The sequence below is a fragment of the Phocoena phocoena genome, chromosome 21, assembly GCF_963924675.1.
Source record: "Phocoena phocoena chromosome 21, mPhoPho1.1, whole genome shotgun sequence".
Taxonomy (NCBI): Eukaryota; Metazoa; Chordata; class Mammalia; order Artiodactyla; family Phocoenidae; genus Phocoena; species Phocoena phocoena.
Window position 1 is genome coordinate 3,343,406 of NC_089239.1, and position 144,179 is coordinate 3,487,584.

The 144,179-nt window shown below is 44.4% G+C and overlaps 4 protein-coding genes across 13 annotated transcripts; 2 read left to right on the forward strand and 2 right to left on the reverse strand.

Annotated features, from left to right (window-relative positions):
- The first annotated feature begins 29,153 nt into the window (after positions 1–29,153).
- Positions 29,154–76,375, forward strand: SLC20A2 (solute carrier family 20 member 2). The gene is made up of 10 exons (XM_065900020.1): positions 29,154–29,442; positions 34,260–34,400; positions 35,646–35,731; positions 38,675–38,771; positions 48,168–48,284; positions 53,231–53,434; positions 54,723–55,290; positions 63,361–63,546; positions 64,806–64,890; positions 76,211–76,375. The coding sequence occupies exons 1-10, from the start codon at positions 29,154–29,156 to the stop codon at positions 76,373–76,375; spliced, it is 1,938 nt and encodes a 645-aa protein (XP_065756092.1).
- Positions 76,376–88,707: 12,332 nt separating this feature from the next.
- Positions 88,708–101,156, reverse strand: VDAC3 (voltage dependent anion channel 3). 10 transcript variants are annotated; one of them, XM_065900006.1, is made up of 10 exons: positions 101,070–101,156; positions 98,838–98,906; positions 97,972–98,021; positions 96,606–96,608; positions 94,852–95,004; positions 93,971–94,023; positions 92,666–92,893; positions 91,284–91,434; positions 90,403–90,460; positions 88,708–89,245 (listed from the first exon to the last, which is right to left on the reverse strand). In XM_065900006.1, the coding sequence occupies exons 2-10, from the start codon at positions 98,902–98,904 to the stop codon at positions 89,154–89,156; spliced, it is 855 nt and encodes a 284-aa protein (XP_065756078.1). In that variant the 5' UTR covers positions 98,905–98,906; positions 101,070–101,156; the 3' UTR covers positions 88,708–89,153. The 10 variants fall into 10 exon arrangements, with proteins under 10 accessions (XP_065756078.1, XP_065756080.1, XP_065756085.1 ...); XM_065900008.1 differs by lacking the exon at positions 96,606–96,608 and having other exon boundaries at positions 101,070–101,116; XM_065900013.1 differs by lacking the exons at positions 96,606–96,608; positions 101,070–101,156 and having other exon boundaries at positions 89,154–89,245; positions 91,395–91,434; positions 98,838–98,904.
- An 11,309-nt stretch (positions 101,157–112,465) lies between these two features.
- DKK4 (dickkopf WNT signaling pathway inhibitor 4) lies at positions 112,466–115,529 on the forward strand. Its single transcript, XM_065900070.1, is given in 5 exon segments — positions 112,466–112,508; positions 112,511–112,572; positions 113,593–113,743; positions 114,176–114,328; positions 115,186–115,529. Coding segments are annotated over 5 exon segments (753 nt in total).
- Positions 115,530–116,520: 991 nt separating this feature from the next.
- Positions 116,521–136,518, reverse strand: POLB (DNA polymerase beta). The gene is made up of 14 exons (XM_065899792.1): positions 136,320–136,518; positions 135,937–135,994; positions 133,557–133,623; positions 132,240–132,314; positions 131,565–131,623; positions 130,093–130,142; positions 127,946–127,997; positions 126,101–126,155; positions 125,931–126,003; positions 124,502–124,572; positions 123,821–123,907; positions 118,367–118,431; positions 117,741–117,880; positions 116,521–116,753 (listed from the first exon to the last, which is right to left on the reverse strand). Exons 1-14 carry the CDS (start codon positions 136,378–136,380, stop codon positions 116,659–116,661), a joined length of 1,008 nt encoding a protein of 335 aa, XP_065755864.1. The 5' UTR covers positions 136,381–136,518; the 3' UTR covers positions 116,521–116,658.
- Between the last annotated feature and the right edge of the window lie 7,661 nt (positions 136,519–144,179).

Consider the following 144,179-nt stretch of genomic DNA (forward strand, 5'->3'; position numbering starts at 1 on the left):
AGACTCACGGCCCGCTGAGCTGCCTGGGGTCATACAGCTGGTGGCTGGGGCTGCCTTTTGAACCAGGTCTTACTGACTCCCCAGCTATGGTCCAAAGAAGACTTTCTCCCCAGTGGGCTGGGGATGTTTTTTTCAGCACGAAGTTTTTGAGTACTTTATGCCATCCTCTGAAAACCTGGGGACCGTGGTGAGATGTGAATTTTTTCCCCTTCCTACCTTTTTCCTGCCCTGTACCTTCACTAGTTAGGCCAAATAACCAGGTGTAATGAAGATGATAAATAACTCAGAGGGGAAAGTTTACTGCTGGTTCCAGATGTCATTTTTAAATACTTTGGAATAATCTATCTATGACTGTTCTAGATTCCAAAATAAAATTCAGAATCCTGAAATATTCTAGGACATATATTTAAAATTTCAGTGGGGGGGGGATAAATTAGGAATTTGGGAGTAACATGCACACACTACAATATATAAAGTAGATAAACAACAAGGACCTACTGTAGAGCACAGGGAACTCTACTCAATATTTTGTAAAAACCTGTATGGGAAAAGAATCTGAAAAAGAAATATCTATATGTATATAACTGAGTCACTTTGCGGTACACTTGAAACTAACACAAAATTGAAAGTCAACTATACTTCAATAAAAAAATTTCATTAGAAATAACCTTCATTTAAAAATGAAGCTGCCCCCCTCCCTTGTGCTCCCACGGCCCACAGCACATAACTGCATTGCCCTATTTACCAGAACCGTGTATTTGCCAGGTTGGGGCTGGGGGGATCTGTCCCTCTCACTCAGCCCTGAGCTCCTTGACATAGAGACCTTGTCTTTCCTTTCTGTATCCTCAGCAGCACGTCCCGGAATGGCAACATTCCATTATTCCAGGAACAGTATTTGTTACATGATTCTATAACTCGATTCCATACCCAGGGAGAAACGCTTTTCTTCTTTTCATCTCTCCTCCTTTTGGTCTGTTTGTCCTCCTTTTAGTCCTTTCTCTTTTCTGAGTCATATTCTTCCTGTTTGTCTGAGTTCCTCGGCTTTCCATGTCTCCCACCCTCTCACTGGCGATATTTATATTCATTACATGTTGAAATGACGGCATCTTGGATGTATTAAGTAAAAATGTTATTAAAATTAATTTCACATGTTTATTTTTACTTTTTTAATGTGACTAGAAAATTTTAAATTATAGAGGTAGCTGCTCCGGAGGGTCGTGATCCAGGCCAGTCCAGTAACGTGAGTTTGTCAGAACAGTTGTCTTTGTCTGGATTTCATGGGTCTGTCGGACTGAAGAGCCCCTAGGCGCCGGCCCCCATGCGCATAGCTCTGCCTCTGCCTCGTGCCCACCACCCACAGTTCATGACAGCGAACGGGAGGCTTTACCTTGCTTTGAAATGAGGCACAGAGATTTTTCTCTACTGTCACAGGTATGCCTGGAACAAGAGTCCAGATGACTCTCACATTCTTTTCACTCATGAAAAGGAAACAGCAGGGTGACTCGTACATTGGAGGATACACTATTTTCTTTGGAATGTTTTAGTTCTTGCATTTTGGAACAGGTGTGGCCTCTGTTGAAAGCAACAGTGGAGTCATACTCAGCATATTTGACACGTGAATAACTGGAAAACTGCTCGGCGTCTCCTGCCTTCAGTGTAAGGGATGTGGGTCCATCATCCTGACCCTCTCCGATGCCAGATCCTATGCATAAGTATTTACCGTGTATTGGCTTTTTTCTTTTTTTCAGTTTAGGCTAGAAATAATGTTTTGGCTTAGAAACTCTTTGACTGAACTATGACATAATAGGATAAGGATAATTGTGTCAAAAATAGCGTCTTGATGTCCTCCTTTGGCATTAAGAATTCCAGAGTAAGTTCGCTGTGGACCACTGAGAAGTGATCATGTTAATCAGAGGTCAGCCGTCTTCGATAAGTTCTTTCCTTTTGGCGCAGAGTTGGGGGGCCCACTCCAGTGACGGGTTGGGATGGTGAGTGCAGGGCAGCTACCATCTCACGGGGGTGAGCACGTGCTGGCTGTAGCCGCCTAAGGCTGGGCCTGGGGGTGGAAGCCCAGACTGGCAGCCAGCAGTTCTTGTAAACAACCGGGAGGGGGATTGTGCTGGTGGCTGCCAGCTCATGCCAGTGAAAACCAACCCGTTTGCCACTTTGGGTGGCGTGCCACAGGTGGCCAAGTGCTTCATAAGGACACAGCCAGGTCTTATGGGTCCATGTCACCTGCCTGTACCAGGGAGTTGGGGTGTGAGCCTCAGAGCTCAGACCTGGGATCTGGGAGCTGAGCAGAATAAATCTCTTGAAATCTAAACCGACATGTGACATCTTAAAATTGGGAAAACAGACAGCCCTGAAAAGATTTGTAGGATTATAGCTGAATAGTTAACATGGAAGACATGTCATAGAGCGGTTAGGAGCAGAGGTGGAATAATCCCGTGTTGATTCAGTGAGAAGCGTTGGACAAGGCATTGAATTTCCCTGTTTACCCATCTGTTTAAAAAACAAAATGGGAAAATGACCTCTCCCAGAGATGTTTGGAGATTTGATTGATGTTGGTGGTGTGCCTGGATAGTTCTCATAAAGTGTCCAGTGAGAGCAAAATATGTCATAAGAACTTAAATATCTACACAGACTAGTCTGAACCATCTTGAGTAGATAAGCAGTTCTGTGTCTTTGATCCAAGTTGTACTTATTAAGGCAACTTGTATTTTTCAAAGAAAGTTCCGTGTTACTTCCAGTTTTCTTTTGAATATCAGCTATGTACTTGGGGTCTTTAACTGTCAACTTGAGCTTCAACATGATTTATAGGTGGTCTGTCACCTATAAAGGACAATTTACCAGTTTCAGACAGCCAGGCAGTTAAATACACTTCAACATGCTTCTTGCTAAGGACGATGCCTTTTGCAAATATTTGAGATATTTGTTCTCAGTTGTAATTTATTAGTGAACCCGTATCCTCACAGCGGCTCCTTGGGAGATGCAGAAGACAAAGCCAGAAGGCAAATGAAATTCGTTCATTATATATCAGAAAATGAGCTCTCACTTACCGCTCTTTGTTGGTAGACCTACTGGTATGTGTCTTTGATGCCTGTTTAATTTCACGTAGTACCACGTCTAATCATGCTGTGTAACTAATCTGACAGAATATCCCTTTACTTGGTTTTTCCTTGTGAAGAGCATACAGCACTGCCACCTTGTTGCCAAAGTTTTGTCTGATTTGAAAGTGCTTAAAAATCAAGTGAACGCCTGCTGTGAAAAAGAGCTTACTCTCTCTCCCTCTGTCAGTACTTGCGAAAACAGGAAAACAGCGTAAAAGGAGATAGCACCGTGGGACTGAATTCAGTAATTAGCATAGTCACGATGCTCCGTATTGTTCCCCAGGGCACGCCCCTTGGCCAGATCGCCCATTAAGAGGACACCGATGTTGTCCCAGTGAATAAATCCCCGCACACATGATGCAGATCAGCGAGTTCCTGCCCGCTGCGCCGGTGCAGTTAATTTTAGCCAGGGTTTGTTCTATGAGTTGTAAAACTGTTTACCCAAGTAGAAGTTAGCAAGCTGAAATGTGACTTCTCCGCCCCATGTGAGAGGCGTCTATTTTAGACTCAGGTTGTGTCGGTGATCCCCAGAGAGCAGTCTTTGAAGAATTGCAGCCCCGATTTTCTTTGAAAGTACTTGTGAGTACTGGGTGAATCTTTCAGATTTCTCTTTGTTCTTTTCTCCTTAAATCTTCCTAATGTTGCTATCATAGTAATTTTTTATCTCTTGGGAAAACTGGGAACTCTGGGGTGGGCGCTTTAGAGGCTTCTAAGAATGGTGGCGAAAGGGCTTTCCTTAAATGTATCCTAATGCAAGAAACCTGCCTTACTCGATTTTCCCAAGAGAAAGTATGTGATTCTTACTATTTTTATCTTTGCGAAAGCAATCTGTGGATTGTTACATACTTTATCTGCTCAAATACTTGATTAATGGAATGGTGTGTCATTGAGCTTTATTTTCAATGGTTACCTAACTCTTAGAGGGAAAAAAAATGTTGAAAGTGGATTCCTGTTACACTTACTGTGAGCTACAAGTTTATGTGCAGAAATAATGGGAGTGTCAAATGTAATTTTGTAAAACGTGTAGATGGACAGTTTTTGTTAAAGGACGATTTGGTGCTTAAATCCATATACTCCTAAAGAGAAGCCCTTAAAAAATAAAATGAATTTAGGAGGAAGCTTTTGGAAAGTAATTGAAATTATCTTCTGGAAGAATTCCCTAATCTTAACTGCTTTTAATGTAACAAGTCGCCAGCTGAAATTTGGACTGAAGAAAACTAAAGATTTTAATGTAGAATATTTTCAATTAAGTCTGAATCACCTTGCTTAGTTCAAAGTGTGTTTTAATTCAGAAGACTCTGACTTCATGCCAAACAACTTGCTTATGACACAGAACCTGGCAGGAATTTCTTTATCAATTAATACGTAAATTATCTCCCCCCTGGGAATGTTGATTTTAATGAAACGGTTCTAACGGGGTAGTAGCTGCTCCCTGGCGTTAGGGCTCCATCATCTGTGGGCCCGGAGGAAGGCTTGCCCTCAGATGCCATTTTCCATTTGGAAAGCTGCATTTAAAGACTTCTTTGTTAGTATGTATTGTCTGATTTTAAATCCGAACAACCCAAGGTGCCAACAATGAAAGGAAATGTTTCAGTGGTACATTTAGTAGGAAAAGAATGTAAGACGGGAAAATAGAACTGAGTTCTTGGGCTATTTTTAGAAATAAACTTTTTTTTTTTTTTTTTAAAACTTAAGTCTTTTTATTGAGTAGAAGAGAAATTTGCCATCCGGATTCATTGTAAATATAACAGAGAAGTCTGTAATGTCATCGTCAGCAGTTAAAGCGACTTTGTTCCAGGAGATTCTTCAGAATATATACTTTTATCCAAAGAGAGTAACTGTTCTTACTTTTGACTGTTAATAAGGCACCATCAGAGTCTCAGTGGAGTGTTTCTAGAGCTATACTGTGGTTGGGTATTAGATCCTTTTCAAGCTATTATTCATCCGCTCAATGTAGTTTAGTCCTGCAAAAAAGAAAAGCTGTTTAAGATTTATCCATGTTTTTAATTTAACAGAAAGAAGTTTCCCAAGGTGTTTTTACTACAAGGAAGCGTATGTTCTTTTAGGAGGAGTTACTAAAATGCTCGTAGACACTCTCTGAGTGTTTGCTTTTGTGATTTATGCGCTTTGAGAGAGTGATCTAGGCCAGGAGGTGATGTCAGTGTCAGGGTGGGAATTTCTCCTGTTTGCTGGAGCCTCGATTCTCCTCCTGCGGCTCACCCTGGGGGGGCTGGTAAAGGGACAGTGGTCTCGGTGCCCTCCTGAGAAGAGGCTCTGTTGACTACTTGTGACCTTGGCCGTGACCAATCACAGTGAGCTCAACCTAGAGTCACCAACAGGGGGTCCAGATGCTGAGAAACATGGGCAGCTTTGTGGCCTGTGGAAGGAGCCCGGGACCCGTGGTTTCAGCCGTGTGCCGGGCACACCTGAGCCTCCTGCACTTAACTTTGTGCAGGTGTGACCTCCAGCCCTGTTTAAGCTGCTCTCCCTGGCAGCCCGCCCTTCCGTCCTAGTCCTTTCCCCCTTAAAATAGTTACAGCCCCAGAGGCTCTGACAGAGTAACTCCTGATCGCAGTAGATTTCTTTTACCGTGACCTCATTCCTAGAGAAGAGTCTTCTGCTCTGAAGCTTTGAGGTGTTTTCAGGGAAGTGGAGAGGAACGTTTTCTCTGGCTCCCCTTCATCCACATGCGGTTTTTAATAGGTAACTGTGTGGCTAGACTTACATTATCTAACAGGTTGCCTTTTGGTTGGGAGCCTAATGCATGTGCTCAGTGATCACACTTCTAGAATGTTCTTTCAGAAAGAACTCTTGCAGGAATAGGATTTGATACATTGAGTTCCGGATGAAAGGAGCAGTGAGCAGAGGGTGTCTTCAGCGCTGCCTGTCTTGGGCACAAGTGTATGGTAATAGGATCTGGCCCTCGGCAGGAATGCTGATTGCTTCTGGAAATGCTGGGACGGCTGTTACTATTTAGCATGTATTAAGCACCCCCAGAGCCATACAATGCACAAAGAAAGCATAGTTCCTACTCCCAAAGAGCCCACATGCTCAAATTAGGCGGGACAGAGCCTGGGCCGCGACTTGCACACTGAGTAAACCTGCAGAGCAAGGAATAGAAGGAGGGAAAGGAAGACAAATGGGGAGGGTCGGGGGTCACCCGTGGGCTGCTTTCAGTCCATCTGGGCTTCCGCCTTGTAGGATTCGGGCAGCCGGCAGTGCCACGGGGCCCTGCTTCCCTGTCTCTTCCAGCAGCTGGGGAAGTGATGGAGGTAAGAGGGGGATGGCCCCCAGGGCCTGATCCACAACCGCAGGTCTCTGGGACGATTCCCCACGCAGGGAAGGAGATCAGGAGTTTCACCTGCACCTGGAAAGGGACTGTTTATTAGTCTCTAAAGGAGGAAACTTGATACCGCATAAAAGCAATAAAAGTAAGGGGCATCTTTCTCCACAGAGTGACGTCTGGATGGAAACCTGAATTTGGGTTCCCAATTTTCTCTCCCTCTTAAACTGATACACGATTGAACAAGTTACTTCATCCCCAATCTGGTTGGGGATGTCAAGTCAACAGTTGTGTTAAGTTAGAGAAGTGCTTTGAGCTTCTCTGAAGAAAGGCGTTTCGAAGGTCAACTCAGCATTACTGCAGCCTGTAACGGTGTCAGAAGGGCAGGAATCAGAGGGAGCCAACAAGGCAAGCTCGGGCATTGGAGATTAATGAAAGGAGGATGTGGTATGAATCTGTGAGTCATTTTCCCTTTATACTCAACCTCACCCCATCTCTGACTAAGGTTCCGGGTCTAGTTCACGGCTCCACAACTAAAAGGGACTTGGAGAGATCCCAACAGAAAACCTCAAAAATGATTAAAGGGTTGGAAAATGAGGCCTATAATAAGATGTTAGGGAACTTCTGTTATTTAGGCTGAAGGGAAAAAAATGACCAGGGGACTCTTGGATTGTTATTCCAGTATCTGTGTGCCTCTGGACCAGGGGACGATGGCCAACTAGTATCCAGTTCTGTTGAGGAGGTAAGGGTTCGGTCCAGTAAGGGTTAAGTTAGAACCGTGGTCCTCAATGTGTGGTCCTAGTACCCTCAGCATCAGTACCACCTGGGAGCTTGTGAGAAATGCACATTCTCAGGCCCCACCCAAGACCTGTTGATGCAGAAACTGTGCAGGTGGGACCCAGCAATCTGGTTTTAGCTAGCCCCCCCAAGTGATTGGGATGAAGTCGGAGGACCACTAGATGAGGTACAAAGACGAGTATTACAAAATGGGGAACTTGGGTACTGGAAAATGTAAACAATTTTCCTGAAGTCATCTAAAAATGGGTTTATATTTGTCTGCAGTGTTTTCAATATTCTGTCTGAAGTCAGGAGTTAAATGACCTGTCAGAGCCCCCTCTAGCCCTAACTTTGCTCTGGATTTCCTCTGTCACTGAGAGAAGACTAATAATTACCCAGGAGAATTTTGCAATTACTTTTCTGAACTCAGTAGTTAAGACAGTGCCCATTTCAGATGAGGAACAGATGAGATATTGTGATAGAAGTCATATTGTGTTTTATCTCCTGCTTTTGCTCTATCACAGTGTCATTAAATAGACTGTCTGCTCCCCGTGTGACTTCTCAGCAGCCATCTGGGGGCAGGTTCGGGCAGCTGTGAAAATGGGGAGCCCCTTGATGTTGGCCCGTGACCCCTCTGTGCCACAGACTGCTGTGACAGTCCCCATTTCAGGGGGGGCTCTTCCCCATTTCAGAAGAAGCGTGGGGACGGGGCAGTGTGATGCCACCCCATCTTCCCAACTCTGTCCCTTCTGCCTGCAGGATGCCATCCCTCGTTCCTGCACGGGGAGTTCCACCTGCCACCTGGAAGCTGGGGACAGGGGGACCTAAATATATTGTGGTAGTGGGTCTCCCTTAGAGCCGGAGGATAGGGACCTGTTTATCCTGTTGTTTTGTATCCGCAGCGGACAACCAACGGGACACCTAGTAGGCACTTAACACAAATACCTAGTGAATTATTCTGTTGCACCGTCCGAGGCCACAGGTGCTCCGCCCTTGCCCATGTAATTCATGATCTCGCATCGGGCAGCTGGCAGTTCTGACCCTCCCCAGTCCAGGTACTTATTCCTAAGAGTCCCTCTCCTCCCCCCGCAGCCCCCCATTTTGCACATAATAAAAATGCATCTTGGGCTTCCCTGGTGGCGCAGTGGTTGGGAGTCCGCCTGCCGATGCAGGGGACGCGGGTTTGTGCCCCGGTCGGGGAAGATCCCACATGCCGCAGAGCGGCTGGGCCCGTGAGCCATGGCCGCTGAGCCTGCGCGTCCGGAGCCTGTGCTCCGCAACGGGAGAGGCCACAGCAGTGAGAGGCCCGCGTACTGCAAAAAAAAAAAAAAAAAAAAATTCATCTTAATTTAGTTGTCTTTGCCCTTTTGTGTATTTTTCCTTTGTACTTTTGCTTGAAGGAGTTGTCTGGGGTTGAAAACAAACTACGGAGAGTGTGTCTGTTACACTTCGTATAGCGTTTAGGACAATCAGAGCTTCCTGTGATCAGAGTGAAGAAAGGGTTCTCTGAGGACGTTTTGCCAGTGTTGCCTAGAAAGTGTCACACCTGGATCACACTGTTGTCCCCAGAGAGGCCACGTCCTGCCTTAGCCAGGCTCTGAGGCCCTCAGAGCTCAGCACTGAGAACTGGGATAGTGGCATCCTTAGCTTTCATAGCTGTTCTTTATCACACATTTGCAGAGTATTCGACATTCCTTCAAGTGAGGGCAGTCTGGTGCAGACTTGTTTGCCTTGTCATGGGAGACAGAGGGTGAAGGTGGCAGGTGAGTATTCCAAGCCTGTCACTGAGTCTTCAGACCTCGTTATGTTGGAAAAACCTGACTTCTCAGACATGAGGCCGCGTGTACTGTCACGTTCTACATCTGTGTCCACGCACGGAGTATGTGAGACCTGGTCCCTGTGGTGGTTGCACACAGAGAGGACAGGTTTGTCTTAGTGATTCAGAGAGCAGAGACGACTGACTTCTAACGCCCTGGATCAGTCTCTGAATAGAAAATACTGTCTTTAAAACCCCTGAACTCTCCATAACTATATATCCAGTAGAGGAAATCCAAATGGCTGCTTGATTTGGTTCTTCATGGTAGCAGGCAAAAGGCTATTTTCATTTCTGTGCAAAGAGAAATGACAAAATAGTCGTCTTGGGTACTTCGCCCTGGCAAAAGTAATTCTGTTTCCAAAATCAGTCATATCTAGTCCACAGATGTGTCATTAAAAATGAGAGTGGTGGGACTTCCCTGGTGGCGCAGTGGTTTAAGAGTCTGCCTGCCAGTGCAGGGGACACGGGTTCGAGCCCTGGTCCGGGAAGATCCCACATGCCGCGGAGCAACGAAGCCCGTGCGCCACAACTACTGAGCCTGCGTTCTAGAGCCCACGAGCCACAACTACTGAGCCCACGTGCCACAACTACTGAAGCCTGCGCGCCTAGAACCCGTGCTCCGCAACAAGTGAAGCCACCGCAGTGAGAAGCCTGTGCACTGCAACGAAGAATATTCCCCGCTCACCACAACTAGAGAAAGCCCGTGTGCAGCAACAAAGACCCAACGCAGCCAAAAGTAAATTAATTAATTTAAAAAAATTTTTTAAAAATGAGAGTGGTTAAGTGGTTTGTGATTAACTTTGTCTCATGGTAGTTGTTGAGTCAAAAAATTTAACGTCTTCGAAAGGAGAGGAAAAAAGAACTCCTTAGCTGGTTATTAGACTACACAAGAATTACCTAATCAATAAAAGATCCCCAGAGACAACCAAAAAAGGTACAGGTTAAATAATTTATGATGTTGCTATATAATGCAACACACTGTAGCCATTTGAAATGAAGATGTTGGATGTACATGGAGTAAAACTAGCAGGTTACAGAAAACGTGTATCACCTCATTTTTGGAATGGAAGGCATATTTAAACGGGCTAATGGCTTTAATTCCTGTTTTAAAAGGAAGGCATTTATATGTACATAAAAAAAGAATGCAGTGCACCAAATAAACAATAGTTATCTGTAGGAGATGAGCTCATGCATGATGTTTCTCCCCCTGGCTTTTTGGTTACCTGTATTTTAGACATTTTTTCTTCAACAAGCATATATTACTTATGTAATAATGAAAAACTTTCTTTTCAAAAAGGAACTGTTGTAATTAATTTCTTTTTAATAAATTTATTTATTTATTTATTTTTGGCTGCATTGGGTCTTCGTTGCTGTGCACGGGCTTTCTCCAGTTGCAGCGAGCGTGGGCTGCTCTTCGTTGCGGTGCGTGGGCTTCTCATTGAGGTGGCTTCTCATTGCGGAGCACGGGCTCTAGGCACACGGGCTTCAGTAGTTGTGGCACATGGGCTCAGTACTTGTGGCTCACGGGCTCTAGAGCGCAGGCTCAGTAGTTGTGGTGCATGGGCTTAGTTGCTCCGCGGCATGTGGGATCTTCCCGGACCAGGGATCGAACCCGTGTCCCCTGCATTGGCAGGAGGATTCTTAACCACTGTGCCACCAGGGGAGCCCTGTAACTCATTTTTATTTTGACTTCTATATTTTATTTAATTCACCAGTGGCCTCCCTGTGGCTTACATAATTAATGCCTACCCCTGTGGATAAAACCAGTACACCAAAATGTACACAGAAACAATGGTCATTTTGCAGTGGTGGGCTAGGAGCATTGTTCCCTGCCTTACTTTCTCCTTTTCCGTATTTACCAAAATTTTTATATGCATGCATATTATTTTTACAATGGAAAACTGTAAGGCAGAGACTTGAGATCTTGTTTCTTGGGAAGAGGCCCACATAGGCTGATATGTAGCAGTTACCAGTGAAGGTTGATCCTGTTAATTCTGCAGTGTGAAGGGCGTTTGGCAGGGGTCTGCTGTCACTACTGGGTGCTCTGGAGGTTCTGTGAACTCTCACATGAATGTCAAATGGGCCAGGGTCTCAGGTTCAGTGTTATGTGGAGAGCAAAGGCAGGGAGCTGGGGAATCCAGCATATTTTATAAAGTCATTAAAATGGTGTGCCTAGTGTTACGATTACCCACTTAAGTTTTGTCAGGGGCCATCCTTCTGGATCATAGATCCATAGTAGTGGGTGGCAGAACCATGTGCTGGGGGCCTCGGGTAGTGTTTCCACAGTACTTAACCGTGTGGTATCTGCGTGTATCTCAGCAGTGTTTACTGAGGTGAGTGATGGCCCTGTAGTCTTAGTTACTTCTGCCACAGGCTGCCAGGATGTCCCTGTGGCCTTAATCAGAAGGCTAATTTGGGGAGGTGTTTTGGTACGGGTGGCCGTTGATTTAAGAAAGTCTTGAGCAGAAGCAGGAGACCTCCCTTTCTACCAGCTTTGTATGGTGAGTCGAGAGGGTAAGTCCTTTTGATGGTTATGTAAAGGGCCTCTCGTTTCAGTCTATTCCTTAGCCTCGGCCCAAATGAGTGGATCCATCCCTACATTCACTTGAAGACGGAGGTCTGGACTGAGATTCAGTTGAATCCACTTTCAATAGGACTGATACCTTAAGCTTAATTTAAAGCCAAAGAGCCTTGAGAAACCAGAAGGAATCTAGGATCCTGTACAGCCATGTTTTGACCGAGTCTTTGGTTCAGAACCTCTGTTACTCATCAGGAGTGTTTCCTGGAATCCTGAGAACGGAGAAAGCTGGTTTTTCAACTTTCCTTCCTACTGCTTTTATCTTTACAAGAAGCATTCTTCTCCTCATCCTCGCTTTCCTTTCTTCATCATCTTCGTCTCTTTCTCCTGCACTTACACAGTAGGAATAATCTCGTAATCCTTCTCCACACTCTTGCCTCCCCGAGGAAGTAAAGGCACATCTCCCATGGGTTTATCTTCATTTTCGCTGGGCAGGGGAGGGGAAGAGAGCAGTGGGTGAACCGTTTAACCCAGATAGTCAGATACTCAGTGGATGGAGCCCTGTTCCCAGTGAGGACCGTGGAGGCCACTTACGCACATCCTTGCCACCAAGTGGTTCCAACTTCAGTGAGACACAGAGCTATCCGCACACAGCGAGAGCACAGATGTGTATCAAGACGAATAAGCAGGTGGTCACAGTTTGATTAATAGAAGGCTTTGCCAGTTGAGTGGTACGAAGGAAGAAAGAGAGCATCTTTTTAAAAGGGGTAAAGCAGGGACTTCCCTGGAGGCGCAATGGTTAAAAATCCATCTGCCGATGCAGGGGACACAGGTTCGAGCCCTAGTCTGGGAAGATCCCACATGCCGCAGAACAAGTAAGCCCGTGCGCCACAACTGCTGAAGCCCGTGTGCCTAGAGCCCGTGCTCTGCAACAAGAGAAGCCACCGCAATGAGAAGCCCGCGCACCGCAACGAAGAGTAGCCCCCGCTCGCCGCAACTAGAGAAAGCCTGCGTGCAGCAACGAAGACCCAACACAGCCAAAAATAAATAAATGAATTTATAAAAAAATAAAATAAAATAAAATAAAAGGGATAAAGCAGATAAAAGTATTTCGTGAAACTACAGGCTACACTAGAAAAGGCAGGAAACTGGTGGCTGTCGAGGGAAAGGGTGGCTTGTAAGAGCAAGAGAATGAATCTTGGCTTAAAAATTTGGACTGAGTTTCTTCCTTTTTGTTTTTTTGTTTGTTCATTCCCTTTTTGTTTTGTTTGTTTTTGCCTTCACTCTGAAGATTAAAAGCAAAAATGAGAGTAGCGAGGTGGTTGGGAGTTATAAATGAGCTCATCTACTGTTGTAAAGGTTTAAAAAAAAAAAAGAGGGATTGCTTTCAACTTGACATGAAATTAAAGTGGCGGCTGGTGTGGGAAGAGAGGCTCGCTGAGTTGTTCTGTCACTGTGTGCCTCAGCCTGCTGTGCAGACTTGAGGATCCCTGGGGACCCAGCAGGCAGTGCGTCCAGCCTCACACCCCGTCTGTCAGGCCTGATTTTTGCCATCCCTACTTTTGTATACATTCGCTTGATTTTTCCTGGATCTTTAAGTCTTAGTGTCTTCAGGCTCTGTGGGCCTTGTCAGTAACAATTCAGGAAATCCAGAATTTTTACTTGAAGGAAAATGACGATGCCTAATCCAGAAGAGACTTCTTTGGTCAGGTATAAAAGCTTGACCATATCATACTAACTATTAAGCATTAGAAGGATATGGTTTTTTAAGTTTAGTTTGTATTGTGTTCTGAGAAGAAATGACCCCCAGTAGGCAATAGTATAATAAGAAAGATTTTGTTTTCTGTCTCCCTATTAAATATTAAGTACTGAACTTTTAAGAACCCAAGTGATCACATTGGATTCAGCTGTGTAAGAGCAGTACAGGTGTCGAGGTATCTTTTCTTAAAAGGCAAATCCAGTCACTTAAAAATTTATATACAGTAAAGTTCACTTTTTCTGGTGTACAGTGGTATGCGGTTTTACACATGCTCAGGTTTTTATGGCCACCAGCACAGCCAGGATACATCATAATTCCAGCTCCTGTGTGGCATCTTTATATTCAGACCTTCCCACCGTCCCTTGCTCTCTGAACTGTGAAAGTAGTCTCTAAGCCCCAAACGTCATGGTAGAGGATGAAAATCTAACTAGCTAAGGGGACTTAAGCACAACCTTTGACCAGTAAGTGTCTTATGCTGTCCCATGGGTGATCCCTAGCAAGCCAGACTAAAGTATATAAAAGGGAGAAATATCTGAGCAGAGACATCAACAGCTGTACCCTGTAGGGAAAGTAGACTTACACAGAATTAGTCCAGCCAACTAAACAAACAAACAGATAACCTCTGGTGGGGAGGGAGTAACCAGTAACCAGAGTTGCTACAGAATATTACCTAAAATGTCCATTTTTCAACAGAAAATTATGGGACATGTTAGAGAAACTGGGCAGTAGAGACTGCTTTTGGAGGGGCCCAGTTACTGAACTTAGCAGACAAAGACTTCAAAGAAGCTATGATTTTATTTTCTTAGTTCAAAAACTAAAAGAAACCATTCTTAAAGAATTAAAGGAAGGTGTGGGAGCAGTGACTCATCGCATAGATAGAGACTATCCTTAAAGAGATAGAAATGATAAAAAAAAAAAAAAAAGAACCCAATGTAGATACTACACCAAAAGCAAAAGCAGCAAAAGTAAGGACAGATAAACTGGACGACCTCAAAATTAAAAGCTTCTGCACATCGAGAGACACGATCAGTAGATTGAAAAGCCAGCCAACAGAATGGGAGAAAGCATTTGTAAATCATGCATCTGATAAAGGGTTATTATCCAAAATACAAATGTGTAAAAAACTCGTACAACAACAGCAAAAAACAACCTGGTTCAAAAATGGGCAAAGGACTTAAATAGACATTTCTCCAAAGAAGATTTACAGATGGCCAGCAAGCACATGAAAAGATGCCCAACATCACTAATCATTAGGGAAATGAAAAGCAAAATCACAGTGAGACGTATCACCTCACACCCCTATTGAAAAACAAAATAAAATAGAAAATAATGTGTTGGTGAGCGTGTGGAGAAATTGGAACCTTTGTGCACTGCTGGGGGAATGTACAGTGGCGCAGCTGGGGTACAAAATAGTACGGCAGTTCCTCAAAAAATTAAAACCAGAATCGCCCTACGACCCAGCAATCCCACTTCTGGGTGTATACCCGAAAGGATTGAAAGCAGGGACCTGAAGAGGTATTTGTACACCCGTTTTAATAGCCTTATTCACAATAGCCAAGAGGTAGAAGCAACCTAGAGGTCTATCAGCAGATGAATGGATAAACAAAATGTACTCTATACATACAATGGACTATTACTCAGCCTAAAACATCGAAGGAAATTCTGACACATACTACAACATGGGTGCACTTTGAAGACACTACGCTAAGTGAAATGAAGACAGTCACAAAAAGACAGTACTGTATGATGTCACTCATATGATAGAGTAGTCAAGTTCATAAAGACAGAAGGTAAAATGGTGGTTGCCAGGGAGAATGGAAGATTATTGTTTAATGGGCATAGAGTTTCCGTTTGAGATTAAAAGTTCTGTAGATGGATGATTGGGATGTTTGCACAATAATGTGAATGTACTTAATGTCACTGAACTATACACTTAAAAATGGTTAAATGGTAAATTTTATGTTTATTTTAACCACAATTAAAACACTTTTTTAAAGTGGAAAAGTACAGTAACCAAAATGAAAAACTCATTGGGGGCTGCACCGTGGATCTGAGTTGTCAGAAGAAGGAATCAGCAAACTTGAAGATAGAATGACAGAGATTATCTGGTCTGAGGAACTGAAAGAGAGAAGAATGAAGAAAAATGAACAGAACCTCAGAAAAAGATAGCCCACTGTTAAGTGTCACAATGGGAATACCAGAAGTAGAAGAGAGAGAAAGGGGCAGAAAAAACACTCGAAGAAGTCATGGCTGACAACTTCCCCAAGCTGATGAAAAACACTAACCTACACACCCGAAACGCTTAACAAACGCCAACGAGGATAAACACAAAGAGATCCACACCCAGACATATTATAGTCAAAATTTTGAAAGTGAGAAAATCGGAAAGCAGCAAGGGAGAAGTGACTTGGGGAGTATGAGGGAAGCCCACCAAGACTACAGCTGACGTCTCATCAGGAACAGTGGAGGCCCGCAGGCAGTGAGAAGACGTGTGAAAGTGCCGAGAGAGTCCTGCATCCTGCAGAGCTGTCTTTCAAAATAAAAGCATTCCCAAGTAAATGAAAACTGAGAGAATCCCCTCCTAGCAGATCTGCCTTACAAGAAACGCTAAAAGAAGTTCATTAGGCTGAAAGGAAGTGACACAAGACAGCAATCTGAATCCACACACGAACTCCAGTAAAGGTAATTAAGTAGGTAATGATAAAAGACAGTATAATTACATATTTTTCTTCTCTTAACTGATTTAAAACATCACTAAAGAGTAGCTGATATCTGGTTGCTTTCTGGTTGTTTTAAGAAAGCTCTTTATGTTGATATCAAAGCATCCTCCCCAGCTCTAAGTTTTCTGAAGGAAAAATTGAGGCAAAGGGAGCTAGTGACTTGCCCAAGAAAGTTTATCTTAATCATGCATAAGGAATGAAGTGCCGGGAGCATTCTCAGAATTGGGAGATAATTTTCAAAGAAATCTTATAAACTGTCTTATCTCTCTTATATATTTTAACTTCTGTCTCCGTGGTTCTTTGAAGGTGATATCAAGTAAATGCTTAATGGTTTCTTAATTTAGTAACAAGACTTTAATTTCATAGCTTCAGAGATATGAAGAACTGCTAAATTTTCACCTGACTTACCAACCAGATGAACGATTTATGGACTTACTGCCTTGTTTAGGCCGCTTACACTGTATTTTGCGCTTCCTGGTGGAATTGATGCCTTCTGGTGAGGCACTTCAGAGCCTTGAACAGACTTTGCTACATCACAAAAAGTCCGACTAAATCATTTTAATAGTTATCTGTCCTCTCTTGCTTCTGCTGCCCAAGAACTATTGCTTAAGAACCTCTGGAATGAGAACAAGAAATGTGGGGCTATAAGTTGAGCATGGAGAATACTTAAGCTAATGATCTTCATCTATCAACTCTTCTATTTATACTAATGTTCCATTAATAGAAATAATACGTAGTGGTATCAGGAATCAATGTTTTTGTGTCATTCACATTTTTATTGAGCTTCCATTATACTTGGAACAATTAGCAAATAAATATGTAGGAACCAAGATATCTATTTATATACATAGTTCCATTTTAAACTGTGGCTGAAGGGAAAGTATTTCCCTAATATAGTTCCTGGAATTTAGCCAAGCAGCCTAACACTTCAGGGCACAGAACTGGAACAAGTGATCCTAGAAGGGATGCCAGTTGATAGAAGGGATGTTAAGTGATTTGCTCGTGAAAACGCATCTATTTTTGGTTATGAGTGAAGAAAATATTTACCTAGAATATTTGGAGGGAATCTGTCTATAGTGCCTAGAGAAAGGGAAAAACGTTCGGGAGCCACTTCTGTCTTGGAGTGGGGGAAAATGTGTAAAGCTCAGCTATTCTAGTCCCTGGCTTTCAAGCAGTATTGCACCTAAAACACTCTGCAAGATGGTAATAATCTATTTTTCAAATCTTCACTGCAAGTAATTCCACATTTCCAGTGGGAGCTTATTGCAGTGTGTGGCAACCCATTCAGTTGTAAAGTTTTTTCCTCCTGAGCGTAGTTTTTCTTACTACAATGAAAGACTTTTTTTTTTTAATTGGGGTATGATTGCTTTACAGTGTTGTGTTAGTTTCTGCTGTATAACAACGTGAATCAGCTCTATGTATACCTATATCCTCTCCTTCTTGGACCTCCCTCCCATCCCCTAGCCCCCATCCCACCACTCTCGGTCGTCACAGAGCACTGAGCTGAGCTCCCTGTGCTATACAGCAGATCCCCACTAGCTATCTATTTTACTTACACGTGGTAGTGTATTTATGTCAAACCTAATCTCCTAATTCGACTCACCCTCCCCTTCCCCCTCTGTGTTCACATGTCCATTCTCTGCGTCTACGTCTCTATTCCTGCCCTGCAAATGGGTTCGTCTGTACCATTTTTCTAGGTTCCACGCATATGCATTAATATACGATACTTGCTTTTCTCTTTCTGGTTTACTTCACTCTGCATGACAGACTCTAGGTCCATCCACGTGTCTACAAATGACCCAATTTCGTTCCTTTTTATGACTGAGTAATATTCCATTGTATGTATGTGCCACATCTTGTTTATCTATTCGCCTGTCGTTGGAAAGAGTGTTTGCTGTATCTCCAACTGGGTAAAGAGTGGCTGATAATGTATTTCCTTTTGGTAACCTTTTCATGGAATCACTGAATTATCCGTTTAAAATGGAAATAATAGGTAGGGGCTCTGTTGCTCTAACCCCCCACTCAGTCATTCGGATCCCATTTGAACACCTCCAGGAAACTAACACTTACGCCTCCTGAGGCCGTCTTTCCGTTTCTAAGAAATATTTTTCATGTAAGTCATGTAGGACCTCCTAAATCTTCCCTTCTTCTGGCCAAATCATCCTAACTCCTTTAACTTTTAATTCATTTGAATTAATTTTGCTTTTATTTCTTCATCCTTTAAAAACTATTTTTACTGACTAGGTTTAGACAGTGCCTTCCCAGGGAGCAAAAGGCTGTGTGGAAAACATCTGAATAACACACACGCTTTATGAGCCAACAAGAAATTTAAATGTCAGAATGACAAAAATGCAGGAGGGAGAGTGAATATATCCGGAATGGGGCCTGGTACAGAAGAGCTGAGCCCACAGGCTCTGCAGTGGAAACTGTAGCTAGAGGACCAAAATAAGTTTGTTCATGTTCCATAAATTCATGAAGGCCGTTGACTGCACTGCTCAGGAGAGGGTCAGAAATTTCCACTCCCTCTCCCCACAGGGCAATCCTGTGGTTCATAGTTCCAGGCTAAACTGCCTCTTCCCGGCCCTGTGGTCTCTGGACGATGTAAAATAATGGAGCTGGACAGCACTTGAGACATCAGCTGACCCTGAAAACGTTCCAGGGTGCAGGCTCTGCAGCCTTCTTGGTAGCCCGCTCTTTATCACCCTCTGCTCTTTCCCCATGGTCTCTGCCTCCCACCCCCGGCTGAGGCCAGGACCTCAAGGTATCCCACCCCCCGAGGTCAGGAGTAGTGTCATTGAGAAAGCCCGATGCATGTCAGCCAGGGGCATCACTTCTGCTGCCTTCACACAGGTTTCGTTTGAGCGCCGCCTACACAGTAAGTGGGTAATCACAACCTGTACTCTCAGGACAGTCACATCTTCAGAAGGACCAAAATTGGAACAGATAACTTCTAAAAGTCCCTTCAGTTCGAATGTTTTATGCTTCTCTAATTCTGTGAACCAAGATAGGCTAAAAGAGTTAATCATAGGTTGTTTCTTGTAAACATTAACCTCAACTACTGTGAAGTACTTGGACCATCAGGAAATTGTTGTATTCTTTGGGTTAAGTTCAGTCCTGATGGCCTCCTCCTCCAGAGGAGCATGGGAAGGATGAAGACAGAATCCAGAGAAAGAGCAAGTGTGACCGAGGAGGAACCTTTAGACTCCTGCACACCGAGGCCCCAGACCATGCAGAGACCTGTTCACCGAGGGCTCAGACACCAGAACGAAGGGACCGCCCTGAAAGTGAAAAACAAAGATAAGATAAATGAAGAGAACAGAAGACGTATTCTGCATCTTAAGTTGTGGGTCGTAAGGAAGAAAGAATTGTCTGAGAGGCCTAGGCTGAAAAGAGACAGATTCATATGAAATTCATTTTCTTTACTAGGAAAAACTAAGCATATTTAGGTTGTACATGCCTAACTTTAAAAAAAAAGTACTTTGTAGTGTTTGAAGGTTTTTTTTTTAATTGATGAAAGTAGTAATTGCTCATTGTAAACAGTTTTCATAATATCAAAAAATGTAAAGAACACCTAGAGAGAGTCGCTCTTATTGGGCCTGTTTCTTTAGTCCCTTAGGCCCCGGTGCATTCTTTTTTTTTTTTTTTTTTGCGGTACGCGGGGCTCTCACTGTTGTGGCCTCTCCCGTTGCGGAGCACAGGCTCCGGACGCGCAGGCTCAGCGGCCATGGCTCACGGGCGCAGCCGCTCCGCGGCATGTGGGATCCTCCTGGACCGGGGCACGAACCCGTGTCCCCTGCATCGGCAGGCAGACTCTCAACCACTGCGCCACCAGGGAAGTCCCCAGTGCATTCTTAAACATGGTTGAAATATGGCCCAGGCCATTTTGTTTACGGATTTTTCACTTAGGATTATTACTATGTTCCGATGTCATGTAAAACTCTCAAGTTACACCATTTTAGTGACTACATAATATTTCATCTTTAGAAGTCACCCGTGTTTCTGCAGCCATTCTCCTGTCCGGGGACAGTTAGGTGGTTTCCTCTTTTTCATGATCATTATAAATGACCCTGTTAATAAACATCTTTGTACATGAGTATTTATTCACATTTTAAATTATTTACTTGTTTTCTTGAACTTTTGAGACTGATGTCATAAAGAACACCCCTTCCCTACCTGAGTCCTCCTCCTTCAAGGTAGAGGACCGGGATGGCCCTGCCTCTGGCCCAGCCTGGCAAGCATACAAGCACCATTCCTCATATGAAAATAAACACCGTTGCTCGGAACTGTGTAAATCATTTCTGACTGTACTTTTGGGAGATGACATTACTGGACTGATTTTCGAGTTTGGTATTGGAGTTGCAAACAAGGTGACACTTTTATTATCTCATGCTCTCATCTACTGTAACTGACCTCCTGGAAGCTTTGGTACACGAGATGTCCACAAGTTCAGATTTAAAGTACCTGCAGTCTGTGGCCCTCCACAGAAGTGATTTTCAGCTGAAATGCTTATATTTGCCCTAACCTTGAATGCTCTCGAAGGGTACCTCTTTTTGGGTCCTACGGAACTGATGGAGACTTACCTCCACGGGAAGGCTGGCTGTTCTCTTCTCTGTGGAAGCACTAAGTGCCCATCTTGAAGGGCGGTCAGTAGGCTCTCCCAACAGCAGGCCTTCCTCTCTCTTCTCTGGCCTCGGAAAAGCTGTGTGTGAGTCCCTTTCTGTGGGCCTTTCCCTGTTCAGTGCAGCGTCCTCCTCTGATCTGGTGTGCTCTTTGCTTCTCGACACCATTGTTCGGAGCAAGGGTGACAGCCTGCCCCTGACCCCTGGCTCCATTGGTTGCACTGGCTGGTTTTACTGTGTCTGAGTGGAATGTTCCTTCTTTCCTCAGGTAAGGGAGTGGTTCTTTCTTTCTGTTTTTAACTATTTAATAACTTTTATACCTTATCCTAGGGGACTTGGGGGTTGGGGGGACAGTGTGGCAGTACAGTAAGGGAAAATATCAAAGATGACCCTGTCGTTTTCCTTCTTTTTTTCCTCAGCTCTGTTGAGATATAGTTGACAAATAAAATGGTAAGATACTACCATTTAAATGTTACAATTTAAAGTGTCGGGCTTCCCTGGTGGCGCAGTGGTTGAGAGTCCGCCTGCCGATGCAGGGGACACGGGTTCGTGCCCCGGTCCGGGAGGATCCCACATGCCGCGGAGCGGCTGGGCCTGTGAGCCGTGGCCGCTGAGCCTGCGCGTCCGGAGCCTGTGCTCCGCAACGGGAGAGGCCGCAACAGTGAGAGGCCCGCGTACCGCAAAAATAATAATAATAATAAAAAAATAAAGTGTACGCTGTGATGATTTGATATGTATTTGTACATCTGCATTGCAAAAGGATTCTTGTCATCTCGTCAATTAGTGCATCCATCACCTCACCTATTTATATATTCCAGTGTTATTTTCTAAGCAGCTTGATTGAGGCATAATTTACATACAGTCAAGCCCACCCGTTGTAAGTGTACAGTTCCATGAGTTTTGACACACATGCATAGTAGTATAACCACCACCATACTCGAGAGAGAACAGAAAGTTTCCTGTGTAGACGTGTGTTTCCATTTCTCTTGGGTAAATACACCTCAGAATGGGACTGCTGGCTTGTATGCTGTATTGTATAAGAAACCACCAAATTGTTTTCCAAAGTGGCTTTACCATTTTGTGTGGATTTTTTCTCTTAGTACCTTTTAGGGTTCTTTTTTCTCTACCTCTTCGCCTCCCTCCACCCCTCAAAGAAGTTCTTGCACCTTACAGTGTATGTCAGTCTTCAAGCAAAGACAAGGCCAGAGTCGGTACATCGAGGAAGAAGAGCCGCACTGGAGGGAGACGGGGGCATACGAGTGAGAAAGATCCTTCTAGAAGGATTTGGGAACCTCACTCTGTTACAATTCCTGTGACTACAGTGATACCATAACTTCAAGTTGCTTGAGGCTGCCCGCAACTTACAAAACACTTTGCATGCATTAGATTTGCTATTCCTGTCCCCCTTTGCAGATGGTGAGACAGGACTTACCCATGGTCACGTTGCTAGTTAGTAGCAGTGCCAGGCTTGGGCTTCAGGTTTCCTGACCATTGCCCAGGGCTTTATCTGCCAGTAACAGCAGGTCGCCACGTGTGGATCCCTGGTGCTGAGCTGGGGGCCTTCACCCACCACCATGCTGTGTGCCGTTCTTCCCACTTTTCAGATGAGGCGTTGATATGACTTGCCCAGGGCTGTGGAGCCAGGAGGAGGCTGGAGTGGCATGGACCCGGGGCCCAGACTGGTCCTGTGCTCTTTCCCCTTCTCCGGGCAGGAGAAACAAATGCTCTTTTCTAACAGCAGAGAGAAAACGAGGAGGCGAAGGACACACAGGGCTGGGCAGGGGCCGCATCTGTTGGCCGACGTCCAGGCCACTTCTGTTCCAGCTTGCATTGTTCCCTTTTTTTTTTTTTTTAAATTTATTTGGTTGCACTGGGTCTTAGCTGCAGCAGGCGGGCTCCTTAGTTGCGGCATGCCTGCAGGATCCAGTTCCCCGACCAGGGATGGAACCCGGGCCCCCTGCATTAGGAGCGCGGAGGCTTGGCCACTGCGCCACCGGGGAAGTCCCGCGTCGTTCACTTTGCACGTCGTACGTCATTGTTTCCAGGCTCTGTGTCCGTGCTCAGTCCCCAGCGAGGACACCTGCTTCTCCTGCCTCTGTTATCTGCATCCTCTGCCTCCAAACCCCTGTTCCAGGTGGTGCCTGACCTCTGGCTGCGTTGTCACCTTGCCTTCTGATGTCATTTTCTCCCTCTTCTCCCCGCCTCGTCCCCTCTGCCCGTCCCCCTGCCTCTGCCGTCATCAGAATAGCATCCACCTGCCTTTCTCCAGGCACCTCTGCTCCCAGGGCCGCTCCGCTTATCTGTGAATATGTTGTTTAAAGGGGGCAGAGGCCAGTTTCAGACCCATTCTAGTAATGTCTCCATTTTTTATCATTGGTGTGAAAATATGAAACTCAGTGTTTTCTACCCTAAATATACTATTACTTTTTAAACTGTCTTTAACATTTAAGCATTTGCAGTCGATGTTTCCGTGAGCTATTCAAGAATGATGTAGGCAGAAGCTAACACACCATTGTGGAGCAGCTGTACCCCAATGAAGATGTTAAAAAAAAAATGATGTTGTTAGTAGAAACTCCTCATGACAAGATCTGCATCCTGAATGGTGAAAGAAAAACGTTTCTGCTGTACTGTTCTCCACAAGTCACAAGATTCCAAAAGTGAATCTTCCGTTTCATTTAAATATTACCAGGAAAAGCTAGTAGTTTCTTTGTCTTACTAGTCAGGCTCACCCACATGTAGCAGAGGGTTACTGGATTTTACATCGTGCCCCTGAAGAGATATTTCGACTTAAGTGTCAGAATTCAAGATCCAGCCCCGGTTTCCAGGACAGCAGGTGGTACATTTTCAGAGGGTGTGTGTGAAGCACTTGGGCCTCAGGGGAGGTGTTGGAAAATAACTTCAGAGCCCCAGGTTCTCTGCATGGGGGACCTGGCTCCTTCCCGTCATCTGTCAAAGGGAGGGCCCGGCCTGGGTGTGGCCCACGAGTGTCAGGGAAAAGAGCCGCGCGGCCCAGAAGCAGCACAGTGGATGCTCTCCTCATATCTGCTTTAGAGTGTATCAAGCTGGAGGATGTAAGCAGCTATTAATTATGACTCAGCTCATGTCAGTAAATGAGATTAAGCCTCATCAAGTAGGACCTTGCCCTACTTACACTGTTTCCTAGCAGACCCAGGAAATAAGACATTTTATAGATGTATTGAATTCCTTCTGCATCATAGGGACAGGAGAAGGACTGCGAAGTTATTGGGTGAAATGTAAGGGCAGCTCGGTAAGCATCCTTCAGGATGAGAGGTGTTCTTTAAAAAGCTGAGTTTGAAATTGGCACATGAATTGATGAAAATAGGTGTGTGCTTGGGGAAGAAGCCAGAAGTCATCTTTGGGATTCTTTTCTGCATGGGTCTGAGCTCCTGAACAGGCCACAGTCTGCCACCGACCTGGTTGTCTGGGGCTGGTAGCCGGACTGGGGAGATGGTTAGACCCCAGGCTGGGGGGAGGGGTGTGCAGGGTGGAGGGGGGCTGGAGCAGCACCTTTGCTGGAAGGGTCAGGGGTCTCCTTGGGTGTCGCCTTTGGCAGCGTTTCAGAGCGGGACCCTCCCACCCAAGCTCCTCTGTGCACAAATGTCTATTAAGTGCTACAACTCGGCAACATTGCTGTTTTTAAACAGCGTACAAACGTGACTAGAAATATCCTGAGAACGTTTGTTTTCACCCTTCCTTTAACATTCCTGTTTCTAGGGTGGAGAAGAGGGTGTTAGGGAGAGTTGAGACGGATGCTCGTGGAAGAAGAGAATCTATAAGCCTCAGCTCAGGAGCCCTGAGGAGGGCTCATTCAGAGCTGAAGGCCTAGACACGAGGGCAGGAGAGCCGAGCCGAGCAGCTTGTTGAGAAGCCTCTGAGGAAAGACAGGATCTTGTGAGCAGGACGCGTTTCGGACACGGCTTATGAGACCCCAGTACCTCCTGCGACAAGTCAAAGAGCTGAAGGGCTCTGTTCTTCCAGTGCAGGAGGTTGATGGCATCTGAAAATTGACGGCTATCTCGTAACGTTCAGTCCTGTGAATCCCGACCATGTAGGGGCTTTCACACTCGGGGAAGGAGAGGGAAAGAGGAAGCTTGTTCCAACCTCCCCCCACCTCGTCCTGACCTTTTTCAGAAAAGCCCTCCTAGGAGAGTTAGAAGGAACAAGGCGTTTGCTGGAGGTTCCAAACAGCACTGCCCCTTGTTGAGAACCATTGCTGAGGACGAGAAGAGGCATTTCCAGGTGATGCTTCCACACCTCAGACTCCTCCGTCTCCAGCTGCAGGATTCCCGTGAACTCACATGTGTTGATTCTTTCCATCTTTAACTTGGTGGGAGGTAGGGATCTCACTTTTTTCTTCCTTCCAGATAGTCAGCAGCTAGCACGTTGTCCCAGCATCATTTATTGAATAAGTCAGATTTCCCCACTGATGTGATCACCTCCCTTCAAAATCCTACTTTCAGACCCCAGCACTCCCCGACGGCCTCCTGGTCGGGCCTCAGCCGCTCTGAATTTGGGCCGTGTTCTTGGCAAACTTCCGCTGTGGCCTCCTGCACAGTGGTCCTCTGGCCCACCGAGGGCTCGTTTTCAGCGGCGTTGCTATCTTTTTCCATAGAGCAGATTGTGTGGTTATTTAAGCTCTGTATTTTGCTCACATTTGATAAAAATCAATGGAGAAAGTCAGGGTGTTGGTACTTGCAATAAGAAACTGGCCGGGTAAATATCATGCAAGATAGCAATCATCTGGGCTCAGAAAAGGGGCAAAACCATTTCTCCTCAACCAGCTGCTTTTGCACTTGAGCTGGTTGGCTGAGGGTTTGAGTGTGAAGGAGAAAACATAGACACAGTTGTGGAGATAAGTTATCTAAGGTCACCTAAGTAGGAGAGGGAATCCCTGCTCTGAAATGGTGCCAGGGGGACCATACAGACAATGAGAAGCCTCACTCCAAGCAAAGCTGGGCTGAGGGCGTCGCTGCTGAGCTGCCTTCACCCCTGTGTGTGCCGTGTCCAGCCACGAGCTGTGCTCAGACACCATCCTGCCGCTGACAAAACCAAGTACAGTGCAGAAGGGAAAACACACCCTGCTCAGTGACTTCTCAGCCCAGCTCCACAGGTAGGCGCCAGCTCTCCTCTCTCCACCGCTGTTGACAAGCCAACGCCATGGTTGGCTCCTTTGCATCACTTCTCTTCCCCTGTCACCGCCCCTGCCCTGGGCCCAGGACACCCCATCTGCGCCAAGCAGGGGCCTCGTAGGCAGTCTCCCCACATCCACCCCGGCCTCCATCCTGTTCTCTCTTCCCACTGTGGCCAGGGGGCCTCCCAGAAGGAGGGTCTGAGCATGACAGCACCCTTTCAGCGCCCCCTGTTGTTAGTCGGTGACCACGGTCTTTAATATGGTCCAGCTCAGCTTCCACCGTGGGCCCCTCCCCTCGTCCCGCTCCTTCCCAGCTGGGAACCGCCTGGAACGCCTCCCCCAGTCGCAGGTTGACCCGCCGTCCTTAGACGGCAGGGGACCCTCTCCTGCCCGCGCAGACCAGGCCTCGCCCCCATCGTGCACTCGTGATGCTGCACGGCAGCGAGAGCCTCCTGCTTCCGTGGCATCGGCTGCAGCTGACGGTCTGACGTGTGTTTGTCGATGAGCATCTGTTTCCCTCCCTGGACGGGAGCTCCGCACGTGCAGGACCCCGTCCATCATCACTCAGCATCTTCCTCGTGACGGGCAGGCGGGGGCCTGCAGTAAATATCTGTTGGGCATTGTCCTTGTTGGCCCTCTGGGCCACCTAACCTGACAGATGAACTTTCATCTAGAATTCTCTTATATTTTAAGATAGATGATATTGGTCCAGAATGGTTTAATTTTGTATTTTCATTTATAGAACGTTGTCTCTTGCCTTTAGAGTGGTCTTTTCCCGTGTCTCCGTCGGGCCCAGAATCTCCAGAATTGCGTGGACCACGAAGCTTAGAAAATGAGAAGGTGGTCAGGGCACATTTTTTATTTCATCGTGTGCCTTGTAGCATTGCCTACACTGCCCTCCCAGCACGTGTACTCACCACATTTTAGTGAATTATATTTTTTAAAAAGATGGTTCTCAATATACATTTATTGATTTGTTTTTTATGTATTATTTTAATTTGAAAAGCACATCACCATGGTATACAGTTTTTGGAGGAAAGGAAAAAATGATGTCTGACACTGCTTCTTAAACTCAACCACTGTTACAATTTTAGTGATTACCTTTTGGTCTTCTATATGCCTTTTAACGTTGCCACAATCACAGGTACATAAATTTTATGTCCTGCTTTTTTCCCTCTAAATAACCTTAATGCTGATTGATCATTATGTTGTGTATGACTTGGTGTATGAGGTGTTTCGTTCAGTTCAGTTAGCATTTATGGGCACCATTCCCGATGCCTAGAACCGCTCAAAGGAACTACACAGATGTGGTACTTTGACTATATAATAATAGAACACCACCGTTCTGAGGCTTTTAGTGACCTTTTTACTTCACATATGTATTAATTCTGTGATGTCACATCATCCCAGGAGGAAGCCTATGCAAGAGTTATTTCATTTGTTTAATAGCTTCTTTCTTCACTTATTCAACAACTTGATTAGGGCTTACCCCGTGCGAGGCGCTAGTCTGTGTGCTGGAGACACAGCAAAGTCCTTGCGTCCCGTGAGGGGCCGGACAGGAGTGAGTGAGTGAATGAGTGAATGAATGAATGAGGTGGTCAGTAGAAAAGACAAAAGGTCAGGTGAGAGGGAGGGATAATGGCATGGGGGGTGCTCTTCGACAGGGTCAGGGAGGGCTGCTCTGGTGACATCTGGGCAGAGAAGGACTTGGAGCAGGTGATGAGCTGTGCAGCCATCAGACAGGCTGTTTCTGGCAGAGGGACCAGAAGGTACAAAGGGCCTGAGGTGAGCGAGCCAGTGAGGGGAGGGAGTGGGCAGGGGCTGAGGTCAGTGAGCCCGGGCGGGGTTGGGGGGGCGGCCCGAGGAGGTCAGGCGGGGAGCCCGAGGAGATCTGGTGGGGGAGCCCGAGGAGATCTGGTGGGGAGGCCTGAGGAGATCTTGGGGGAGCCCCGAGAAGACCTGGTGGCGAGCCCCGAGATCTGGTGGGGGAGGAGCCCGAGGAGATCTGGTGGAGGAGCCCGAGGAGATCTGGGGGGAGCCCGAGGAGATCTGGTGGGGGAGCCCGAGGAGATCTGGTTGGGGGGGCCCGAGGAGATCTGGTTGGGGAGCCCTGAGATCTGGGGGAGCCCCGAGGAGATCTGGTGGGGGAGCCCGAGGAGATCTGGTTGGGGAGCCCTGAGATCTGGGGGAGCCCCGAGGAGATCTGGTGGGGGAGCCCGAGGAGATCTGGTGGGGGAGCCCCGAGGAGATCTGGTGGGGGACCCCCGAGGAGATCTGGTGGAGGAACCCGAGGAGATCTGGTGGGGGGCCCGAGGAGATCTGATGGGGAGCCCCAAGATCTGGGGGGAGCCCGAGGAGATCTGGTGGGGGACCCCCGAGGAGATCTGGTGGGGGGCCCCGAGGAGATCTGGGGGGGAGCCCTGAGATCTGGGGGGGAGCCCCAAGGACATCTGCTGGGGGAGCCCCACGGAGATCTGGGAGGGCCTCCCAGGCCATGGTCAGGCCTCTGACTCTTCCCCGAGCGAGGTGGGAAACAGGGCGTAGTGACCTGATCTGCTTCTTGCTCTGACAGGGTCGCTTCGCTCCAGCTTCCCTGTCCCCCGGGAGCCCCTTCAGTTCCCACCCTGTCACCTTTTGAAGGAGTCACTTTGTGTCTGACCCGGGCCTGCCGAGCTCAGGGTGTGCAAATGGTCAGGTAGACAGTTGCCACACCCCACGGTGTCACCGCCACATCGCGTCATCCTGCTCCAAGAAATTAGGTGCGGTCCACGTATTTGAAAAACTCGGTAACTCTGAATTTCTCGTTTCCTTATCTTTTGCTCATCCAAGGCAATTTTTTCTTTCTAAAATAAAGACCACATATATTTTTCAAATTGCATAAAAATGTATCCCATTAAGACTTCCTATCTGTGATCATAAAGCAGCTTCACCCTGTGACGTTCTAGAATCAGCTTTTCTGGGGGTGGGCTGGGCAGTTAGCCTGATTATAATCTTCGTTGCGTTGCTTTATGGTCAGATCTGCCACATGCCAGCGTGAGATCCTATCAGCAGTTTCCAAACATTTCTTTCTGAAAGAACAAACTGTTGTCACCGGTTCCTCAGGGTAATTGATCTCTTTTGTCTTCTTCCTGTTACAGGGGGAGATCTCACAGCTTCCCCAGACTGGGAAGGAAAATATGGAATGTGTTTTACCGCTGACTGAACACAACCCAATGAACTGTCCTGACAGTAGTTTGAAAACCAGCAGCTAGCAGTTTGTGCAGCTCCAGCATCATCCGGCACTTTCCAGAGCAGACTCATTGTTTACGAGAACTCTCGGCCTGACGACGTTTGAACCTCAAGCTCGGCAGCTTTCAAATACTTCTGCAAAAGAAAAGTACCCGGAACCCCCTTTCCAAAATGGCCGCAGATGAGTATCTGTGGATGGTCATCTTGGGTTTTTTCATAGCTTTTATTTTGGCGTTTTCCGTGGGTGCCAATGATGTTGCCAATTCGTTTGGTACCGCCGTGGGCTCGGGCGTGGTGACCCTGAGGCAGGCCTGCATCCTGGCTTCAATCTTTGAAACCACCGGTTCGGTGTTACTGGGGGCCAAAGTCGGAGAGACCATCCGGAAAGGCATCATTGACGTGAACCTGTACAACCACACTGCGGAGACGCTCATGGCCGGGGAGGTCAGTGCCATGGTCGGTAAGTAGCCTCGTCTTTCCACCTGTGGGAATGTGTCCACTGACCCATTTCTCATTTGTCATATCCATAAATGAGATTTTTGTTTTAACTTTTCAAAAACTGGTTTGATGGTTCTTTTTTTTTTTATTGAAGTCCAGTTGATTTACGATGTTGTGTTAGTTTCAGGTGTACAGCAAAGTGATTCAGCCATACATATACGTATGTATACTTTTTCAGATTTCTCATTTACTATACCTTATTTGTGCTCTCTGTGTTTTAATTCAGTTATGATTTTGGTTAGTGTTCAAATATCAAGCAACCATTTCCTTCCTTGAATGTATGGCAGACTTGCTTGTCCAAATAGATTTTGGTTAAGTCAGTGCTTTTCATAAAGTCCAGAAAAAGATATTTGTAGCATAGCTCTTTGTCATTTTAAAGCTGTTTGAAAGTTATTAAAGAAAGAACACGTCTAAGTGAATGTGTTTGAGAGGTTTACTTAGGTTTATTTATAAACCTTGAAGATTCATTTCTATTTTTTCATAGATTTTCCATCAGTTAGGAAGTAATGTTTTGAAAACGTGGTTGCCCCAAAACAGTATTTATTCGCTTAACTTCTGTATTCTCCGTTGAAGTTTTAAAGCAGTTACCAATTGACTCTTAAGTGACTGTGTTTTCAAGAAACTCTGGTCTTCTCTGTCATTTGTCTTCCTTTTGTTAGTGTTTGTTTGGACTTTCTGATTCCACCCCTGGGAGCTCCATCTAGTATGCTTGTTTTTTTTGTTTGTTTTTTGTTTGTTTGTTTGTTTTTGTGGTACGCGGGCCTCTCACTGTTGCGGAGCACAGGCTCCGGACGCGCATGTTCAGCGGCCACGGCTCACCGGCCCAGCCGCTCCGCGACATGTGGGATCTTCCCAGACCGGGGCACGAACCCGCGTCCCCTGCATCGGCAGGCGGGCTCTCAACCACTGCACCACCAGGGAAGCCCCCACTGTGCCACCAGGGAAGCCCTAGTACGATTGTTTTGTTTTCCACTTGAAGATCACTTGTATGTCACCTGTTTGCAGTCGGACCTTTTATTGGTGGTGTCGGGCGTGTGGTTCCTCCCCTGCCCGAGGCGAGTCCACACTGGCAGCACCGTGGGCGCTGCCCTCGCTGAGCTGGAAGGTTCGGGCAGCAGGGCCTTAGATGCAGCCGACAAGCTCCTCCTCCGCTTGCCTCTAGGTCGAGGTGATGCACAGCAGATGGCGTGTCTCCACAGGTAGTGGGGGAGGGGGGGAGAGGGGAGTCCTGCCACCTTCTGCTTTCAACAGGGCACATGCTTTTGTGGGGAGAGCCCTGCACCGGGAGGCCGGATGCTGGTGGACCAAGAACACGGCTACATCCCACGGATCCCCAGGGGTTTACCACCGCCAGCACTTCTTAAGCCCCCAGAATGTGCAGGTCGTTTGCCAGGTTTAAGGTGGCCCATCATCTTTTCTTTACAGCGGGTTAGTTTGAGAAGTAGAGTAGTTGAGGCCTTTGGTTGGAAGATGGATGTCCTCAGTAAGGAATTAAACACTACTAAAGCACAGGAAGCCGGTCATACGTGCTGAGGAGTTCCTCTTCATCAGCTGCACGTGTTGTGTGAAGGATGTAAGGCTGATGATGACTTTAACTCAGCATTATTTTTAAGAATTAAAAATCCTTTACTACCACAGCTACTGTAATGATTGAATTTTCACCTTCACTGAACATGTGCTTCTCATCACAGTCCGGTATAATTGACGTTTCCCTGACAGTTTGACAGTTGTTTGTCAAATTCACCCTCAGTAGTCATGGTCAATATCTAAGACATAATCCTATCAGGAGGAAATTAAGATTTTGCCAGTCGGTATGATGCGGACAAGATATATTGAAAGTCGAGGAGAAATAAAGAAAAACACTGATGAAGTTCAATCTTTTTTTTTTAATTTTATAATTGGAGTGTAGTTGATTTACAGCGTCGTGTTAGCTTCAGGTGCACAGTGAGTCAGTTATACATATATCGGCTCCTTTTATAGATTCTTTTCCCATACAGGTCATTACAGAGGATTGAGTAGAGTTCCCTGTGCTATACAGTGATGAAGTTCAGTCTTAACAGAGGTTCCTCCTTGAGTTGGATGAGCCCTCTGGGGAGTGGTGGTGCCTACCGAGGAGGTTTGTTTGTGAGGCTGCCCCAGGGCCCTGGGTGGACGGAAGGCCTGCGGGCTGAGCTCCACGTCACCACTAACTTGCCGTGTAGACAGCCATAAGTTGTCCAGTTTTTGGGTTTTCCCACCCCTGGCCTTGGTCTCTACACTCAAAGAATGAAGGATACTTACCTCCACTAGAATTTAGGTCAACCAAAGGATTTGGGGATTTTTGCTTGAATAACTTGATTTGGTTTGCTTTGGTGTCTTTTATTTTTTTTGGTGTGTGGTTAGAAGAATCTCAAAGCCTATTTTGTTGGGAATTGGTGAGAGTTACCTAGACTTTTAAAATTGGGTTCCTTGTACATGGGAACTGGGGAAGTTTAGGATGGTGGTATGATCACGATTGGCCCAAACCGAGATGATTCTGTTCAGATGCCTGAGTTCTCCCAATCTTCCTCTTTTAAAGTCAACATCCCTTTCTTTGTCCCTTTTCTCCTCATCTCTTTATTTTTTTTCTCTTTTTTCTTTATAATCTTCACCCCAAGCCCATGGGTCTCTGTGCTTGCTGGTAAAGTTGCGGTACTGTTAAGTTGATTGGGTAGAAGAAATTGTTCATGCCAGCCACACTTCCTGAACAAGGCACCTCCGGGGACTTTAGCTCAGCCCTAAAGCAACAGTCGATCCACTTAGTATGAAACCGCCAGTGGTTCCCAAAATCCACTGAGAATTCAGAACGCGCCATCTTTTCGTGGAAATACCCACGACAGCACGACCGAGCCATCTCCTGGAACCAGCCTAGGAAGTGCTGAGTCTTCTTTGCCTCCGCGTAACCTGTACCTTCTTTGCCGTTCTTTCATCCTCCAGGAGCCTGCGGCCTCAGACACCCATCTTAACCTCCACTTTCCCCAGGTTTTGTCTGGCAGCCTCATCCGGTGCTTAATCCCCTCCTTCATTGCAGGACATCATTATCTTAGGTTAAACTCTCTCTTTTTCCCACTGTTTTCCTTCACGCTAATGTAATCCCATTCACCTCCAGGAATTCCCAAGGTCAAGGAGGGCCTCTGGCCCACTCTCGCCTTGCAAGGCCCCGTCTTCCCCTCTGTCCCCTGCTCCCCAGTGCCCACCCCCCATTCCTCCCTCTCTCAGGCAGCCCCGTCCCCCTACCTTTCCTTACAAAACCCTCCTGTTATAAAGTCAGCCAGAGAGAGGAGAGTGGCTTTCAGGATTGAAAACCTCATGGTCTGAATTCACGTGGGTGAGTTTATCCCATTCTCTTAACATCACTAGGGTATTTTACTTTTTGTAAGAATATTTGCTTTTTAAGTTCTGGTTCTGTGGTGTGAAACACGCTCCAAAGTCTGGCTTTATTTTTAAAACAACTAGTCCCTGAGGAGCCCAGGGCTTAGATGTCCGGGCTTGCAGGACTGCCCGCGGGGGAGCCTGGTTGCTGCCATCAAGCCTGTCACCGGTTTGGCAGCCCAAGGCTGGCCCTCCTCCTCCCAGCACACGTTTCGGGGGGTAGGTTCGGGGTCACGGCCCGCTGCGGCGCAAAGGTCAGCCTGCCTGGCGCTCCCAGAGCAGCTGTCAGCCTTGCTCCGCAAATGGGGACCTGCACGACCTCTCACGAGCCTCTGTGACGCAGATGTTTTTGGAGAAAATGCCAGGGGTCTGTTTAAAAGTGCTGCTACCAAGCAGCCAGATTTCCAGAGTTAACACTTGGGATTAAGGCCGTGCCCTGCTTATCAGCCAGGCCCTTCGTCCCCTGCAGCCCTTTGTGAGCTTTTCAACAGCTGTTTCCGAAAGTGACCTCTCCCCAGCCAATGCTTTTAATACTCCCTGCAAAACTTGATCTGCTTATGAAAATATCTGAAGTGAACTGTAGCCTGGAAGAACACGAAGCCTAGAAAAGGGTGGCGAAATTGAGGTAAAAGGACACAAAGCCCAAACCCAGGGATCCTCTTAATTCCTGAGAATTAGAAGGCCTGGAGGGAGCAGGCCAAAAGAGGCCCAGCCGCCTGGGCAGGGGCTGAGGGTAGATGCCCAGCGTGGGGTTAAATATCATAGTTACTTCTCACAGGAGAGGCAAAACGGCGAAAAGTAATGCGGGATTACACACACTCTCTCTTTGTTTTTACTGAGGTATATTCGACGTGACATTATATTGGCTTCAGGTATACAGCATTGTGATTTGATGTTTGTATTTTATACTCTCTCTTGTACCGACTAATATACGTAGGCGGTATCTAGCCTCCTCATGTTGTGACTGAACGGCGTAACTACAGCAGAATCTTTTCCAATACGCAGCCTTTCCTGTTTCTCCATGTTCATTCTCCTGCTTGGTCCTGGCCACACTTCACATCAGAACTCACCTCATCACCAGCACCCTTGCTTAACCATGACAAAGGCAACTAGGAACTGACATCAAGGGGCTTTTCTTTAAATACTTTCAAGTACTTTCCTTTGAATAAGTCAGCATTATCCCTTCAGTGTTGAAGACTGTTCCTTTGGCTAAAGTTATTTGAGTGGTTTCTCTCAGGGCTTTGTAAAGAAACAATCCAGAGACAATTAACCCCAGGGAGGCATTGGAAAGGAGAACGTAATTTGGCTTTCTTCCATCTATGGCTGTTTGAGACATCCCGCTGGATATCTGACTTTTTTCTGTCTTTGTTTTTTATCTTCAACCCGCAGGCTCTGCCGTCTGGCAGCTCATTGCATCCTTCCTGAGGCTCCCGATCTCGGGGACTCACTGCATTGTTGGGGCCACCATTGGATTCTCCCTCGTCGCAATTGGTACAAAAGGTGTGCAGTGGATGGAGCTGGTCAAGATTGGTAATTGCCATTTTCTTTCACTTATAAGCAGGAAAGTTTACATTTTCTAGAGTAAGTGTTATTGAAAGTCACCGTTATACTTTTTTCTTTAAGTGTTAACGTTTAGAAGACCTATATGGATAGGTCTATGAACGTTTTCCCTTAAAATTTCTGTTAGCAGAGATTGTGGACTGTTATGCAGTTTTTAACTCCAGATGCTCTTTTCAAATGCTACCTTGTCATCCAGCTTTGAAAATCAGTATCTGTCGTTCACAGGGCGTTTAGAAATTTATCTGGTTGAAATCAGTGTGTAGGCAGAGAAAAACTGGGCCCTGGTCCAGGAGTCAGAGTTCCTGGTGATGCGGAAGCGTGGAAGTGAGCCGAGTGCTACTTGCCCCACTGCATCCAGGAGACCCCCAGTCTGCCTGGTGCTGCTTCTGGGTTGTGGGCTGCCCAGTGGGGACTGTTAAGAGGGGTTTGACAACCTGCTTCCTGGGTCTGACTTTTTCAGTAAGGGGGAAGTCCTTTCAGCCCCCTAAGTACCAACACGCCCATTGTGAAAAACACTCTCTCTCGCCCATCTCCATCCTTTTACGAATCATAGTGGCCTTAGGAGCCCCTAGGATAAGCGGATCCCTGAACTGCAAGCGGGACACAGATTGCCAGGGAACTCTGCTGACCCCAGGAAACTCACCTGACATCCCAGGAAACTCACCCGAGGTCCCAGGCTTCTAGAACAGTGGTGCTTGATTCTGGCTGCACTTTCGAATTACCTGGGAGAGCAATTTAAAGATATCAGTGCCCAGACCCCATTCCAGACCTTTTAAATGAGAATTCTGTGGGTGGACCCAGAACGTAACTAGTTTTTGAAAACTCTGCAGATGTTTCCAGTGTGCAGCCAGAGGCTACGGGGTGACAGTACCAGGCTGGCCTTGGAAATTGAAAGGGAAGGTGGTCCAGGGGTGGGGCTGCACGAAGGGCAGGCAGAAGGGGCTCAGTGGGAATCAAAGGAACCGTCGTCGTCGGAGGCCGGAGCTGGGAGGTGGTGCGTGTGCCGTGGCCTGAGGTCTGTTTGTGAGGACGGTGACCCCTGTGTGGAGGTCAGTCTGCCAAGGCAGTGGGTTTGCTGGGTTCTGAGTCAAGGTGAACAATTCCAGGAATGTTTGCTAATGTATGTGCTATATGTTGGTTATCACTGTATTATGTAAATAGGACCTGAATTACGTAGAATTTTAACATTCACTAGATTTTCTTTTGATTATTCAGTTGCTTCTTGGTTTATATCTCCGCTGTTGTCTGGTTTCATGTCTGGCGTGCTGTTTGTACTGATCAGAAAGTTCATCTTAAAAAAGGTAAGTGAGGCTATTATTTTTTTAATTAAGTTTTAGACCTAATTTTGGTTCTACTCAATAGAAATTAATAGTGAGAGGGGTCAGAGGAATAATTGTTAAGGCACAGCCCCCTGAAGTTGGAATTAGACGTTATTCAAAAGTAGGCAGGAAGAGGTGGGTAGAGTACCCAGGGGCTCCCCCAGAACCAGCACTGGACATGAGGTGTCTTGCCATATGACTTAGTTCATTGGTCAGCATTCTTGGGCACTGTGCTCACCCTCAAAAAAGGAAAGATAATTATTTTGTGAACAGTAAACAGAATAGAGGAAGATAGTGTCACGATTTTGAAATTAACTAGCACTAAAAACAGCTGGAGAATTTCTTTACGCAAATGTAAGGTGTTTTCTGTTTTTTAATGGAGAAAGGAAGCTTCAGACACTGGTTTTCTTCATATCCTTGAGGATAGGATAAAAAGAAGGAAATAACACCTATGGGGGCGGGGGGTGTGTGGGTACATTTTTATCAAAAATGAAATGAGATGAAAATGGAAGCTTACTGAGATCAGTATTCTCGGCAAGAAACAAAAAAAACCTTGGTTACGTTTCGATTTGCCCGTCAAGGGGCTGTTGCGTTTCATAAGCCCTGCTGCTTGCCTTTGGCTGCTCCGCACACGCGAGCACATCGGGACACGCCTGCCTTCAGCCGTCTCCTTGCTTGAAGACACAGCTCTTCTTCTAGGCGGGCTCACTCTTTTGGATGGTCACAAACTCACCAGCCCTTCTCCGGGGTCAGGCTGTCCTAGGACCCAGTAACATCTTGGAAGGTGCCATCCACTCTTGCCCCCCCTGCACCCCCATCATCTGCCCCCCGCCAGGAGTCACTTCCCAGGTTCTCCTGCCCCAGCCTCCACTTGGGTACGTCCCTCTGTGTCCCCACACACTCACTGCCTTCTTATCATTGCACTCGGCGTCGTTGTGCAGCGATTTATCTCCTGCTTGGCCCCCTGTTCGCTATTTGACCGTAAGATCTGTGAGAGTAGAAACCGTGACTGTCTCTTCGCATGCGTAGATGGCGCCCAGCACTGCTTAGCCCTTCAGAGACGCCGGTTGAACATCTATCTGTTAAGAGAGAGGGATGGCTGCTTGGATGGGGGGCAGGTGATGGGTGCAGGGAAGGAAGGAAAGGAAGGAGGGAGGGAGGGAGGGATCGAGACAGGAGGAGGAACAGAGACGGGTCCCAATGAGACAGCTGCCATTTGCGTTTTAAGAATAGGTTATTTGGGGCTTCCCTGGTGGCGCAGTGGTTGAGAGTCCGCCTGCCGATGCAGGGGACGCGGGTTCGTGCCCCGGTCCGGGAAGATCCCACATGCCGTGGAGCGGCTGAGCCCGTGAGCCATGGCCGCTGAGCCTGCGCATCCGGAGCCTGTGCTCCGCAACGGGAGAGGCCACAACAGTGAGAGGCCCGCGTACTGCAAAAAAAAAAAAAAAAAAAAAAAAAAGAATAGGTTATTTGAGAAAACATAAGGTGATTCAGTTACAACACGCAAACTGAAGACTTTACGCCTTCAGGAGTTACCGGTTGGGAGTCTTTCCGTAGCAGCCGTCGTCCCCCAGAAAACAGCATTTTGGAAGCGGAGGCAGTAGGCATGTGAGCATCGCAGCGCTTCGTTTTCGGTTCAGCCTGGGTTCCTGTCCCAGGTCCACGGCAGATCGGGGGGTGATGTGCCTCGTCCCAGGCTCCTGCCCATCCCTTTGTACCTGTTCCTCACCTGCCCTCCTGTGACTGGGGCTGGGGCTCCCATGCGGCTGAATCACCTTCCACCCCAGCTCTCCCTTTCCTGACATCTCACTTCCATTCACCTCAGGCCTCCCAACAAGTGCTGGTGGCCGCTTGAGACATCGCAGGCGGGTTCTTGATGAGTTCACAGTCCTGCAAACCTACTTGATTTGCACACGTTTGCATTTGACAGTAGGAGCTGTCAACTAGGAACTGTGAGATAGTCTGTACTTACCCTGACTTCTGTAGCTCGCATCAAGACTTAGACCTAATTTTCCTTTTATCATGGGTGGGTCATAGGCTCATACCAATGTACAAGAGTGTCTTACATGGTTGTCAGAAATTAGCCCGTGTTTGAATTATTTAAGCCACACCTACATGCCAGTTCTGCGTCGAGGAGTTCCCGGTTCATACTTTTGCTTCAAAATCCTCTGTAGATCTAAACCCTCAAACTCTATATTTTTCCTCTGTAAACTCTAAATTTCGAATATTCTCCCAGGTGTGACTTTGCCTAAAACACGTGCAGTACTGTTCTCGCTGAAATATTAGGTTTCGGAGGTGTTGTACCAGAAGCCTAAGGTTGTAAAAAAATGTTTTCTTAGACAAAGAACCCACAGTTCTTTTCGCTTTTTAATAGTTGAAGGGGGATTGCTCCACCTTGTGAAAGGATTCTGAAAGTCATAGCACGTGGTCCTGTATTTCCTTGCTTTATATATTTCAACACAGCAAACCCGGATCGTGTCACGGAGTACCATAAAATCTAGTAGTAATGCCGTGGTGTTGAAGTCATTTGACTTTCTCAGAGCATCCTCAGAGGGTCAAGCCTCAAAATATTTGCTGAAAGTGGATTTTTGGGCCAATGTGAATGTAGCTAGAATAGTGAGTGCTCCGGGTCAGGGCTTTAGTCCCAGAAGCTGGCCTCACCAACAGCCCTTCTCTGTCCCCACATCTGTCACCACCTCATGTGATCCCAGCGCATTAATGCGTCTGCTGGTCACCATCATGGGCCCTTTGCCACAGCACTCGTGTAGGAGGAGGGTCAGCCCAGGCCAGCCCCGGGTCTGGAGGTGCACACAGCCCGCGGCAGGGACAGGGCTTTCCCGGAACAATGACTTGTGTCATTTTGCCTGTGCTGCCTGCGGATGCCCCTGGAGTCCTGACCTGCCCCCTTATCTCCTTACCCCACAGGAGGACCCTGTTCCCAACGGCCTCCGGGCGCTTCCCGTGTTCTATGCCGCTACCATCGCGATCAATGTGTTTTCCATCATGTACACAGGAGCCCCAGGTAAGAGCCCTCGGAAGGTCACGGCCAGCAGGTGGTGTCAGAGTCCAGCGGCGGTGGTGGATTTGTTGGCCAACAGTCAGAAGCACTACTCACAATCATTACTCATTACGGAGCAGTGAAAAGAGTAGGAGATGCCTTTACTTGTTTTAAGTACGCAAGAGAGATGTGAAGTACACAGGCAACAGACTTCAGGTTAAAAAAAGAAAATTGAAATCCCCCTTGTGCCTCAGATTCCTGGTGCTGAGTCGCAGAACATGATCGGACAGCCTGAGCCTCCCTGAGCTGGGGGGGCCACTGGAGGCAGGGGGGAGCTCGCTTAAGCAGTAGGTCACCACCTTGGGACAGTCCGGGGCGGGACTGTCACGTGGTCCACAGCACAAACATCTAACCCCCCCGGAACTCGTCAGACCTGTGAGTCCAGGGACTAGAGCCCTGCCGTTCTGGTTCTGCGTTCCAGATACTGGAACCAGTGATGACTTTCTTTTCAGAATTGCTCCTTTTCTTCCCACTCCGATGTCGTTTGTTCTTTCTTTTCAAGGATTTGGGGTGGAGCAGGGCTAAAAGTTCCTTTCTTTTACGTTTTCAGTGGGTAAAGAAGAACTTACGTACAGTACTGTCATTTGCATAACATTCCCGTGTGGAGGAGGTGGTTAACTGTTTCTCACTCACCATTTCCATGCGTATCTTGGTAGAGAGGGTCCCCCACTCCCCTCTGTGAGATGTGCCTCTTACAGCTAGATCCTGAACACGTCCATTGCTGTGGGATGGCCAGAGTGAGCAGAGACGTTTGTGTGTGTCGTTTTCCTCCTTGTTAATGTCCTTTAAGGATTAAGATTCAGTTACGGGCCATATCTGATTAAAGCCTCCCTCTCTCTGTTCAAAAGATAAAGTTTCTGCTAAATGGTGTGTCATATTACAGTTGAAAGCGCCCTCTTCCCAAACGGGGGAAATCCTCATTAATTTCTCCAGCCGGGTTTTCTCAAGGCAGTTTTTCTCGGATTGTATAGCCATACCTAATTCTATGTTTGTGTGCTGGGCTTTCAGACTTTGGGTGAAGGGAGAGGGCGTGAAGCACCACAGCGGCTCTAAGTAATCTGAAAAGCACGAGGCTGAACGTCATGGTGAGCTGGAGGGAGATGAAACCCTAGCCTCAGATGACAGTGGCCTGACGGCCCTTTGGGCTTGATCATTCACGGAATATGAAGTCTGTTTGTCACAGACTGTTTTCATGATCCATAACAAAAAAACAGAGGCAGAGTAAAAGCAGTTGCATACCATGAAGTTGAAGTTCACCCCACCCCAAGTCTGTGAATCTCACGAAGCTTCCATGTGGTGCTGGGCGGGTCCCGGAGGGCCAGGTGGGAAGTCAGCCGTAGCAGAGAGATGTCTTGTCCACCTGAGCCCTTGTTCTTAGTTCTGTGCAGGCTCTCAGAGCCCAGGGTAACGGAACAAAGAGCCTACCAGCCGTCAATAGCCAGACACCTCCCGGGCTAGTGATTTAAGAGATTAAACAAATGAAGGCCGGGGTGCGAGTCCTGGAAGTGGGAATTGGTGTAAATGACAACCATTTAGTTCTGTTTCTGCATTTTTTTTTTCCTAGCCTCTATTCTTCTTGCTCCCTGGTTCTCGGTCTGAATGTCAGAAGACCACAACTGTATGATTTTTATTAAAATTTGACTTTTCCCATACTTACCTATTTTTTCCATCACTTCTTTTTCTCATCTTTTGCTGCAGTTTTATTGCAAATTTGCTAGAAGAATCAGATTACTAAGGGACTAAATTCTAGAGAAGGGCTTCCCTGGTGGCGCAGTGGTTGAGAGTCCGCCTGCCGATGCAGGGGACATGGGTTCGTGCCCCGGTCCGGAAAGATCCCACATGCCGCGGAGCGGCTGGGCCCGTGAGCCGTGGCCGCTGAACCTGCGCGTCCGGATCCTGTGCTCCGTATCGGGAGAGGCCACAACACTGAGAGCCCCGCGAACCGCAAAAAAAAAAAAAAAAAAAAAAATTCTAGAGAAAATGAAACTAGATAATGGATGAGGCAACTAAGGATAATATAAATACTTCATAGAGAAGTTGTGAAAAATAAATAATAAACGCTTTTACTGAGCTGAGTTTTACACGAATTAATCCTTTGTGTCCTCTGAACTCCACTGGGAAATTGGTAATATTGCTAACGCCCCCTGACAGGTGGGCAGCAGGCACAGCGATGCCGACTGAGTGCCCAAGGTCATATAGCTAGTCAGGTGCAGAAGCAGACGTTAAGTGGGCAGCCTGGTCCCAAGCCCCAGTTATATGACATTCTTCTGACACACGATGGGGCGGGGGTGCGACACACAGTATCTGGTGCCTGGCACCTAATGTCACTGTTAATGAGGACCAGAATCACTCCGTCAGAAAAGGACTTTGCTAATGTCTTGGCTCCTGGGGAGCGTTTATGGGATATTCAACAGGTGAGTCTAAATCCTATTTTTATTTAAACGTCTAAGGTTAAAACTAGACATTAATTCCATCCTATGGTCATCTGTAGCTGGGGCGTCATAGTTGGGGATAGGGTTGGGCTGGGAAGAATCACTTCCCCAGTGACTCGGTCCTCTGCCCCTTTTAGAACTTGCCTGCCTTTCTGCCTGTTGGAATTGATTCTCGCTAGTCCTTTTCTTTCTTAGAACGCTTCCGTTCAACACATAGGCCCCAGAGATAAAAGGAAAGAATGAAAAGTTTGCTAACAAAAAAGAGTGGCAGCATTCACCTTACCCCGTTTCAACTTTCAGAGATTCTGATAAGTAGCCTTTTTCTAGATGGATGTGAATTCAGTGGGGACCCGTGGGCTGTTGAGTTACAGGGTTCTGGTTTGACTTCCTCTGTGCCTCCTCTCTAAGTTATTTTGAAGTTGTTTATATCTTGAGCCTAGCTTGATTTGTTTTACTTTGCGTTTGACATTGCGATGACTTTTCTCAAAAGTCATCCTTCAGAAACTGAGTTGCACTTTAAAAAATTGTCTTTGCATTTTTTCCTTTAAAAAATAATTTGCAAGCAGCAAAAATAACTTGAGGAAAATAAAGTGCTCACTTGGGTTGGCTTAGATAGAAGCCTGAAGTTTATTTTTAAGGAAAGTCTTCAGCTGTACAGGACCTGTTTTTTGTTTAGCATTTAAAGAACAAACGCTGAGGTTCATGGCACACGGCTTTGAGGCGTCAGAGCAGATCAGCTAACGAAGCTTTCTAAGTCAAAGTGTGGTCCCTAGACCGGCGGCATCAGCGTCACATGGACACTTGTCAAAAATGCAGATTCTCAGGCTCAGCCCTAGACCCAATGAACCAGAAATGCAGACCAGCAGTCTGTGTTTACCAGGGAGACCCTGGGTGATCGGATGCATGTGTATTTAGAGGACCCCTGCCCTAACCACCCCTTTATCATCACCTTTTACCGTAAACGCTGCTGCCTTATCACGGTTCTCATGTAAGGGGTGCTCTTCAAAAGCTCTAGCTAGCAACCTTTGCTCACTCCTTACTAGCAGATGAATTCTCAGACCTAACCAGGCCTGGTTTCTGGCTTCCCCAGAGTGATCTGCACCTGAGATGGGGCTGCCTCCCCCTCCTCCTCCATCTCCTCTTCCTCCTCCTCCCCCCTCTCCCCCCTCCTCCCCCCTCTCCCCTCCCCTTCTCCTCCATCTCTTCCATCTCCCCCTCCTCCTCCCTCCCCTCCCCCTTCTCCTCCATCTCCTCCTCTCTTCCCTCTCCCTCTCCCTCTCCTCCTCCTCCCTCCCTCCATCTCCTCCCCTCCCTCTTCTCCTCCCCCTCCCCCTCCTCCCCTCCCCCTCCTCCTCCCTCCCCTCCCCCTTCTCCTCCATCTCTTCCATCTCCCCCTCCTCCTCCCTCCCCTCCCCCTTCTCCTCCATCTCCTCCTCTCTTCCCTCTCCCTCTCCCTCTCCTCCTCCTCCCTCCCTCCATCTCCTCCCCTCCCTCTTCTCCTCCCCCTCCCCCTCCTCCCCTCCCTCTCCTCCTCCCTCTCCCTCCTCCTACATCTCCTCTTCCTCCTCCTCCTCCCTCCCTCTTCTCCTCCCCCTCCCTCCCCCCCCCCTTCTCGTCCATCTCCTCCTCCTCCAGTGGCAGCTCTTCTGGTCCAGCCCCCTTGAGGGAACCAGAGCATCAGCCACCCCTCAGGTCCCCACTGACTCGGGAGAAGGAGCTTTGTTCCCAGAGGACCTCTGTGTTCCGTGTTAGCTGTAGAGAATGTTCTGGGCTGTAGAGGAGCTGGGCATTGGAGCTTCAGTGATTCCCAGCCCAGGGCCCTGGGTGGGGAAGGCCTGGGCTGAGAAGATTCTCCAGTATCACTGAGAGCTTGGTTCAGAACAGAGTGATTTAAACTCACTTCCTTCTCAGAATTATTATAAATGAACCCTGGTTTGAGAAAGCTGGTACCATATGAATAAAAAAAAAATCCCAACTATAGGACAAATTAGGAAATAGCATTTTTGAATTTCAAAACAATGCTTCATTTTCTTTCTTTCTTTTTTTTTTTTTTTTTTTTTGCGGTTCGCGGGCCTCTCACTGTTGTGGCCTCTCCCGTTGCGGAGCACAGGCTCCGGACGCGCAGGCTCAGTGGCCGTGGCTCACGGGCCCAAGCGCTCCGCGGCATGTGGGATCTTCCCGGACCGGGGCACGAACCCGTGTCCCTGGCATCGGCAGGCGGACTCTCAACCACTGCGCCACCAGGGAAGCCCCCTATGCGCCACCAGGGAAGCCCAATGCTTCATTTTCTTAAAGTTACCCCAGGATTCCTTTCACATAGGGAGCTCCTCTAATGCTTGAGCGTGTTGATCTAAAACAAAACAAAAACTAGAAACTTCATTTATCAGGGAAGGGAGGATTAGTAAAAAGTAATTCTACAAATGAGGCAGACGTGTGTCTGTGTGTGCGTGTTACTGTGGAAAGATGTCCATAATATATTGTTATGTGAGAAATGAAGGCACAGAAGAATATATACAGTGTGATTTACATCTATTAAATTTAAAGAAAAGAAAAAAAAATTCTCACAAACCCTCTGCACCATATGTTTATGTCTAGAAAATGCCTGAAAAGATACACACCAAATAGTTAACAGTGTTACTCTGGGAAGTGGGTTCCAGAAGGATGGACGACGAGGAATTTCCACAGTTGTACGTGATACGGTTTTATACAGCTGATATTTTTGCTGATATTTTTAATTTTTTTTAATTTTTATTTTATATTGAAGTCTAGTTGCTTTACAATGCTATGCTAGTTTCAGGTGTACAGCAAAGTGATTCAGTTATACACATATATATCTATTCTTTTTCAGATTCTTTTGCCATATATGTTATTACAGAGTATTGAGTAGAGTTCCCTGTGCTATAGAGTAGGTCCTTGATGATTATCTATGGATGATATTTTTATAACCATATTATTATTTTTAAAATTAAACCCGAGAGAGAGAGAAGAGAGGGTGCAGGAGAGGCTGATGAGTAGTGTAAGGGAACTAATATGGGCTAAAAAGCCTTACTGGTTTTATAGAAGCTTAATTTATTTTATTAGATTCTAACAATGATTGTTATATATGAAAAACAAGAGATGTAGCAAAGTAATAATGACTCCAGAAGACTGTGTTTCTAAAAAGTTCTCCGCTTTTTCTCATGTCACTTGAATATCCTGATCTTCGGGGGATTTGGGAGAGAGTTGCAAGGATGCTTGTGGTTAGAGCTAAATCACTATTCATCATATCTTTGCTGTTCAGAAAATGAAAGAGCTTGAGATGAAAGGCCATTTAGGGGCTGGAGTGAGGCCTGGGCTTGCGAGCACCCAGTGTGGGCTCCTGGCAGCTGCTCTTGGCCGCGGGGACCGGAGCAATTCAAGCCGTGTCCTACTTTGCCTTCCGCGGGGTGACGGCGCCGGGCCTCAGTGCCCTCTGGAGTGCTGTTACCGGAAAACAATTTGAGATCCTCGCAGGAAGGCTGATCAGTGCGAAGTATTTTTGTCAAAAATTTTGTTGTGAAAAGGTCAACCTTGAATTTTCAGAAGAAAAAAAGTTTTCCCCTGGAGGTACGTTGATTCAAAGGCTTTTCCGTGCTGGATTTTTACATTTAATTGTTTTTTTATCCATGAAAGTTGATTTTATATATTTAGTACAGTTTAGAGCTGCATCCCTTAACTGTCAGTCTGCATTTCTTATATGCAGGCTTTAAAAGTAAATCCTGGTGCGCTTTTCTTTTTTTTCACGTGTACAGTTTCAGGTGTCAGGTTTTTTTATATATATATATATATATATACACACACACACACACACACACACACATTCTTTTTCAGGTTCTTTTACTGTAAGGTTTAACCTTACAGATTATTTCAAAATACTGAATATAGTTCCCTGTGCTCTACAGTAGATCCTTATTTATATATTGTAGTGTGTATTTGTTAATCCCCAAACTCCTAATTTATCCCCCCACTTTCCCCTTTGTAACCATGTTTGTTTTCTGTGCCTGTGAGTCTGTTTCTGTTTTGTATGTACGTCAGTCCTGTGCACTTCTGATGCTCTGTTAATTTACTAAATTGGCATAATAATTTGGTAAGACCCAAGTCCTGTTCCCGTTCTGTTCCTCTCTCCTCTCTTACTCACCATGGATGACTGCCCCCGCTTTCCTGGTTCCTCACCCCTGGTGCTTCACACCCTTGGTTTTTCCCTCTGTCTCCCACCTCTTCCACCCTCAGTGATGTGTGGAGCCCCTGACCTCCCGTCCAGTTCTTGTGACTCAGAGGGTGGCTTCGGACCTTATTGGCCACTTCCCAGGCCAAACCGATGGAGAAGGTAGTTGTGATGGTAAAGGTTCAAGGGTCAGGTGACATTGTGGCTTATTGTCTAAGAGAAGCATCAGAAGTCGTGTAGCCGGCCTCAGTTCCTCCCTTTCGGATGTGGGTCCTGACACCCTCCAGAACTCACGTGACCTCCGCGGAGAGCGTGGAGACGGGCCTGGAAGGCGCACGTAGAGCAGCCCTGCCCTGCCTTGTCGTGAGCTCTGCTCGGCAGGGAAGGAAGCAAACGGGGCCTGGGGGCAAAAGTATTCACTCGTTTAAATATTCCTATATCCAGCTCCCAAACTGCATCCCCTCCCCAGAGTACCCAGAGCTCGCCTGTCTTAGATCAAGTTAACGCAGTGAAGCCAAAAGTAGCCCAAGTAACAATTTTATCATCAACGGAACCAGGAACCACCAAGGAAACCGTGAAACCTCTTCAAAAGCCAACTATTTTTAAGCTGTAGTTGGTGTTGATGTTCGTTCATCAGTTTGATGTTGGTAATTAACAGTTACCACTCAGTTAGCAAGAAACAGCTTTGGAGTGGTCTTTTACCACATGTATCAGACACTGGCACGAAGACATAAAGCAGAAGCAGGAAGCCGTGGCCGTGAGCGTGGCCAGTGAGGTCAGCCTGAGTGGTTCTACAAGCAGTTCCAAGCCTCGGATCCGAGGCCACAGCCGGGGCTGGAGCGGGGCTGCCAGGTGCCTCAGTACAGCCCTGCATGGGACCATATGCTTTCCGGTGTAATCGGGCGTTTGAGGGTGGAGTGGCCTGACCGCTGAGTGTCTGCTGGCACCAGCGACCCCTCCACGGTACTAAGGCTGGGTGATCTTGGTTTTTTGTTTTTCATATTTATATATGTTCATTCTGACTCCCCAGTTAGAGTATTAACTACCTGTTCTCCCTCTTACCGTTATCAAAATGTGTAATAATACCTTACCTGAGTAAGGTTTGTATGTATAGAGTGGCTAACAGTGTAACTAACAAAACCTGTATCATTAGAGATTTGTTTAAGAGCAAAGTTTTAAATAGTTCACTCCTTTCAAACTTTGAAAAAAAGTTTAACAATTTACAAAAGTGTGTGCCCATTATAAATTTTCAAAGTTAACAGTACAAAAGTATATGTAGTGAGAAGGGAGAGCCCCCTCCAATTTCTCATCTCTCCACAGGAGTAACCACTGATTCTTTCCATAACTTTTTCTGTCTATTCACACATATGGTAGGAGTGTATGTGTGGGGTTGTTTTCTCTTCTAAACATAAATTGGGTCATGGTACACACACCATGATCCAGATGGCCTTTCTTACTTAACTAGATCGCCGGCCTCTTTCCTTATGAGTACGTTTAGACCGACCTCATTTTTACGCTCTGCACCACACTGACAACGTTTCCATGGAATGATGCGTGTATCGGTCGTCTTGCAAATTCTTCCCATTACAAATAATGCTGTAGTGAGTGTTCCTGTGCCTGTATCTTTGTGCCTGTGCAAGGGTGCACCTGTGAGCGTGTGTGAGTCCCGCCTGTGCGGCCGGGAGAGCTGGGCTCGGGGGCCCACGGGGCTAGGAAGCCTGATACTTCTCTACCCTCCGTACTTTCACTGGCTGATGGAATGGCCACTTCGTGTGCTGGACTGGACAGTAATGAAAAGTTTTTCTATGTTGTAATTCCATGAGTTGACGCTTCAAAGAAGAGTTGAGTTTCAAAGTCAGTGTCCTTTTAAAAAACTTTGCTATCTAAGTTTTTATTTTATTTTATTTTTAACAGTAGAAAGGGTTGATTTATGCATATGGAGGCCTTCACAGAAAAGACATGAACACGCAAAGAAGCAGTTAGACTTTGGGACTTATATACCATTTTGACAAAGGGTGATCAATTATGGAAAGTGACTAGGAAATACAGGAGGAAACAGAATAGAACGGTTATTTTAGCAAGGTCTGTTTGTACAGACTTATCTTGGCATTGGTGCCTTGTTTCCAGTGGTGAGGGTCACTTTGCTCTTCCTGGAAAAAGGCAGGCACGTTTCTCACAAGAAATTTATGCCCTGCTTTCAGGCACTTACGAAGGGGGCAGCAGACTCTTCCTGTGTCTGCTGTTTCTCAATTTCATCTGACGTTAAAAAAGGTTTGTGTGTGTGATCTGAGTGTCATGTCCATTTAAAGCCGGGCTGCTGACTATTGAGAAACCAAAGAGGCAGCTGCCCGCCTTGCTGTGCCTGCTGCAGCCCTGGGCTTCGCGCTGCCCGGGGGCGGGGGCGGGGGCACTAGGAGGGAAGACGGACCCTCTGTTACCCCTGTTTGTCCACTCAGGAATTTAGATATTGAGGTAATACTGTAAATGGGTTTATTCCCAACTTAATATGCCGTTGGTGCCAAGTTGGTCGATTTTTAATAATTAGGTTACTTACTGATTTAACCACATATTTGCAAAGATGTGTGTCTTAAACACACAGCTTTGTACGCCCTGAAAGCCTAGCACATCTTTTTTGGTTGAGAGTTTTATTGAACATGGAATCCAGGTGGTTCGTTTCAGGTTTGGGGAACGGCAGGTATGTGGACGTGATGCCCAACGTTTGAGAAGTATCCCCTTTATCCCCAGTGCTGGGCCTGGTCCTTCCCATGTGGGCGATTGTGCTCATCTCCTTCGGGGTCGCGCTGCTGTTCGCCCTCTTCGTGTGGCTCTGTGTGTGTCCGTGGATGCGGAGAAAGATAGCAGGTAAGGGCTTTGCCGTTCTTCTGATCTGCAAGAGTGCTCTGACTGCTGAGCCCTCGCTGTCGTCCACGGTGATCCTGACTGACAGAGGGACGCACACCGAGATCGGGCCAGTCCTTGGCTCGTGGCTCCTGACGGCTTTCTGGCTCAAACTTTTCCTTGGTAACTTGGGACCCAGGTGACAGTGAGGTCCTAGTTGCCGTGGCTAATGGAAGGTAACTGTCTGCTGAGAAACATGAGATTACACAGATCAACACCACAGTCAGGTAGCACTTCCCTCCCTCAAGAATGGCTAAAGGTAGAAAGACTAGATTACAAGTGTGATAACTGGAATTCTCATATATTTATGGTGAAATAAAAACTGGTACAGCCATGGGGGAAGTTAGTTGAGCAGTTTCCTGTAAGGTTAGGCAAACATTTACCACGTGGCCCATTAGTTCCACTCTTAGGTATTTATCCAAGAGAAATAAAAAGACTTGTACACAAATTGGTCAGTCATACTAGGCAAAAAAACGGAAACAACCTGCATGCTCGTTAACAAGCGAATGGATAACCAAATTATGGTCTATTCATACAATAGAAGACGAATTAGCAGTGAAGAGGAGAAGTACCGGGAGAAGCCAGACACAAAGGAGTACATACTGCGTGACTCCAGGGAACGGTAATCCACAGCGGGAGAAACCACTGGTTGCTGGAGACCGACTGCAAAGGGGCACAAGGGACAAGAGGGAACTTTAGGGACAGGAGGGGACTTTGCAGGGACAGGAGGGAGCTTTGCAGGGACAGGAGGGAGCTTTGTAGGGACAGGAGGGAACTTTCCAGGGACAGGAGGGAACTTTCCAGGGACAGGAGGGAACTCTAGGGACAGGAGGGGACTTTGCAGGGACAGGAGGGAGCTTTGTAGGGACAGGAGGGAGCTTTGTAGGAACAGGAGGGAACTTTCCAGGGACAGGAGGGAACTCTAGGGACAGAAGGGGACTTTGCAGGGACAGGAGGGAGCTTTGCAGGGACAGGAGGGAGCTTTGTAGGAACAGGAGGGAACCTTCCAGGGACAGGAGGGAACTCTAGGGACAGAAGGGGACTTTGCAGGGACAGGAGGGAGCTTTGCAGGGACAGGAGGGAGCTTTGTAGGAACAGGAGGGAACTTTCCAGGGACAGGAGGGAACTCTAGGGACAGGAGGGAACTTTGTACGGACTGGAGGGAACTTTCCAGGGACAGGAGGGAGCTTTGTAGGGACAGGAGGGAACTTTAGGGACAGGAGGGGACTTTGCAGGGATAGGAGGGAACTTTGTAGGGACTGGAGGGAACTTTAGGGACAGGAGGCACTTTGCAGGACTCTGTTAATTGGGGAGTAGTTACAGGCTGTAGTCATTTGTCACGGGTCATCTACCTGTACACTTAAAATGTATAAATTTCACTGTATGGAAATTATACCTCAATGAAAGCAATTAAAAAAAAAAAAGAAGACTGTGGCTTAGAAAATTGCAGGAGGTATTTTCCTGTCAGTGGCAACATGGTTGAATTCCAAGTCTGGAGGCCACACAGAGCCTTTTACAGGGCTCTCAAAAGAAAAGAAGTATTTAATTTTGGCCTCAGAGTGTACCTTACAATCGCACGTTCATACGGATATATCTGAATTTGAGAAACCCGTATTTCAAAGAACAAAACAAATGAGGAGACATACCATGCTCATGAACGCAAAGACTCAATACCGGAAAATGTCAGTTTGTCTCAAATCAGTCTACACATTTAACACAATTTAAATAAAAATCCCAGTAGGATGTTTTGTAGATTTAGACAAGTCACTTTAAAAATTTATATGGAAAGGGAAAGGAACTGGAATAGCCAAAGCAATTTTGGAAAAGAGTAAATTTGAAAGACCTGTACTGCTTGGCTTTAAGAGCTACTATAAAGCTACAGGAAAGTGTGGAATTGGTGAAGAGACATCTAGATTAACAGAACAGAGTCCAGAAACAGAGCCACAAATATATATGGCCAAATGATTTTTGACAAAATACAAAGTCAGTTCGATGGAGGAAGAATAGTCCTTACAATAAATGGTATTGGAACAGTTGGATATTGAATGCCAAAAAGAGAACCTTGACCTAAGCCTTACACCTTGTAAAAATTAACTCAAGATGCATCATAGATAAAAATGTAAAACAGAAAACTATAAAACTTTTAGGACAAAAAAGGGAAAACTTTTGAGACCATTGGTAAAGCAAAGAGTTTTTAGATACGATACCAAAAACAGTTCATAAAAGAAGTTGGTAAATCACACTTCATCAAAGTCAGAAACTGTTGCTCTGTGAGAAACACTATTAAGAGAATTTAAAAAGACAAGTTACAGACTGAGCAGCAGCTGGAATGCTCATGTACTCCTGGTGGGAATGCAAAATGGTGCAGCCTCTCAGGAAAGCAGTTTGGTGGTTTCTTATAAGGTTAAATATACACTTACCCACTCCTAGGTATTTACCCTAGAGAAATGCAAATTTAAATTCACACAAAAGCCTGGATATGAATGTTTATGGCAACTTTATTTGCCATCACCAAAAACTAGAAATAGCACAGATTATCCACAGAACGAATAAACAAGCACGTATTTATGTAAATAAATACATTCATGTATTAGAACACTAGGCAGTGAAGAAGAGTGAGCTACTGAAACCTGCAGCAACTTGGATGAACCTCAGATGCACTAATCATGCCAGGTCAGAGAAGCCAGCCTCAAAAGCTCATGTCTTATGGTTCCATTTATATGACATGTGGAAAAGACAAAACTGTAGGGACAGAGAGCAGATCAGTGGTTGTCACAGGCTAGGGATGGGCACAGGGGCTGACTGCCAGGGAGGCTTTAGGGGCTGATGGAAACCTTCCCTATCCTGATTGTGGATTGTCTGTAGGAATCTAGACATTTGTTAGACTCAAGATTCTACACACACAGACAGAGCCAATTTACTGCATGTAGATTTAAAAACTAATAATAAAAAAAAACGGCATTAATACATACAACTTGAAACTAAGTAGTGAAGCCAGATTGATAACCAGCTGCCGCTTTGTCTCCTGTGTAGCCGTTCCCACTCTAGGCTGAGAAGGAGCCCACCTTAAACATCCTGCTTGGCTGACTTAACCCCATGGGAAGTGATAAACTATACTGAAATGCTCTGATGTCTAAAGGCTTTTTCTAATAGCTGAACCTTAATGTGAAATGGGCCATAAAATCTTTTCTTCCACATTTAGGCTATAATGTTACAGCAGGAAACTGACATCACTACCCATACTGGCTTCCCAGGAGACTTTTTGGTCAATGCCATGTATTCTGATATTTCAGTATATATGTAACTTTTTCTATTAATTTAAGTACAGACTGTGGTTAAGGGCGTGGACAGAGAGTAAACCGACTGCATTTTGCTACCTATGTGACCTTTGGCAAATGACTTAACCTCTCTGGGCCTCAGTTTGCTGTTTATAAAGGAGAGAAAATAATAATACCTGTTTCATGTGTTAACAGGTGTTTTTGGGAAATCCCTGGCGGTCCAGTGGTTAGGACTCCATGCTTCCACTGCAGGGGGGCACGGGTTCAGTCCCTGGTTGGGGAACTGAGATACCACAAGCCGCACAGTGAGGCCAAAAAAAAAAAAAAAAGTGTTTTTTAAAAATTGTTATTATAATCTTTACAAATATTATCTTTTCTCATCTAGATTGTAAGCAACTTGAGGTCAGAGATCTGTATGCACCCTTTTTTTTTCCTTGCAGTACATAACAAATGTAGTTTAAAAAAATCTATCTTGTATCTGACTATCTAGGTAAGTAGAGAAATAGAGGTGATGCTGAGTGTGGTCAGCCGAGGAACCGAGAATGTCTCCATTTCGGTTGGGTGGGTGAGAGCTTAGACATCCACTCCGGTGAGGAAACAAGGTCATAAATCACCAGCACCACACACCAGATTTGATGAAAAAGAATGCTCTCGGGCTTCCCTGGTGGCGCAGTGGTTGAGAGTCCGCCAGCCGATGCAGGGGACACGGGTTTGTGCCCTGGTCTGGGAGGATCCCACATGCCGCGGAGCGGCTGGGCCCGTGAGCCGTGACCGCTGAGCCTGCGCGTCCGGAGCCTGTGCTCCACAGCGGGAGAGGCCACAACAGTGAGAGGCCCGCGTACTGCAAAAAAAAAGGAACAGAGAGATTCTACTTACTTTTAGAAATCCTTTACTTTCAAAAGAAACCAGGGATTTTTAAAAAGCAGTTTAAAGCTGGAGAGCATTCTTTTTTTTCTTTTTTTTTTTTTGCGGTACACGGGCCTCTCACTGCTGTGGCCTCTCCCGCTACGGAGCACAGGCTCCGGACGCGCAGGCTCAGCGGCCACGGCTCACGGGCCCAGCCGCTCCGCGGCATGTGGGATCCTCCCAGACCGGGGCACGAACCCGTGTCCCCTGCATTGGCAGGCGGACTCTCAACCACTGCGCCACCAGGGAAGCCCTCTCTGTTCCTTTTGAGGAAAATGATTTACTTGTTTCCGAAGATTTGGTGGCCTGAAGAAATCTGAGAGCAGTCATTTATTGAACAGAAGAAAACCAAGCAGACTATAACAGTATCTTTGAAGACAAAAAGGATAAACATTTCAGGGATTCTGAGGTTAGTTTAAGAAAATAGAAGGCCAGTCTAGATGGCTGTAGTATTTACAGAATGTTTACCTTGGGAATCAGTCTAATCCTGTCTTCTTTGTTGGTCTTGGATGAGATAACTCAGGCCTAAGCCTCCATCTTTCCCTCCATAGCTGAGTTTTCTAGCCTGTGTTTCCCAGATGATTGAACTCTCCACTTTATTTTGTCTAACTTTTTTCTTCATTCCCAAAGTAAGTATGTAACAAGATAAATATTTATTTTTATATTCATTTGTCAGTAACAAGAATTCTCTGACAAAATTTTCAGTTATGACTCTATTTTCTTTAGGCAAATTACAAAAAGAAAGTGCTTTATCGCGAGTCTCTGATGAAAGCCTCAACAAAATTCAGGAAGCGGAGTCTCCAGTATTTAAAGAGCTACCGGGTGCCAGGGCTCATGACGACAGCACCGTCCCCCTCACCGGGTCGGTCGCAGAGCCATCCGGGACCTCAGAAAGCACGACAGGGGGACACCACCCCCGCGTACCATACGGTAAGACCCCCGGGGGCTGAGGTGGCGCTGGGCCTGCTGGCCTGCGTGTGGCACTGAGCCTCCAGTGCACACAAGTGTCCCCCGGTTTCTGCTTTGAGAAAACCTAGGCGCTAAAGAGGCCTCAGGGACCAGGCAGTCGCAGAGCAGGCTTACTCGTGTCCTGTGATTTTCCTCCAAGAGCCATTTACCTACAGTCTCCCAGCGGCACCCAGACCCCCCGTACCACCCCTCTGAGTGCCTCACCTGCATCTTCCACGTGCAGTCACCTAACTGCTGGAGATCGGAAGGTCGGTTTATCCAGCTTAATACGAACACCTTCCTCCTGGAAGACGCAGAGCGAAAGCTGACATTGGAACGGGAGGGGGTCCCACTAGAGAATCACAGAAACCATCAGGACCATCTTGGGGCGGGGGGGGGCCTTTGTCCCACAGCATCTCTGGACAGTGATGGGCAGGTGCTAGCATCTGCCTGGCCCACGTCCCTGCAGGGGCACTGGCACCGATTTCCAGGCTGCGTTTGGGACTTGGCCAAAGAAGGCAAACAAACTGCCCAGTGATCTGACAGATCTGCCTTTGACTGCCCGGACTGGGCTTTTTTTTAAAAAATTGAAGTATAGTTGATTTACAGTGTTGTGTTAATTTCTGCTCTACAGCAAAGTGACTCAGTTATACATATATATACATTCTTTTTTTTAAATATTCTTTTCCATTATGGTTTATCACAGGATATTGAATATAGTTCCCTGTGCTATACAGTAGGACCTCGTTGTTTATCCATTCTCTATGTAATAGCTTACATCTGCTAATCCCAACCTCCCCCTCCAACCCTCCCCCAGCCCCTCCCCCTTGGCAACCACCAGTCTGTTCTCTATGTCTGTGATTCTGTTTCTGTTTCATAGATGAGTCCATTTGTGTCATATTTTTAAGGAGCACCTACAGCGTGTATCTCACAGGGTTCTGGGTTGGGTCCCTCTTATATGAAGTTTTTTGTAAAATGAGCTCCTTACAGGGAATCCTCCTTTTACTGGTTCCTAGAAAAGGAGAGAATGCTACCGCAATTTCTGGAAGACACATTTTAAGAGACCGTAACATCATTTTTTAACTACCATATTAGTTTTACTTACCCTTTGTTGTGTGTTTCCAAGTTTCCCTTTTTATATTTGAACCATACTGCAGGGCCTTCATAGTCAAGTTAGAAAATGGAGCACGTGGGAAAAAGCAAAAGCACCTGCCACCCTGCCTTCCCCAGATGACCTCGGCTCTCAGTCTGTCCCCTTGTCCCCCTGCAGGCCGGGCGCTGTCCATGACACACGGCGCCAAGTCGCCCGTGTCTAACGGGACCTTCGGCTTCGACGGCCCGGCACGCAGCGACGGCCACGTGTATCACACGGTGCACAAGGACTCGGGTCTCTACAAGGACCTGCTGCACCGCATCCGCGACGAGCGGACGGCGCCAGACGGGGCCCCGCGGCTGCTGCGGCGCAACAACAGCTACACGTGCTACACGGCGGCCATCTGCGGGCTGCCCGGCCTGGCCACGCGCCGCGGCGACGCGCCCGCGCCCGAGGACAGCGAGAAGCTGGTGGCCGACGCTGTGGCTTACTCCCGCCGGCGGCTGCGCTACGACAGCTACTCCAGCTACTGCAACGCCGTGGCCGAGGCCGAGATCGAGGCCGAGGAGGGCGGCGTGGAGGTGCGCCTGGCCACCCCGCTGGCCGAGCCCGAGCCGCCACGCGATGACGTGGCGGACGACGAGAAGGAGGAGAAGGACTCGGCCGAGGTCCACCTGCTCTTCCACTTCCTGCAGGTCCTCACCGCCTGCTTCGGCTCCTTCGCGCACGGCGGCAACGACGTGAGGTCAGTGCCCAGGGCGCGCGGGCCGGGCGGGGGGGAGGCGCACGGCAGACACACGGCCACCCTGGAACCTCGCGGGTCTGTACTGCCCGGGTCCACCGACATGGGCTTTTCCCCCACGAGTGTAGCACCCGCATCTTCACTGCACGGATCTTTAAATGAACTAGGTGTGGGGGAAGGTTTGCGTTGGATCGGAGATCACAACACGCGGAATCAGAAGACGTGGGGTTTGAGCCCTGACTCTGCCCACGCCGTTCCAGCTTCCTGCCCTGCCTGAGTCATTCAGCAGTTCCTTTTGGTTTTGAGTCAGAGAGAGCGGTACCCGGATTTCCGCCGAGTTGTTCAAGGGTCACCTGTGAATAAGTAGCTCCTGTAGTGTGCCAGACGGTGACACGCGTTAAAGGGAAGAGAGGAGTAGAAAGGGGTGTGGGACCCCTGGAGGGCTGCCGTGTTGGATGGCTGCTCGGGTCAGGAGGGCTCGCCGAGTGACACCTGCAGGGGCTGAGGGCGCAGCCGTGTGCTCGTCTTTAGGAGAACATTCCGGAAGAGGGGACAGCAGGTGCGAGGGCCCAAGGCAGGACGTGCCTTGGGGGGTGGGGGGGGCGGTTCCGGGAAGAGCCACAAGCAAGAGCGTGGAGACGCTCAGGTCGGCGGGTCGTGGAAGCCCCGAATGTGTAGTCTCTACCCCCCTCTCACTGGCTGGGCAGCTCCAGACCAGTCACTGAATTTCCCAATGCCTCAGTGTCCCAATCTGTGAAGTGGGAGTAAAGCTAGTACCAACCACATGGGATTTCTGTGAAGATTAAGTGAGATGCTTTCTATAACAAGCTCAAGACAGTGCTCTCCCATAATCAATATCCCTACATTTTCACTCATACTATTATTATAATGTTTCTGTCCAAATCAGGAAAACATGCCTTTGTTGCTTTTGTGTTTTTGCTCAGTTATATGACTCTGTTTTACACTGTCTACCCACGTGCACCAGCGTTTCTGTTCTTTTTAAAAGAAGTCTTTGTGCCAGAGAAGAGGCCTGGACATCTTATGTTCTGCTCAGTGTCGTCTAGGGGTCGCCATGTTATTTAATAGGGGGCACCATGTTCTGTCTCCTCTTAATAATTTTTTTTCTGCCCTCTCCCACCAGCCCACTTCCTCCTCTTTATCCACAAATTCTTTATTGAAAGCCTGGTACTGTCAAAGTGTTATGAATTGGGTCCCTGTCCTTTAGGAGTTTAAATTCCAGTTAAGGAGACAAGAAAGACATACACGTAGAAAAGTAACAGAACACCTCAAAACAGCATTTAAAGGCCAGAGGAAGAGTCTAGGTGGTAGCTGCTATAGGTGACCAGAGTTTAGAGCAACTGTTTGCAGTTTGGGGGCTGCTTTTGAGGCTTTTGAGCAGGGATATGGTCTGATGAAAGCAAGGTTTTAGAAATAATAGTGTGATGTGAAGAGGGGGCTTCTGTCCATTCAAGAAGAAGTCATCAAGTCTGTACCAGGGCTCAGAGCTGAACCACTTGTAACTTACCCTAACCCTCCTCAGAGCAGTCCTTTGCAGTCCTAAGTGGCATCCTTCAAAGACAGGGACTCTGAAGCTCAGAAATGTGACTTTCTTGCCCAGAGTCACACAGCTGGAGAGAAGCGGGCTTGGGAGCTGGCTCTTTGTGACTCAGTCTGCAGAGTGGAGGTGGGCTGAGAGCTACAGAGGCTGTTGAAAGCCCATAGGGAGCCTGGAAGTTGTCACTCTACCCTAACAACAGGGTAGAGAAAACCGAATGGACTGAAAAATCAACAACTCTTCTTGGATCCAGAAAGGAGAGGAGGACACAGGACAAACCACTGCCCCCAAGACTGGAGGGACAGACAGTCCTGGAAGAGTGACTCAGGAGTGGAAGCTGCCATGGAACCAGGGAAACCTGGACTGGAATGATGGACCCTGGAGGCTCAGCGGGGACAAGTAGAGAGTTAGAGGCTCCAGGGGACCCATGGTAGGGGGACCCCATGATATTGTGAGTTTTACGTCCAAGAGCTGTACCAGGTCCTCACAGTGAATATCAGGGAAGAGAAATCCCCTCCTGCTCCTGTCGGGGGAGGGAAAGCATTTGACAGAAGAGAGCAACTGTGTGCTTAACCAGGCCTGCTCCCAGGGGAAACCAGGTCACCAGAGCCCAGCCTGCAGGGGGATTACCACAGCCTAACTGACCTGGGGAGGGGAAATACACTCCAGACTTCCCTCACCTTCCACTTGGGCGAAGGGAAGCACCCACCTCGAGCCATCCTGTACCACTTAAGGGGGAAGCAGAAACCGAGAAACACTTGTGAAGTTCACAGTCCAGAGGGACAGGCTCACTGAGAGACCGAGACCTCATCAAAGGACTACAGAAGGCTTCTCCATCCCCAGACCTCCCACCACATCACTAAAGGCCTATTTACAGCAGTTCCTTCTACCCAGGAGATCATGTCTGGTTATCAAGAAAAATTTACAAGGCATACCAAAAGGCAAGAAACACAATTTGAAGAGACAGAGCAAAATTCAGAACCAGACATGGCTGGGATGTTGGAATTATCAGATGAGGAATTGAAAACAGCTACGATTCATATGCTGAGGTCTCTGATGGATAGAGTAGGCATCCATTAGATGAACAAGGTAAGCAGAGAAGGAAATCCTAAGAAGGAACCAAAAAGAATACTGGAGATCAAAACACTGTAACAGGGCTTCCCTGGTGGTGCAGTGGTTGAGAGTCCGCCTGCCGACGCAGGGGACATGGGTTCATGCCCTGGTCCGGGAAGATCCCACATGCCGCAGAGCGGCTGGGCCCGTGATCCACGGCCGCTGAGCCTGCGCGTCCGGGGCCTGTGCTCCGCAACGGGAGAGGCCCGCGTACCACAAAAACAAAAACAAAAAACAACACACTTCTAAATAACACTTGGATCAAAGAAGGAATATCAAGAGGAATTTTCAAATATTTGAACTAAATGAAAATGAAAGCACATCAAAATTTGTGGGAAGCAGCAAAAACAGTGCTTAGAAGAAAATTGAATGGAATTGCTGCACACGGACTTTCTCGAGTTGTGGCGAGCGGGGGCTACTCCCGTTGCGGTAAACGGGCTTCTCATTATGGTGGCTTCTCTTGTTGCAGAGCATGGGCTCTAGGCATGTGGGCTTCAGTAGTTGCAGCACACAGGCTTCAGTAGTTGTGGCTCGTGGGCTCTATAGTGCAGGCTCAGGAGTTGTGGTGTGTGGGCTTAGTTGCTCCGTCACATGTGGGATCTTCCTGGACCAGGGATCGAACCTGTGTCCCCTGTGTTGGCAGGTGGATCAACAAACTATTAGTAAATTGAATCCAACAGTGTGTAATGAGAATTATCCAGCATGACCAAGTGAGCTTTCTCTGAGGTATGCAAGACTGGTTCAAATTGCATTGAATTCATATATTAGGAAAGAAGGAAGATATAAAATCAGTAAATAATAAATAATAATATAAATAATAATAAAATCAATCTAAGTTTCCAGCCTAGAAAAATAGGAAAAGAAGAGCAAATTAAGTCCAAGGTAAGCAGAAGTAAAGAAATAATAAGAATTAGAGCAGAAATAAATGAAATTGAAGTCAGGAAACTAATAGAGAAAATCAATGAAACAAAAAGCTGGTTCTTTGAAAATATTAATGAAGTTGATAAGCTTCTAGCCAGGCTAACTCAGAGAAAAAGAGAGAACACAAATTACTAATATCAGAAAGGGAAGAGGAACATCACTGTAGATCCTATGGACATTAAAAGGATAATACTACAAAATACTATAAAAGGAATACTATGAATAACCAGTTTGATAACCTAGGTGAAATGGACCAATTCCTTGAAAGACAGAACTGCCCAAACTCACACAAGAAGAAATAGACTATCTGATAGGCCTATATCTGTTAAGGAAATTGAATCAATAATTAATAACCTTTCAAAACAGAAAGCACCAGGCCCCGATAGGTTCACTGATGAATTCTGCCAAAGATCTAAGGAAGAAATTATACTTGTCTACAGATTTCTTTCAGAGGATAGAAGCAAAAGGAATACTTCCTAACTCATTCTGTAAGGCCAGCATTACCCTAGTACCAAAACCAATGAAAGACATTATAAGAAAACTATAGACCTGTATTTCTTATGAACTTCGCTGAAGAAAAAACTCAACAAACTATTAGCAAATTGAATCCAACAATGTATAAAGAGAATTATCCAGCATGACCAATGAGCTTTCTCTGAGGTATGCAAGACTGGTTCAACATTCGAAAATTAGTTAATGTAATCCATCATGTCAATAGGCTAAAAAGGAAAAGTCACATGATCATATCAATAGATGCAGAAGAAAGCATTTAACAAAATCCAATACTATTCGTGATAAAAACTCTCAGTAAACTAGGAATAGAGGGGAACTCCTCAACTTGATAAAAAATACAAAAAAACTACAGCTAATATCATACTTAATGGTGAGAAACTCAAAGCTTTTCCACTAAGATCAGGAACAAGGCATAGATGTCCCCTTTCAGCACTGCTTTTCAAAACTGTACTGAAAGTTCTAGCTAATGCACTAGGACAAGAAAGGGAGATAAACGTATACAGATTAGGAAAGAAGAAATAAAACTGTCTTTGTTTGAAGATGACATGACCATCTATGTAGAAAATCTGAAAGAACTGACCAAAAAAAAAAAAAAACTCCTGGAACTAATAAGCAATTATAACAAGGACGCAGGATACAGGTTAATGTACAAAAATCAATCACTTCCTACATATTAACAGAGAACAGGTGGAGTTTGAAATTCAAAAACACAATAGTACCATGTACACTGGCACCTTGAAATACTTAGGGATAAATCTAACAAAATGTGTACAGGATCTATATGCGGAAAACTGTAAAACTGATGGATGAAATCAAAGAATGGAATAAATGGAGAGATTTTCCATGTTCAAGGATAAGAAGACTCAATATTGCCAAGACGTCCGTTCTTCACATCTTGATCTATAGAGTCAATGCAATCCCAATCAAAACCTCAGAAAGTTATTTTATGGATACTGATAAACTGATTCTAAAGTTTATATGGAGAGGCAAAAAACCCAGAATAGCCAACGCAAAATTGAAGGAGAACAAACTTGAAGGACTGATACTACCCGAATTCAAGCTTGCTAGTAAAGCTGCAGTAACAAGACAGTATGGTATTGGTGAAAGAACAGACAGATAAATCAATGAAACAGAATAGAGAGCCCAGAAATAGACCCACATAAATATGACAGTCAACTGATCTGACAACACCAAGTGCTGGCAAGGATGTGAAGCAACAGGAACTCTCATTCATTTCTGGTGAGAATACAAAATGGTACAGCTGCTTTGGAAGACAGTGGGACAGTTTCTTACAAAACTAATCATACTCTTATTGTACCATCCAGTAGTCGTGCTCCTTGGTATTTATCCTAATGAGCTTATATCCACACAAAAACCTGTCCATGGATGTTTATAGCAGCTTTACACAAAATTGCCAAAACGTAGAAGCAACCAAGATGTCCTTCAATAGGTGGATTGATAAAAACTGGTACATTTACACAATGCTCTTCAGCACTAAAAAGAAATGAGTTATCAAGCCATGAAATTACATGCAGGAACCTTAAATGCATATTACTGAATGGAAGAAGCCAATATGAAAAGCTGCATACTGTATGATTCCAACTATATGACTTTCTGGAAAAGGAAAAACTATGGAGACAGAAGATCAGGGGTTGGGGTGGGAAGGAGGGATGAATAGGTAGAGCACAGAGGATTTTTAGGGCAGTGAAGATTCTCTGTATGATACCCTAATGATGGATACATGTCATTTATTATACATTTGTCTAAACCCATAGAATGTACAACACCAAGAGTGAACGCTACTGTAAACTGTGGGCTTCAGATGATTCTGATGTGTCAGTATGGGTTCATCGGTTGTAACAAATGTTCCACTCTGGTGGGGATGTTGATGATGGGGAGGCTATGCATGTGTGGACCAGAGGGTATATGGGAAACCTCTGTACCTTCCCCTCAGTTTTGCTATGAATCTTCAACTGCTCTAAAGAAATAAAGTCTTCATTTAAAAAAGAAAAAAAGCTGTGGCATCCCCCCGAAAAAGTCAGTGCATGCCTGCCAAGGGCCTGAGTGATGATAGGGGGTCTGGGGGGAGGGGTAAGCACCTGAGTGAGTCCTAAGCTCACATCCCAGTTCTGCTTCCTGCTAGGGACATGACTTTGGCATCAGTTTTCTCATCAGTAAAATGGGAGTGACAATAGCCAGTTTAAGGGGTGGTCCTGAGAACTAATGATTAGCAGTAATGTTTGTGATCCCATAGTGGGGAGGCTGGCACAGCTGCCCCAAATTGGTAGCTAATGTTAGTAGCTGTGCTGGCAGTGAAAATGGAAAGAAATAGAGAAAGAAAGGAAGAAAAAAAAGAACTTGTATCCACTTCTTGTGATTTTTCAGTACTTTAAAAAAAATTAGGGACTTCCCTGGTGGTGCAGTGGTTAAGAATCTGCCTGCCAATGCAGGGGACATGGGTTCGATCCCTGGTCCGGGAAGATCCCACATGCCGCAGAGCAACTAAGCCCTTGCACCACAACTACTGAGCCTGTGTTCTAGAGCCTGTGAGCCACAACTACTGAGCCTATGTGCCACGACTACTGAAGCCTGTGCGCCCTAGAGCCCACATGCCACAACTACTGAAGCCTGCGCGCTCTAGGGCCCGCGTGCCGCAACTACTGAGCCTGTGTGCTGCAACTACTGAAGCCCATGCGCCTAGAGCCCATGCTCCGCAACAAGGAAAGCCACCGCAATGAGAAGCCCGCACACTGCAGCAAAGAGTAGCCCCCGCTCACCGCAACTAGGGAAAGCCTGTGCACAGCAACAAAGACCCAACACAGCCAGAAAAAAAAAAATTAACAAATCACACAACCATTAAGATGGCGACTCTAAAAACAAAATAAGTGTTGGCAAGGATGTGAGAAATTGGAACTCTTGTGCACTGTTGGTGGGAATATAAAATGGTGTAACCACTGTGGAAAACAGTCTGAAGATTTCTCAAAAATTTTAAAATAGAATTACCATATGACCCAGCAATCCCACCACTGGGCATATACCCAAAAGAATGGAAAGCAGGGTCTCAAAGAGACATTTTCACACCCGTGTTCACAGCAGCACTATTCACAATAGCCAAGACGTGGAGGCAACCCCAGTGTCCATCAACAGATGAATGGCTAAACAAGATATGGTGTGTGTGTGTGTGTGTGCGTATGTATACACACACACACACACACACACACACACACACACACACAGTGGAATATTCCACCTTAAAAAGGACGGAGGGGCTTCCCTGGTGGCGCAGTGGTTGAGAGTCCGCCTGCCGATGCAGGGGACACGGGTTCGTGCCCCGGTCTGGGAAGATACCACATGCCGCGGAGCGGCTGGGCCCGTGAGCCATGGCCGCTGAGCCTGCGCGTCCGGACGGGAGAGGCCACAACAGTGAGAGGCCTGCGTACCGCAAAAAAAAAAAAAAAAAAAAAAAAAAAAAAGGACGGAAATTCTGTTACATGCTACAACATGGATGAATCTTGAAGGCATTATGCTAAGTGAAATAAACTAGCCACAAAAAGACAAACACCATACACTTGCACTTAAGGAGAAACCTCGCAGAGCTACTCCAACTCAGAGATGAAGTTAAACGGTCGTTAGTGGGGGTGGGGCAGGGGCAAAGGGAATTCTTATTTAATGGGTGCAGAGTTTCGGATTTCCACGACGAAAAGTTCTGGAGGCCTGTGTCACAACAGTGTGAATATCCTTCACACTCCTGAACTGTACACTTGAAAATAGTCAAGATGGTAAACTTCCTGTTTTTCTAAACCACAACCAAGCAAGTTACTAAATCATTTTTATCACCTGTAGATTACATAGGCAAGCCCCAAATGCGACAGATGGGCTGTTCTCAAGAAGAGAAGTCCCTGCACGTCATGTACAGCGTCATCTGTATGCATGTACGATGTTTGTACAATTAACCTCTTTTTTCCTCCCAGTAATGCCATTGGTCCCCTGGTAGCTCTGTGGCTGATTTATGAACAAGGTGCCGTCCTACAAGAAGCAGTGACTCCCGTCTGGCTGCTGTTTTACGGAGGGGTTGGAATTTGTACAGGCCTCTGGGTTTGGGGGAGAAGAGTGATCCAGACCATGGGGAAGGACCTCACCCCCATCACGCCGTCCAGGTAAGCCGCCGGGGCGGCGCGGAGTGGTTGTGTCTGGAAGTCCCAGCGCGGCTCTCTGCATAGCCGGGTCTGCAGCGGGGTCCCCGTGTGCCATCCTCACCCGTCATCCTCATGCGCTGCTCAGCGGTGGCACGGGGTGAGGGTGGGAGTGGGAGGGATGGGAATGGAGGGAGAAGGGAAGAGAAAAAGCGAATCCACCTGCAGCCACACCCGCACCCCGTTCCCCTCCCACACTCCCACTGCCCTTACCCCGCCTGAGGTCCAGAGAGCAGGCGGGGAGGGAGAGAAGGGCTCTTGGGCCTGCCTTTCCCGAAAATCCTCTGCTCACCAGCTCCACCTGCTGGCTGCAGGCAGCTGTCCCCTGCTGCCCTTCAAGGTTTACTCCACATCCTTCCTTTGCTTCCTGGGCTAAGCCGACAGGAGGGGTGCCCATGCCCCAGGGTGGGGTTTGGAGACTCCCACGTGGTTTCCTATGGTCCTTCTAGTGTGTATCCTCTAGAGCAGGGGTTCCCAACCCCTGGTCCGCGGACTGACAGCGGTACGTGGCCTGTTAGGGACCAGGCCACACAGCAAGAGGTGCGTGGCAGGCGAGGGCGAGCCAGCCAGTGAAGCTTCACCTGCCGCTCCCCATGGCTCCCCCTGGCTCGCATTACCGCCTGAACCGTACCCACCTCGCTCGCATTACCGCCTGAACCATCCCCCTGTGGAAAAATTGTCTTCCACCAAACCGGACCCTGGTGCCAAAAAGGTTGGGGACCACTGTTGGTTAAATAACAAATTCACAGGAGAACTTTCCAAATACAGCTAAAACTTGAAACTGCCTATTGTAAGAGATCTTTTCCCCCTTGAAAGTCATTTTAATGAATGATTCTCTTATAAGATTGATTTGAAGAAAAATTAGTGATCTGAGAAAACATTCATTCCTTTATGACACGTACACGTTTTAAAAATGAGAGCACAGTTTTCCCTGCGCCACTTTAGACATGACAATTCACCGGTGGCCTTCGGCTCAGCAGGAATTTCTGACCCAGCTCCTACAGGGTGTGGTTTTTGAAAACATACCGGGAAAACGAGGCTCCTTAGGGCTGCAAGCAGCCTCATGCCAAGCGTCGGTGCCATGTGGCCACCATGCCGCAGTCCCTGGTTCTGCTGATTCCGTGGGACGCAGTCCACCCAAGAAGCGTCCTGGTGAGGCCTGGGCACCCAGGGCCGGCGAGCCACCGGCAGCGCCTGTGACGTGTCCCCTGTCTCCTCTGCAGCGGCTTCACCATCGAGCTGGCCTCAGCGTTCACTGTGGTCACCGCCTCCAACGTCGGGCTGCCCGTCAGCACCACGCACTGCAAGGTAGGCCGGCGCCCGCGCGTCCTGCCCGGTCACCCGGGGCCGAGGGGAGCTCGGGTCACGGCGGGGTCTCCCGGGGGCGTTTGCCTCCTCAGACGGCCCCTCCCGGCCCTTCCCGCTGGCAGCGGTTCGGGTCGCCTCCCGTCCCGCAGACCTGGCCGCTCCACGCGTTCCCGGCGGGAGCTCGCTCTCCTTCCACATGTCCTGGTTCTCTCGTTGTTTCCACAGTGGGTTTTGCATTGAGGTTGTGCGTCCACGAACCGTGTTTGTAGGCCCAGGGGCCCAGGAGTTGACAGGGGGACAGAAGTAGGCAGAAATCGTTTCCATGGAATCGTAAGACACGGTTGTTTCAGTTCTTTTTTCTAATATAAGGTGGTCGAAGTGACTCAATTGCCTTCGAGTGAATTCCGGATGATATTAACCACTGTCATGTGCTCTAGAACTCAGTGGGAGAGGGAATTCCTTGTCTAGTACCTGGACTGTTGGAGCCACAAGGAACCTTAAAGATGAAGGAAGAGGAAACAGGCCCAGCGAGTTTCAGGGAGTTACCCAAGGACCCCCGGGGTGGGCCGGGGCTGGAACCCAGGCCTTGTAACCCAGGGCTGCCCAGTACCTGGAGGAATTCTAGAATATCTCCAATGGGCCCCCTGTATACAAATATACCCACCAACAACTTCAACAAAGCAAAAGCAGCTTGCAGATTTTCCTAGGTTCATAGATTCCTGTCATTCCTGAAAAGCTTGTTTATTACCACTCTGGGCACCAAGGGTACCGCAGTGACCAAGACAGCGATGGGCTCTCCATTTACACACAGCCTGAAAACTCCAACCAGTGTGTCTGTAAACAAGCACCGCTAAATGTGAAACGCTTATAAAAAAAGAATGAAATCATGCCATTTGCAGCAACATGGATGGACCTAGAAATGATCATACTCAGTGAAGTAAGTCAGACAGAGAAAGACAAATGCCGTATGATATCACTTATATGTGGAATCTAAAAAATGATACAAATGATCTCATTTACAAATCAGGAACAGACTCACAGACATAAAAAACAAACTTATGGTTACCAAAGGGGTAACGGAGGAAGAGGGATAAATTAGGGGTATGGATGGGATTAACAGATACACACTGCTATATGTAAAATAGATAAACAATGAGGACTTACTGTACAGCACAGGGAACTATACTCAACATCTTGTAATAACCTATAATGGAAAAGAATCTGAAAAAATATATATATGGCTGAATAATTTTACTGTACACCCGAAACTAATACAACATTGTAAATCAATTATACTTCAATTTAAAAAATAAGTACAAATAGGACCACTAGCCTCGGTTTCAGTTTCTAATCTGGAAGATGAAAGGGCTACCTTAGATGACGCGTAATATCGATGCTGTCTGGTTCCCCTACTTCTCAGTAATTCTGTTGCTGTTAGTGCCTGGTGATGGACTTAATCTGGAAACACACTCAACTTATTAAGAGGCAAGTCGGAACGCAGCAAAGAATACCACCTTATATCAACAAAAGACCTCATCAGTAGTGAAGACATGGGACTCTGGGCCCCTTGTGATCCAAATAACATAACAACTAAAAACATAAGGCAAAAGCTGTTAGAACTCAGAAATTAATGTGTCTAAGTCTGTGACAAATGAAGAAGACAGAAGTACTTAGGAATATAATGGATTTGATTTATAGCAGTATAATTAATAAATATATATCAAATTTTTATGCCTTCTTGTCAAGTATCATGAAACATTTATAAAAATTAGTCATAAATTCAGAAGACCATGATAAAAATCACAACTAAATTTATAAAATAAGAACAGATATTCTACACAATCTCTAATCCCAAATAAATTAAACTAAAAATATATGTTGAAAAAAGGAACATTTAAAATGTCCCCTTGAACATTTTAAAATGCTCTTTTTAAGTAACAGTTGAATCAAGGAGTTTAAAAATTATAATCATAGATTTCTTGGAAAATAGAAAAAAACAAATTGTGTGTCCATGTGTGTATACATAACAAACTTATGCTCAGATAAAAATTCATATATTTACATGCTTTAATTGAGCAAAGGGAAAATAAAAGAACCAAGCATTCAGATTAGTATTTTATAAAAAGTTCAGAACAATAAAAATTCTCAGGAAACAGCAAGAAGGATATAAAAGCAAAATAAATTTTAAAACAAAACTAGTGAAGGAGAAGGGGAGAGGAAAGTGTTTACTAACAAAATAGCGTCAAATTCTTAGAAGAGGAAGGGAGGGGAATTAAGTTAGAAAGAAGAAAGTCATCAGAACAGATTTGGGAGAGAATTTTAAAATATAGCTGTATGCTAAGGATTTGAAAACCTCTGTAAAATGAATTATTTTTTGCAAAAATATACATGACAAATAAATGTGACACAAAAAGTAGAAAAAAAGTGGAAACCCTGACCAGAGCAATAGGAAGAAATTAAGGAAGTTCTCCAAAAACAGTTCTTCTCACCTGAAAAGGCAAAAAGGAGGAGGCCACTGCTGACTCCAGTTGTAGATGGATTCACTGGCTAATCTTTTCCATCTTAAAAGAATAGATAATTCTCACATTATATGAACTTTCCATAATGTAGGAGAAAAAAACAAAATAAAACAGGAAACTCTCCAGTTTGGTCTATAAAACATATACTGAATAACCCTAATACCGAAACCTGATTAAAAACATCACAAACAATGAAAGCTGTGTTTACATATGAATGTTGATTTTAAAACTTTAAGATGCTGGTAAATGACATCAACAATATCATGAAAGAACATTTCAGCAGGACCACATTGATCTGGATTATCAGAATGCAGGCTCCGAACAGGGCAGGGCTGGTGCCTGTGCAGGGCTGGCCCCTCACAGGGCTCAACAAATGGGTTTACAGACGTCTTCAATAAGACACGGCTCAGCGATCCATTAGAAAACAACGTACGGTCATCTGTTGAAATACATGCCAAAAAGACATTTGAAAACCCTAGTAAAGTGAATGATGCACATGAAAAAGGCACAAAGCTTTGCTCAGAGGTAAAAGAAAACTTGAATGTGAGACACACTGTGTCATTGGGTGGGAAAGTCCTCAAACACTAGCCCAACCAAATTTTTCTCACAACTTTCCAAAATAAGGCTAAAGTTAATTTGGTGGGTTAAATTAGCAAGAATATAAAATGATCTACAGAGAAAAGCGATGAAGAGGGAGTAGCCTCAGCAGATAGGAAGTCTGCTATAAGGAAACAGGAGGCAGGAGGGTGCGGAGAAGGAGGGCTGATGGGCAGAGAGTTTCAGTTTGGGATGACAAAAAAGTTCTGCAGATAAGTGGTGGTGATGGCTGCCAAACAATGAGGATCTATATGCCACTAAATTGTATACTTAAAAATTGTTAAAATGATAAATTTTGCATTATGTATTTTACCACAATAATAAAAAATTAGATACTTGTATAAAAAAGTAGATAGACCAGAGATAGAACCTAGTATATATGAGCATATAGTTTGGGGCAGGAAAATTTTAACCAATAATTGAAGTTGAGTAACTGGCTATCACCCTAGAAAAATAAAAGTAGACCCACAGTTCTCAAAATACATGAACATATATCTGATGGCTTGATGTTTTTAAACTATTTTAAAATTTAGAATAAAATAGAATTTTATTTTAGAAAATTTAAAATAAATGAGAATTTATCAAATATTCAAGCTAAGGATAAATCACAGAAGAAAAGCGTAGCATATTATATTGCATGAAATTAGAAACTTAAAAGTGAAAGCAAAATACTGGATTGAGAAAGTATTTGCATTAAATATCAGAGTTAATATTTATTTAGGGCTTCCCTGGTGGCGCAGTGGTTGAGAGTCCGCCTGCCGATTCAGGGGACACGGGTTCGTGGCCCGGTCCGGGAAGATCCCACATGCCGCGGAGCGGCTGGTCCCGTGAGCCATGGCCGCTGAGCCTGCGCATCCCACAACGGGAGAGGCCACAACAGTGAGAGGCCCGTGTACTGCAAAAAAAAAAAAAAAAAATTTATTTAAACACCACATAAACAAATAAGAGACACATTTAGATTCCAATATGTAAATGGGCAAAATACATGAAGAGACTTTTTTATGTTATCATGATGTTATTTTAGCTGGTGTTTATTAAATTGAATTATAGTTGACTTACAATATAGTAGTTCCAGGTGTACAACATAGTAATTTGATATTTTTATAGATGATACTCCATACAAAGTTATTATAAAATATTGATTATATTCCCTGTGCTGTATATTATACCCTTATAACTTATTTATTTTATACCTAGTGGTTTGTACCTTTTCATCCCCTTCATCTCTTACCCTTCTCCCCACCCCTGTCCCTTCTGGTAACCACTAGTTTGTTCTCTAATTCTGTGAGTCTCTTTCTGTTTTGTTATATTTATTTGTTTTATTTTTTAGATTCCACATATAAGTAAAAACATACAGTATTTGTGTCTCTATGACTTATGTCACATAGCATAATACCCTCCAGATTCATCCATGTTGTTGCACATGGCAGCGTTTCATTCCTTTTTATGGCTAAGTAATATTCCCTTGTGCCACAGTACTTCTCCTTTATCCATTCATCTGTTGATGGACACTTACGATGCTTCCATATCATGGCTCTTGTATGTAAATAACGTTGCTGTGAATATTGGGTGCACATATCTTTTCAAGTTAGTGTTTTCATTTTCTTTGGAGAAATACCCATGAATGGAATTGCTGGATCATATAGTAGTTCTATTTCCAATTTTTTAAGGAACCGCCATACTGGTTTCCATAGTGGCTGCACCAGTTTACATTTCCACCAACAGTGTACCAGGGTTCCCTTTTCTCCACATCCTTGCCAACATTTGTTATTTGTGGTCTTTTTGTTGATAGCCATTCTGACAGGTGTGAGGTGATGTCTCATTGTGGTTTTGATTTGCATTTCCCCAATGATTAGTGACGTCAAGCAGCTTTTCATGTGCCTGCTGGCCATCTATACGTCTTTTTGAAAAAATGCCTATTTAGGTCCTCTGCCCATTTTTTAATCGGGTTGTTTCTTTTTTTATATTGAGTTGTATGAATTGTTTATATATTTGGATATTCCCCCCTTATTGGACATATCATTTGCAAATATCTTCTCCCATTAAGTAGGTTGCCTTTTCATTTTGTTGATGGTTTCATTCACTGTGCAAAAGCTTTTTAGTTTGATTAGGTCCTGTTTGTTTAATTTTGCTTTTGTTTCCCTTGCCTGAGGAGACATATCCAAAAAAATATTGCTAAGACCAATGTCAAAGACCATACTGCCTTTGTTTTCTTCTAGGAGTTTTATGGCATCATGTCTTGCATTTAGGTCTTTAACCCATTTTGAGTTTTTGTATATGGTGTGAGAAGATGTTCTAATTTCATTATTTTACATGTAGCTGTCCAGTTTTCCCAGCACCACTTATTGAAGAGATTGTTTTTTCCCCATTGTATATTCTTGCCTCCTTTGTCATAGATTAATTGACCATAAGTGCGTGAGTTTATTTCTGGGCTCTCTCTTCTGTTCCATTGAACTGTTTGTCTGTTCTTGTGCAGTAACATACTGTTTTGATTACTGTAGCTTTATAGTGTAGTCTGAAGTCAAGGAGCATGATACCTCCAGCTTTATTCTCTTTTCTCAAGATTGCTTTGGCTATCCAGGGTCTTTTGTGGTTCCACACAAATTTTAGGGCTATTTGTTCTAGTTCTGTGAAAAATGTCATGGGTATTTTGATAGGCTTTGCATTAAATCTGTAGATTGCTTTGGGTAGTGTTGACATTTTAACAATATTATTCTTCCAGTCCATGAACACAAGATATCTTTCCATTTATTTGTATTGTCTCCAGTTTCCTTCATCAGTGTCTTCTAGTGTTCAGAGTACAGATCTTTCACCTGCTTGGTTAAATTTACTCACAGGTATTTTATCCTTTTTGGTTTGACTATAAATGGGATTGTCTTCTTAGTTTCTCTTTCTGATAGTTCATTATTAGTGTATGGAAATCCAACAGATTTATTTATATTACTCTTATTTCTTGCAACTTTACTGAACTCATTTATTAGTTCTAACAGTTTTTTGGTGAAGTCCTTAGGGTTTTCTAAATATAGGATCATTGTCATCTGCAAACAGTGACAGTTTTACTTCTTCCTTTCCAATTGGATGCCTTTTATTTCTCTCTCTCTCTCTTTTTATTTGATTGCTGTGGCTGGGATTTCCAATACGATGTTAAATAGAAGTGATGAGAGTGAACATCCTTGTCTTGTTCCTGATCTTAGAGGAAAAGCTTTCAGTTTTTCACCATTGAGTATGATGTTAGCTGTGGGTTTATCATAAATGCCTTTATTATGTTGAGATATGTTCCCTCCATACCAACTTTGTTGAGATTTTTTTATCATAGAAGGATGTGGAATTTTGTTAAACGCTTTTTCTGCATCTATGGAGGTGATCATGTGATTTTTATCCTTCATTTTGTTAATGAGGTGTATCATGTTGATTAATTTGTGGACATTAAACTATCCTTGCATCCCAGGAATAAATCCCACTTGATCATGGTGTATTATCTTTTTTATGTATTGTTGAATTCAGTTTGCTAATGTTTTGTTGAGTTTTGCATCTGTGTTTATCAAGGATATTGTCCTGTAATTTTCCTTTTTTGTAGCATCGTTGTCTGGTTTTGATATCCAGGTAATACTGGCCTCGTAAAACGGGTTTGGAAGTGTTCTCTCCTCTTCAATATTTTGGAATATTTGAGAAGGACAGGTATTAATTATTTAAATGTTTGGTAGAATCCCTCTGTCAAGCCATCTGGTCCTGGACTTCTGTTTATTGGGAGTCTTTTGATTACGGATTCAGTTTCAAAACTAGTTATTGGTCTGTTCAGATCTTTTATTCCTGACTCAGTCTTAGAAGATTGTATGTGCCTGGGAATTTATCCATTTCTTCTAAGTTGTCCAGTTTGTTGGCATATAACTGTTTGTAGTTGTCTCTTATGCTTGTTTGATATTGGTTGCAACTTCTCTTTCATTTCTAATTTTGTTTATTTGTGCCCTCTCTCTTTTTATCATGAGTCTGGATAAAGGTTTGTCAGGTTTTTTTTTTTTGTCTCTATTCCCTCTCTGATCTTTATTATTCCTTATTTCTGCTACTTTGGGCTTTGTTCTTCCTTTTCTAATTCCTTTAGATGGAAAGTTAGGTTGTTTATTTGAGATTTTTCTTGTTTCTTGAGGTAAGCCTGTATCACTATAAACTTCCCTCTTAGAACTACTTTTGCTTCATTCCACAGATTTTGGACAGTTGTGTTTTCACTTTCATTTATCTGTCAAGGTATCTTTTTATTTCCTTTTTGATTTCTTCATTGACCCATTGGTTTTTCAGTAGCAGGTTGTTTAGTCTTTTGTTGTTTTGTGTTTGTTCCATTTTTTTCCTGTAATTGATTTCTGGTTTCATACTGTTGTGGTTGAAAAAGATGCTTGATATAATTTTAATCTTCTTAAATTTATTGAAACTAGTTTTGTGTGATCCATCCTGGAGAAAGTTCCACGTACACTTGAAAAGAATGTATATACTGCAGGTTTTGGATGGAATGTTCTGTAGATGATCATCTGATCTAATGATCATTTAAGACCAGTGTTTCCCTTCTGATTTTTTGTCTGGATGATCAATCTATCCATTGAGGTAAGTGGGGAATTAAAGTCCCCCACTGTTATTGTATTATTGTCAGTTTCTCCCTTTATGTCTGTTAATATTTGCTTTATATATTTAAGTGTTCCTATGTTAGGTGCATATATGTCTCTAAATGTTATCTCTTATCATTATATAATGCCCTTTGTTATCTTTTGTTATAGAGTGTGTTTTTTTGTTTGTTTGTTTGTTTGTTTTGTGGTACATGGGCCTCTCACTGTTGTGGCCTCTCCCGTTGTGGAGCACAGGCTCCGCAGCCATGGCCATGGCTCACGGGCCCAGCCGCTCCGCGGCATGTGGGATCTTCCCGGACCGGGGCACGAACCCATGTCCCCTGCATCGGCAGGCGGACTCTCAACCACTGCACCACCAGGGAAGCCCTAGACTGTGTTTTAAAGTCTATTTTGTCTGATATGAGTATTGTTACCCCAGCTTTCATTTCCATTTGCATGGAATACCTTTTTTCATCCCTTCAGTTTCAGTCTATGGGTGTCTTTAGCTCTGAAGTGAGTCTCTTGTAGGCAGCATATAGATGGGTCTTGTTTTTTAATCTATTCAGCCACCCTGTGTCTTTTGATTGAAGCATTTAGTCCATTTATGTTTAAAGTGATCATTGATAGGTATGTACTTATTGCCACTTTATTTGTTTTCTGGTTGTTTTTGTAGTTCATTTGTTCTTTTCTTCCTCTTTTAGCCTCTTCCCTTATAGTTTGATGCTTTTCCTTAGTGTTATGCTTGAGTTCCCTTCTCTTTGCTTTTTGTGCATCTGTTATAAGTTTGATTTGTGGTTATCATGTAGTTCATATACATCAACCTATATCTACTTGTTTTAAACTGATAGTCATTGAAGTTCCAACACATTCTAAGAGCTCTACGTTTTTTTACTCCTCCCCCACCTCCCATGTTTTATATTTTGGTGTCATGTTTTGCATCTTTATGGAAAGGACAATTTTTATATCTAAAGACTAGAGGGAGTAAAATTGGATATATAACTAAAGTTCAGCCTTAGCAGTAATTAAAGATATGCAAATAAAAGCAACAGTAACACGTTTTGTTGATTGATTAGCAAAAAGAGAACAATTTACAGGATTGTTATAGTGTGCTGAAATTCACAGATTATGGATGCCCTTGTACATTTACAACTGATGTGGCAGTAGGTATCAAGATCCTAAAATGCATTAGGAGAGGAAAGAGTTCTTTCTCAAAGTAACATTCCATCTGATAACATGGGAAGGGAGTTGGTAAATCACCACTTTGCAACCCCTGTAATAAAGCTTGGATTGCTAAATCTTTAGCAGAAGTTGGGGGGGGGTGGGCGCGGGCAGTTGGTGAGGAACAGGATATTTCAGTGGTATTAAAATGTTTCTTCATGATTGTGGCAAAATATTAAAAATTGGTGAATTTGCGTAAGGGGTGTATGAGAGTTCTTGCAGATTTTCTCTAAGTTTCCACATTATTTCAAGATATTTTTAAGACGCCCCCTGTAACTAATAATCCATTTCAGGGAATATTATTTTTTAAAGCCTAAATATAAACTATATGAATGAGTATATTAATCATGAAATTATTTCTAATAGGGAAAAATTAGAGGCAAACTGGAAATGTTTAAATAAAGGTACATCCACCTATAGGGTGTACCATTTTACATGACACTCAGGAAGTCTGTGAGCACTATGGGAAGATGCTTATTTTCTTAAAGAAAGGAAATAGTAATGTACCCTATTGTTTACAAATAAAGGTATATTTATAAAAAAATAGTAGAAAGGAATATATAAACATGACAATAGTGGTGTTTTGGGGCAACCCACTAGTAGTGGGTAATTGTCCACTCCTCTTACATAAACTTGCTATAATACGATTATATTACTTTTATGCTTTTTTAAGAAAAGTGTTTTAACAAAGGAAGAGGGCGTAGATAACCTTGAAACTTGAGCACGTTCTCTGTGTGTGAGCCGAGCTGAAGTGCGCTGAAGAGGGACAGGCCCTGGAAGGATGGTAACAAGGAGAGTCTAATCTCCGGAAACTAGTGTTAGTGGATTTGACCATATTCGAGGACCAGAAGAACCCAGCTAGTCCTTTTGCAGTAGAAAAGTCTCAGTTGGCTGGCGTGTGCTAGGAACTGCTAATCAGGATAGTCAGCTTCGTGCAGTACACTGGTTACAGACAAAGGGTTTACGTAGAATCATCATTTTGATGCCCCTTCGATGGGTTGTTCGTTGCTACCTGGACATGTATGGAATCACTGGTTAATCACGGCTTGGGCTGTCAAAATGTCAGATTAACTGCCTTTAAATATGCTGCTGGTTTTGGTGTTCCAGTTTGCTTCCATAAACAAGTGTTGGATTTTATTTTTTCTGTTGACCCCAGAATAGACCCCAGTGGCTCTTTGAACCTCATTGGCCCCTTCTGACTCTGAAGTATTTGTGGGTCAGTAGAGACGAAGCCTGTTTCCTGGACGTCTTCAGGGGCCACCTCCCAGTGGCCAAGGGCACCGTCAAGGGCATGTCTCTGAGCTTCACCAGAGCCTGAGCGAGGCGTGAGATGCTACAGGATTTGTACTTTCTTATGATTTCCATTTTTAGATACTTAAAATTGTGGGGTTTTCCCTTGTACATTTTCAACAAATCACAAAATGAACTGCGAGTGTACAGAAGAATATCTTAATCCAGGTTAACATTCTGATTTTCAAGTATCTCTATCATTTTGTGAGGCATGATTGACAGACCCAATTATATTTATGCTCCATTTAGTTAATAAATTAAATTTTGTGTGTGTGTGTGGTACGCGGGCCTCTCACTGTTGTGGCCTCTCCCGTTGCGGAGCACAGGCTCCGGATGCGCAGGCTCAGCGGCCTTGGCTCACGGGCCCAGCCGCTCCGCGGCATGTGGGATCTTCCCGGACCGGGGCACGAACCCGTGTCCCCTGCATCGGCAGGTGGACTCTCAACCACTGCGTCACCAGGGAAGCCCATTTAGTTAATTTTTTAATCAGCTGAAGTACAAGGACTGCAAGGCAGTTGGAGATAGTGGAGAAAACCAGTTTAAGATCACGAGGCCTCAGCTCTAGTTCTCAACCTGCCGTGATTTACAAATCTCCTCATGCCCCAAACCCTCTGGAAATGTTTTATTCTCTGCAGACCGAGCCACGGGGATTAGATGGATTAGATATTTGCAGAGGTCTCCAGCTCCAACATTTTATGATGCTGTTATTCCAGGAGAAGGATACTTTATCGCCATTTCCTTGTGTACTTAGAGCAGGTTCACATACTGTAATAAGCAGTATCATGCCTGGGGAATCTTTAAAACGAGGGCGGTCATCGCTAGTTGATAAGGTGCAGGGGGAATAGAAAACATTTGGTTGCCTAAGCCTCCACTCAAATAGAGCAGAATACAGGTGGGAAAGTGCATCGGAACCGTATTCTGAATGGAATAATCCTAAAATAATTGTACCTAAAAAGTATTTTTAAAAGCTTTTACCCAATTTAGGGGGAAGAACTGGGAATCCTGTGATGTAGTTTATTTCTGAGATTAGCCGCTTAACATCGGTCGAGTGTGTAGACTGTGTCTCGCCTCTGGTTTGACTCTGAAACACCTGTGCCCCTCCAGGTCGGTTCGGTGGTGGCCGTGGGCTGGATTCGCTCGCGGAAGGCCGTGGACTGGCGCCTCTTCCGGAATATCTTTGTGGCCTGGTTCGTGACCGTGCCTGTAGCAGGGCTGTTCAGTGCTGCTGTCATGGCTGTGCTCGTGTACGGGATCCTTCCGTTCGTGTGACCGGTCCTCTTCCAGCCGGTAAACAAGGGATGGGCCGGGCTGCGTGTGGGCGCTGCGTGCTGTCTCCCGCCAGCGCCTCCACGACCCTCTGTGATGTTCCAAACCACACCGTCCACCTAGGTGTAGAGTCGTCCTCCAGAGCTAACTTGACTGCTGTACATAATCATGTGCACTAAACTGGTATCGTGGTGACATAACATGGTGCGGTTACTTATATATTAAATATATATGGTATACATAGAATAATAGGTAGTGCTATTTCAGACATACTCGAAATGGGAGTGGAGACACTTGCCTAGAATTCGATATTCAACAAATCTTTGTACATACTGATTTCAGTGGCAAAATTTTAAGAACCTTTGAAAAGGAAAGTGTAGATTGGAAAATGGTATTTTTTTCCCATTTAATATACTGTAACGTAAGTGAGATACAGGATGGATGATACCCATTTGGGAAGGTGTATGTGTGTCAGTGTGCTACTGAATACTGGAACAGGAGTTCACAAGTGCTTTCACTGAAGAATTTGTTCATATACTGTGTATTGATTATGTAATATATCGTAATTGCTTCTGTAAATACTTAAAACTGTAATTTTTTAATGGTGTGCTTCCCTTATCCTTTTTTGATCAGAGAAGTTTGGAAAGTACCAAAGAAGCAGGGGAATAGTTTGCCAGTATTATATTTTCATACTGTTTGTCTCCCCTTCTCACTAATCCTACCATTAGCCTGGGATGCGGCAGGACCACCATGCTCTGAGCTGCCCTGGAGCAGGGTGTATGGTGAGGCACCAGCCCCCCGCCTGTGTGCACGCCCCACTTCCGGTCCCCCTCCCCGCCACCACGCTGCCACTGCTGCCCCGTGCCAGATCTTGGCCCTTCGTTGTTGTCAGTGTAGAGAAGGTACAGCGGCGAGAACGCGTGATCGAGCACTACATATCAAGTCCAGTTTAAATTTCCGCCCCCTCCTCCCCTGCAGCCTGAAGGGTGGACCCCTAACCTCAGACACGGAGGCAAGTGCTCTGACATTCTGGAAGCTCAGGAGTGGGGAGGGCTGAGCTGTTAGACAGTACACTGGACTTGACTTCCTTGAGGCCTTCACTAAGTGGAGCAGCCCAACGTTCTGCTGGAGCCCCACTGGCGTCTTCTTTTTCGATAGCGGGAGGAAGTGTGACTAATGCTAGAGCCTGAAACTATGGAAATGCTGCTAAAACTTTTATATTGACAAACGTTTTCTCGGTACTTCATTGTGATTTTTCATTAATCAAACATATTACATTTATAATAAAAACATGCCCCTCAGAAGTTTTGCCTCTGAAGTCTTTTTCTAAATACCTATATAATGTTTCTTATTGAGTTTCCACAAAAATAAAAGCTATAATTTGTTTACTTCTATTTTTCAAATACCTTTTTTTCTCTTATTTTGCTACTAGTACATGTTTGTGCAGAAAATACACATGAAGGAGAAAAGGAAAGAATGGCCCACACAGCCCGGCATCCCGAAATTGCCGTGCGTTCACACACACTGAGCCTTTGGTGATGAGCCGTCTGCCGGGAGGGCTGGTCCCCCATGGGACCTCTGTTAAAGGGACCGTCACACTCTGCTCGGTCTCCCCGCTTCGCTCTTAAGTCAGTCAGACTCAGGGGAGTTGGGGCCACAGCTCACACGTCCAGAGCCGAGGACCCAGCAGGATGTACGTCCTATCTCCCTTCTTGCTCAAGCAGCTCAAAAACCCAGCTCCGTGAAGCATCAGGAGCTTCAGAAGGAAACTCGTCCAGTCTCTGCAGCAGGAGTCCATCTCCTTCTGGAGCCGGAAAGGTAAGAGGTGAGGAGAGCTGCCCAGGTGTAAACAGTTCTCCACAAAGAAACCTGCCCACCCTGATTTTTAAATGGCATTTTAAGCCTTTCATGTCCCTGCTTTTGTTAAAACCATGCATTCAAGAAGTTCTCTTTCCTCCTAAACTTTGTAAGAAAAATAACAGCACGACACAGTGTCAGTTTGCAAGCTGTGTCCTGGGAGAAAGGCTGCTGTCTCAGCCCCGCAGCCAGGGTGGCAGAGACCCTGGATGTGAAGTGGGACAAAGGTCACACCCACACTGGGCCCTCAGTGACTGCCTACAAGAGAATCATTTAAGATCTAGACACACACACTCAAAGTGAAAGGATGGAGAAAGATATTCCATACAAATGGAAACAAAGACTGTAACAGAAGACAAGGACATTACATAATGATCAAGGGATTAATCCAAGGTCAATCCAAGAAGATATAACCATTGTAAGTATGTATGCACCCAACATAGGCGCACCTAAATCCATAGTGCAAATATTAACAAACATAAAGGGAGGAACTGACACAATATTTGCAGGGGACTCGAACACCTAACTGACGTCAATGGAGAGATCATCCAGACGGAAAATCAGTCCAGAAACACTGGCCTTCAGGCCCGTCCATTGCTCTTTATAAAACATTCTATCCCAAAGCAGCAGAATACACACCATTTTCAAGCGCACGTGTAACAGTCTCCAGGATAGATCACATGCTAGGCCACAGATCAATTCACAGTAAATTTAAGAAAACTGAAATCGTATCAAGCATCTTTTCAGAACACAACACTGAGACCAGGCAATGACTAAGCTGTGTGCAGAGACAAGCCTTCCCCGCTGCCCCTCCCTGCCTGTTACGTGACTGGGATGAGGGCAGAGGAGGGATTCCTCCCGAGGGGAGGGGACGCCTGATAGTCTTTCCACGGAGTTAATCAGCCTCTTCCTCTAAAACTGCAAACAAACACTCCTCGGACAAGGGACCCTCCGGCATCCGTGGCACCTTACTGTGACTCTGTCCCCAGATACTGCGCTGTGCGGAGACGGCGGCGTGCAGCTCCGGAGCGCCCGGGGACACGGCCTCCCCTTGGGGCAGAGCCTGCACGCAGCACAGGCTGCAGAAGGAGCTCGAGCTCCGGGACAAGGTTCTTGTACTTCAGTCTCTGCTTTTCCAGATGAACTGACCTCCTGAGCAAATATGTAAACACATTTGTTCATTTTCTAGAAGATAATTTAAAGAATCAATCTCCCTGTCTCCTCAGCATAAGATGCACAGTAGAGATTTAAAACCATCTCATCCCTCAGAAAATGGGAGCGTGTAAAGATCTGTGGCATCAGCGAGCTTATTCAAGTACAGAGGGAGGCAGGAAAAGGGCGCCTCAGGGAGATTACACAGGCTCTTCGGGGCCTCACAGGAGGCTGTGTGCAGGCCGCCCCGTCCACTGCCTCCAGGTTCCTCGGGGGGCACCGGGGCGCACGTTCCTCACAGGGCAATGGGACCACACGGGCCGTGAGGGTCCCTGGGACAGTGGCAGGAGAGGGGCCGCTCCGGGCCTGGCCCACAGTAGGGCTCCGTAAACAGGGGCCTGTTCTTCCACTTTTCAAGGATGATTTCCCACAGGAGTGCTCAAAGGGCAGCACTGAATTAGGTGATGAAGAAAAGGAGCAGATCGGGCTACCCCGGTGGCGCAGTGGTTGAGAGTCTGCCTGCCGACGCAGGGGACACGGGTTCGTGCCCCGGTCCGGGAGGATCCCAGATGCCCTGGCGCGGCTGGGCCTGTGAGCCATGGCCACTGAGCCTGCGCGTCCGGAGCCTGTGCTCCGCAACCGGAGAGGCCACAACAGTGAGAGGCCCGCGTACCGCAAAAAAAAAAAAGAAAAGAAAAGAAAAGAGGGCTTCCCTGGTGGCGCAGTGGTTGAGAGTCCGCCTGCCGATGCAGGGGACACGGGTTCATGCCCCGGTCTGGGAGGATCCCACATGCCGCGGAGCGGCTGGGCCCGTGAGCCGTGGCCGCTGGGCCTGCGCGTCCGGAGCCTGTCCTCCGCAACGGGAGAGGCCACAACAGTGAGAGGCCCGCGTAACGCATAAAAAAAAAAAAAAAAAAAGAAAAGAAAAGAAAAGGAGTAGATTAACCGCGGTTAGCTGAGCAAGGCAAAACTAGAGGCTAAAGAACGCGGAGAATGGCTTCTCTGCAGGCTTAGGGACGCCGGTGGAACGTGGTTAAACCCTCACGAGGGGATGTAACTCTGTTCTTGGACTGTCACCTTCCTAAATACCTTTACAGCGCATCATCCTTTATTATTGAAAAGACAATGAAACGCCCCCGAAACGTATTAAGAAAAAAATCACCTACACTCCATCACCCCACCACCATTCCTTTTGAAACACTGGCCTTTGAAACTTGGAGCTGGCCAGCCACTGGGGAAACTGAGGCACGGGATGAGAAAATGTTCAGGCAGCCCAATGGTAACAGGACAGAGCAGCCCCAGGCCTGACTGGATCATCTCCTCCGGTTCAGCGGCTGTCAGACCGTGTCCACAAATGCGGTCTCTAGATAAAGGACGGTGCCATGGCCAAGAGAGGAAGGGTCAGAGAAGGAACACGATTAAGACCTTGGAAAGGAAGCCCAGGAAAAAGGGTGAGAGGGTTATTCTGACTGTTTTTATAGAGAAACACGAGGAATTAAATCTGATTTTAAGTAGGGAATTTCAGACTCAGTACGGGTGAGCAACTGCTCTCAATCTCCACTGCCTGGAACAAAATGAGACCATCAACAAAGCCAGAGCAGGATGGATTTGCTGCCTGTTCCCCAAGGCCTGAAATTCAGAGGTTAAACCAAACCCGAAGTGTAGATTCCAAACTATGAGTTGGGACGTGTTGGGGAAGGGAGGGAGGAGGTCAAAAGAAAGGAGACAGACTGACCTCCAGGACAGAAGGCAGGGACCCCACCTCCGGGCCAAACATCTTCCATGAACAGCGACAGCAGCGGCACCTAGTGGGGTCAGATGTAATTGCGGTCATGGCCCTCTTTCCAGAGCTTTTTAAATCGCAGCAGTGAAGTCACCTCATGGAATGTTCATTAGGTCATAATTCAAAGAGTTCCTAGAAATGTCAGGATTACCTGTGCTGCTTTGATGGCCACAGGTAACTATGAGTACCTGCCAAAGGAGGACCTCAATCCGGATGCAGAAACTCCAAACCAGGCCCACCTGCCTGACGGCTCACTTTCTTCATTCAGTAAACGACCACTGTATGCCCATCATGTGCCATGTGCTGACCTGGCCACAGGAGGCTAGGCGACAGGGGTAAGAGGACAGAAGGGTAAGGGGACAGAGGGTGAGGGGACAGAAGGCCAACAGGACAGAGGATAAGAGAACAGAGGGTAAGAGGACAGAGGGTAAGGGGACAGAGGGTAAGGGGACAGAGGGTAAGAGGACAGAGGGTAAGAGGACAGAGGGTAAGGGGACAGAAGGGTAAGAGGACAGAGGGTAAGAGGACAGAGGGTAAGGGGACAGAGGGTAAGGGGACAGAAGGGTAAGAGGACAGAGGGTAAGAGGACAGAGGGTAAGGGGACAGAAGGATAAGAGGACAGAGGGTAAGAGGGCAGAAGGCTAGGAGGACAGAAGGATCGGTCTCTGGGAGATCATCTTCAGGGGCAGTTGGGAAAGGAAATCTGCCGTAGGGTGTGACTGCAGCCGCCGGAGGGGTGGGGAGGGGGGGCTGTTTCTAGAGGCTAGGAGCCTGGGGAAGGGAAGCTTTCACGGAAGAGGCAGAAATTTGGCGCAGACTCCCAGCGCAGAGTGGCAGCGAGAGCACTGGTTCTATTGGGAAATGGCACCTTTTAGATGCCGGCAGAATAGCGGAGAAGAGGCGTCTGGCAGGCCGCTTGCAGGAAAGGTCTGGAGAGGCTCAGCAGTCCAGGCAGGAAGATGGGCGCGGTGGGCGGTGAGGGGAGAGAAGCAGCTCGAGGCCGCGGAAAGGGCACACACCCCACTCTCCGCCAGCTGGGAGCTTGCCTGGCCATCTCTCCGGGGGAGGGCGGGTTAAAAGCGCACACTGCAGGCGTGAATATGGCGGACATCTCCGTGTGATGGACCACTGTCAGCATCACGCCGGACTCTCTGTGCCCTTATATTTTATACTCCCGAGGGAGTGAGTGTGCCTGACTGCTGCACTGCGGAGGAGAAAGACCGGTCGGAGCACAAGCGCCCCTCTCCTCCGTGCCACCCAGGCTGCTGTCACTGTCGCCCCGAGCTAGTGTCAGGTAGCACTCACAGTGGTGAGGACGAAGCCACCTTGTCCTGACCCGCAATCTGTTCACAGCCCCAGGGAGGGAGGACGGAGCTGTTGCCCTTACACTGAGGACAGGGCAGGGCATTCGAAAAAGCTCCTCACTCCAACATACCCCCAGGGCGTCGAGGTAGAGAATTACCAAGGCTGAGGGCAGAACCTGAACGTCAAGTTTAAGTGGAGGGCAAAAGAACAGGGGTCTTCTGCCCATTTTTGGATTGGGTTGTTTTTTTGATATTGAGCTGCATGAGCTGCTTGTAAATTTTGGAGATTAATCCTTTGTCAGTTGCTTCATTTGCAAATATTTTCTCTCATTCTGAGGGTTGTCTTTTGGTCTTGTTTATGGTTTCCTTTGCTGTGCAAAAGCTCTGAAGTTTCATTAGGTCCCATTTGTTTATTTTTGTTTTTATTTCCATTTCTCCTGGAGGTGGGTCAAAAAGGATCTTGCTGTGATTTATGTCATAGAGTGTTCTGCCTATGTTTTCCTCTAAGAGTTTGATAGTGTCTGGCCTTACGTTTAGGTCTTTAATCCATCTGGAGTTTATTTTTGTGTATGGTGTGAGGGAGTGTTCTAATTTCATACTTTTCCATGTACCTGTCAAGTTTTCCCAGCATCACTTATTGAAGAGGCTGTCTTTTCTCCATTGTATATTCTTGCCTCCTTTATCAAAGATAAGGTGACCATATGTGCGTGGGTTTATCTCTGGGCTTTCTATCCCGTTCCACAGACCTATATTTCTGTTTTTGTGCCAGTACCACTGTCTTGATTACTGTAGCTTTATAGTATGGTCTGAAGTCAGGGAGCCTGATTCCTCCAGCTCCGTTTTTCATTCTCAAGATTGCTTTGGCTATTCAGGGTCTTTTGTGTTTCCATACAAATTAAATAGACATTTCTCCAAAGAAGATATACAGATTGCCAACAAATACACGAAAGAATGCTCAAAATCGTTAATCATTAGAGAAATGCAAATCAAAACTACAATGAGGGCTTCCCTGGTGGCACAGTGGTTGAGAGTCCGCCTGCCGATGCAGGGGACACGGGTTCGTGCCCCAGTCCGGGAGGATCCCACATGCCACGGAGCGGCTGGGCCCGTGAGCCATGGCCGCTGAGCCTGCGCGTCCGGAGCCTGTGCTCCGCAACGGGAGAGGCCACAACAGTGAGAGGCCCGCGTACCACAAAAAAAAAAAAACTACAATGAGATATCATCTCACACGGGTCAGAATAGCCATCATCAAAATATCTACAAACAATAAATGCTGGAGAGGGTGTGGAGAAAAGGGGACCCTCTTGCACTGTTGGTGGGAATGTAAATTGATACAGCCACTATGGAGAACAGTATGGAGGTTCCTTAAAAACTATCATATGACCCAGCAATCCCATTACTGGGCATACACCCTGAGAAAACCATAATTCAAAGAGTCATGTACCACAACGTTCGTTGCGGCTCTATTTACAATAGCCCAGACATGGAAGCAACCTAAGTGTCCATCAACAGATGAATGGATAAAGAAGATGTGGCACATATATATAATGGAATATTACTCAGCCATAAAGAGAAACGAAATTGAGTTATTTGTACTGAGGTGGATGGACCTAGAGTCTGTAATACAGAGTGAAGTCAGAAAGAGAAAAACAAATACCGTATACTAACACATATATATGGAATCTAAGGAAAAAAAGAAAAAGGTCATGAAGAACCTAGGAGCAAGACGGGAATAAAGGCACAGACCTACCAGAGGATATGGGGAGGGGGAAGGGTAAGCTGTGACAAAGCGAGAGAGAGGCATGGACATATATACACTACCAAATGTAAGGTAGATAGCTAGTGGGAAGCAGCCACACAGCACAGGAAGATCAGCTCAGTGCTCTGTGACCACCTAGAGGGGTGTGATAGGGAGGGTGGGAGGGAGGGAGACGCAAGAGGGAGGAGAGAGGCTTCCCTGGTGGCGCAGTGGTTGAGAGTCCGCCTGCCGATGCAGGGGACGTGGGTTCATGCCCCGGTCTGGGAAGATCCCACATGCCGCGGAGCGGCTGGGCCCGTGAGCCATGGCCGCTGAGCCTGCGCGTCCGGAGCCTGTGCTCCGCAATGGGAGAGGCCACGACAGTGAGAGGCCCGCGTAACGCAAAAAAAAAAAAAAAAAAAAAAAGAGGGAGGAGATATGGGGATATATGTATATGTATAACTGATTCACTTTGTTATAAAGCAGAAACTAACACACCATTGTAAAGCAATTATACTCCAATAAAGATGTTAGAAAAAAAAGAACAGGGGTGCTGTTTCTAAAGGGGAAGAGGCCGAGGGAACTGACCCAAGAGCACACAGAGCTGCAGGCTTAAAGGGAAAGGGGGCTCCACGTGTATGTGCGTGCAGAGTACACGGAGGGGGCGCCCACAAACAGCCCCGGCTCTCTCTCAGGGCTTCTTCTGTCCCAGGTTCTAGAACCTGAGCCTGGCCAAGTTGGCAGTGAGCTTCCAAGCACAGACACTTAGTAATAACTAAATGAAGCTTCAGGACATTGACTGCCCTCTGCCCTTTGAGCAGTTATGCTCAGACTATGATGATGGACTAGCGACGCACAGTCTCTTGCAGAGGGAATTAATATTTAAAATATGGTGTCTGAACTTTCATCTCTTCTTACAAAATCTAATAAAAACCTCATGCCTATGAGTTTCTCATCACGAGCAACACCAACACTTTGCTCAATGTCTCTGTCTGGGTAACTTTCCCAAGGGGAGCAAGCAGGAGCCACTGGTGTTTCTTGCCTTGGCTGATGGCCAGCCTCGCGGACCCTGGGACCAGAGGGCGCGTCCTCTGCTGAGCCCTGAACGCACTCACCACTGCCAGATACGCTGCCTGCTGCGGCCCGCGAGGAGCCCTCTGCCTTTTTCACCATAACATTGATTAGAAGAGCTTGCCCCTGGTTACAGAAATAACAAATTCACTTTAGAAAACCAGAAAAATTGTAGTAAAACATAAAACAAATAAAAATTAGTTATGATTCCACCTTCCTGAGGTATGAACATTAATATTCTGGAGTATTTTCTCCTATATTTGCATAAACATTTTTCTTAAATAAAACAGATTCGTTTTTTACCTCGCTTTCTCTGTGTAACACTGTGAACAATCCTCAATGATTCTTACTCCTCAAAAACATGATTTTTGATGGCTGAGTAATATTCCACTTAATGGAGAGACATACCATCATTCCCCGTTCATTTCATCATCCCCATTTGAACAGTTATCAATTTGTCTCTATTATAAAGAACACTGCAGTTAGAAACCCTGTACATCAATCTGTGTGCATCTCTGATGATTTGCTTAAGGCAAATTCCCAGGCATGGAGCCACCGAATCAAAGAACCACCTGACATAAGATGTGTCTAAACCAGAATGTTGGTCCTCTGCTCCCAGGCTGCACTGAAGGGCAAATAAGCTACCTTGAGGGTAAGGCTCAAGAATGAGGATCCCAGCAGGGTCCTGAATGGATCCGTTTTTCAAATTAAATAAGATCAAATAAATGAGTGGCCACAGGAGTTACAAGGCTGAACCGGAGAGACGGGGGTGGCAGCAGAGGGGGGAATTGCTCAGATGCATTTTACAGGAGAGAAGGGCTAGTACTGAGAATTTCCACATGCGAAACCACAAGGAAGACCTCTGTCCCAGGACCCCTGGCATGGCTTCCTCTCCCGGGCGACCGCACTCCAAGATGTTTGTGTGAGCAGCCAGCAGATTACGTCATGTAGGTGACCAGGACAGGGCCTGGCACAGAAGCTCAAGAAATGTGCTTTCCTTTCTGCTACAATGTAATGACGAGGTTACTCAGAACACAGCCCAGCCAGCAATGTGAGTCAGTAAAACTGCGGAATAAAGGCTGAACTTCACGTCCCTACGCTCACTTCTGGGTTATTGGATCAAAACAAAAGTATGGCTCTTTAGCTCTGTAAGAACACGTCACTTAAAAGGGAAAGCACAAGGAAGGATAGAGCACCGACCTACAGCAATCTCCTTCCCATCTAACTCAGGCCGTGAGTACAACCAACCTCACAGGTAAGTAACAAAGCAGTTAATTAGGGGAGTATCTCAGCAGCATTTCCTTGCTGCCCCAGCCCCATTTCCGTCCACCGCCCCTAAACACCACCAGCCTGAAGAGACACGTCCACAGCCACACCCCTCTAACCCGAGGAGCTCCCGGTGCAGCGGCCAGCCCAGCTCAGCATCCCATCCCCGTTCAGTCTGCACAGAGTTCTCCCTGTAAGATACAGGTGTCAACAACACACAAGGAATGTGTTGTTTACACCCCTCATTCCCTTTTCCTTTTCTGTTATACTTTATCTCCTGTAATGGTGGCTCAACCCACAAAGACAGTGAGAAGATAAAACTGTACCATGTGGCTGGTGTCACAGATATCTTCTGACATAAGAAGTGGTGGTTGGAATTTGGATTCTAGTAAAGATAATCTTTGGTGGTGGTAGGGAAATACCTTGCAGCACTGAAATTTTCCAAAAGCAATCGTGTCCAGTTGTTTTTAAGATGACTCATTTGGAAGCTGAGCAAGGAACTTGAATAGGCAAATCAGAGAATTATAAATGATTAGTAAACATACGAAAACAGCTCCATCTCACTGGCCATTAGGGAGATGCAATTAAAGCAAGGTATCATTTTTCACCTCTAAAACTGGTAAAAATCTTGAAGTCTGATAACATTCAGCGTTTTTGCGGATATGGGGAAATGGGTACTCTTCACCACCATTGGTAGGAACAGATTGGCACAAAATTTCTGAAGGGCGATTTTGTACTACTTATCTAATGTGCACAACCTATGACTCGGCAATCTCACTCCAGAAACCGATCCTGTAGACCTGCACCTCTCATACAACAGCCCCTACTGTACATGTGGCTATTCAATTTTAAAAGTAATTTAAATGAAACAGAATTAAAAACTGAGCTCTTCCACTGACCTACTTACATTTCAAGTGTTCAACAGCTTCGCGTGGCTAGTGGCTGCCGTGTGGGACAATGCAGACGTACCTCATTTTCATCAACACAGCAAGTTCTACTGGGCAGTGCTGCCCATGGGAATACGCACGGAAGTGGAGAAAGATAAACGGACAGAGATACTCAAGGCAGCGCTCTCTGTAAAGCAGACTGGATATAGGAAAAAGCGGAATAAACAAATGCCACATTTATACAAAAGTGCAAAAATAAAAAATGAGGGTTATTTATACAAACAGAGGACTCTGCTGTTAACTTTGTAAGTATGTTGCAAGACAAGATATGCATTTTAACATTTTATATATATAGATAGATATTTATGTGATCTCTAAAGACACTGAAAAATATCGCAAGGACACATGTCAAACTATTAGTGGCAGTGGAAGGAAGAGGGACTAGAGAGAGGAATGGGTATTTTCACTTTTATTTATGTCTACACTGACTGAATCTGTAGCAACCAGCACATATTTTGTTAAAAAAAAAAAAAAAAAAGATTTTCAAAAGGAGCTCTACTCTTAGAAAGATGATTTACCAGTAAGCCCTGAAGACATCATAGTCTACTCATTTCTTTTCTAAACTATTTCCATCCTCTGGCCATCACTCTTCTAGATCTAGTCATCAAAAGCATTGTCCTGGGCTTCCCTGCTGGCGCAGTGGTTGGGAGTCCGCCTGCCGATGCAGGGGACGCGGGTTCGTGCTCCGGTCCGGGAAGATCCCACATGCCGCGGAGCGGCTGGGCCCGTGGGCCATGGCCGCTGAGCCTGCGCGTCCGGAGCCTGTGCTCTGCAATGGGAGAGGCCGCAGCAGTGCGAGGCCCGCGTACCGCAAAAAAAAAAAAAAAGCATTGTCCTGAGGCCCGGGGGGGCCATGGATGCACCCCATCCAGCTGTGACCCCTCCCACCAGCCACTCCCTGGCAGCATTTCCCCCAGTTGTCCTCTTTCCTTTGCCCTCTTTTCATCCACTCACACGTTCACTGTCCCTCAAGCAGCTTTACACTACCAACAGGATATAGTCTCTCACACTGCAACAGGTGGCAAGGACCTTGGCAGATGTGCTTCTAACCCCCAGAACAAAGCGCGCTGTCTGACAACGTGGCCTGACCGCAGAAGAGCAGCAGGAGAGCGGGGACGGGCGGCAGCACAGACGATTCAGACACACATCCCACGGGTGAGTGCTTTTCACAACAAAATCAATCACACCAAATATAAGAAACCAGCACTGGCAAGTGAGATGACCAATTATGTTCCAAATGTGATGGGTTTATTTTATTTTACTCTGATGCAAAACGAAAAATTCCACTACCGCAGAGACCGATATATTACAAGGTCATGAAAAAGTGGTGTGGGACATGCAGGACGTGATGGACAACTGGAGGGTCGGGTCATCTCCTTTGTAACATGACACTACACTGTCGCTGAGCAACACATTGAAAATAACACTGCGGAACTGAACTGAAATGTGGCACGAACAGGACAACTTCCGGGCATGTCTTCAAGCACACCTCCCTTAGGCTGGACTCAATATCTAGGCTTCTGTGTGAGGAGGATTACAATTCTTTGGAAGAATAAAAAGTTCACACCTTTGAAATCTCACAGAAGAATTTTAAGGCCAAAACATAGTGGGTTGACTTCTCTTCACCTCCAGGGACAAAGCTGATGCTTTATTCAAAACCACATTAAGCTTCTAGTTCAAATCCCAGCCCGACCTTGTGCCCTCCTGCATTGAAGTTCTTTCCATCGATTAGAGCTGACAGGGTCAGTTTCACTCCTAGGAAGAAGCAAACACCACAATCACTTGTAACAAGCATTACAATCAGATCTGCATTTTCTAGAAACAATGGGTGGAATCAATGGCATGGGTTACAGCTGGCTATGAGATTACCTCTGTTACTAACTCAATGCCAGGTTATCCACAGCCACCTGATCTGTAAAGCACAGTCATGGCACACTTTATTTGGAGCTCACGGTGAAGAATGATGAGTGACCAACCAAACTCACAAGCCACAGTAACCAAGTTATTATTAGGAACACAGTGAGTCCCCTATATGCAAACCTCCAAGTTGTGAACTTTCAAAGATGCGAACGTGTGTTCACATGTCCAGTCATGGAAGTTAGTTCACGTGTCTGGCAAACACTGTCACATGAGTGCATCCTCTACAAGTGGCTGTGCTTTTGTGTACTTTACTGTACAGTACTGTATAGAATACAGTAGTACGGTATCTCTATTTCAAGCCCAGGATGTCCAGGAGCAAGCATAAAAGCAGTGGTGATGTAGCTGGTACAGTACTACCCAGACATCACTAGATCGTTTCTTCAAGAGGGTAGACAGAATTGAATCCAGCAAGGAGCCAGAGCCTGTGCCATCAACGGCAGCCATGAGTGAAATGGCAGCTTGCCCTCCGTCTCCTGTTGCTGACGATCCTTCAGCTCTACCATCTCCCACCTCCTCTCCCCACTCCAGTCAGTAACTCTTCTTGCCTGTTCACTCGATGCCAGCCCCTGTGTGCCGGCTGTTGTACTGGACTACTGTACTTTTTAAGGTAGTGTACTGAAAGATTAAACATGTTTTATTTGTTGTGCTTGTTTTTTATGTATTATTTGTGTGAAAAGTATTATAAACCTATTACAATACAGTACTATATAGCCAATTGTGTTAGCTGGGTACCTAGGCTAACTCTGTTGGACTTACGAACAAATTGGACTTACAAACGCGCTCTTGGAATGGAACTCGTTTATATGTAGGGAACTTACTGTACAAAAATATTTTTTTAAACGAAAGTGCTTAATCTGTTTTACTTCGAACAACCAAATGTTACAAAACGGTCGGAATCAACCTAAAGTGATTGCAGGTTGTCTGTAGGTTCTTTTCATTATTCCTCAATCACCTTCTACCCCAAGCCCATAGTTATTCACTCCTTTACTCACCTGGTCGAAGGGTCTGAGTATAACCCAGTCCAATCAGGCTGGCATTATTCACTTTAGCCTAAGATTAGGAGACGAAATAGAAACAGTTAGAAAACAATCAATTTCATAATATATAAGTCCAACACAACCACTCCATGCATCAGATTTCCAAAGCTGAAACACCTTAGGACCAATCCAGAATTAGTAAAACTGAAAACTTAATTAATAAAAGATAAATCTTTTAAGAAGTCAGTAGGGGACAGAGGGGACCTTGAGAATGCATGCTTAAAGGCCTCGAGCAAAATTTTAAAACACTGTGCAGCCAAACATCCCTCCTGTGAACTGAATTCTTTTGAGTTACCAGTTTTACAACCTCTGACAGTGGTACGAGCTTGAACTCTGGTGAGAGACGGATCTGGGTTCAAATCTTGGCACCTGTCTCTTATTGTGTGACCTTGCGCAAGTTACCTGACCTCTCTAAGTCTCAGCTCCCTCGTCTATAAAATGCAGATGAGGGTAATACTACTCACCAAATAATTAGTTGTGAGGGTTAAATGAGATAATACACATAAAGTCTTAGCACAGGACCTGAAATTTAAGAGCTCAATCAGTGTTATTAACAAGAATTACCAATGGCAACAGGAACACTAATCGAAACCCAGGAACTTATAGATAAGAAAATTTTGAGGCCAAAGAGATAAAATGACTTTAGGTCAGACAACAAATACAGAAGGAACTAAGATTAGAACCCACAGTTCCTGACTTCAGGTATATGCTCTTTTCACTACACAATGAGTAGCTCAAAGTTAATAAAGAACATGCAAACTACAACCACATCACAGCATCCATTTATGACTCAGACGAAACCCTAAGAGCAGACCCAATCTGCAGCACATTCTTACACATAGAGAAGTTCTACAGTCCAGCTTGTACTTAGCGGCGATGCCGAAACGGGTGTTGTTACTGCCAGCCGTCCACGCGAGGTTTATTGACGTTTCAATCTTCTCGTTCACCTTCTGGTAGATCGACCCTCCAAATTCAGTGCCATCGTTCCTGTTTTCACAGCAGAAGAAAAGTCATAAATATCTAGTTTGTTACAATATGGAAACAAATTCTAAGACTATCTAAATCAGGGTCTTATTTTACAGCTACAGACTTCAGCAGACTTCTAGCACAACAGACTTCCAGACAAACCGGTTGTGTGATTTATAGCCACCTAATTAAAGCACAGTAACATCTGACTCATTTACTTGGCTCCTCCACATGACATGAATTTCTTAGACACAATTCAATTATGCACAAAGGCAGACACCTCAAGTAAGTATGATCTGTATGTCTCTGACATGTTCACAGTATTTAGAAACTTCAAAGTAGAGTTATATAAAGATTCTGTGAAAAAAAATATATAGTAGTACAAGCCAATTCTGGATTTCACTCAAAACCCAATCTTAGCATTAGAAAGCACCCTCCAGACAACAGCTACAGTGCATGGCCCCAGGGAAGTACACGACGTATTGCTTCAGAGCACCTCAGCAGTCAGTCCCTGAGTTTTCGTAATACTGTTTCATCAATTTCAATGCCTCTTTCTACACCACTAGCGACTTTATTTTAGTCACCATTGGTGGAATAGAGTGTCTAGTGGAAAGCAATCTGCAACACTTCAAAAACACAGAGCTGATCCTTTGCTTTTCTTCCTGGGACAGCAGCAGTGCCCAGTAGGCCAAGACATAAAATACGGTTTAAAAGTTCAAATTCATGTAACCAACAGGCTGCAGCCTACAGACTTGAACCCAGGACTGCTCTGAGGACTTCTGCTACTTCTGAATACAACCCAGGTAACTGGTTCTGACCAGGGTACCTGAAAACCTCCAGAGAATTACATTGGGGATGCTCCAGGACGCTCAGATCAATCAGGGGGCTGTTCATGATCCTAACAGAGCTGCTTCTAGAAACCGACAAGATGAACAGGGAACCAGAGGAAGCAGGAACGCCTCCAAAGGATCCCTTCTATCAGGAGGTGGCCCCTGCCCCGGGCCCTCTCCATCCCAGTGGTTGGGGTACAGGCTCAGAGGCCAGCAACTGCCAGCAGCACAGCACCAGCGCCAAGTGCACTAACTCTGCAGTGCTTTGCCGACTACGAGCGGCACAGTGTAGCTGGATGTCCACCAAGGCATGACATCATGCCAGCACCACCCCTTCCAACCTTCTCCACATGCTAACGGCTACCATCCTCTGCGCGACTGTGCAGGCACTAAAGGAGGAACTCTGAACCGTGAATACTCACACGTGAGTGTGCAGCTGGAAGTCTGCAGCCTTGTAACCCAGGGCGAAATTATTCTGTGACAGTTTGGATTTGGCTGTGTCAAAACTCATCTGATAGCCAGCAAGCCAACCTTCAATGGCCAACACAGCCCAGCCGTAGATGGTTGGTCCAGAAAAATCTATATCAACATTACTGCCAAGACTGAAACAATCCCGTTTATAGGAGGCCTTCAATTTCCCACTCTTCTTTCTGTAAAAAAAAAACAAATGAAAACAGCACAAGTTTTCGCTGCTGTCCAGAAATTTTTAGAGTAAGATCCCTCCTCTCCCATAATGTAAATACTGTTTTGGCAGGTGGCACATATACAGTAAAAATGTTTCAAATGACAGCTCTACAAATGTAATTTTGTTAGGATTAGAAATATATATACTATTTTTTACCTATTCCTCGCTGTAAGTTCAAATGATAGGGTATTTCATGATTAATTTCATGAAAGCATAAGTATAAAAAGGTGTAAGATATTTCAGTACCAAATTAATAATCTGAATGTATATGTATACAGACATATAAGAAACCAAATTTCTTTAAATGTTTCCAAATGCTACAAAAGGTAATGCCGGACAAACTTCTAAACTATTAACCTGTCATAGAGAGAAGTGTACTTTTTTTTTAATAAGCATATTTATTTTCCTTAGGCCAGTGTTTTCTCCCTGGACAATGTTAGATGGATGGAACAGAAGTGTACATTTTTGAAGGACAATACTGAAAACACGAAATCAGTTCTTAATAGTCCTGTGCTTGTCCTGAAGACAACACAGGTGTGTAGCAGGAAGGACACGCCTGCTGTTACAGTGGAGGAGAAATGCCACGTGGCCCCCATCGAGCACCTGTCCTTTAGAGAGAGGCAGGTAGGAAACAACATAATCCCCATTTTTCAGATGAAAAAACTGAGTCAGAGAAGTTGGGGGATTTATAAAGGCTAAGAAATCAAGTAAGCGGCACTATTCTTTGCAGTGTTCTGGTGCCAGGAGACTACACTCTTCTCTTAAGATGTTAACTTCTCAGCAAGACATCACATCCGTGAATCTTCAGGACAGCTTAAAAAATATCTCGTCTCAGACCCCTCTAGCTCCTACATTTTTTCTACTATGTGCCTCTTTGAGTGTCACATAGGGAGTGTCCTCAGAGAGGGTCCCTCCCTCCCTCCTGCACACACAGGTCTCCGTGCCCCTCACCTCCAGAGCTCCTCCTGCAGTTCCCTGCCCTAGACCTCTCTATCCCTTCAAGCCACAAGACCATTTCAGAAAATGGGGTTGGGATAATTACCCTGTGTTCGGTACAAATATGGTATCAAGAGTCAATTTCAACCCTTCAGCCAACTGAAAAATAAAGATTTCAAATTAACAATCAGCAATTTTTAATTCTTTTCTTGACCTGAAAAACCAACTCTAACGCTTTCTCTAACTTCCTAACAAATAAGAAAGTCATTAAAGAAAGCCAAATATTAAATGATTGAATAAATTTCCTCTTCTTCCTTCCCTGCACCCTATCCCACTCCCCTCACCCCCAGGCTTCATCATGATTCTCTCACACAAAAAAAGGCTAAAACATATAGGTCAAATCCTGTTCTAGCCAATAATGTAGATTAGAGTACAAAACCAGAAAATCCCAATACAACAAAACAACTGTGATACTCTCTTGAAATTATTGTAACTGGACATTTAACAAGCCAACCTAAGTAATTTATTCAGCTATACATACATATGCATTATCCATATATGGTAATGTGCAAATAAACATACTTCAAAAACTAGTGCCCTGAAAGTAGCAGGCACTTGACAACTGCTGAAAGATTTTCTCTTTGAAAACATTAAAGAATTTTAGAAACATTTTTCTGTGGAGTCAATTTTGCAATGATTACAAAACAAAATTAAATTAGATCACTACAAATAGCTTGGTCTACTCAGGAGAGGCTCAGCTGTGTAACAGTATTATAGAACTGGTCAGAACAAAAGATATCATAATTATGTACACAGCAACAAAACCTTACTTTCTAGAAATGTAAAACATACCAAAGAAGGCCACATGCAGAGAAAAAATACGAAAACTAGACAGGGTTGCAAGATCTCAAATTATATTTGGGATTTGTTCATCATTTTATCCCCAAGATAATTTTACCCTACAAATATCTTCCAACGCTCTCTTACCTTATTCTCCAAAGAGACTTCTGTCCCAAGAGTATTGTCTGTGTTCCACTTTTGGGTGAAGGTCAGTCCATAGTTACAAATCTTGTATTTGGTCTCTAGGTTGCCTGATGCTTTCCCTGTATCAGTGTAAGCATGACCAGAAGTAGAAAATTCCTGGTAAGAAAAAATAATTACTTTAAAATCAGCTCATGAGATAGAAAATATTCATTCCAGAAAGTAATGTTCAATGTAGCAGAAACCAACACAAATTACTTTTTACCACAGCCCTACTCTGCAGCAACTTATTTCCTGTTTTCCTTCCTTCTTTCCAATCTCTAAATATTTTAACCAGTCTTGCATCTTCCCATTACTCCACCTCTCTTACTGATATTTCTGTGCCATATGCTCTCTTACTAAATGGGAATCTCTCTTTTAAAAGAAAAATATCTTTACTGAAAATAAATGCCTTTTCTAAAAAGACAAAAATATTGAATCTTAAATATGTCCTTTCATGACACGAAAAAGACTATCAGTTCTCTATCATACCTTGTGAACTATTAGTTAACTTTAAAGCCCTTAAAAATCCCCAAACACTAGGAGCCCTAGATTGCGCCCTTTTAATAGGGCCAGAACTTTAATGCATTAAAAAGCCTTATTTTTATTGTGGTGAAATACACTTAACATAAAATTTATCATTTTAACCATTTTTATGTGTACAGTTCACTGGCATTAAGTACATTCACACTGTTATAAAAACTTTATTGCTTTTGTCCACAAAACTATCCGTAAGACTATCAGCGTACACAATTTCAATAATTGAAAGTACCCATTTTTCACAAGAAAATGGAATGTTGTAACTTATCCCTCTTCCCTGTCAAATAGTTACTATGAATGCCTTAAAATATATCCTCCTCCCAGTTAGGTGTCCCTCAGTCATATGACAATAAGCAATTAGAAATAGATCTTCTAGGGGAAGCAAACAGTCAACACCTGTCACTGTCAATCTATGAACTGTCAAGAAAAAACGTTTCTGATTGGCCCTGTTTTTAAAGAACATTTCTGAAATACTGCCAACAGTAAAGAAACCCTGCCAACCCTGCCCCCTAACGCTCGTTCTACAGGCCGATGAAACAACTGGGAAACTGTGATCTGTTTATCTACACCACGCAGAAAGTTTTCAAAGAGAATATCACACTGCACACTAAGGGCAAGGCCTTGGTAAAACACGATAAAATGCTAGTCACGTTTAATAGTTCACATCACTTTCTTTTAGCAGATCCAGCTACCTAGTGTTTCATTTTTCACGTTTACCTTTCATAAACTTGCAAATATAGCAAATATAAACCTTAATTTTGGTGCAAAAAATAAAGGTAAAAGAGTATTTAGTCTATATTTCTTTCTTATCATCATCATTTCTTAGTCTGAAGCTCTGTCAAAAATCTAAAACGCCAGAGGTACAAATCTCAAAGAAAAGTCTAGAATTTTCCTAAGTTGAGTTCCAGGCTCACAATTGCTTCAGTTTTTGTCTAATTTCATAATTACCTCAAACAGTGCAAAATATATTTATAACATGCACATAACATCTACGGTTCTGCATTAAATGCTAGTATGCAACAAAACAATCACGAAAATGTTACTGTTGTAGATGGCATATCATAAAAATACCAAGATACGATCGAGAAAACTTGGAGCAGTGGATGAAATTTACCCTGAATCAGTACCAGAGAACAAAAGCAGCCATAAAAACAAGCACACAAATATACTGTTTCTCTTACCATCTGAATGAACATTCACACACAACAGCAGCATGAAAGGGAGATAAAATTTTAGTTGTTGATTTTTGCAAGACAAACCTACCTTGAGCAAATTCTGAAGTACTAATCAAAATGAGTATAACTTTTCTATTTTAATAGATGATATAACAAAATCCCATCCTAGTAGGGGAGTTGCATACATATTTATTCACTACTAGAAAACCCAAGGAAAGAATCATAGTGACAAACCAGGACTATATGAAGCATAAGACAAAGTACCATAAATACTCCACATGCTTCTTGCCCTTCTAATTTAATCATTATATCCAGAAATAAAATTTGCGCTGGTTTGAATAGGTAAATACCAAACAAAAAAGATGCGGCCAATAAAGAGAAATCAGAGAATAAGGTGAGGATAAAGTTGATCTATTTGCTGAGACTTACTTAAAGAAAGCTCTGGTTAGTGACGCTTTGATAATACACTGATATATCCTTTACCATATTCTTAACTTCCAGTAAAAAAGACTTTATGAACATTAATAAAAAATGTAGACTAATCTTCTACATGCATTTCTACATCTGTTTCAACTAATCATGAAGGGACAGAGACTAAAATTAATTTGTTTTTGTAAAAGGGCAACAAAATTTGCATGAACCCAATACAAGGGAAGCAAAGATTTTAGTGTCCATATACATATTCATGAAAGTATAAAGATATGGCATCGGTCGAAAAAATATATATATATATATATACATACATATGTATACATATATTCTGTATCTTCTGAGAATAAGACTCAGAATACTCTTATTATGACAAACACAAAGGGTCTCCCCCCAAATTCAACCTGACTGTCCTTGGGCTCAAGTGGCTGGGCAGCTCACTGAAATCTGAGAGCAGGACAAAGCTGTAGGGAAGACAGCATAGCACCAAAAGTATGCCGTTTCAAGTAACTTGACTAAACAATGATTTTTAAACAGGTTTCTTTAAGTTAATTATGCTACATCTATTAAAAATATATTAAGGGGCTTCCCTGGTGGTGCAGTGGTTGAGAATCCGCCTGCCAATGCAGGGGACACGGGTTTGATCCCTGGTCCGGGAAGACCCCACATGCTGCAGAGCAACTAAGCCCATGCACCACAACTACTGAGCCTGCGCTCTAAAGCCTGCGAGCCACAACTACTGAAGCCCGTGCACCTAGAGCCTGTGCTCTGCAACAAGAGAAGCCACCGCAACGAGGAGCCCGTGCACCGCAACAAAGAGCAGCCCCACTTGCCGCAACTAGAGAAAGCCTGCGTGCAGCAACGAAGACCCAATGCAGCCAAAAATATAATTAATTGATTGAAAAAAAAAATATATATATATATATATATATTAAGTACTTACCACTCCACTACATGACTTGGTTCTCAGATCTATTTTGACCATGCCAAATCCTAGACACACACAGAAATACACATTAATGTACAAAATGTGACATGCACTCCAGTCTTTGCAACTTAGAAATTATGAAAATAGTCCATGGTACATTCCATATGGAAAATACTCAGTATTCTTGTTAGGTGAGAGTTCCACAAGGAATTGAATTATAACAAAATAACTTAATTTTAAAGTCCCTCAAAATAATAAAGACATATTTTGAAAATAAAGGTTAAAAAAACAAATGGATGAAAGGAATATGTACTATTTTAAGAACCAAAATTATTAGAAATTATGCAGATATATATATACAAGCTTAAAATATACAATTAACATTACTAGTTAATAAAAAATCAAATGTGTACAGCACAAAAAATTAAAAATGCAAAGACTACATTTTTAAAACTAAAAATAAATGTCCACTTGCTTTCAAACACTGTATGTTCCTCCAAAGAAGTCAAAAGCTGTGTCTTCACCATCGTGAAAATACTGCCATTATTTGGAGGAGGAAAACTACACCCCCTATGTTAGCTGTCCCCAGGGCTAACCAAAGGAGGCACACATATTACAGATTTATATGATTTCACCCAACAGATAATATTAAATATGCAAATGCTATGTATGTGTTAATGTACACAACAGCTTTTAATGCCTGTGGGACTCTACCTCTAAAAACAGAAGTCTAGTCACCTGCTAATGGTGATCCCCTTAAATCTTGTAAAATAGATTAATGCTGACTTAACCTCATTTTACTAAGCACAGTCTCTCCCATATAGTAGGCATTCAGTACTAATGCTTACCCCCAAATTGGGAATTCACAATAGCATACTTACCATATCCTTTGTTGAAGACATCCTTGGCAGCCTTTCCTAGGTCACAGTAAGTTGGTGTGTTACACATATCTTATAAAGAAAAATGAGGACAAGGGAATAAAAGTAACTATTTAGTATTTATTCACTGTTCAGCTGTTTAGTTCTGTGAGAAGAGGTATATAGTTTTCTCTTCCTTTGTGTCATTAATGCTTATGCCCTAATGCAAGGCAAGTTAAGAGAAAGCATGCTGCTCCTTTTAAAAGAGCTTTCCAGAATGCTAGAGAATAAAAGGGTTTTTCATGAGATTCACAAAGGTCATCTTTCTGAGTGCATTGCAAAGAAAAGAAATTTCTCCCAGGCTGAAGGAGATGCTCTGTTAAACTGGACTTTTACTTTTTAAAAAAATGCAAAAATGTACATTAGAAAAACATTTCTTGGGCTGTTATAAAGCCAAAGAACTATGTAAGATGTCAAGGTAAATTTTCTGAGGATCTGTAACACAGATGCAATTAAACATCTTCAGGGTTACGGTTTTTGCCACTCTGACATTCAGTTCTTAAGACTTACCACACTAATTGAAATGTATTCACCCAGAGTACGCCCTCTCTCAAAACTCTTCTTAAAATAAAGTGCTATAATCTTACCTAGTAACCAGATATAGGACAGGGTCTACCTGCAGCGGTCTGCTCCCACAAATCAGTATACACGGTAAAGTTACAGCCTTCAAAACCCAAGGGGCTTGACTTTTCATCTTGCCTACTTAGTATTCAGCCAGCCTTTCTACTGCCAAGATGACCCTCACATCAAAATCTCAGGCCTGTTGACACTGCTGAACATACCACTCCTTTGCCCTGTGCACCACGGGAAACCTCTTCCTGCAGCAGCCTCAATAGCCACATCCAACAGGTCGTAGAACCACCTCAAGCAACCCCACTGGCCCCATTACTACACCAGAAACATCCAGAGCACCAGCTAGCCCCTGAACCACCTACACAACCGAAGGTATTTATTTCTATTTGGCTGAGCTGTTAGTCTGGCCTGCTGCTAAGTTTCTGCCTATCCCACCACACCTGAACACTACACACACTTTATGGTGCACTTCGTAATTGTGAATTCACTTAAAATTTGTCCCTCAACCTAAACCTGTCAAATATGACAGATATTAGGATATGTAAAAAGAACAGAGTATTAAAATATATATAAAGTTAAGAAGAAAGCGTAAAGGTGAGAGGAGATAAATGTACTGACTCATAGCCATCGTAAAGCTTTGTTGTTCTAAGCCACAAGGTTTCGTAGTTCACTCCCAGAGCAATTGATTTACAATTCAGTCCTTTGTATTCACAGGATCAATTTTAGGCTTTTTACACATTGCCAACTGCAATCTGATATTACTCTTTATGATCACAACCGATGCCGGTATCTGTTGAAATGTTTCCCGAAGTTCAGTCTAAAATGCAGGCATTACGTATTCAAATAGAAATGTTAAGGCTTTACAGTCTGGTTTTTTCTCTACTGACAAGAGAAAAGATACACTTAAATGTTTAGAAACATCCATCCAGGGACCCATTACAGTCTTTTAGCATTTTCCTTCTTTTTCAAAACGACCTGCCACACACTTTGCAAAAGTCGTGTAGGGGGTTGGACCTCAATTTTACCTAGTTCAAGCTTACTTTTTCAGGCCCAGGATCCTGATGGGAAGTGCACTGCTGGTATGATCAAGCAAAAACTCGAGAAGCCCCAGAGACGACACGTTCCGCACATTTCCATGACTACAAATGCACTTGTCCGTGGGCACGCACAGCGCACCGGGGTTGCAGGAGCCGCAGTCGGGGGATGGGGGTGATGGGTTAGTTATAACCCAGCTTCACACGATTACTAACGGGACCGTCAGCTCGCCTCGCCTCTTGAAGGTTTACATTCAGCATCCTCCCCTCGGCGGCAGGGAGTGGAAGAGCCCCCCTCATGGTGGACTCCAATGCCAGGGAGGAAGCCGGGGGCGGGGGTGGGTTCGGGGTTCGAGGACCCTACTTCCCTCGAAACCAACCTCCCGTCCGGCCTTACGCCCGGAGAGTCCTGGGGACCGGCCGGGCGCAAGCAGGTGGCGGCGCGGCCGTCCATCACCCGAGGGGCCGGTCCCCGCCGACCCCGCCCGCGGGCCCGCGCCCCGTTAGGCGGCCCTTCCTACCGCAGGGCCCTGCCGGTCGCCGCCCCGCCCCCGCTCGGCCGCCGGCCCGAGGCCCCGGCTCGCCTCACCTCCGACGGGAGGACCTGTCCGCTCAGCCAGGAGGGCGCGCCCGCTCCGCCAGAACACCGAAGAAAGTCTTCAGAACAACGCCGTCCGCGCCTGCGCGGCCCCACGCCCGCGGCGCCTGCGCGCCCCGAGCCCCGCGTCGCGGCTGCGCCGGAGTGTCGCGCCGGGGTCGCGCGCGGCAGGCCCGAGGCGGACCTACATCTCCAACCGTCCGAGTGCGCGCGTGCGCGGCAGGGCCCGGCGCGCAGGGACGGGCGGAGGTTGACGTGGGGCGCGCAGGCCGGGCGACCGCACCTTTGTCCACGAGGGGCCCGCTCTCGCGAGAAGGCGCGGAGACTACTAGTTACCGTTGCCAGGGGAGGGGCCGCGGCGGCGGATGCGGCGGTACCAGCCACTCCGCCGTGGATGCTGGCACAGCCGACCCCGGCGTCCTCTCTGGCGGATGCCTGGCAGATCTGTATGGGGATTTCGTGTAAAGGTGACTAAAATTCACGAATGTGGCCCTTAGGTCATCTCGTCTTAAGGATGAGAAAAATAAGTCCCGAGGGGGTAAGTGACGTGACTTATTCAAGATGACACAGGGTAAATGATATTTCAAAGGCAGAGAGGAGATGGAGGCGGGGAAGCTCTCCTTCAGAGACGAACTGCAGCTCGTAAGTGTAGAAGAAATTATAGAAATAGGAAATCACCACTTTGGAGCCACCAATAACTGATTCAAGCAAAATTCATCGATAGATGCTGGACGGTTGAGGATATGCATACAGTTCCAAAGTGTCATCCCACAGGTTACTTAGTGAAGAGAAAAGGGTACCTTCACATCAAAGAAGTCACCCTCAATCGAGTGATCAAACTTGACATCACCAGGGATGGTACAGACTGACATCACATGCTCATTCTTGCCAAAAAAGTGACTTCTCTCTATTCACAAGGAAACAATCAGATTGAGGGACAATCCAAATTGAGGGACATTCTGCAAAAAAACCACCTGGTCTCTTCGAAAATGTAAATTTCATGAAATATTAAGAAAAAGGCTAGTGAACTGTTCTAGATTAAAGGAGACAAAGATATGATTCCAAGACCAATGTGATCCTTAACTGCACCCAGGATCGAAAAACAAAAAGCATCAAAAAATAAAAACAAAAAGCATCTATTCAGGATCATTCTTGGGTCAACTGAGAAAACTTGAATGTCGACTATAGTAGTATTGTAACATGTAAATTTTTCTGAGAGTGATGATTATACCTTGATTATGCAGAAATGGCCTGGTGTTTAGGAGATACGTGCTGAAGTATTTAGGCGTGAAATAGCATGTGTCTGCAACTAACTCTCAAATGGTCAAGGGAAAAAACATGCAAAATGTTAACAATTGGTGTAGCTAGGTGGAGCACATGTGGATGTTCGTTGCATTATTCTTGAAACTTTCCGATAAGTTTAAAATTTTTCAAAATAAAAAGTTGGGAAGAAAAAAACCCCACAAAGTCTTTGATATTCAGTTCCTGGTACCAGGTTGCTGCTTGAATCAAGAGGCAAAGATTATTTCCCTGCTGTGTGTAAGGCATTTCGGGCTAATAAGAGATAAGACACATGCTCCCAAAGGACTCATAATGTAAGACTTGGACAAATACCTGCTGAATGAGGCAGAAGATGATAAATGTCATCAACAAAGCAATAGAACTCAGTAGGCTAAACAAAATGAGCTTTGTAGTCAAAAGAGGCTGGGTTTGTATCTCACATCTGCCAACTCTGTGGTGTTTGGCGAGCAACTTAACCTCTCTATGCCTCTGTTTCTACATCTGTGAAACAGAACTAAATAAGGTCTACTTCAGAGGACTGTAGTAAATAGTAAAGAAAATAATGTATCCAGAGCACATAACAATCTACCTGGCATATGGAAAATGTTCATTAGTTAATAACACAGATGAAAATATGCTATAAGTGATTAAAAGCTGTACAGGCAAAACTACGTTTATTCACATACATATGCATATTAGAGCCACAACTTCAGCCTGTACTTTGGCACAGACCTGGACTTTGTCGGGTACAACAGGCCATTGAAGGCTGTACAGAGCACTTTGAATGGGAATTTGGCAACATTCCTTCCTTGGGCTTCTTTATCCAAAGACCTTTCTTCTGAAGGGAACTGATAACACCAGTCCCAGGTCATGCACCAAGAGACCTCCTCTTTCTCCCAGCACCTGATGCAGGAAGGTGGTAAAAGAAATTGTTAAGGTAAACGGCGGGTGCAGAGGGAATCATTCCTTTGCTTGCCATCTCTCTGGCCCCGTCGGCTTATCAGGATCCACGTTAACCCTCAACGTCCATATCAAGCCTCTAGCATCTGCCACCTCCAAACTACAGCCATTGCTCATCCCCGACCCACAATGGGCTCTAAGCTCTTGGGAAGCGTAGAAAGGACTTTCTCAGTCCAACTTCTAATCACCTGGCATTCTTCTCCTATAAAATGTCTAGAACCAGAATTTTAGGGCAGGGAAGGGGCTTTGGACTCCTTCGTTTGTGAGACATTTGCTACGTGCTTACTGCGTACAGGACACCAGGCTCAGAGCTGATGGATGAGCACACGTCCAGACACATCCGTGTTGTGTGCGTCCAGAGGCCCTGGTGAGCAGGCTCCCAGCACAGGTCACCTGCTGTAGTCAAGGTAACCCGATTGTCTGCCTGTGTTACCTTTGTCAGAGAAAATCTCAGGTTAGTATAGTTTTACCCTCAAAAATGAAAAAAAACACCCTAAGAACAGAAACCCCACTGTGAAGATTTAGTAGCTCGATTGCCCTAAATGTAAGGAAAATTAAGATTCTGAAGCCAGCGGTGTTATTTAATTCCCTGTTTCTTTAAAGCAAAAAGGGCCCACTTGTTTGTTTTCAAGGACTTCAGAATTCTGATGAAGGGTGAGGATCCCCTTGGCATCTTTGAAGAAGCGGAGGGACCAGCCCCATCCCTGGGCCTCCTCAAGGGGGCAGCAGAGCACAGGGACCCAGCGGTGAAAGCGCCTCACTGTGCCAGGGATGGGTCAGGTGGACAAGAGGGGCATGGCTTGCAGTGCAGAGGGACAGACATCCAAGACTGTGTTATTGTATATTGAGGGTGTATATCATACCCTGAAATTCCATGTCTGAGGACTCTTCTCAAGGAAACAGACTCGTGCAAAGGTTCATCTTGAATAGCTTGAATGAATTACAGTAGTAAGAAATTAAAAACAACTTAATGGCCAACATTTAGAGGATTCATTAAATTATAATACACCCATCTTCTGGGATATGGTACGGCCATGTGTTCTGATAATATTTGATGATCTGGGGGAAAGTCTCAGTTAAAAAAAGGGGGAAGGAAACAAAAGTTTAAGTACAGTGTAATTCCGTGTGTGTGTGTGTGTGTGTGTGTGTGTGTGTTACAGTTTTACTTTAAGAAGAAGCAGGGCAGACAGAGAGACTGGGTAGAGGGGGCCCACATGGGTAGATGTAGGCTTTAGTAATGGCTAATTCTGGACTGGTGATAGATTAATAATACATATTATATATATATATGTATATATAATAAACAGATGCTGTATGTGTGTGTGTATATGTATGTACATAGAAAAAAATCGGGAAAATGTTTCCAAAATCTTATAGTGACTATCTCTACTGGGTCAGAGTATATGTGATTTTTATTTTCTTCACACTGTTCTGTATTTTCCAAAATTTCTAAAATTTGGAGACGTGTTTCTGTTATAATCAGAAAAGTTAAACTCACTTTCATAAGGTGGGGAAGTACCTAGGTTCATGAGAAGGGCATGCTGTTCCGTGGGCAATTTCCATCCAAAATTGGAAATGTCTCTGGGATCAGTCCGTGGAATTTATTTTGGACTTTCTGGGAGCTCCCTTCACTCTTGGCCACAAGGGGGCGCAAGGAACCAAGATAAAGAATAGCTAACCCTGCTGGTAGGCAGGGGGCTTGGGACTCGAGTCAGGGTGATGACCCCTGTCCTCCCCTTGCCCCCAGAGCCTCATCCAAACTCTCCATACGGTTGTGAACACAATTATGGGGGCTTTCCTACCCAAGTTAGAGTCCAAGTTGAATGTCAAAAGGGCAGCAAATATTTACAAATTGTTTTTATGAGGAAACCAATTTTGTCAACGTTCCACATGTGGATTAGGGTACAGCCTGGCTGACACAACCTGCAAATTAGCTCTTCTTAATCACTTGCTAGTGAAGCACTATGATCACTTATACGTGAAACATAAATTAAGAAAAAAGAGGATGGCATACTCCTATGGAACCTAAAAATAGTTAATAGGCAATGTCCCCTTAGTGAATATATAGCTGTGTTTCAGGCAACTTGAAGTTTTGGGGAATGGCCTTAGGTTAGTGAGCTGTATAGTGTGGTGTAGAGGGAAGAATAAACTTTGGAACCAGAAAACTTATGTTAAATCCGAGGTCTGCAACTCACCGGCTGTGTGACCTTGGGCAAGTTACTTGACCTCTCTGAACCTTGGTGTCTTCATCTTTAAAACGGAGATCCCCAGGAGTACACCGTCTGTCCAGATGGGGCCCACCCAGGGGGTTCCACCAGATGGCTTTCTGTGGCCAAAGTTCTGAGGAGGCTTGGACCACACACCAGGGTTCACCTGGGCCAGAGCCAGATCACGCCAGTGAGTCACACACATCACAAGCCCCAGGACGATGGAGGAGCCAGACACAGGCTCACCCTGAAGGGGTGTGGAGGGCCTGCGGGGAGGGAGTCTACAGCTAGGGGCCTCTGGAGAACACCCCAGGGAGAGGCGAGGCCTGTAGCCCCACCCCTCCAGTGGGGACTCGGGAGCCCGTGTGTGCAGAGCTCAGGGCAGTCATTCACCACCCCACCTCACCTCTATGGAGATGTGATCGACATGAACCACGGTGTAAGTTTCAGGTGTACAGTGTGATGATTTGATACAAATATATATCGCAAAATATAATTACCACAGTAAGGTTGGTTAAGGGTGTCCTTTACCTCATATAATTACCACTTTTTTGTTGTTTATTACGGTGGGAACATTACAGCTCTGCTCTCACAGGAACTTTCAAGTTCACAGTACAGAATTGTTAACTATAGTTGCCAGAGCCATTCATTTAGAAAAATTTGTGTCTTCAGAATTGGGACTCCAGGCAGGTCTGGGATCTCCTAACACTATGGGATTCACCCCCTACCTTCGAGGAAAAAGAATCAGACCCCAGGTAGGGTCCAAACCCAAAGAGAGCAGAACCCATCCTGTCTGCAGGCTGGAGGATTCCCCTTTGCACGCTCCTTCCCTGAAACAGGTGTCCTGGGATGTGCGGACCGCCGCAGGGTTCCACTCTCTGTCCCTCAAAGTCATACGCAGTATCGCAGGGGGGCTTCATTCCTTCCTCTACAACCCTCCAGCCTCCCACTTAGAGACACCACTCCTGCTTACGGATCACACACCCCCTCACCCATCCTGGCCTGGACGGCTGCCACGGGGTGATCCTCAGGTCAGGTGACCATGCCCCCAGGCTCTGAGGGCCACCAGAACACCATTGCCTAGGACTGGACACAAGGGAAAAGAGGAATAAGCGGGGTTAGTTATAGGGATGCAGAGGGAGGAGACAATAAGAAAATGAAAAAACATGAGGCAAAAGAGAAAGACTCAAATGGAAAAGAATGCGAGGGACAAAGGTGTAGAAGGAAAACGATGAAATGAAAAGAAGAATGGAGGTTGAATTCCACTCAATTTTATAGGTTTCTGCCCTCCTCCCTGCAGTGTATTTACTATTAAATTACAGTCAGTAAAGAGAATAAAACAAACTGGACTCTATGAAAATACCTTGCTTTCCAAGTCGGTGCTCCATATGAGAGTTTCATAGAACCAAGGGGCTGAAAGGGCCTTGTGATCTCCTCTGGAAACATAAATGTAATCCAGCTGAAAAAGAAACCACCCCAAATCGCCCACACATGGGGACTGCACGCTGCTGGGACCCTCAGTGGCATTGGTGAAAGGACATCTGGTCCCCGAGTCAGAGTGGTGCTGACACTGTCCCAACAGGCTGACTCCTGCTGTGACCTAAGACGAGAGACGGTGTTTCCAGCGAATGTGTATTGAGATACGGCCAGCTTTTTACAAACCTTTTCTTGCCTTTTCATCGCAGCATCTGCTGTCACTACCCCCACCTCTGTGTCTTGTGTAGCACGAGTGTGTCAGGGACTGCAGGACGCAGAGGAGGAAAAGCCCTGCTGTGGCCTGAACGCTCGTGTCCCCAGATTCACACGTTGCAATCCTAACACCTGGTGTGACGGTGTTAGGAGGGGGGCCTCCGGAGGTGCTCAGGTCATGAGGTGAGGCCCTCATGAACGGGATTCGTGCCCTTGTGCAAGAGGCCCTGCAGAGCTCCCTCTCCCCTCCTCCACGTGAGGACACAGCAAGAAGGTGGCCGTTTACAAGCCAGGAAGCAGGCCTTCGCCTGACATAAACCTGACCACACGGGCACCCTGACCTCAGACTTCAGCTTGTATAGAGGCACCTAGTCCGTGGGAATTTTGTTACAGAGAGGTATGGAGAGTGCCCAGGAATGGGGTAGGGTGGACAAGGCATTTAGGGTTGATGAGTCACACACAACATCATCTAATTTTTTTAAGCAAAAAGAAGGCAGAGCACAACCTTGACAAAGGAAGCTCGGGGCCCCTGGTGCTGTTTCCAGCTGGACGCCAGGTTGGGATCAGGAGAACGGAGGCTGCCTTACGGGAAAGGCAGGCCCCAGCGCCACGTGGTTGGTTGGCCAACTCCAAAGGGAGCCGCTCACACATACGCCGGTCTGCGTGGTGCCCCTGGGGTGAGCCTCATGGTGGCTGACCCCCCAACCCCTCCTCCCCCTCCGCCCGGCATCACACACTCCCAGAAAACTGGTCTGGAGGAGCCCTGCAGGCCGCGAGGAGCTGAGGCTGAGAGGTACGTGAGCTAGCCAAGGCCACACAACTGGTGATGAGCTGGACCCAGTCTCCCAGGCTGTTTCTGGAAGCGGGCCCGCCCTGAGGGGCAAAACATCTGATAAACCCACTTCCTGGGCCGGCAGCTATGTGCCTCCTGGCCTCAGGTACCTCAGCGGCAGTGCTTACACCAGCGCTGTAATTATACAGATCCTGCAATCTTTGTCTCCCCTCATTAACCTGCCCCCTCATCTTTCATTTACTGACCATTTCCCGGGAAAGCCTGCCAAAGACCCACTTGTTTCGGCTCCTTTGATTTGCTTTTAAGAAAAGCAAAGTGTATGGAAATCACACTGGTGCCGACACAGGAAACGTAACAAATAAAACTGTCCGTTCCGGAGTGAACGTAACTCACGGCGCCGCCTCTGCCGTGAGCTCTGGGAGCTACAGCAGCTGTCCCCGGAGGATGCAGGTGTCACACCCACACGCCAGCCCATGCCGCACCTCCGTCCTGGCCAGGAGTTACCCGGGGGGCTGGCATCCCCCTGGCATCCCCCGCCGTGCTGAACCAGGAGCCCCAGGGAATTTCTTCTGGAGAATTTTCATTTCCTCTGAGCTCAGTCGGTACTGCCGAGCAGCCCCCGGAGGCACGAGGAGGACCTTGCCAGGTGGCCCACAGTCCTTGCCAGGGGGCGCCCCGTGGCAGCATCCTGGCCGGAAGTGCACGGGAGGACTTCCTTCGTTGTGTGGCTAGCGGGGCCACGGCTCCCCGTGGGGGCGGTGCGCTCTGCACGTGCTCTGCTGTCTGCGTCTGGGAAATCCAGGCCCTGACCTAAGAGCAGAAAAAAAAAAACGCCTTTTAAGCAGAAACACTAATAAAGCCTTCCTCTCCCCACCGCTCCATCATCTCCAATCCCCAGTCATTGAGCTCAGCCTCGGGGTGGTAAGTGTGCCCACAGGGCATCCTGGCTGATGAACACTGATCATTAGCGCACAAGCAGCCTCAGCCGATCTGAAAATACACCAAAAGTCATCTTCCAGCGAGACTTCTCATATGTAGTTCCTCAAAATTGCTCTGGCTTTTGGGAGACCTAGAAATAATAGACTAATTAGGGGAGATTTTTCTTCGGTGCGTTGGGTTGCACATACTTCTACTGAGAGCCTCCATGGGAGGGCTGTGCGTCATGCTAGGTCCTGAAGTTTACGTGGGGATGGAAAGTCCAGGCTTGGAAATGAGTGAGGGACATTGGTTTATAGAGTTTTATGAGTACCAGTTATGGTGCCAGTCCCTCTACACGTATTCACACATTAAACCCTCAGAATATAGTCATTATGGGGAGGTCGTGCCCACTTTACAGTTGTGTAGATACAGCCTAGAAAGGTGAAGCACCTTGTTCAAGGTCACAAAGTCACTATAAATCCATTTATCTCTGCAGCCATGCATCACATGAAACAACTTATGGAGCTTCTATTATATGCCAGGCCCTCAAAGCATGAGGATACAAAGATGAACAGCTACAGCCCTGCCCACCCAGAGCTTATCACCTCATTGTAGAGACAAAGAAGTACCCAATCACAATAGAGTTTTATAAACACCATGGCGGGCAGCTGGATGCCTGGGAGAGTGGGGGAATCGGGGGCTATGGGGGAGGCCAGACTGATGCTCAGATCAGGTCGGCCTGACTCCAAAGCCTGCACTCTTACAAGGCTGAGAGAAAGTCAAGCAGAGACAGAGACAGAGAGGAGCCTGCTTTTCGGTTTTGTTTCCCTGTTTGTAGCCTCCTGCACCTGGTGTGTCTGCATCCTCACCCCTCTCGGTCTGTGGGAGCATCGCTCCTGGAAGACACGGGGGTTAATCTTCCATCTTCCATGTTAAGATACCCAGCAAAGCCTTGATGATTTGGATCGTGTCACCCTTCCCCTCCAATCTGCTTTCCATCCTGAATTCCGTCTTCAGTGCCACAGCTATCCACCTGTGCGTGAAATTAGAAACGTCAGGGTAACCTCAGCTCTTCTGTCTCACTCACCCGCCACCCCCCACATGAAATGGTAGGGACTCAAGTGCCAAATCCCATCCTTGGCTGGTTCTCACTGTCACCGTGTCACTGCCTTACACTGGCCCTCCTCTGCCTCCTCGTCCTTCTCTTCATTGGCCCAGCATCCGCTTTCAATCCACTGCACCCTAGCTCCACACCGCCACCAGCGCTGCTTTCCTAAAAAGCAAATTAGATCCTGCCATTTTCAAGTTCAAATATTCCCCTGATGACTTTCTACTGCATATGAAATAATACCTGGTGTCCTTTGCCTGTTATCAGGTTCCTCACAGTCTAGCCTCCTCTTGTCTCTCCACCATCTGCCCCAGCCACACAGATTCTCTAGAACCAAAATGCACCTCCCTGCCCCTGCACACACTTCACCCTCTGAGCCTGGGGTAAGACCATCCCCCACTTCTCAACCTAGGAAACTCCTATTCATCCCACAAAACCCAGCTCAAATGACCAGTCACCACCTCTGTAGAGGCATTCCTTCATTCCTCCAGAAGGTCTAATCACACCCTCCTCTGTGATCCTTCAGCCCCACATTTCTATCTTTATCTTAGTGCTTGTTATAATATATCAAAATCATCTCTACATGTAGATCTTCTTGGACACTAACCCCTCAGGGGCAAGGACTGTGTTTTATCTTTTATTCCCAACACCTACACATAGGTTCTGTTAAGTACAAAGTACTCAATGAACGTTTGGTTCCAGTCCTTTTTGTCTGTGTGTTTTGCCAGAGGCCTCTGGTGCCCTGGTATTCTCTCTTCTGTTAGGTAACAGGAAGCAGGGAAACCCAGCAGAGAGTGAACCCTGGGGCTCTCTCCCTTATGTTTGGCCATAATTGTCCAACTTCAAAATAAATTCTGGAACACCCCTAGTCACCAGGAGTATCCTACTATCAAAGGGTGTTTGATGCTCTCAGTTTACATGAAAACAAGTAGTACTTGCAGAAGAAATAGCTCCGTTGTGCCACACGATGGGGACAGGCATCCAACCCCAGGAAGAGAGCCAGGTAATGGACCCTCAGGTCACCTGCCCCAGCCACTGGGCTCCAGGTGTCCCTCGAGGCTGGGAATGGTCCCCTGGCACAGAATGTCCAGGTACCTCTTGACGGACTGATGTCAGGTGTTTTGGAGGAAGACCCATTAACACCAAGGTTACCATTGATGGCATAGATAAGGGGCACTGGTAGATTTTAAACAGTGCCTTACACCCCAGGTACGGGGATGAATTTACCCTGAGAGCCAAGCAAACAATGAAGGGATTTGGGGACCCAGATCTACCCTTAAAGGACTTAGGCAGTGATAAGCACATGTCTAAATCACTCGACTTTGCTAACAGTCTGGCTGGAAAAAAAAAATCAGAGAAAAAGGGATGAAGCATTTTTTAAAAATTCAAATTAGGAAACTTGAAAATGCATGAAATCCCATCTGAAATGAGTTACAGTCTTGGAGCCTGTTCTGCTTAAGTCACTTCAACATCATACAACACAAATTAAGTCCATTGCTCATAAAATACACCTAAACTTCCTATTAAACTGTATAAAACTGTATATAAAATGGGCTTTCTGCGGTTGTCCCTATCACTAAAAAAAGGCAATTTTTATAAAATCATTATCTTCCTAATTAAATAACCCTAACTTCAAACAGTTCCATTTTCATTTTAAGGAGAATTATTTTCCAATTGACATTTAGTCGGGACAGGTGCTGTTACATTCACAGCTCTTAAGCTATTGGGATTTTTACATCTGAATACCGGAGACACTCAGGGGGCATTTTGTCTCTTTTCTATCTGTCTTCACTATCTGAGCACAGTGTAAAGTTTCTCAGTATATTTTTTGTAACTCATTAGTTTTTGGCATCCCGCAGAGCGTATTGGCTAACAGGTTTCATCCTTTCTTGGAGCACAGCTAGCTGTGAAAACAGATCTTAGAGCAGACTCCCTCCAGCCTCACAGGATTACTGAAGGTAGGAAATGCAGGTGATTATCAGAGTTTGCTTTTGATACAGACATCCTGCTCTTCCGCTGGCCCTTTGAACTGACTTTGACATGCAGTGATTAAGAGGGGTTCAACCCCTGGAGGAGCAGTGGCAGCAGCCCTGCCTCTGCTCCCCCTCTATTGAGTCCTCGTTTTGGACTATTGATCAAACAGATTTGAGGGAATTTGTTGGAGCCTGTGTGGGGTAAGAAGGAAGGAAATGGAGGAGGAAGGAGGAGGAGAGAAAGGAGAGGGCACGTCTATAAACAGTTTCAGAGGGAACCCGCCGGTCAGACCTCGCTCGCCTGACTTCACACACCTTCCTCCAATGAAGATTTGCTTCTCTTTCAGAAAAAGCAATCCCAGGCGACTTGCCGAGTTCCCATTTTGGCAAAAGCTCCATCGTGGGTTCAGAGCAGCCCAGCTTCGAGGAGGACGCAGGGAGGGCTGAGAAGGTCCAGGATGGTGGTGTTGGTCCTGCTGCGGCTGGGCTGGCTGTGCGCCCCCCGGGAGCCCTGGTTCTGGATGTCAACAACAAGAGCTCTGTGGATGCGCAAGGGGCCCGGAAGGTAACGCTCGGTAGAGGAGGAGGGCTGGGCGCTGGGCTCGAGTGAAGCCATCACACAGATGAGCATCTGAAGTAGCTCATCTAGACGGTGGGCCGGATTGAGGCTGTGGAAGGCACCCTGGAAGAATCCAGTCGCTTTAGCACTGACTCACCAGATGAGCCAAGTGGCTTTTCAGGGCATTGAATTTCAGGGCTATCAATTCGCCTATAAATCAGGGAGTAAGCTAACATTTAGAAAGCTATACACCACGTGCCAGGCCTTTTATACATACTGTCTCATTTCCTCTTCCTCAGAGCTTGAGACAGCTATCACATCTCCTAATGACAGATGGCGGAAATGGGCTCAGAGACGCTGAGGAATTTAACCAAGGCCACACAGCCAGGGAATATGGGAGTCAGAAGTTACATGCTGCGTGCCAACCCTCTCACTTCACAGAATTGTTTTATAGGAAATGTTTCATATACATATGAAAAAGCATCAACCGTAGATGAGAAAAATCAGTCTTCGGTATCTGTTTCTCTGCAAATGAGGCATCACTAGAAATCAAAGGATGGTTGGGTTGACCCACTGAGGGGCCTACTTGGCAAATGGTGACTGATGTGATTCACTGCAGTAAAAAGGTCAAATAGGGATGCCACAAACACCAACACTTCTTTAAACTATCGCACAGCATCTAGAGCTTCTAGATGCATATCAAAAATCTCATAACCGTCTCTAAGACACACGTGGGAAAACATTTTCTTCCATTTTCACAGCATAAAAGATGAAATTCTATGTTTAAAAGTAGGACAATTTTTCAGACACAAATAACCTTTGCAGCACATAGGTCTCTTTGTTGGTGATTTGCTCTCCCCTTTGTGAAAGAAAACCAATTCTAGTGAAAAGTCAAGATGCTGCTTGAGGTTTGCCTCAGTGTTTAAAGTGCCTCTCTTTTTGGCTTTCTCCATCTCCTGCCTGGAATAAAAACTCTTCACATCTCGCCGGATTCCCTAGCCCTGTGACAACAGCTTCTCTTTACAGGGTTCACAGTGCATGTCTGACAAAGACTGCGACACTAGAAAATTCTGCCTCAAACCCCAGGATGAGAAGCCATCCTGTGCTACCTGTCGTGGATTACGGAGGTGGTGCCAGCGGGCTGCCGTGTGCTGCCCGGGGACGCTCTGCGTGAATGGTGAGTCAGCACGAAGACTTGCAGGACTGCAGCGCTCCCAAAGAGCAGACACAGCATCCGGGTCTCTTAGACTAGGGTATTCCACGACAGGCACTCTCTAAAGGCTCCAAAGTGGTTCTCCGCAGCTGCCTCTTCCCGATGCAGCAAAATAGTTTCTTTCCCGGCAACAACTCTTGCCAGCAACTTGGAGATGATTTTAAAGCAAGGGTTCAAGTTGGAATCTTTCAAGTTCTTCTGTTTTCACTTAGATTCCATTAATTACTTAAGCACCTGCTTTGCCATATGTGAGATGTAAATATTTAGTGCCTGTGTCCCGGAAATCCAGAAAGTTATACAGAAACTGAAGGCGGAAGTACTGCCAAACCCTGTGACAGTCTGATAATGAGCCTGTCTGTGGTTCTCATCCTCTAACTCCACCTGCTTTTCTCTCAGATGTTTGCACTGCAATGGAAGATGCAACCCCAATACTGGAGAGGCAGATCGATGACCAAGACGACACAGATACACAAGGAACAAATGAGCACTCAATTCAGGAAAACAAACCCAAGAGGAAGCCAAATATTAAAAAATCACAAGGCAGTAAGGGTAACAGCAGCATTCTAAGCATATATATATATATATATATATATATATATATTTTTTTTTTTTTTTTTTAAGAAAAATATTTTCTCCTCCTAGGCTCTTAAGGACAGGCTGAAACTGACTTATGCCTCTCCACCCCGGAAACACCTAGGGAGCATGTCCTATTTCCAATCTCTTTCCGTAAACAGCTATGGAGATCATGGGGGTAAGAGCACAAGGTAGTTGGCAGGCCAAGAGGACGGGGAATAGCTATAATAACGGGCTGATTAGCAAGAAAGCCTTTAATTGTTTAATTAAATTTTATATGCACATCTTTTTATAGCCTATAATTTAACAAATAGAAATTTCCCTTTCTAGATCCTCAGAATACAAAATAAAAGAGAGATGAACACAGATGCAATAACTTTTCATTCTCGGACAAAATACAAACTTCACTAAGATGCTTTTTACAAAACTGTAGTCTCAAATTCCAATTTTTGACATAAAGCAGCTAGGATTTTGAAGGTGGTGAATTGGCCATTCTTGTTTGTTGAAGACGGCTAACTGCCCCCTGTGTAAGTAGTGGTCTCTCTTTGGGTCAGTACAAATCCCATTTAATAAAACACTGATGAGTGATACTTATTTCATGTCTCAAGACTGGAAATCCCATCTTTCTTTAATAAATGTTTTAACTTTATAAAGCAGTAAATTGTGTTTGGGAAGACAGAGATGTCCACTCCATTGTTGCTTTCAGCCCAGGAGCCAGGCATGCTGTTGTTCTATCCGACCTTATCCTACACCCCACGCCCTAACCCAGTCATGCCCTCACAAGCCACCATTCCCCCTGCTTATTACTAAAGCCCGTATCAATCTCGTTACAGGACAAGAGGGAGAAAGCTGTCTTAGAACTTTCGACTGTGGACCTGGACTTTGCTGTGCTCGTCATTTTTGGACTAAAATTTGTAAACCAGCCCCATTGGAGGGACAGGTCTGCTCTAGGAGAGGGCACAAGGATGCCGCGCAAGCTCCAGAAATCTTCCAGCGCTGGGGCTGTGGTCCTGGACTATCACGTCGAAGTCAGGCAACTGGAAATCAACGAAACTCCCGGGTAAGAGTGTGGCCAGAAGATCTAAACAGCTGCACGTCTTCCAGCAGAAGTCTCAGACAAGAACTTAAAAATCTTCCCATACAAATAACTCTTAAAATCAAATCTTGTAGTAAGTGAAACAGACTGAGCTGGAGAAGCTGCCTTGTGATGAATGGAAACTTAGTTTGGGCTTGTTGTCTATTTCTGCAGAAAAGTGATGTGATTCTATAACAAATTTAACTTTGATCTAGTGATTCAGTTAGTTCAAATAAATCTTTACGTAATTTCTGGTGAAGTTATGGTACCTGACAGTAGTAGGCAGGGAAAATTATCACAGCAAATACTTTATTTTTCCTTAAAACCCCCATTGTTTATAATCACTTATTTCTTGGAAGGGAAATACCATTTTGCTACAAAGTAACTTGGTTAATAAAGAAGTAAGATTCAAAAGGTAGTATCTTATGTTTGTATAGCCCACTGCAAGTTACAAAGCATTTTTACGTTATTTTGTTTTCAATAGCTTTACTTACCATTTGAGAACTTCCTATATTTTGTATTTAAATAATTTCTATATTTCAAAGCTAGGGCTTTCAAGGAGTGCTTTTACTTATACATTTTGACCATCTGAACTTAAAAGTTACACTGGAAGAAAACTAGGGCAAAAAAAATTAAAATCTTTGTTCAAAGTATAAGAGACCATATTTTATACATATGGGTACATATTAAAAGTAGTTTTAATTAGGGAAGCTCTTTCTGATGGATTACAATCAACTGTTACAGATTTCATTTAAGAGATAAATCACACACCTGTTCTTGGAATTAGGTTATAAGTATATGTTACAAAATCGCATATGGGCCAAGCATAGAAAAAAGTCTCTAAAAAAGATTGAACCTTCTTCCAAAGGCTTGCCTAATTGACTAATTTACAATCAGTAAATAGCAGGAAAGGTAATGAGGTAATGTGGTTTATAGCATAAGGACAGAAAATGAGAAAACAAAAATTCCCATTTAAGATTTGTTATCATCTCATCTCTTACTCCTCTCCACTGACCCTTAGTAAAGTGTGATCATGAACAGAATATATAAATTTAAACGTATTTGCTAATAAAATAAGCACAAGATCATCTGATAATAGTACAAGAGGTTTTATTGACTAACGCAAGCTACAGCATGAAGAAACAATTATTTAAAAACACCACAGACCCTTACGTAGCAAAGGTTAGGAAATAAATTAAGACCTATTGGGCTGTGCCGGGGAGGATGGGCCTCATTCACTTCGATCCTTGGGTTCTCGGTATTTCCACTGGATGTAGTCAAAGATGTCCTTCTCACTATCCACGGGCAGCGGCTCTCCAGCAACTCCTGCAAGGAGGGAGAACAGAACCTTCCTCATGAACCAGTTCTGGAGTTTAGAGGTTTCAGGACTGAGAGCTACACAGGACTCACTTTCAGAGGAAAAAGAAAATAGTCCCCAAGCCACTCAAAAAAAAAAAAAAAAAAGGATACTGACTGCCCTCCCCCTCCCCCGTGAGCTTGTGTCTGTGCTTTGCCACACATATTACCGGCGCTACACAAAGAACCTCAGTACCCCAACTCTGGCCATCTGAAGTGGCCCTAATCCATGATTTTTCTGTCTGCTGGATCTCCACCGTATTAGAGAAAATACTCTAGTGAGTTCCTTTGCAACTCAAAATACGGTCCCCAGACTAGCAGTGCTGGCACCACCTGGCAGCTTACTGGCAATGCAGAAGGCCACTGAATTAAAATCTGCACTTAACGAGGTTCTCACATGGTTTGCATACACATTGACATGTGAGAAGCACAGCCCTCATCTACCAGGGATGAAAAACACTTTTAGGACAAAAAGACAAAATCTTCATCTTCCTAAAAGAGAATAGTAAACCACAGTATATTGTGAAATGTTAACAAGATCTATAAAACAGAAATTAAGCAATTTTTAAACTTTAAAAGCTTGGGGCCAAAGCTACCAAGTTTGGCCTGGCACTAACAGCAAAAATACCTGGGTTCTTTGGAAGTCTTGGAGATACATTTAAGAAAACAAAAACACTTTAGATCAGTAAGATTATTTACTGACCACCAGAGGTAGAAAGAATTTAATCCATTCTAATAGAGCTGGAAATAAACGAATCTTGTCATCATGGGCCTTCAACTGAGGGCCTGGGAGCACCTATGGATTAAAGCTTTTTTTGTTGCCTGAGGGACTAACAATACCAAAGAAACTGCAATTAACTGGCACAGTTACTGAAAGGCTTTTTAGAAAAACCAAAGTTGCTAAACCAAAATATCCAGATGACTGGGATTATCTCTAATGCAGACAAAAATACTCACCAGTGACTCCCAAGGGACGGATTGTGTATTCATTGATTGTGAAGCCTTTTTCTAGGGCATGAGCTCTCATATTCTTATTGAAAATATCACTCCCAGTGAAATAGAGGACACCACAGTAATACTGATCCTTGGGTATCAACCTACAACCAATAAACAGTTCACCAATCTTTTACTACATATTTCCAATTTAGCAAAAATAGTACTCTTAAAATCATTAAGGCACAAAACAAGTCTGTGTGGTCCAATAACTGAAGAGGACACCATCATTAGGTAGACCATTCAAATGACCTCAACTTTGCAGTTAGCTGAGGTTTCAGTAAACTATGCTCTGCAAGAGGTGTGGACAAATGCAAAGCAGTATCACTTGTTACAACCAACTCTCCCCAGGCAGGATCTACTTTGAGCTGCAGAAGACACCATGGTGAACCTAGAGATAATAAAGTAGATTCTGTAGACAGTCATTATTCTTTACATACTTTCAGGCTAAACATTGTCTATTGCAGGGACACATGGCACTTTGGAATGAAAAGGGGTCATTTATGCAAATTCCAAGACATACGGAGGGAGGGGGAAAAGGGGAAAAGAAGGGAAAAGTTAATAGGTCAGCAACAAATTTTGAGTAATACCTGATATCAATTCTCCTGTGTGGATATTCCTTTTCATCATTTTTACTGGGAAGCTGGCAAACACCCTAAAACGTATATTTAAAAATAATGTTTAAAGATCTTTTTAAACTTAAGGCTTAATTCTAATCAAATACTGTTAACTGTGAAGTTATTTTTGCTTTAAATGGAGGCAGTTTTAGAACTGTGAGTGCTTGTAACTTAGTAGCTTTTCTATGCACTATATATTATCCCTGCCTTCCTACTGTGCTTCATGATAACTAAAGAACCACATGAAACAGCAGGCAAGGGTTCCGGTTGTGAGGGTCTGGCTTTTGTGTGACTCTAAACAAGAAAAGCTAATCAAGGAAAGCGTGAAAGACAGAGACCAAAACAAACAGAAAAAAGCAACTTGGAAGAAACAATGATTATTCAGGGAGAAGAAAACAGACACAAAAGCTATCAGTAATATTCTCAGATCACAGATTTTTATCCATGAAATAAGGACAGAATTCTACAGAAAAAGAAAACACAAGGAAAAGATTTAAATCAAAATTTAAAATATGATAGAAGTAGAAGAAGTTGAAATTGAGGAAATCTCCCAGAAATCAGAAAAGACAGAGAGAGGAAAATTAAGAAAAATTTAAAAGATAAGAAAATTAGAGGATCGTTTTCTTCCTTCTCTACAGGTGAGTTTTCATTATACTTCTGCAGTTTTCTTTTTTAATACTTCTGCAGTTTTTAAACAACAATTATCAAGGTGTGTTTTGTTATCTTTTCCTTTTCCAGGAAAATGGGGACAGTTTATGGACTGGGCGGCAACGCATAAATATGTAAAAAGAAATACAAACATCACCAAATTTCAAATCTAAAGCTTCAAATGCCACATTCTAATAAACTACACAAGTGACAGGTTTCTGGTCCTAAAGAGCAGTCGAGTTGGTACACACGTCACTAAAAGACATACTTTTCACTCAGCAACATAGAAAAATCAAAATCTAAAATGGGTATTTTCTTTAGCAACTCCTATTCCTGAGAGATTAATGAAACCTGTTTATCTTCAAATATGAAACCTACCTTCTTAGGCACTAGCAAGTTCCAACTCAACCTTTAAATGGAATTACCATGAGGCATTACCTTGCAGATCTGGATGTCTGAACCCACAGGCAATGATCTTTCTGTTTGTCACATCAGTAATAGGATTCCATCTAATGGCTTTGTTCCTGTCCTCAAGGCTAATTTTATTTCCTGCACTTTTTCTGAAGTGCTAATGTTAAAGAATTTCTTTGTATTACTGTAAATTCTTTATTCAATTGAGTGGATTAGTTTTGTTTGGCATTTCAGTTAGGTCACTTCATGCTGACTGTCTGAAATAAAGCCTCTTTCATTTCCCCAAGTGTAGCCAAGGTATCTTCTATTGTCCTGTGAATCCTCGCTGTAGATATTTCACAGAAAATCATCCTCCGAGGTCAAACCTGCATGAAACGCTAAAATTTGAGTGGTACTCACCATATATAAAGTAAAAAGGCATCTAAATGCAGAGGAAATTGGTTTTTCTTCCAAATGTTATTATATTCACGGGAAGAATAGTTCAATTAACTAAAGACCCTGAGTTTACAAGAAGAGCTGGAATAACCCTGGCTTTCCTAAGCTTTGATTACTATTAGTTTAAGAGAATTCATGTTTTGAAGATAACTTTAAAAACACACAGATGGTCATATCTTTAAAACTATTTAGTCAGTGCTTATAGCAACAAGATGTTCTGAAAACAAGTGGATCGATATGGAGTGGAGTTTACTCCACTTCATAAGCTGAATTTATTTTGCAGCCAATTTCCTTTCAGAAACCTAGAGATCTTAACTCCTTTGGTGATCTCTGCTCATGGTCACGTGCTCAGGGTCACTGCCCTGACTCCTGCCTGCCTCTCTCTCCCCGCAGAGACCTGCCTGCCTAACTTCCTTACTTCAAGTCTTTCCCCAGGTCTCATCTTCTCAATAAGGCCCGACTCTTTAATACCGACTCCTGCACTCCCTTTCTTTTTAAAAAATAATACTTATTATCTTAACGTTTTACCTACTTAATATGTTCATTGTTAAGTAGCAGTCCCTTCCCATACCCTCAAATAAAAGTTCTACTTAGGGCTTCACTGGTGGCGCAGTGGTTGAGAGTCCGCCTGCCGATGCAGGGGACACGGGTTCGTGCCCAGGTCCAGGAAGATCCCACATGCCGCAGAGCAGCTGGGCCCGTGAGCCATGGCCGCTGAGCCTGCGCGTCCGGAGCCTGTGCTCCGCAACGGGAGAGGCCACAACAGTGAAAGGCCCGCGTACCGCCAAAAAAAAAAAAAGTTCTACTTCAATTCACTAATCTATCCCATTCTCCTACAGCAGAGCCTGGAATGTAGTAGATGCTAAGTATGTATTTGGTGAATTGACTGAATACACTTTCTCATTCCTACTGACACTCATTCTCCCCACTTTGTTCTTTCATAGCACCATCTTCTCTTTTTCTATCCCTTTTTCTGTTCCCCAATTTAATTCTTTCCAGGTTACTACCTTCTTCCAACTGATCTATTTCCAAATAGAAATATATTATCTTTTATATTATTATTATGTATTATACTAGTATAACACTGCACAACTCTTCGAAGATACAGTATCTTCAAAAGATATTTGTACAAACCCTTCAACGTTTCCACATATATTACTTAATCTGATCTGCATAACAGTCCTGTGACAGAGGGCAAGGATATCATTTTATAAATAAGAAAATTAAGGCCTTAGAGAAGTAAAGCAACTTGTCAATGTCACACAACAAATTGGTAATGGAACCAAAAGATCTTAAAGCCTCCGTATCCAAATCTACTTTCCTACAATGCAACATACCAACACCCAACGTGTTTGCAACAAGACACAAATCACTTCTTATTGCCTCCAAAATAAAATGATTTGAAAGTTGACCTGGAGTGCTTCTCATCCTAACAAATACTAATTATAAATGTCAAAACAGCAGGCTCAAACATGGCATTTTCTAAGCTTCAGTAAATACATGAACTACATGTACAGTATACAAACTTTATATACTGACCATCCACTAAGATGGATTCCTATGTCACAACATAAAGGCCTTAGTCTCTTATTGTGGTCTAAGTCTTCTATACTTTGAAAACAAACAAAAAGCCTGCTTTCTTATTTTTTAACCTGTTTTCTTCTGGAAAGAGGTTTGGAAGATTCCCTTTCTGGCAATACCTGTACACGTGCTGCCAGGTATGACCGAGAGAACGGAAGGCTAGATAGAGCCAAGACTTCCACAACCTCAGCCCGTATCCTAGGATGGGTGAGCGGTCCTAGTCTTTCACACACCACATGTACTGTGAGGTCTGAACCGGCCGACTCTGCAGCATCACTGGGATTTGGCTGCCTCTGACCTTCCTAGACAAAGGACTTCACTTCTTTGAGCAGCTACTAGGATAACCCAATTCCACTATGTCAGCAACTCTTTATGTTCACATACTTGGCTACCCACCTTCCTTTGCAGGTTACACCCAGCCCACCAGCTTGTAATTTTTCCTTGTATTCTTGCTAGCTGGATTACTATAGCCTCTGTAGGTCTTTCCTCTGGATCTCTTTGGGCACAGAAGAATACTGTTCAAACTGTAAAAAAATGCTTCTGCTTTTTTATTGTGTAAACACCTTCCTGGTGGCTAACTCTGAAAACAGCTGCTACACTTCCCCAGGAAAGAGTCCAGTGCTTTCACAGAGATGACTACTGAAGGAAGAGAGGCCAGAAGGGGTCCCTGGTGGCATACCAGGACACTTTCCTACTGTTTAAAAAAAACAACCCAACGTGTCTAGCACATGCTTTTTAGAATTTTATCTGATTGAATGTTCTTTAAATGTAAGATTTATGCACTTTCATTTTGAGTGATTTAAAGTCAATCTAAACTTAAAAGGATGTTCATATGGCATATACAAATCCTATTTTTATTAATATCTCATGTGTGCATATATTTTTGAGCATAGAGTAAGAGCTCAAAACCTGACAGACTAGGGAGAACAGATCATAAATGTAATTCTCAAAAACTGACTAGAATTTTTATTTTTACCTTTCCCAAAGTTCTTTTGAAAATATTGATAAAGTGTGACAACTTAGTTAATATACTTTCATAGCCCATTAAAATCACCATGCTGAATCAAATGACATGAGTTTTTGCATATATGATTAAATACACATAACATAAAATACACCACTTTAACCCTTTTTAAGTGTGCTTCAGTGGCATTAAGTACATCCACACTGTTGTGCAACCGTCACCTCCATCCGTCTTCAGAACTTCTTCATCTTCCCCAGCTGACATTCTGTCCCCATAAACACTCACTCCCCATCTCCCTGCTGCCCCACCCATGCCCTGGCAACCAGCGTTCCATTTTCTGAATGACATGGTAATTCAATTATCTATCTCAACCATCTTCTTCTACTTTTGGCTAAGACTGTCAAATCTACAGTGAGACTCTTGCTAATTTTAGCATGTCCATGCTCCAAAGGCATAGTCTCTCTCCTTTCAGTCACATGACTTAGGAAAAGGGGGGCATGGAGAAAAGAGCGGCCAAATGCTGTATTTAAGTGAGCAGCAGATAAATGTAAGCCTTTATTACATTAGCCCTAGATTTCTGTTTGCCTTTATACAGGACCATTTATTAATGTTTTTAATCCATTTGCTATTTGTCTTGACTCCTCAAGTCTTAATCCCCTAGGAAGAACACAGGACTTTGACAGTCCATCACAGTGGGTTTCACTGGGACGACTCCACAGGTGCCCCCTCTATGAGCCCCCTTCATACAGCATGGTTCTTCCCCTGGACGTTCTATCATGTACCCTGATGCCTTCTTTCTTTGGTCTTGTAACAGATTAATACTCTTCAGACAATTCTAATCTCACTTATTAATATATTCTGAGTCAAAGAGTATTTGCTATTTTAGGGAAAAAATATAATGTATTGAAGTCATTATGGATATTTTAAAAATAGCAGATTATGCATAATTACCTATTCCAAGGGCACAGATTATTTACAAGTGGGGAATTTAGAACAAAACTCTTTACTGGGACTTCCCTAGTGGCACAGTGGTTAAGACTCCACGCTCCCAATGCAGGGTTCGATCCTTGGTCCGGGAACTAGATCCCACATGCACGCTGCAACAAAGAGTTCGCATGCCACAACTAAGGAGCCCTTGAGCTGCAACTAAGGAGTCCACCTGCAGCAACTAAGACCTGACGCAACCAAATAAATTTAAAAAAAAACAAAAACAACAAAAAAAACCTCTTTACTAAAATATTCTCGGATTAGAGAATCTATCTCCTCTAAGGTCTAGGATGTCCTATTTACTGACGGTGACACTAAGCTACAGTGAGGTCACACTCAGAATGGTTACTGGACAGTCTCCACAGTTTTTTTTAAATGTGCTAATTCAAGTGAGTACTTACCATGAACTTTGTTTCCCCTTTTGACAGAGTGTCTGTAATAAAATGGACCTTTTGTAACTGCTCCACAACACGATGTAACAGCTTTGGCTACAGAATCATAATTAGGGAATAAGAAAAAAAGCAATTACTCTGTTACAGCAAGAGAGCATTTTTAAAATGAGTTTTCTGATGCTCTATGCAGAAATGCCTAGTTTTCCTATGTTCTGAGTACCTTTTCTTCTAACAGAAAATTCATCTTATCAAATGAAACCACCACTTTTCACCAATATCATGATACCCCCAAATAGACATCATTTGTCTTTATCTGTTTCATTAAACAAAAAGTTACCTGCTTCATCTTTAAAAGGTATATATTCCAAAATCAAAAGCATTTTGCCTTCATGGGTCTTCTAACAGAGCTTAACTTTCTTGATAGACAATAAATAATTCTGGAAGTATTTTACTAAATTTCATCTCTTCCAAATGCTAGACTGTCCTGCCAATTATTTGTGGACAAACAATGCGTATCCCTTCCAACAACTTACTTTGCCTCTCAAAGAATTCAGTCAGTACAAAACACTTCAACTGACTTTCAGAAAGATTAAAACAAAAACTCATTCTGAAAATATCCAACTATCATTTAGAAAATTATATTCACTGCTGTGTAAGACAGATCACATTTGCTTATAAATTCTGAGGTACCTGTTTGGTTGACTCAGAGGTAAAGCTTGGATGGGTCAGAAGAACATCCATGTCGCCACTGGACTCTGCCCCTATGATAGCAAAAAATATGTATGGAATTCTCCTTGTAAATTTATCAATTAGGCAAACACAGAACCAAGGTGATGACACACATAGAAGAGTCTTACTCTTACAGCCTAACTTTCTATTTCACTGTGCTTCATATTCAGAAGTAGTTAAAAGAGTTCAATTTTCTGTCCAACTATTCAGGTATATTAATGTAAACAGCAGAATCTGGGATAACAACAGTAACTGATGTTAGATATATGTTGCATACAATTGGTTAAATATTATTAAAAATGTACCTAAGTAACTACTCAATACTGAATAAAAATAACATTTAAATATACCTTTAAAATATATCTATGAACACTAAATATTTAAAAATCTCAAATTAAACAATATGCTCTAACTGCAAAGGTTAATCAGAAAATTCATTTCAATTCTTCTGAATGAATTCACTTAATGAGTACTGGTAACAATTACTATTATGGCATCATAGATAAGAATGCTAGATTCTTGGGGCTTCCCTGGTGGCGCAGTGGTTGAGAGTCTGCCTGCCGATGCAGGGGACACAGGTTCGTGCCCCGGTCCGGGAAGATCCCACATGCCGTGGAGCAGCTAGGCCCGTGAGCCATGACCGCTGATCCTGCGCGTCCAGAGCCTGTGCTCCACAACGGGAGAGGCCACAACAGTGAGAGGCCCGCGTACCGCAAAAAAAAAGAGAATGCTAGATTCTTATAGCAGCTACCCAGAGAATTTCTGATAGCCTATTACCACTTCCTAAGCAAAACTCCGGAGGTGGCCAGAGATTCAGTCAGACATCTATTTCAAGGTTTTAAATAAAGTTCTATTTCAATTTTTTAAGATAATATTTTAAAATTTAGGTTACCCTTCCAAAATTTTGAGCCAGTAAGAGACCAGGATTGTGTGGTTCTCACTTTGTTCACATTCACATAGTAAATCAAGATCTTCTGAAGAACCTGGTTGTTTTGAGAACTGATTCTGAGCTGATGTCTCTGAGACATTAAACTTAGATCCATTAGAGAAAACTTAGAAAAGTAAATAAAGTAAAACAACAAACAGAAAAACTACTCATGGCTTCACTAGCATCTAGCCAGATAACCACTATTAGCATTTAATATACCTAAAATTATTTTATAATTTTATTAGAACTAGTCATCAAAAAAACCCATCTTATAATAAAATCAGGATGAATTTCCTCTAATTTATACTCCCATTTATAAACAAATAAATTTAGCTAATACTACTAGATATTAGTAAATCTATAAAGTAACACAAATTACATCTTTTTAATCCATGTTTTTCATATACATTAGGCAATTTTAACATCAAGGCATGAATAACCTAAGCTTAGGAAGTATGTTACCTCTTCTGAAACTGCCACAGACTGTAGCAATGTATTCAGAATCCACTTTTTCAACTTCACTTAGTACAATATCCTAATAGAAGAAAAATTAAGTCAGTATTCTAAAAATGGCTTTTCACCAATTGACATTCTCAATTCTAATCAAAGAATACAATTCAGCACACTCTTACTTGCATTTGTAACATCTCTTCACGAGGAATTCTTTTCTCAAAGTCCTCAAAATATCTATAAAGACAGAATAAGTAGACAAAAGACTTTTTGTGAAATTTGAATCTTAGAAATTAAACTGCCTACTTTATCAAGTGTCCTTATACAAGCAGATCTTTCAAAAATCAAGACTAAAATTCATTACAACAAGAGTAAAATTGGGGACGTGGGGAGAGGTTTATTCCTTAACTTGGATCAAAATCCTTAAGTGTCATGCTCTGTGATATTCCAGATATTCCATCCAAACTTATTTTAAATAAACTTCGCATTCACATACCAAGAGTAAATAAATATATTTAAGTTAATACGGTTCCAAGTTAGACTGCTCCCTACTGGCAAAACCAGGGATTACAGTTTATTGCTCTTAAATCCTGAAAAGTACTTGTATTTTAAAATATTATCCTACAATATGGATGAACCAAGACAACATTATGCTAAGTGAAAGAAGTCAGTCACAAAAGACCATATATTATGATTTCATTTACATGAAATATCCAGAATAGACAAATCTATAGAGACAGAAAGTAGAAAAGTGGTTGCCAGGGGCTGGGGGAGGGAAGGACAGTTGGGAAGAAATGAGGAGTGATGGCTAATGGGTTTGGGCTTTTTTGGGGATAACAAAAGTTGACTATAGTCATGGTTGCACAACTCTGGGAATATAAAAAAACACTGAATTACACACTTTTAAGTGGGTGAATTACTTGGTATATGAAATGATATTTCAATAAGGCTATTAAAAATACTATCTTAGGGGACTTCCCTGGTGGTGCAGTGGTTGAGAGTCCGCCTGCCGATGCAGGGGACACGGGTTCGTGCCCCGGTCCGGGAGGATCCCACCTGCCGCGGAGCGGCTGGGCCCGTGGGCCATGGCCACTGAGCCTGCGCGTCCGCAACAGGAGAGGCCACAACAGTGAGAAGCCAGCGTACCGCAAAAAAAAAAAAAAAAAAAAAAATACTATCTTAGTATTAAATAACATCTAGGAATGATAAAGTGCCTGTTCAAAACCAATTCTCACAATAAGCAAGTTCTTCAGAAGATCTCCATTTACTATGTAACTATGTAAATGCAAGGACAGTGAGAACTACACCATCCTGATCTTTTAGTGATTCAGAGTTTTGGAAAGGCAGAGTAAGTTTTAGAATATTGTGGTAAGGCATCAACAGGGAAGCTCAGAAGGTTATTAGGACTGAATGGCCGACAGGACAACCTAAGACCAGAGGAGGTACGTGCTTATGCACGTACACTACGTGCTGTAAATAACCAGTCAGAAGGGGGGGTCTGTATCTTGCACTTGACAAGGTAATTACCTATGCTGACAGACGACACGTCTACTAGTTATTCCCATTCTGGTATTTAGGTGTCTGGGTTTTCTTCCTTTTCCTTTTTAAAAAAATTTAGTGTTTCATGGTCATGTCCCGTCTTCTCAGGTAGACTCTACACTTCTTAAGAGATACACTGAACCTGTTTATATCCTAACCTCAGAGGCAGTGCCTTCTACAATGCAAGCATGAGATAAGCACCCTGACTAACTGAGGCCCTCAGTTCTATGTATTTTAAGGGGAAGTTCCCAGCTAAAGTCAAGGTAATGTGGGATATACTCAAAACAAGCAAACAAACTAGAAGGCAGTAAAAAAACACATGTGAATACAGGCTTATTCTCTACAGGAGTCTGCAACAAATCTTAGCATTTCTGATTAGTAAAATGGCTGTGTTTAACTAAGTGTGAAGACTTATGGTGTACGGAAGAATGGCTATAAAAAATTTTACTTTTACATTTCAAGTGTCAAAAGGAAATTAGCTATCTTACTTTAGCCCAATTCGCTGATGATGGTTCAATTTATCTTCATTTTTTCTGAGATCTGTATAGAAGATAAAGTTGAGATGCTGATTTAAATATTTTTGGAAAAAAATGCTTATTTCAGTGATCCTTTTTTTCAAAGAACTACCTGGAAAACACACTGAAATGACTTTGAAAAGCAAATGAAAAAACTTTCAGATAGTAAGAACTAGATAAAAGTGATTCTTCAAGTCAAGAGTAAAACCCAACAGTGACTGCATAATCATTTTTATTTACTGAATCAAAATTTCAATTATAGCTACATAGACCAGTAGATAAAACATACCAGGATCATACCAAACTTCACTGAGTATAGCAAAACGCGCCTTCTAAGAACCTATATTGCTTAATTTACGGTTAATAGCAGCATGAGAAGTTCATTCATACTGTTCGTTTGTTCATTCACTCCTTCACTGGATTAATATTTATTGAGTACCGATTTGTGCAGGCACTATGCTAAAAATCCCATTGAAAGGAGAGGTAGTATTATCATTTTTTTAATCAAGAAAACTGTAATATCTTAAATTGAAAGTGACCGAGTCCCATCTGGGTGGTCCTTTAGTGGGTACAGGCACAGGAGTGAGCCTTGTTAAAGAAACGGCAAGGTAAGTATGCTTCAAAAGCAATTCCTATGGTCACCCTTATATTCACAAACATAAATTCTCTCTGGAGACATAAAATGGAGAAAAATAAGCACCTTCATTATTAAAAATAAGCATGTAATATTTCTCATAATTGTGTGCACACAGAAAACACTAAGGTATATGACCGAAAATGCCACAGAAATATTGAGTCTGTTATATATGGAGAGAGGGATATCGACAGCTATTATATTACATATCTGTGAATGGTGAAATAATGTAAAACCACCACAGTAGATCCTTGACACTCCCAAGGGATGCAACGAATACCTTTGGGAAACAAACTCTTGACCTCTTTAACCAATATTTCACTCAGGTAAATTATATATGCCACACGCAGAAAAGCACAACCCTCTCTGAGATGCATATATAGAACAATTCATTCTCTAGCTATGTGATTCACACAAATTCTCAAGTTAATAATATTACTAATTAATCATGCCTTTTAAGAGTCAGTTACTATTTTTAAGTACTTACTAGGTACCAAGCACTCTGCTAAGTCTTTTACATACATTATTGCATTAAATCATATGAGAGAGAGATTATGATACCATTTTGTAGCTGAGAGACTGAAGTATCACAGTCAACTTTTTTTTTTTTTTTTTTTTGCGGTACGCGGGCCTCTCACTGTTGTGGCCTCTCCTGTTGTGGAGCACAGGCTCCGGATGCGCAGGCTCAGCGGCCATGGCTCACGGGTCCAGCTGCTCCGCAGCATGTGGGATCTTCCCGGACTGGGGCACGAACCCGTGTCCCCTGCATCGGCAGGCAGACTCTCAACCACTGCGCCACCAGGGAAGCCCCCACAGTCAACTATTTTAATAAAGGGGTGGAGACTGGATTCAAACCCAAGTCAGTCTCCAAAATCTGTCCACCTGACCATCTGGGTTGCTTATAAATTAGTTGAGCCCACAAATATTAATCCCCAAGTGCCACAGATGTGCTGTAATGAATCCATATAGTATATACTCTTGAAAGCATGAAGAGATAAATTATATTTCAAAGATGGCTATATTAGGTTTAAGGAAAATGTTTTATAATTACTTGACTTTTATTTTTATCACTTCTTTGAAAGCAAAAATCCCTTCAATAAGCATTGCAAGCCTCTTAACAGAATTTTTCTCAATATACATAACTTGGCTTTTAGGCTGAATGTATAGGACTTTATGGTCTCGAATTTTATTAAAGAAACAAAAGCAATTTAAAAATCGTCTAAAAATCTACAAATGAATCATTGCCTTTAAACCAAGAAGCCACTTCTTGTTCTTCTTGATTTTTTTCTAAATTATAGACCAAAACATGTTTAAAATGGGAATATAAGCTATACTTTATATCTGTTCTCTACTGTAGAGTTAAAAAGAAAATCTTACCATTCGTTTCTACTAATTGAGAAAGGGTTTTTCAAATTCCAGTTTGTTAGAGCATGGTCCTTCAGGACTATATCTGACCTGAAATTAGTGACCCACTGTACAGACTCACCTTCTAATGTCTTAATTCCTTCATCTACAAACTTCCTTGCAGCAGAAGGACTACAAAGAAAGAAAAGCATTATCTCAGTGTCAAGTGAAACTCAGGATCCTTGTAACAAATAACCAGTTATGCCTCCTCTTGTCAAACATAAAAGCTAGTTTGAGCTAAAACTGCTAAACTATTGCTAAACTATTGTGTGGTTACTTTGGTAATGTTCAAATTATTGAAGCCTTAATCTAGGAAGACAGTCATAAATTTAGATATGAAAAAGACATCCAAGCAGCTAGGTGGCATAATGCCCATGTAACATTATTCATACACCAGACATACAAGCACTTGAAAACCATTCATTCAAATGAGATTTAATGAGGGCCTATTATGGGTCAGATGTTCTTCTAGGTGCTGAAAATACAGCAGGAATAAGACAAATAAGGGCCTTGGTCTTACCTGTTTATACATTCCAGTGGTTAGAGAGAGACAATAAACAGATATATAAACAAAGAAAAATATCTGGTAGATGAATTAAAATAGGGTAATATGACAGAGTGGCTGGGTCTTCTTTAGACTGGGTGGTGAGGGAAGGCCTCTCAGATGATACTTAAACTGAGATTTTAATGAAAAAGAGCCTTGGTACAGAAACTGACATTCATATCAGGAAGGCAATGTGGCATAGAAATAATAGATCTGGACTGGGAGTCGGGAGACCCAGGTTCTGATTCTGGCCCTGCCACAGCTATCTCACTTTCTGCGTTCAGTTTTCTTGCCTGGAAAATGAGAATAATGTAACAGACGCTTTCTAAAACAAATACTAACATTTTATAATTGTCTCGGGTCCCCAAGGAGTCATGCTCCTTTTCAGTATACTAGGTTTAGGAATTTAATATATTTTAAAATAACATTCATCAAATGGTTGCCATTAAGGAACAATCATCATATACCTAAAAGAATGGCCTCATTCCATCAAGAAGAGAGTTAAGTAAAGCACTGCAGCTCTAATACTTCAGTGTTAACCTTTACTCTCTCCAGTGTCAAAGAAGCCTCTGCTAGCTCAACTTTAAGATAGAGGTGCCTTCATTAGGAAATACTTGAGCACTTGTTCCAAGCTCATATGCCAGGTACTACAGAAAAAGCTTAAATGTTTAAGATAAATACCACGCTCAGAGAGGCAAAAGAGCCACAATGTGGAGGGGGTGATAATAAGTCCACAGAGCAAATGCTAATGGAGCTTAGAGGAAGGAGAGATTATTTCTGGCTGGGGACTCAAACTGGATTCATGTGCCTTGAATGGGGCTTTTAAAGTCGCGGCAGCCTCTGAAGAACCAGCCTGAGACATGTAAAATATGGGTGAGTGAACTGCATGGGCGAAGGCGCAGAGGTGGAAAGGTACAGGCCTTGAAGAGAAAGAGCATGTACTTTAGTTTGGCTGACATAAAAAAATTAAACAACCCTACTACTGTGTCTGCTTCAAAAAGAATTCTTACCCAATGCCACTAACTCGAGTCAGGAAATTGATGGATGAACTCGTATCATCCTGCCGAATCTTTAAGGAAAAAAAAAAAGTCTAACAATGATTTAGGAATGCTTTGAGGACTCAAATGATCTTATTAGAAATACACTAGGCTGCTAAGAGACTTGAAGAGCCTTTTACGCTGCCTGGATAACCCATGCAGAAGGATTCATGTAAAACCCCAGTGGTTACAGGTGAGTAAGAAAGCAGACGAAGATGGCTCTTCTCTAATTTATCCAATACTTTTAAAAGGCTTATTCATAAAAAGACCAGAAGTGATATAATGACTATCATCAGGGTGAAATAAAACCATAAAAATGCTTGCGAGAGTTTAAGCATAGAAATTCTAAAAGATAACAATCATTTAGCCAAAGTTTATAATCTCCCTTCTAAATGGTACTGAAAATAAAGAAGTAATTCTATCACAGATGCTAATAGTCTCTTAAATGCAACATAAAATAAATGAACAGTTTATAAGAACAATATTCAAAATCTAAAATATAGGACACTTACAAAGCCATAAACTGCTCCTCCCTTTTCTCACTGAATCTAACAGAGGGTGGATGACATCACCCACCCTGCAATGGTGCTACATGATAGCTGCCATAAAGGCAGACACTATAAGCAAACAAGTAAGTTAGCATTTTACCTTTTCCAGTTTACGCAATTTTCCAGTAGCTAAAAACTCATCAATCTTTTCAGCAATTTTTGTTCCTACTCCAGGCTACATAGAAAATAAAAAATATAAAAGTCACGTAAATATTATGCTTACCAAATCATTAAAAGATAAAGGAAAAAATGAGAAATGAAAAAACAGTGATCGTCACATGACCAGTTTTCAAACAAAGGACCCAGAAAATTGAGCACCAGTAAAAATATATTCTCCCAAAGACAAAATGTTTAAATGATTGGCAAAAGAGAAGCCCTAATAAGACAATTCTAAATGACCTTGCTTTTTCAAAATTAACTTTTGTTGTAGAAAAATTAGAAAATATAAAGTTGCATAAAGAAAATATTAGAATCACTTGTTAATTTCATCACCCTGAAAATTAAAATAACCTGTAACCTTGCCACTTAACATCTGCTATGTACTGACTTCTTTTTTGCTCATATATATATGCAAAGTTATGTGCGTGTATGTATGTGTGTGTGTGTGTCTGTGTGTATACATACGGCTACTTTTTTCTTACAAAAATAGAATCATACTGCTTCGTAAAGTGCTTTAACTTAAAAATGAATCATGAACAAATTTCTGTATCGATAAATAAACTACAACATCTTTAATGACCGCATAGTGTATTATTGTATGAATGTATCATAATTTACTTTAAAAATAACGTACAGGAGAACATTTAGATGTTTTCCAATTTTTGAAATTACAACAATGTTGTCGTGGACTTGCTCTAGAACAGAAGTTCTCAGGCTTCTGCATACACCTGCATCACCTGAGGGATGTGTTGGAACAGAGAATGCCAAGTCCCACCCGAGAGTGACACTATTAGCATACAGGGCTTCACGGAAATTATAGAGAACAGGGCTAAATGCCATAATATGCAAAGGGGCTTAATCGTGTGCTTATTAGTAGGTAAGATCTCCTTGGGAACACTAACTCACATAAGTTCCTCTACCTGGGGATCAGAAAGAACAGCTAGCAAGCAGACATGAGAGTACCGCTCTGTTACCACACTCTCCTTGAGGAGTAACACTCAAGCTGAAACTCAGCGTGAGAATGAGTACACATATACATGGCAAAGTAGAGAAAGAAAACTGTAATTACATATGTTAAAAAAAATCTACACTCCAAGCTTGAAAAAGTATGCTTGAAACAGCATTAATATTATTCCAAGAAAGCAGTGAAATCTTCCCGTGTGGGTCAAGGCAGCTTCGGAGGCAAATTTCATCTTGTGGGAACCCATCAGATTGGTACATGTGTGAGCTCTTCGATCAACTTGCTCCCTAAACTTACCAGTTTCTTAGCTTCTGCTCCACTCTTTATTTTGTGTGGATACTTTGCTATCACAGATGCTGCTTTTCTACAAGTAAAAAGAACAAAAAAAAGGAAAACCAATTGGAAAGCCAGCAAGGTATTAGTTTTTCTTAAACTGGAATATACATACAAACAAATATGCAGCTTAAACTTTCACCAAGGTGAACTTATCTTCCACATCCGTGTAAAACTTTAAAACTCAATAAGCTGACAGATCACCTGCATCTCTAACTTGTAAAAGTATCCCGAAAACCCTTGCATTTGAGAATAACACAGTTTTAACCGTATATGTAAAACTAGGGAGATCCAGGAAACCAGTAGGCTTTCCTTTCTGGGATTAAGTGGAAAATATCATTGAGCTCTTTTTTTAATAGCTAGTTTTTAGAAATTGTTCATAACTCTCTTTTCATAAAAAATGTGCCACCTAGAAGTATTCAAACTACTACATACCAAACTGGCTTATGGATGCTTATTTTTAAATTCATGGCTTAAAACTGTATTCCCCTATGTCCTTGTACCAGTTCTTTTTTTTCATCGCTCTCATTTCGGTTCCACGTAAAGCAGTGACCTGTATCCTTGCCATCTCCACACATACCTAGCTCAGTAGTCTGGTGACAGATTGGGTCCACCCTGGGAGCTCACTGATGGTATCCTGTCTATAATTTCAATGCTAAATGTAGTTTTTGGATAGTCTTTGAAGCCTTAGTTTTTCATTCTGTTCTAGCACATATAACCTTCAGATTTGGATTTCGACTTCTGTATTAGCATGTTACTGATGATGAGTCTGGAAAGGTAGGTTGAGGGCAATTTGTGGAGGAAATTGTTTCAGCAAAGACAAGCAGTTCCACATAATTGGCACTATGGCACAAAGCCTGAAAGGGAAGAAGAATTAAATCAGGAAAGGCCTTTTGTATGCAGATGCTTTGGGGTTTTATCAAGGTAAAGAGGAAATATTTAATTCAAGAGAATACTTTGGTCACATCAAGAGAAATGTATATGGGGACTGGGGGCTGGGGAGGAGCCTGCAGGGGTGGTAGGGCATCACCTGCTTTTCCAGACTTATTGCCCACTCAGACTATACCCCTTATGCAAACTGAATTACTGACTTCCTAGAAAATGCAATACCCCTTCGTGTCTCAGTGCCTTGGCTCATTTTGTTTCCTTTCTCTAGATTGTTCCTCCTCTCCCTTATCTCCTGATGGGCTCCTTGAAGACTAAACACCTCCTCTCTGAAGCCACCTGAGACTCAAGTAGAATATGGGGTTGAATCTCTCTCTGATTTTGAGATCATCAAATGTGTGGACAACAGTACAAATATTTTACAGAGGAATTCACAGGAGGTAAAGAAAGGGAGTGTAATCAGTTTTTAGTTATGGTGAGTGAGAAGGAAAGATGGGAGTTGAGTTTAGTTTTGAAAGGGTAGAGACAAAGGTAACCTAGGCTTGAAAATCTGGAGAAAAGCCCAGTGAATACAGATCTGGAGTCACTGACTGGTATTCAAAGCCAAGAATGGTAAGATTGCCAAGGAAAGTATAAAAGTGAGAAAAGAGGGCTCAGGGCAGACCTCTGGGAACTACCAACATTAAAAGGTAAGATACAAGAGGAGAAAGAACAGAAGACTGTGCCATCATGGAAGTCAAGATGATGCCACTGAGAGTCCAATAAGATGAGATATGGCTGAGAACCTTTTCAGAGGAATGGCAGGATGGAAATTACACTGCAATGAGATAAAGAATGACTGGGGATGAGGAAATCCAGGCAAGGAATACAGATTATTCAAGGTTAACTGTAAAGCGGAGGAAAGAGAAAGGTGCTAGCTAGAGGGCAGAGGGAGGTGAAGAAGATTGCTTTGTTTTTGCTCTTAAGAGCTGAGGGACTTGGACATGTTTACAGATTAAAGGGGCGGAAGCAGACGGATATGGCATTAACGGCTAGGATAACGACCCTGGTGAAATGGACAAGGATGAGATTCAAAAGGTGACAGATCAGCCACACACCAACCAGATGGAAAGATTCCCCTGAACCACATCTACTTCACAGCACAGACCTCACCCACTATCTTTCATTATGACTTAAAATCAAACTGCATTTTCAGTAATTCACGTTCAATGATGGGAAAAATATGTATTAGCCTATTTTCAATCAGAATTGGCAACTAATCAAAACTGATCCTACAGAACTCTGCCCAAATTCTCCCAGAAATATCGCAGTAAAGTGCCACCAGAGTCAATACCCTCAGTTCTTGCTTTTTATCCCCTCCTACAGACGGTCCTAATATCCACTGGACCCTCAGCCCTGTTAATTGCCACACATCCGAGAACGCATGCTAACAGAGAATGCCCCCCCCCCCCCGTCCCACCTGTAGGCATTGTACTTGTGGATAGCCTGGTTCACGTTCTTCTCAAAGTTTGCGAGTTCTGAAAAGGCAACAAGAGGCTCGGGTGAACAAGAACCACGAGTAAACAAACGAGAACTGAGTTTCCTGGAAGGGGGCGTAACGACCTCTTAAGGGACAGGGACCCCCCGCTTGTACACCGGCCAGGCCAAAGGCAGCCCAAGCGTGACTCAAGGGTCTCCAGCAGGACTGACAATCTGCCACCGGCGCCGGAGGAATATCCGCACGGAAGACTCCGGGCTGCTAGGGGCCGACCCCATCCTTGGGCTGTCTGGACTCGAGAGAAGGAAGGGAAAGCAGCGGGGAGGGAGGAGAGGAGAAAGGCAGCGGCGCCGGGCCGGGCTAACCTGTGAGCATGTCGGTGATGCCCCCGTTGAGCGTCTCCTGCGGCGCCTTCCGTTTGCTCATGGTGGCCTGCACCCGAGGACCGCAGAGAGCTCACAGCCAGGGATGGTCCCCTTGCCCAGCTTTCGGGAGGGGCTGCGACCTGGAGAGGACGCAGGATCAGCCCAACGCGGAGAAACCAGCGCGACTGGCTGAACAATGAGGACGTCTGACGGGGGGGTGGCGGGGGCGCGGCGCACGAGTGACGTCACGGGCGCGGGGCGGGGAGGGGCGGGGCCGGGGGGGCCCAAGGCCAGGGGGCGGGGGAGGGGCCGGGGAGGGGCCTCAATGGCGAGAGAGAAAAAGGATCCTGGAGCCAGCAGGACCGGGAGGAGGATGTTGGACCCGAGCTTAGATTTGGCGGAAGGGAAATGGGAGCCTCAGGATTACAACCCAGTGGGGTTCCTATGGGAAGACTTGGACTCCTAACCTAAGGCGTTGTACCTGTCTTCCCAGGCATAACGTTTTCTGCAGTCCTCTCCCTAGAAGGGAAGTCTGGTTTTGACTCTGAAGTCAAAACTTCAGATGGTGGGGTATGTAAGATGATGGGGTGCGAGTAGAGTACATAGACCGCAATGCAGTCCACGCTGCAGAGGAGTCCTGTAAGGCTGCGGCAGGAGTCTGGAATGAAATCTGCCGATCACAGGAATGCCTCCCATACTAAACTTTTTAGCAGATATGCCAACCAGTGTCAAAAGATATTTTATGTTTTATTCCCCTCCTTTTGCGGCAGGGGCCAAAGTGAAAAAAACACTAAGAAGCCCTTAACCTAGATAATGAGCAATGCAACTGTCATTACAACATGATGACCTATATCTGAAAAATTTACAGTTCTGCTTAAGAAATGGAAATGTAACATCAGCAATATGTTACTTACAAGAGTAACTCCTGGGGTTCATACTCAACTGCCAATCCCAGGCAATTGCTTTGTGTATAAATAAATTAAAAGCTTAACAAAATGATACATGGTTGCTGTAGAAAAATCTAAGAACTATATAAAAGGAGAATAGAAAAGTAACATAAATGATTATCTCACCATCCAGTTTAACCACTATCAATATTTTGGGACATATACTTCCAGTCTTCTAGTCCAGTCCTTTCTAAATCCTTTTCAATAATGGAATAATTATTTAGATATAATAAGTTTTTGTGATTAGGCTGTGTGGGGTTTTTTTGTTGTTTTTATTTACACTGTCAGTGTACATCTTAAGTTATGCTTCTTGGACATTTGTATTTCTTTTCTGAATTTCCTATTTATATCCTTTGTTCATTTTTCTTATTTATTTATTTATTTATTTTTGGCTGCGTTGGGTCTTCGTTGCTGCGCTCTTGGCACACGGGCTTCAGTAGTTGTGGCACACAGGCTCAGTAGCTGTGGTGCATGGACTTAGTTACTCCGTGGCATGTGGGGTCTTCCTGGACCAGGGATTGAACCCATGTCCCCTGCATTGGCAGGTGGATTCTTAACCACTGCGCCACCAGGGAAGTCCTGTTCATTTTTCTAATGGGGTAGTTGTCTGTTATGAACTTGTTAAGATTTCTAAAATATTACTACTAACACTTTTTTTGTATATTTTACTTGTAAAGTTTTTGTAAGTATTTGCACTATCCTCTTGTCCCTTGCCTTTTAACTTTATTCTAAAGCTTCTTACCACCTTGATTCCCACCTTCATTTAGATATTCTCTGTTCTCCTTTTCTCCTATGCAATCTCTATTCCAGGTTATGTTCATATTATTTGGTTCCAAAGAATGATCATTTCTCATTTTAAAAAAAGTTTTTATTCACCTCTGGATAATGAAAGTTACAACTTTAGGGAACTGTGGGATCCCTATATGAGTTATGTCAACTTTTAAAAGATCAGTGCCAGAAAATCCAAGGAAAATGATCAATTCTCTGTCCTCATCTTCTTGGATAAAACAGTAACATTTGATCCACTCATTCACTCTCTTCTGGAAACAATTTGTTTTCACTTGGCTTCTAAGTTAGCCCGTGCTCTGGGTTTCCCTTCTTCCTCAATCTTCCTTACTAGCCACTCCTTCTCAGGTGTTGGTTTGTTTGTGTGTGTGCTGGTTCCCAGCTGCTCCTCCACTCTCCAGCCTTGTGGGAAAGTGCCTCAGACCTTGAGCCTTTAACCAGCTTTTCCACTCTGTCCAGTTTCGCCCTTTTAAATGCGAAGTCTAGCTTGAAGACTCCTTTTATATTTCTAGCCCTGATCTCCCTTGAACTCTAGTCTCATATACCATCTCAAAGACAAAATGTCCTACAAACTCTTGCTTCTTGCCCCTCTAGCTTCTCCTTAACTTTTCCCCATATCCATTAATGACATTTAATCCACCCTGCCATCAGGCCAAAATCCTAGGAGTCATTCTTAATTGCTCTTTTCACACCCCACATCCAATCTGTCAGCAAGTCTTGTCTCGTCTGTCTCCAGAATATTTATTCTGAATTGGATCACCTCTCACCGCTTCTGCTGCCACCACCCTAGTCCAGTCTACCATGATTTTGCTTCCCAATTACTACCATAGCCTCCTAGTGGCCTCCCCACTTCTGCTCTTATCCCCTAAAGCAGCGGTCCCCAACCTTTTTGGCACCAGGGACCGGTTTCGTGGAAGACAATTTTTCCATGGACCGGGGTTGGGGGGTGATGGTTGTGGGATGATTCAAGCGCTTTATATTTATTGTGCACTTTATTTCTATTATTATTACATTGTAGCATATAATGAAATAATTATACAACTCCCCAGAATGCAGAATCAGTGGGAGCCCTGAGCTTGTTTTCACTTGCCACTCACTGATAGGGTTTTGATAGGAGTCTGCAAGCAATTGATTTATTATGGTCTCTGTACAGTCCAACCTCTCTGCTGCTGATGATCTGTACTTAGAGCCGCTCCCCAGCGCTAGCATCACTGCCGCAGCTCCTCCTCAGATCATCAGGCATTAGATTCTCATAAGGAGCGCGCAGCCTAGATCCTTCGCATGCACAATTCACGGTACGGTTTGTGCTTCAATGAGAATCTAATGCCGCCGCTGATCTGACAGGAGGCGGAGCTCAGGCGGTAACGCGAGCGATGGGGAGCGGCTGTAAATACAGATGGAGCTTCGCTCATTCTCCCACCGCTCACCTCCTGCTGTGCTGTGCAGCCTGGTTCCTAACAGGTACCAGCCCGTGGCCTGGGGGTTGGGGACGTCTACCCTAAAGGCCACGCTCCAAATAGGACAAGAGTGATTTTTTAAAAACATGTATCAGCATATGTCATTCGTTTGCTTAAATACCTTCTCACTGCACTTAGAATAAAATCCAAGCTCCTTTCCATGGCCTTCAGGGCCTCATGTGTCCACCTGCTACCAACTCCCCTGCTTCACTTCTTGCCACTTTCCCCTTTGTCTAGGACACAGGTGTGCACACAGGTACCTGCTTCAGGGCTCATGTCCCATCGTTCCGGCCACTGCCTGACTGCTTTCTGCTCATCATTTGAGTGACAGTCCTGAACAACCCTCAGGCACTCTCCCTTCCATTACCGCCTTTTATTTTCTTCTTAGTATGAACACTATTTGAAACATGTTAGTTGCCTATTACCTGCTCCCTGCCCGACCCCCCCTCCCACCAACATGGATTGTAAGCTCCATGGGAGAAGGGGCTTCATCGTTGTTCGCCACATAGAGGTGCTCAATAAAACTTGGATGAATATCCTAAATTGTAATCTTGCTGAAGTGAAGTGTCAAATATTTCAAATTACACAGGATACTGACCGATTATGATGTGGGATGGCTGATCATCTCAGGTTGGCAGGGACTGAGAGGTTTACTGAGATGCAAGTGGTTTATTAAAGAAGAGGTTTACTAAGATACAACTTTCAAGGCTAAAACCAGGAAAATTCTGGGCAAACTGAGACAAGTGGGTCATCCTAAGTTTTGTCACCATTTTAACAAATCGTGACACTAACAAAACCTAATTTGGAATATAACAGCCCCTGTCTCTCGTTTTAGGATTCCCAAAGCCTGAACCCTTTAAAGAGAGCGTGCTCTGTACTTCTGAGATAAATGTGATTGAGGGAGTTTCTCTGGGGTAAAAAGTGCTCATTCAATCAAAAAACACTTATTGAATATCTACTAAGAGGCAGGCACTGCTCTGGAGTCTGGGTATACAGCAATGAACAGACAGGTTCCATCTTGCAGAGGTTTTTTTTAAATTGAAGTATAGTTGATTTACAATATTATGTTAGTTTCAGGTGTACAGAAAAGTGATTTGGTTATATATACATATGTATATGTGTATATACATATATATACACACATATATATTTTTGACCAAATATATATACATTCTTTTTAAATATATATATTCTTTTAAAATATATATATAACCAAATATATATACATTCTGTTAAAATATATATACATTTAAGATATATATACATTCTTTTTGAAATCTTTTCCATTATAGGTTATTACAAGATATTGAATATAGTTCCCTGTGCTATACAGTAAATCCTTGTTGTTTACCTATTTTGTATATGGTAGTGTGTATCTGTTAATCCCATGCTTTGTGGAGCTTTTTAGTGGGGGTGTGGAGGGACAAATAAATATATCAGATGGTGATAAGTGGCATAAAAACAAAGAAGTTGGACTTCCCTGGTGGTGCAGTGGTTAAGAATCCTCCTGCCAATGCAGGGCACACGGGTTTGAGCCCTGGTCTGGGAAGATCCCACATGCTGTGGAGCAACTAAGCCCATGCGCCACAACTACTGAGCCTACGTTCTAGAGCCCGCGAGCCACAACTACTGAAGCCCGTGCACCTAGAGCCTGTGCTCTGCAACAAGAGAAGCCACGGCAACGAGAAGCCCGCGCGCAGCAATGAAGAGTAGCTCCCACTCGCCGCAACTAGAGAAAGCCTGTGCGCAGCAACGAAGACCCAACGCAGCGCCCCCCCAAAAATTATATATATATAAATCTTAAAAAAAAAAAAAAAAACCAAAGAAGTCAAGATAACAGAGTTACAGGGCAGTGCCTGGGAGGTGGGGAAGAGGATGGGTACCAGGATAGAGAGGATGACCAGGAGAGGCCTTTCTGATGAGGCCACAGATGAACAGAGATGTAGGTGAAGAGGAAGGGACACAGGAGGATATCTGGGGAGAAAGTGATCCAGGCACTTAACAAATGATGATACTGATGAGACCAAAATCTTTTTCTTTTATTCGAGGACCAGCAAGGAGGATAGTGTGGGTGGTGCAGAGTGAGCGAGGATGAGGGGAACAGATGACGATGTCAGAGGTGTGTTCAGAGGAGGATGCAGCCAGCCCAAGGCCAGGGAGGTGGCCAGAGCACAGCATCAGAGGGAGGGTAGGAGGTGAGGTCAGAGAACAGCAGGGCCAGATCCTACAGGGCCACTGTGAGAACTTCTGGCTTTACTAAGAGTAGGGTGGGAACCCTTTCAGGGTTGTGAGCAGAGTGACTGGATCTGAGTTGGTTTTAAAAGACTTATTCTGGCTGATGTAGGGGAGTGAGGACATAACAGGAGTGGGGAGACAAGTTAGGAAGATAATGCAATAATGCAGGCAAGAAGTGATGATGCCTTGGGCCAGGTGAGGCTGAAGGAGATGGTAAGAAGTACTCATATTCCAGCTCTAGGCTGAAGGTTGAGCCAACAGGATTCACTGATGGATGGGTGGTGGGATGTGAGTGAGAGAGAAGTCAGGGATGACTCCATGGTTCCGTGACTGAGCCACTGGAAGAGAAGAGCTGCCATATAAGGAGATGGGAGACCATGGAGCGCACACTGGAAGGGAGAAATCGGGAGCTGGCTTTGGAATGTGAGATGCCTGTTCCACATCTGCTCAGCAATGCTGAAGGGGCAGTCGGGTACATTATTCTGGAGTTCAGGGTTGAGGTGAACGAATCAGCATAGTGTGGTATTTAAAGCCATGAGGCAGGATTAAATCACCTTGGGAGTAAAGATAGATTACATAAGAGAACTCCTGGCGGGATGTGGGGAGGGCAACTAGTTTAGAGGTCAGGGAGAGGTCATGGGATCAACCAAGAAAACAGGAAGAGCCACCAATAAGCATGAAAAGGATTAGATTAGGTGATGCATGTGAAAAACCTTCCATAAAGAAGAAACAATTGGTGTATACAGAGGAATGTGAAGTCAGGAACCAAGATGAATGCAAATGAACTTATTTACAAAACAGAAAGAGACTCACAGACATAGAAAACAAACTTATGGTTATTGAAGGGGAAAGGGGGGAGAGATAAATTAGAAGTGTGGGATTAACAGATACACACTACTATATATAAAATAGATAAACAAGGACCTACTGTATAGCACAGGGAACTATACTCAATATCTTGTAATAACCCACAATGGAAAAGAATCTGAAAAAGAATATATATATAACTGAGTCACTTTGCTGTACACCTGAAATACTATACTTCAATTAAAAAATTCTAATTAGAAGATTGAAAAAAAAAAAAGAAACCAAGATGGGATCATGTATGCCAGAATGTGGAGACTAGACTTTAATCTTTAGCTGCTGTAGGGTCACTGGAAGATTTCACATAGCCAAGTGACATTTTTCAATTTTCCTTTAGTAAAATCACTCTAGCAGCACTACAAAGAATGAATTTTTGTTTTGTGGGAGGTGTTAGAAAGTGGGCTGGAAGTAGGCAGACTATTTTAAAAATTAAGGCAAGAGAACATGAGAGAGAAAATTTTTAAAAAATTAAAATGTAGAGGGGCTTCCCTAATGGTGCAGTGGTTGAGAGTCCACCTGCCGATGCAGGGGACATGGGTTCGTGCCCCGGTCCAGGAAGATCCCACATGCCGCAGAGCTGCTAGGCCCGTGAACCATGGCCCCTGAGCCTGCGAGTCCGGAGCCTGTGCTCCACAGCGGGAGAGGCCACAACAGTGAGAGGCCCGTGTACCGCAAAAAAAAAAAAAAAAAAAATTAAAATGTAGAAAATAGGGAGGGAGTGAAGAAGATGCAGGGGTCCAGCACAATCACTAACCTCCAGTTTATACAACTTAGTGGAAGGCAATGCTAATACTTGAAATCAAAAATATACAAGTAACAGGTTTGGGGGAGGGGAGATAATAAAGTCAGTGTTTCTGAGGTAATGGGATATGTTTACCACAGGTAGATATACAAATTTGAAATTTAGGGATAAAAATGTAGATTTATGAGCCATCCACATAAAGATGACAGTCCATGTACATCAACCATGAGAAAAAAAAAGAATTTCCTTTCAATTTCATAAAATATACATTCTACTTTGAGTGCCCATGGAAAAAGTATAGGCCCATTTCAGATATTAAAATAATGTAAAAATATCAAATAAAATATTAGCTGATTTTCAGAACAAAAAATCATATGGCAACGAAACTACTCTGTACAATACTATAATGGTGGATACATGTTATTATACATTTGTCCAAACTTACAGAATGTACAACACCTAGGGGGAAGCCTGATGTAACCTATGGCCTCTGGATGATAATGATGTGCAGTGTAGGATCATCAGTTGTAACAAGTGTACCGTCTGGTGGGGATGTTGGTGGTGGGGGAGGTGACACATGTGTGGGGGCAGGGGGTCTCGGGGACATCTCTGCACCTTCTGCCCAACTTTGCTGTGAGCCCAAAACTGCTTTAAAAAGTAAAGTCTATTTTTAAAAATCTTGAGCAAGTAGAGTTTATCCTAGCAATACCAGAACAGCTTAACACTGGAAAAATCTAACAGTGCAATTTCTCACTATAATGGGATAAAGGAAAAAATACATCACATGATAATCTCAATATATAAATAAAAAGCATTTGATAAAGTTCAA

Coding starts and splice junctions, on each gene's coding strand:
- SLC20A2 (XM_065900020.1), top strand. CDS start 29,154: ATGGCCGCAGATGAGTATCTGTGGATGGTCATCTTGGGTTTTTTCATA. Junction 48,285..53,230: donor GATGCGGAGAAAGATAGCAG/GTAAGGGCTTTG, acceptor TATTTTCTTTAG/GCAAATTACAAAAAGAAAGT. Junction 63,547..64,805: donor ACCCCCATCACGCCGTCCAG/GTAAGCCGCCGG, acceptor TCTCCTCTGCAG/CGGCTTCACCATCGAGCTGG.
- VDAC3 (XM_065900006.1), bottom strand. CDS start 98,904: ATGTGTAACACACCAACTTACTGTGACCTAGGAAAGGCTGCCAAGGAT. Junction 94,024..94,851: donor AAGTCTCTTTGGAGAATAAG/GTAAGAGAGCGT, acceptor TTTATTTTTCAG/TTGGCTGAAGGGTTGAAATT. Junction 91,435..92,665: donor TTCCAGCTGCACACTCACGT/GTGAGTATTCAC, acceptor CTGTGAAAACAG/GAACGATGGCACTGAATTTG.
- POLB (XM_065899792.1), bottom strand. CDS start 136,380: ATGAGCAAACGGAAGGCGCCGCAGGAGACGCTCAACGGGGGCATCACC. Junction 133,624..135,936: donor CACAAGTACAATGCCTACAG/GTGGGACGGGGG, acceptor TTTTACTTGTAG/AAAAGCAGCATCTGTGATAG. Junction 118,432..123,820: donor AAGGGGAAACAAAGTTCATG/GTAAGTACTCAC, acceptor TATACGTTTTAG/GGTGTTTGCCAGCTTCCCAG.